The sequence below is a fragment of the Podarcis gaigeae genome, assembly GCF_964106915.1.
Source record: "Podarcis gaigeae genome assembly, chromosome: 2".
Lineage (NCBI taxonomy): Eukaryota > Metazoa > Chordata > Lepidosauria > Squamata > Lacertidae > Podarcis > Podarcis gaigeae.
In genome coordinates this window covers 66,355,071-66,472,890 of record NC_139679.1, presented here as the reverse complement: position 1 = coordinate 66,472,890, position 117,820 = coordinate 66,355,071, and the positions used below count along the sequence as shown (strand labels likewise).

At 43.9% G+C, this 117,820-nt stretch overlaps 2 protein-coding genes and 1 long non-coding RNA gene across 7 annotated transcripts; 1 reads left to right on the top strand and 2 right to left on the bottom strand.

Annotated features, from left to right (window-relative positions):
• Nucleotides 1-3,183: 3,183 nt before the first annotated feature.
• Nucleotides 3,184-31,876, top strand: FAXDC2 (fatty acid hydroxylase domain containing 2). 2 transcript variants are annotated; one of them, XM_083728747.1, is made up of 9 exons: nucleotides 3,184-3,270; nucleotides 11,276-11,332; nucleotides 19,455-19,546; nucleotides 19,638-19,741; nucleotides 22,208-22,329; nucleotides 23,872-24,077; nucleotides 24,992-25,097; nucleotides 29,175-29,341; nucleotides 30,421-31,876. In XM_083728747.1, exons 1-9 carry the CDS (start codon nucleotides 3,199-3,201, stop codon nucleotides 30,575-30,577), a joined length of 1,083 nt encoding a protein of 360 aa, XP_083584873.1. In that variant the 5' UTR covers nucleotides 3,184-3,198; the 3' UTR covers nucleotides 30,578-31,876. The 2 variants fall into 2 exon arrangements, with proteins under 2 accessions (XP_083584873.1, XP_083584874.1); XM_083728748.1 differs by lacking the exons at nucleotides 3,184-3,270; nucleotides 11,276-11,332 and adding an exon at nucleotides 19,106-19,321.
• Nucleotides 31,877-32,657: 781 nt separating this feature from the next.
• LARP1 (La ribonucleoprotein 1, translational regulator) lies at nucleotides 32,658-99,192 on the bottom strand. Of its 4 annotated transcripts, none has more exons than XM_083728719.1 (19): nucleotides 98,228-99,192; nucleotides 64,523-64,584; nucleotides 59,828-59,893; nucleotides 54,807-54,981; nucleotides 54,315-54,446; nucleotides 53,759-53,911; nucleotides 52,978-53,140; nucleotides 51,463-51,607; nucleotides 50,767-50,941; nucleotides 48,666-48,835; nucleotides 46,984-47,337; nucleotides 44,084-44,207; nucleotides 43,080-43,285; nucleotides 42,836-42,942; nucleotides 42,411-42,562; nucleotides 41,104-41,248; nucleotides 40,751-40,860; nucleotides 40,086-40,213; nucleotides 32,658-38,469 (listed from the first exon to the last, which is right to left on the bottom strand). In XM_083728719.1, the coding sequence occupies exons 1-19, from the start codon at nucleotides 98,715-98,717 to the stop codon at nucleotides 38,224-38,226; spliced, it is 3,303 nt and encodes a 1,100-aa protein (XP_083584845.1). In that variant the 5' UTR covers nucleotides 98,718-99,192; the 3' UTR covers nucleotides 32,658-38,223. The 4 variants fall into 4 exon arrangements, with proteins under 4 accessions (XP_083584845.1, XP_083584843.1, XP_083584846.1 ...); XM_083728717.1 differs by having other exon boundaries at nucleotides 54,306-54,446; nucleotides 98,228-99,186; XM_083728720.1 differs by having other exon boundaries at nucleotides 54,807-54,978; nucleotides 98,228-99,107.
• LOC310839827 lies at nucleotides 74,480-79,815 on the bottom strand. The gene is made up of 2 exons (XR_014561676.1): nucleotides 75,035-79,815; nucleotides 74,480-74,710 (listed from the first exon to the last, which is right to left on the bottom strand). It is a non-coding gene; the product is annotated as an uncharacterized lncRNA (long non-coding RNA).
• Nucleotides 99,193-117,820: the final 18,628 nt, after the last annotated feature.

The window sequence follows — 117,820 nt, the reverse complement described above, 5'->3', positions numbered from 1 at the left end:
TGAGTCTCCAGCAGATTTAGCAGGATAAGTGGACTCTGCACAGGGAGGAGTCCCTCCAGATCTCCCAGAAGTGGGGCCTCCTGTGCATAGCCCTGTTCATTTCAGCAACAAATATGCAAGTGGACAGGTACGTATTCCAAGTCCATTATCAGAGGGCAGAGGACATGGATGCCTTCACTGCCCTAATGGCCACAGGGGTTGTTGTGACCCCTCCACTTCTGCCCAGGTTTCTAAGCAGAGTCCAGGTTCTTCACACACAAGTGGTTCCAAGTTTCTTGGACTTGGGATGGACCTCAGCTCCATCCTACCCTGGTATCTCCCTTTGAGGTTACATCTCCTCTCTCAGAGGTCCATTCTTCATCTGGATCTGGAGTGTCCACAGCTTCATGCATGGAAACTAAACACCAGAGCCTGAAAGAGGGACTGTCTGACAGAGTCATCACCACTATCCTTGCCTCCATCTGGGACTCCACCTAGTAGATCTATGAGGCTGTATGCCTCCTCTGCTTTTCCACTAATGCTTCCTAGAGAGTTGATGTCCTGTATTCTTATCTCTTTCCTCATTCCATCTCCTTTCACCCATACATATTGTTTGTCAAGCCCTCTGTAAGATAACAACCCAAAGCCAATAGTGAAACCCACAATGAAAGTTCTACCTCACCAGCCCCAAAGAGCAGTGCCCTTCCCGAACAATGCCTTGATGATATGATGAATAATACAAAACAGCACCCACATAGAAACACCACCCCATTCCATTTTACCACACCCACATTCAGCTGCATCAAGCTTCAGAAGGAGGAATTGTATTTGAATGTAGAAGCTTTTCAAGCTACGTCCCACATACTTTCCAGAATGTCAGGAAGCCACGCCAACAACACCGAAACCAATAAATTGCACTGCAAAATTCTAACAATCACTGCATTGTTACTATCATCAATATAATTATTTTTATTTCATTTAGGTGGTACTCTTCATTTCATTTACAACATCACAAAGTAGTAAACAGAATAAAACCTTAAAATGATGTATAAACAGGCACATAGACATCCAAATAAATCAACCCATAATCGCAAACAGCAAGTAAAATACATACTAGACTTCTTTGGTGATCACTCGTAGCCGAGTAAGATTGTCTTCCATAAACACAGTTTTAACAATGAGTCCGTAAGTGACCGTGGAGGCCAGTTCTGGATCCACACGTCCTTCCACAGTGGGGAAATTGGTTTCCAGGCGGGAGTCGTTCACAGTGTGGATTTGCCAAGCGTGCCTTCCTCTTAGCATGTTTCTCCCTTGCGTCCTGAGTTTGAGTGTCTTCAAAGCCCATGACACCTTTGGTAAATTGGAGGGGTCGCAGGCAAGTGTTTCCCAATTGTTAGTGTTTATACTACATTTTTTTTTTTAGATTTGCCTTAAGACAGTCTTTAAACCTCTTTTGTTGACCACCAGCATTACACTTTTCATTTTTAAGTTCAGAATAGAGTAGATGCTTTGGAAGACGATCATCAGGCATCCACACAACAAAGTTGATGTTGAAGAATCATTGCTTCAACACTGGTGATCTTTGCTTCTTCCAGTACACTGGTATTTGTTCGCCTGTCTTCCCAAGCGATGTGTAAAAAAATTTGGGGACACCGTTGATTGAATCTTTCGAGGAGTTGGAGATGGTGTTTATAAGTGATCCATGTTTCACAAGCATACAGGAAGGTTGGTAGTACAATAGCTTTGTAAACAAGAATTTTGGTTTCCCTGTGAATGTCCTACACCAACAGTGTAGGATTAATCCTACATTTCCCATCAGCTGCAGCAAGTGTGGCTGGTGATGATGGGAGTGTAGTTTAACAGCTTCTGCAGGACTAAAGCAAGAGCAGGCAACCTAAGGCCCGTGGGCCAGATGTGGCCCATTCGCCTTCTAAATCCGTTCCGCGGACAGTCCAGGAATAAGCGTGTTTTTACATGAGTAGAATGCGTCCTTTTATTTAAAATGCATCTCTGGGTTGTTTTTTGGGGCATAGGAATTCGTTTATTTCCCCACCCCCACCCCCAAAAAACATAGTCCGGCCCACCACATGGTCTGAGGGACAGTGGACAGCCCACGGCTGAAAAAGGTTGCTGACCCCTGGACTAAGGTTCCCCATACCTGTGATACAGCCTACTCTGCTCTGAATGCATCAAGAGGTCCCAAACGCCCTATTGAATAGGTGTGTCTTAATGGTGAAAGTACTGGCAAACCTCTCAAGACAGGGAGTTCCATAAATAAGGCAGCACCACTCAGATCACTGTTCATTACGTAATTATCCTATGGCAGTAAAAAGTACCACAAGAAGACTCCCCACAGCACATCTTAGTGGCCAATGGGTAAATATGGGGAACAGAGGGACAAAACTCCATCAGATATTTGGGTCCCAATCCCTTTTTTGGCTTTATAAATCAACTTGGATTTCAAAACAAATAGGCACCCAGTGCAGATGAGGATCTATAGAAGGCATGCAGGAGAGATAGGAAAAGGAGGATTGAATGCAGGAGCCTTGGTGAAATTCATGAGGCTCCCTAAGTAAAGCTGGAGCAATGTTGGTTGTTTGTTTGATGCCATTGTCCCCCCACCCCCAATATAAACAGTTATAAGGTATGTAGATATATGTTTGCACATAGCTGAAGAGGAGGGACAATTTGGCTGATTTGAATGTGCTAATTTCATCAGGAAAAGAGTCAGTTTTCATCAGACAAAATTCTAAAAAGCATTCTAATTTAGCATACTTTTTAAAGCTTTGTTTACTAAATACAAATAAAACAGAGTACCCCATGTTAATTCCCCCCCCCCCATTATACGATTGGTATTTGACCTGAAATATTTGAGGGGGCTTTAAAACACACACTAAAATTTAAATAGTGTGTGTGTGTGTGTGTGTGTGTGAAAATATATATATGAATACTTGTATAAAGGCAAAAGCATGCACTTCCCTTACATTGTTTACTAAACTTAAGGGGGGGGGGAGGTACTGAAAACTGCTGACACGCTAATACATGGATGACATGTTGCTATAACCTTTTACATAAGCAGCCATTCATGTTTGCCAGCACTAATAATGGACGTATCTGTTACTTTATGTGTAATTACTCCTTGCATGATGTTTAAGGAAAGAGGCCAATTATCTACTTGCTTGCAGGCTCGCCCCTCCTCCTTTTCCTTCAGCTCGCTGAATGCAGCTACCAGCAACAACAACAGACGAGACAGAAGGCAGAAATACTTGCCGGAGCAGTTGGCGAGCGCAGGTTGGTCAGATAAATAGCTAGGGAAGCAAGAAATTGGAACGGAAAAAGCACAATTAAAACAGTTGTTTTCACTCCGGAGTACCTACATTTATTTTAAGAATAGTAGCTGCGTTGCTTTGAGAGAGAGAAACTCTGATAATTCAACTTTTGCAGATTTGTAACTAGTGATAGGTGTTACGATTGCAGTCCTATAATTATTTCCTTGGAAGTAAGTAACACTGAACTCAGTGGGAGTTGGTTTTGAGTAAACCCGCAGTTTTCCAGTAATAACTGCCTACTTAGATCTCTCATTCATTTCACTGAGGCTTGTATTAGGGAATGACTATTATCCCCGTGGCAGTTTCCTGTAAAGCAGTATGTTCTCAGAGTTTCTGTCAACTGAGCTGGGACAGTCGGGGGGGGGGGGGGAGGCAGAGTATATTTTTAATGACAGTTTGGAAAATTTCTTTGCAGCTTGAAAGTCAGAATACTTACTCCACCTTAAACTAACAGTATTATAGTGACTAGTTCTTTCTCGAACGATGGAGCTAGCTAGGAGGAGATTTTATCTTGTCCCTTATGCTTTTCAACACCTACCTGACATCCTTGGGGGAGGTCATTAGGAGGCTTAGGCTGCAGTGACTCCAGCATGCAAATGATACAGAATTCCATTTACTAGTCCCAGGGAGACTGTTGGAAATCACCACATCGCCCCGAGACACTTTTGAGATGGATAAGGAGAGCAAGCCAAATCTTAATCCGGATAAAAAGGGTGTGCTGTTGGCTAGGAAAGCTGACAGATTGGGTGGTTAAACTGTGGCATTTCTTTCTAAACAATGTTAGCAAATTAAGAAAGATTAAAAAGGCGATTACTGTAGATTAAATTGTGCAGAATATTGCAGTTACTAGTTGTGATAGTTTTCAATAGACTCCAGCTACAGAGGCAGCATGCCAAAGATGCTCATGGGAACCAAGCATTTTGATCTTGTTGTTGTTGTTTAGTCGTGTCCGACACTTCGTGACCTCATGGACCAGAGCACACCAGGCACTCCTGTCTTCCACTGCCTCCCGCAGTTTGGTCAGGCTCATGTTTGTAGCTTTGAGAACGCTGTCTAACCGTCTCGTCCTCTGTCGTCCCCTTCTCCTTGTGTGCTCAATCTTTCCCAACATCAGGGTCTTTTCCAGGGAGTCTTCTCATCTCATGAGGTGGCCAAAGTAGTGGAGCCTCAGCTTCAGGATCTGTCCTTCCAGTGAGCATTTTGATCTTACCATACCTAATAACATGCCAGCTTCTTTGGCTGCCTATGTGTTTCTGGGATCAATTTCAAGTCCTCATTTGGACCTCTAAAGTTTCAAATGGTTTTGACCAAGGTTACATGAAAGACCACCTGTCTCCTTATGAACCTGCCTAGCCCCTGGGAAATGGCATCAGAAGCCCTGCTCTCTAGCCCACCAACCAGGGTTCATCAGACTGATGTGTATGAGAAACTGTCTCTTCATTGGTGCTCCCAAATTTCTAGAATCCTATTCCTATATGGCTTTGTCTGTATCTGTCTTTTTTTTCTTTTAACCCCGTTCATTCAGTGTTTTTGCGATCATTTCACTGGTCATTAGCTATTGTTTTTAATCTGAGTTTTGGACTGTTTTAACATTGTATTTTATTGGGTTCTTTATGTCTCTGTAAGCCACCTCAGGGCGGTTCCCTCCAGCCTACCTGAAATGCAGTGTATAATTTAAAAAATACTGTGATCATGGGGACAATAAATCATGGCATAATTAAGATAATAGTTCTCATATGTTTTTGTGATAACTAAGCATGCTTACATTTCCTTGTGACAGCAGGGTAGTGTTAAGTGCCTTATTTGTTCATTTTATTAATTGTGCCTCATAAAAATCCCAAAGCAATTATTAGGAAAGTATCCTGCATTTTAGAGACTGTCCCTGAAGTCGTCTTCTTCTAGCACATGATATTTCGCTTGAAAGGGAAATACAATGATCATGTGAGACCCTTAATTTTATCTAATAAAGCATAGGAGCAGTTTTAAAAAATGAACTGACTCTATGCCTGGTGTGGAGCAACAGGATTGGTTGTAATCCTGACAACTGATGTCTCAGTGTGTTAAACAATAGGAGGACTAAATTGGCATTGCAGGGGGTTGGACTGGATGACATTTGGGAACCCTTCCAGCTCTATAATTCTATGGCTTCTGGATTACTCAGAACTCTTTGACAGATGTACTGATTAAGGCTTTTGTAGAATGAACATTGTTGCACAGCTTAACAAAAGTTGACAAGCAAAACAGCTGGTTCGGTATGTATGTGCCTTATTTCCTTATAATACTAATGGCCTAAAAGAATTCAGCTGCTTTGTCCTCTCTCTGTAATCTTTTGATTGTGTTAGCATTTTTATTTAGAAACTGCCTTGTGTAGCTTTGCAGAAACCAAACAGACTCCACATCAGCAACTTATGCTTATACTAGCAACACCTGGGGGAGAGAAGCAGGCTGGTGGTATGTGGAATAGAGAGTGGGGCTCATACAGAAATGTTAAAACATATTCCTGATTTCCCACATGGGGAGAGGAGAGGACATATTCTCCCTTTCCCTTGTAAAAGAGATGCCTTGGTCCCTCCAGATGTCCTATTTATTGCCCATTCCTGGTGCTTTGTGCTGCTGCTGGCTCAGTCGTATGCAATCCCACTTCCAGTACTGTTCACACCTGCAAAGGTTTGGGGGCTGTTACACTGCCTGGTTTCCAGTCATTGCATATCCTGAACTTCTGGCTGAAATCCCATAACTTTTTACTACCACAAAATGTTCTAGTTTATTTTTGCCTCGCTTTTGTTTTCCTATAGCCCCTCTGGGCAACAGCCTTGGTGAAACATCACAAAACTAATAAAGCTGATTAAATCCACCACTAATGCTCTCCTATAGTGACAAAAGGAGCATGTTGCAGAATAGACACCAGTCTGGAGGGGGCGCACGGCTGAATGGTCCAGTGGGAAAAGAAACCTTTAAATGGTTCATAAAATGGCACTGGAAAGGGAGGAGAGGCATTGCCACAAGTCGCAAATGATGTGAGAGGCATTATTCCATGAGTGTTTTTGACTCTTCAGCATGGAATGGAGGTGCTGGGTAGAAAGCTGTAGTTGAAACTGCATTAACATACAATGTTATTATAACATCTATCAGCGCTGTTTGAATACTTGAGGAAATGTGATAGCCCAGAAATACTGCCTTAATGAAACTTGCATGGATTTTCTGTAAGAAATGGGTAACAACAAGAATTGTTCAAGTACAGGGACAAAAGGAAAGATATTTAAAATGTTGGCTAGCCGTTTGGGGAAGGAAACAGCTAATGATGCTAGGGACAATACTACCTGCATATAGAGATAATTACCAGCCAAAATTAGACAGACCCCTGGTATCATGATGCCTGGGTACCAAAAATAGATGCCTATTTTTGCTTTAGGAAGCCTTTCCCTGAGGTGTCTCCAGAAATGGGTTTATTATTTAGAATTTAATGATGGAATTATTGTTTTTAGAGCATGTGTTTGGTCTCCTTCTGTTTCTACCTTGTCCACCACTTTGAAGGCTTTATGTCATGAAATGGTCTATAAATTTGTTAAATGACAAATGTATCAGACAGAGGAATAAGCAAAGACGTATTTGCACTTATTTCCATTCTGTTACCGTCTGCTAGCATGGGATAGAGTTTTTTCTTATCCCTCTTATAAACGGAAAGGAGTCAGCTAAGTAGCTCCTGACTTGAATGAGGCCCAAACAGGAATTTATCCTTGACTCTTAGAGAAATTAATGAAGGGATCAGGTAGAAAACGTAAACTCCCAGGTTTATTTTATTTTTTGCTAAGTATGCACATTCTTAAAGCAAACAGCTTAGCTTATCTTCTTTCAGAGATAACATATCTATATTTACAGAGAGCACATCAATGCAATCTGCATTGATAAAGGCAGTATAATAGGCAAAGGGACTTATGGAAAATGAGGTAAAAGGTCTTTTTTAATCAAGAAAAAAAGCCTTACTTCAGCAGGAAGATTAGGCCTATTCTATGTAATTGAGTATGTTTTAGCAGATGTGTCCATACCAGAGCAGTTTCTCCTTTCCCTTTTTAAAGTTTTCTTTCTAGTGAAAAGCCTTTTGGCTCAGAAGATATGAGTCAGCAAACAGAGCACAAAGTTCAGAAGAAAACAAGTCAATTATCACTTTATGGGCCTTCGGGGTTCTCTCGGACAGTTTTTGGTCCAGCACAGAAACCAGGCAGGTTGCACTTTTCCCTGACCTTGTATTTCTGTCAGGATTGCCAACACCTGGCTGTCACCTGATCTAGGGGCATGTCAGATGAGGTCCTTTGAAAATCCGTGTTCTGAATTCTGAAAGTGTACTAAAGATCAGACCAGACATCTATGCCTTCTAGGCCAACCACTTATTCTCCAGGGTGATCTTATAATGATATAAATTTTAATGGGTCTACTCCGAGGAAAACTTAGTTGAACAACATCCAGATGGTTTGTGTTATGAAATAATATATTCTGGAAATAATATATTCTCTTTGGTCCTTTGAAAATGCACCTGATTTTGCTCTCTGCTTTGTCCTTGAAATTCCGTTGACACAGAGGGGAATGCAAAAGGTTCAGGATTCAGAGAGAATATAAAGCACATTCACAAAATAAACTACCCCCATATCTTCAAAATGACATCACTGGCATCCACCATTCATGCTCAAATGTTCATGTTGTCTAACCCACGTTCTTAAGTACAGGTGTACCTTGGACCTTGGATTCCTGCAGCCAATCAGAAGCCGCAATTTAGTTTTTGAACGTTTTGGAAGTCAAATGGACTTCCGGAACGGATTCCGTTCGACTTCCAAGGTACGGCTGTATATAGGAAGAGTCATAGGAGAACCTTGGGTGTGCATATGTTTATGAATCAATAATGGGCATCTGAGACAATAGCAGAAGTGGGGAAATATGCATATGAATTTGTTCTTTGTGGAAACTGCTATAGTTTTGCCTAGAAGGCTGTTGTGTAATGCTAAGGGATGGTCGAGAGCCAGTGTGGAGTTGTGGTTAAGAGCAGTAGATTCGTAATCTGGGGAACCGGGTTCGCGTCTCTGCTCCTCCAGATGCAGCTGCTGGGTGACCTTGGGCTAGTCACACTTCTCTGAAGTCTCTCAGCCCCATTCACCTCACAGAGTTTTTGTTGTGGGGGAGGAAGGGAAAGGAGAATGTTAGCCGCTTTGAGTCTCCTTCAGGTAGTAATAAAGTGGGATATCAAATCCAAACTCTTCTTCTTCTTCTTGTATGTTGAGAGATGTCCAATGTTTTTTCTCTCCCCAATGGCACTGACACAGAATAGGTGTGAATAATGTTAGAAACTCAGATATATAAGCTAATCACCAAATGGCAACTTACACCTAGGTTATAGTCGCCACAACAGAATATCTAGGCACCTGTTTAGCAGTAGTGGTGGTGGTGGTGATGATGATCATCATCATCTATACCACTTTGTTTATTTATTGATCTAAAAAAAATCTCAATGTGGTTTAAACACAATAAAACATCAATGCAGAATAAAAACTAATTCAAGCTTCAAGGGGAATAGTTCAGATCCTTCTCTAAGGGACATTTTCCTTTCCCCATATTTATTGATTTACCTACTTAATTTATATAGCTGCCCTATAATAAAATAATAATAATTTTTATTTGTATCTGAGGCCAGGCTCAGAGCGGCTAACATCATAAAAACAACACAATATGCATAAAAACAGACATCAATTAATTAAAATACATCTTAAAATTAATTCAGACAAGTTAAAATCTGGGCAGGTGGCAATTGTCAGGTTGGAGTTGAGAGTGGTTAATACTTTGCCAGGACCAACTGTTTTCACTGATCATACAAGGACCTGTGAGCTGGTTAGGGGCCTCCTTCGGGCTTGTTTTATACAAAGAAAAGCACGCCAAACTGCATCCTGCCCAAAGGCCTGGTGGAACAGTAGACGTACTCTGGGAAGCCCATATGGTGTAGTTGTCAGGGGCTCAGGAGCAGAGGCACAGGGGAGAGAGGAAATGGAGAGCGAAGGGGAAGAATCGGAGGGCAGCGTAGGGGAGTATGAAAGTAGCCCGAAAGATTCCATGAGCTTCTCCAGCGATTCAGAAGATTCCCAGAGGGGGGCGCCGATGACCAGGGCAAGGGGGGTCCCAGGGGGGACACACCAGAAGCAAGGGGCCAGCGGGGACTCCCAAAGCAGCAGCGGGAGATCAGGACCAGCTCCTCCACCAGAGCGTAGTGGGGAGGGGAAGAGTCCCATGTATCAGGGCCAGCTTCTCCTCCAGCAGGGAGAGAAGATGAATCAGGGCTGGCCACGCCTCCATCACAGAGTGAGGGAACGGAGGGGAAGTCAGGTCCAGCTAGCCTCTCCGAAGGGGGAAGCAGTGACAGGAGCAGTGTAACGGTCAGGAGGAAGGTTGCCGGCTGGGCGCGTGCGCCAAGTTCGAATGTACAGGCGGGCGGCACAGCAGGAAACCCGGATTGGGAACCAGGTCCTAAAGCCCGCCGGAGGGAGGGGGAAGACTCAGGGGACTCAGCGTCAGAAGAGTCTAGAAAGGGCGAGACCCCAGCGGACAGGCGAGCCCAGAGGAGGAAAGAGCAAATGAAGAGGTGGAGCAAGGCTAGAGTCTTAAACTAGTGTCTGGGGGGAGGAGATTCAGACAGAGCTTCAGCAGTCTAGAGTTTGAGACGTAGAGCTGCGCGCTGCGGCTTTGAAATCGAAACTGAACTTCAATAAAGACTTTTGTATATAACAACGAACTGGCGTTGGTCCTTTGTGAGCTGGGACCTCGGGCAGCTCTGACAGTAGTGATTAGAATGTTGGACTAGGACTTGGGCGGGGAATGAGGTTTCAAATCCCCACTCTGTCATAAAGTTCACCGGGTGACCTTGGCCAGCCACAGCCTCTTAACCTACCTCACAGGGGTTGTTGTAGGTATTAACTGAGGAGGGGGGCGAACCATGTACACCTTAGAGAAAAAAGTGGGCTATATATGCAATAAATAAATGCTTCTGCTTACCTGCTGACTGGAGGGGCCAGCCAGATAGAGATGTCAGTCACCAACCTGGTATCCAGAGATCTCCATGTGGTCACAATTCGACACTTGCCAGTCGCAAAACACGGCTGGCTAATTTCTAACACTGGTTGCTGGGGATCGTGAGCAGCAGAGGGCTATAGTACTCGTATCCTGCTTACTGGCTTCCCACAGGCACCTGGTAGGTAAAACTGGCGTGAATGCCAGTAACAGAGCAGGAATGGCTTTCCTTCAAAACTCTTGTGGAGCGTTGTGTAAGAATTTGCTTTAAGCAATTAGGCAACTCCCATAATCTGACAATGGATTTTGAAAGAGAATTTTCTCAAGGCATGTTCTGTCCCTGAGGACGAGAATGGGTTTGTGTACTCATTGAAGATTGGCATCGTTTCAATAATTACAGAGGCGTAGTGTGTGAGAGGCATTGGGGCCATGGCCCCGAGCCAACATTTTTGAAGGGGTGCAATCAGGTGCCCCCATGACAGGCAATGAACCCTGGCAGTGCGCACCCCAACCCCAGCTGCCCAGTCTACGGGGGGGGGGGGGTGAGACCGCCCCAGGTGTCATCAATCCACGAGGCCGCTAGATGAGTACAATGGTACCTCTGGTTATGAACTTAATTTGTTCTGGAGGTCCATTCTTAACCTGAAACTGTTCTTAACCTGAAGCACCACTTTAGCTAATGGGGCCTCTTGCTGCTGCCACGCCGCCGGAGCACGATTTCTGGTCTCATCCTGAAGCAAAGTTCTTAACCCGAGGTACTATTTCTGGGTTAGCGGAGTCTATAACCCACAGTGTTTGTAACCCGAGGTACCACTGTATAGGCTTTTCCCATGGCCTTGACTGGCACAATCAGATTATAAGTCATGAACCCTCATCTTCAATCCCAGTTTCAGTTTAATTTTGTGTATTGATTTGCATTTCAGATGATGAAGGAAGGTGTTACATGCTGGGAACCTAGCTCTCGAGGACATCAGAGACAGGTAAAAGGTACCACTTGTTGAATGGTTTCTTTAAATGTAAAGGTTCATCATTGTTCCACTCGGATGTGTATGTTCTGACGTGGGGTTTGTGATTTCAGCTCTCTTGACATAATATGCTGGAGACAGTTCTCTAGTAACACTTCTTTATTAAAGCAACAAGGCTGAGACTTGAGGAGGGAAGAGCTACATTTATAGGGACAGGGAACTAGCTGGAAAGGATACATTTTGGAGGGAACAATATCAGGCAATCACAGTCCTGCCTTTTGGAGGCAACCAATAAGACAGAGGATCCAAATACAGCAGCTTAAATGAACCAATAGTAGCTGTACCCTCTGGAACCAAAAGGCAGTCACTTTATCCTAATGCAAATACAGACAATAATAATACAGATATAAAATCCTTTGACTCAATACACAACACCCCTCCCCCCCCCTAGTGAGCACAGCAGACGTAATCTCTCAGGTACTGTGGGGTCCTACAACTTCTACTTGATCTCCTGACAACAGGTGTTGCTGGTTCTGGATTGGGTGTCACCTGTGGTAGGGGGGCTGCTATAGGGGTTTCGTCAGGAACAGATGGAGTCCCAGACATCTCAGGGTCCCCTACCTGTACCTCGTCATCAACTGATCTATATGTCTCTTCCAAACGTGTCCATTTTCCAAGGTCACATAATAGGACACAGGTCCACTAGCCTGGGTGACCACACCAGCCACCCACCCCGAACCTCGTGAATAGTTCCTCACCCAGACCAGATCTTCAGGGGCGAAATACCTTGTTGTGTCAGTCTCAGCCTGGGGGTTTGCTCTTGAATTACGCTTTGGCATTTTATCCGGGTGGACATAATCCAACACCGTTACCAATCTTCTACCCAAGAGCAGCTCAGCTGGCGACTTGCCCGTCGCAGTACACGGCGTCGCATGCTGCAAAAATAACATTCGCGCGATGCGAGCTGACCAGTTACCCTCCATTAAGCGCGCAATGGATTCTTTGGCTGTTCTTACCATGCGCTCCGCCTGCCCATTGGAGGATGGGTGAAAGGGCACGGATGTGACCCCTCTTATGAAGTTATCAGCCAAGAATGCCCTGAATTCTTGGGATAGATACAAAAGCTGCCCCATTATCTGATACAATGGTCTCAGGTAACCCGTGGGTTGCAAACAGCTGCCTCAACACCTTGATTACGGCAGCTGATGCCATGCTAGGGACCATCGCCACTTCTAACCATTTGGAATATGCATCGACGATAACCAAAAAGACCTTCCCCTGGAATGGCCCAGCAAAATCTAAGTGCAGCCGGCTCCAGGGAGATCTGGACTGCTCCCACCAGTGAACTGGTGCTCTGGCCACTTCTGGCCGCACCTCTTGGCATGCCTTGCATGTTCGTACCCATTGTTCTATGTTCTGGTCCATTCCAGGCCACCACACATAACATCGGGCTAGCGACTTCATCCTGACCATTCCCGAGTGTCCCATGTGAAGCGTCTCAAGAACCCTGTTTCTCAGTGGTCCTGGGATGATCACCCTACCTCCCCACAGGAGACAACCCTTATGCATGGATAACTCATGCTGCCTTGTCGCATAAGGCCTGAATTTGTCTTCATGCGGACCACCTGGCCACCCCCTCCCCACCCAAGTGAGCACACGGGAGAGAACAGCATCTTTCCTCGTTTTCTCAGCAATATCAGTAGCCGTTACAGGAGCCCCCGGAAGTGTTTCCAGCATCATTATGTGCTCCGCTGGAGCAGGATCCTCATTGCTCCCGCCAGGAAGGGGCAATCGACTCAGAGCATCAGCGTGGCACAACCGCTTCCCTGGCACATGGGTCAAGGTGTACTGGCACCCGTTCAGGAATATAGACCAACGCAACATTCTGGGGGAGATAATTTGTGGCGTTTGTTTGTTCGGGTTGAACAACCCCAACAGTGGTTTGTGGTCCGTTTCAATGGAGAAATGACGACCATACACATAATCATGGAACTTTTTGATTCCTGCCACAATTGCAAGCGCCTCTTTGTCAATTTGAGCATAGTTGCGCTCCGTGGGCGACAACATACGGGAATAGAAAGAGATGGGCTTTTCCGACCCATCCGGTTCCCTATGACTCAGCACCGCCCCCAGGCCGTATTGAGAGGCACCACATGGCAGGACCAGCGGCTTCGATTCATCATAATGAGCAAGGACGCTCTTGCTACTCAGCATTCCTCGCAAAGAGTCAAAAGCCTTCTGCTGCTCCTGTCCCCATCGCCACACATTCTTTTTCTGCAACAGTCTATGTAATGGTTCAGCTACCGAAGCTTTCTGGGGTAAGAACGAATGATAAAAGTTAATAAGTCCCAAGAATGACTGCAACTCCGTCTTGTTCTGTGGTCGTGGTGCCTCGATGATGGCCTTAACCTTAGCATCTGTGGGGTGGATGCCTGATGCATCAATTTTAAACCCCAAGAATTCCACAGTTGGCACCCCAAAACTGCATTTTTCCTTTTTTAGTTGCAACCCCACCTCCTTGAACTTGAGCAACACTGCACGGACACGCGCAACCAGTTCCTGTGGGTCTTTTCCAGCAATCAAAACGTCATCAAAAAATGGCAAGACCCCCGGCAGACCTCTTAACAGGCGTTCCATGAGCCCTTGAAAAATCCCTGGGGCCACACAAACTCCAAATTGTAATCTGTTAACTCTGAATGCCCCTTTATGTGTGACAATAGTCTGTGCTTACGCTGATTGTGGGGTTACTGGCAGCTGTTGGTAAGCTTGTGCCAGGTCAAGTTTGGCGAACACCTTGCCCCCAGCCAGTTTAGCCAACAGATGTGATACGACTGGAATGGGGTATGAGTTTCCCCTGAGTGCCTTATTGATAGTACATTTGTAATCAGCACAGATCCTGACTTCCCCATTTGCTTTAAGGGGCGTGACGATTGGAGTCTCCCACTTAGCGGAGTCCACGGGTGAGAGAACTCCCTGCTTGACCAATTTATCCAGCTCTGCTTCAATCTTGGGTTGCAGTGCAAATGGCACTAGCCTTGGTTTGAGTCGGATTGGGGCCACCCCAGGGTCCAATTCGAAGTCAACTGGGGGCCCTTTATAACAACCCAGTTTTCCATTAAAAAGACCAGCAAATTATTTGCATAATGCCTCGCTCATCTCAGGGCAGGTTTGGATTGAATTAAGCCCTGATATACTCAGTCCCAGGGCGGGAAACCAGTCAGTGCCCAGGAGACTGGGGCGACTGCCCTTCGCAATCACCAGTTTGAGTACCGCCTGTTTGTCCCGGAACTGTACTCTCACGGCACACATTCCCATGACATGGATGCGGCCCGCTGAGTATGACTGCAAAGTTGCCGGGAAGGGCTCCAGAGGGGGCAACTTACCCCTGGGGAAGAATGTCCTCGCGGTCTGGTCCGACACGATAGTGAATCCAGATCCGGAGTCCACCTCCATGTCGCACAGCTGACCCTCAATCTTCACCTTGACGTGTGCCTTGCCTTGCGCTGGAAACTGCACGACCCTCCCGTTGATCTCCGTTACGTAGTGGCAGTCCTTTAGAACATGGTTCGCTGTGGCCGATCTGCGATGCTCCAGTCTAGGTGCTCCTGTCGCTCCCAACGCCGCTGATCTACAGACCCTGGCGATGTGACCTGTCTTTCCGCACGTCCGGCACATAGCATCCCGGAAACGACAACTCTTCCACTCATGGTTTCCGCCACAACCAGGGCACCTGCCTCGGTGATCTTTGTGCACTGTGCAGGCCTGACGCACTGACTCGACCCCACGGACTGGGCTCTGGCTCGGAGTAGCCTCTAGCTCGTCCATGGCATGCGCAACTTCTGTCTGTGGCTTAGGGACCCTGCGACTGGCATCAAGCTCCTCTCTTTCATAATTCTCCGTGGCGGTGGCCTCCTTCAAGGCTGAAGCAAGGGTAACCTCTTCTTTAGCCACGATGCGTCTTCTGGCTTTCTTGCTGCTCAGACCACCGACAAACCGATCCAGGAGAGTCTCTTCCAGATCTTGGAAGTCGCAGTGCTGAGCGAGCTTCCGCAGTTCAGCTAGAAATGACTCCCCAGCACGCTGCTGCCTCTTATGAAACTCCATCCGCAGGGCCATCTTGGTCTCAGTAGGCGCTAAATGGCTTGTTAGGCAGGCAAGAATATCTTTGAGAGATGTCTCACTTAGCTTCGCTGGGGCAAGCAATGCCTTGGCCAGCTTGAAGGTCTCAGGCCCACAGTAGCTCAGGAATGTGGCCCTTCTTTTGCTGGCATCGGTGATCCCTTGAGCCACTGCGAAGAACTCGAAGCGTTCGACGTAGTCTTCCCACGTGTGGGGCTCTGATGGCTGGAAGGGCTCCAATACCCTTGGACTCTCCATTGTCCTGTGGGCAGGGTCGTCTTCTCAGCTGGCCAGTGAGTCTTGTTCTTGGCTACAATCTGGACTCTGAGGCAGGGCTGCGTTTAACCGCTCCTCAGCATTCCGGATCCCATCCTCGTCGCCAGTTGTTGTGACGTGGGGTTTGTGATTTCAGCTCTCTTGACATAATATGCTGGAGACAGTTCTCTAGTAACACTTCTTTATTAAAGTAACAAGACTGAGACTTGAGGAGGGAAGAGCTACATTTATAGGGACAGGGAACTAGCTGGAAAGGATACATTTTGGAGGGAACAATATCAGGCAATCACAGTCCTGCCTTTTGGAGGCAACCAATAAGACAGAGGATCCAAATACAGCAGCTTAAATGAACCAATAGTAGCTGTACCCTCTGGAACCAAAAGGCAGTCACTTTACCCTAATGCAAATACAGACAATAATAATACAGATATAAAATCCTTTGACTCAATACACAACAGTGTATGTCTTCAAGGGGCCAGAGCAAGGGCCAGAGCAAAATAACAAGACCCAGCTTTACAGCTGTGAACCATAGAAGGTGCTGCTGAGTTGTATTGATGGGGTTGTGTCAGCAATTGGGTGTAGCAGCACCTAGCTCTCCCATTACCCTGGGGGATGGGTTGATGGTTGGGTCTGGTTTGTTGATGTATTTAGTGTAAGTGGAGTTTTTGTTTTTCTTATTAAAACCTTGTTTAAGTTATTTTTGAGTCCCTTTTTAATGCATGGTCTCCCCAGCAAGCTCTCTGCAGCGCTTCTAAACTGCAAATAGCCAACACCACTCCCACAGCTTTCAGTGGTACAGTTTTAAAATTGATAGGGAAAGGTGCCGAATTCCAAAAGCAGAGAATTCAATCCATAGCTACAAAGGAATTTTGGAATGCGCTCAGAGTGCGCTCCTGATGCTTCCTTTTGAATTTGCTGCATTATTATTTTTCTATACCACTTATATCCCAAAATATAACTGGTGTACAACTACAAAATCAATACAGAATTAAAATACACAGTAACAGTTCCTTTGGGGCGTGCAGGCCTGGATTTGGGCAGGGAGAGCAAGATAGCTTTCCATTATTTTCATTTATTTCATAAAATGTATCTAATGCTTGATTGTATATATATTTAAAAACCTCAAAGAGATTTACAAACAGAATAAAACAATAACATGCACTAAATGGAGGTGCCAGAGAATCCCCACATACAACACATTACAGTAATCCAGTCTTGAACTATCCAATGCATAAACTACTGTGGCCAAGTTTCCCAGTTCAGGAATGGTCATGGCTGTTGTACCATTTTCAGCTGGTAAAAGGCACTTCTAGCCACTGAGGCTACCTCCAATGATCCAACTACCTTCTGGAGTTGGATCCAGAAGCTCCCTCCCCCCCCCCCCCAAACTGTGAATCTGCTCTTTCAGGGGCATTGCAACCCCATCCAGGGTAGGTAGGCAGTTGACCAATTTCTTGGACGTGGAAACGATTACCCACAGTGACTCTGTCCAGGATTCAAACACAGCTTGTTTTTCTCAGAAACTGTACATTCTGTTCCGATTAAGATGCTGTGGAGAGATAGAGCAGCTTGTCATTTGCATTCTGAGGGCACCTCCCTGCAAGATTCCTAATAACCATTCCCAGTGTCTTCTTATAGATATTGAATAGCAGTGGAGATTAGTTCAAGCCCTGTAGTTACCCATTTAATTATGGTGTGTGTGTGGGGGGGGGGTGTGTGATTGACGAAATGGAAGCTAAATGAAACTAGGGTGTCACTTTCACTGGTCAATAGAATTGGTGTTAAAGTCCACTGCTTATTCCAGCAGATCAATGCTAATAATTTTTCACCAACATTTCAGAACAATCCTGTGACACACCACCCCAATCTCTACAGCAGTGTGAGATTCCAGGGGTCCAGGCACTTACCCCAGGGCCTGAGATTCCTTAGGAACTATGGCACCATGGGGATTGTGGTGTCTTTATAATATATGGTATATTTGCACATATATACATACCTGAGCCTACATTGGGAGGTAAAAAACATTACCCTCCAAGCGGGTTCCGTTTCTTCCATGGCTGCTGCTTGGATTCAAACTGTCATCCCACATTGCTCTGATTCCCCTTTCTACAGCTTGGAAACTCCCTGCAAAACACAACCGTTTTTCCTTTAGCTTACCGTATTTTTTGCTCCATAAGACACACTTTTTTCCTCCTAAAAAGTAAGGGGAAATGTCTGTGCGTCTTATGGACCGAGTGTGTGGTCCCTGGAGCTGAATTGCCCGGGGCGAAAAGCAGATCGTGCCTTTTTTTTTTTTTAGGAAGAGGGAAGGGGGTGTTAAAACGAAGCCGCTGAGCAGCTGATCGGCAGGGAGATAAGGGACTCTAGCGAGAAAGGAGGCTGCCTGGGAGTGGGGAGGTAAAGACAGCAAACTTGCAAGGAGAGGAGACAGGAATACAGTGGTACCTCTGGTTACGTATTTAATTCATTCCGGAGGTCTGTTCTTAACCTGAAACTGTTCTTAACCTGAAGTACCACTTTAGCTAATGGGGCCTCCTGCTGCTGCCGTGCCACCAGAGCATGATTTCTGTTCTCATCCTGTAGCAAAGTTCTTAACCTGAGGTACTATTTCTGGGTTAGCGGAGTCTGTAACCTGAAGCGTATGTAACCTGAAGCGTATGTAACCTGAGGTACCACTGTACTAAAACAAGCAATGAGGAAAGAAATTAGAAGAAAAGGAGGAGGATAAAACTGTTCCAGCTAAGGAAAAGATGCTAGGGCAAACAAGAGGGAAGGGGGTGTTGAAACGAAGTCACTGAGCAGCTGATCAGCAAGCGATCAGGAGATAAGGGACGCTAGTGATAAAGGAGGCTGCCTGGAAGCGGGGAGGTAAAAGCACATGGATCCTCAGGATTTTTGCATTGGGTCACCCCGAATTAACCATCAAATCACATAGCATGTCCATGGCTACAGCCTGCACCCAAAAAAACATGCATCCACTGTTTCGTGGGGTCGCAATGGCGCAAAAACGTGGTTACAAAGCACGGATCCACATGGATTCTCATGATTTTTGCATTGGGCTACCCCAAACTCACCGTCAAATCACATATGTCTGTGGCCACAGCATGAACCACAAAAATCATACATTCACTGTTTCGTTCAGAATATATTTTTTCTTGTTTTGCTCCTCTAAAAACTAGGTGCGTCTTATGGTCAGGTGCGTCTTATGGAGTGAAAAATACAGTACATTGTTGCCCACAGCAATCGTGAACCTACCCCCTCCACACTCTGGCACTGTCTTTCTGGCTAACCCAGGGCTCAGGGCGGGGCTCTAGCCATTGCCTTGCACTTTATGGGCCTGGATTAATGATTCATCTTCCAGGTTATCACCAGGCTTTGCTAACCTAATAATCAACATAAGCTGCATCCAAACCACAGACTGACTCTCCAACCCTTCATTAATTCTAATTAGGGTGCCTCACACCCTACAAACTCACAACAGTACTCTGCCTACTGATATAACACTCGTCGTTCATGGAAGGAAGTTGAGAGCAAACACCTACAGAGCTTCCAGTCTGTCTTTCCCCAAGGCAAGGAGCAGTAGCTTTTTGGAGAGTGGATGAGCGGGGTGTAAGTTCTGTCAACCTTTCCAAGGTTTTATATAACTCCTTTAAAGTACATTCATACTTGCTAGATTCCCATATTCTGTGCCTCTCATTCTTATTGACATTGAATATGTCCTTGTGTTTTCTTGTATTCTCAGGTATGGAAGTTCTGGGATTCGATGAAGATTGCTGCCTTTATACTGGGTCCTGCCCTGCTCATGTTTGTTGCTTTCAGGAACTCAGTCACATGGTAAGTCCACCAGGTCCCTGGAGCTCAATAATGGTTTGGCCAAAAGGAAAGCAGCAACTACTACTGTCACAGGATCTCTTTTGTGTTTCAGGCACCTGGAGAAATTCTGGGGAGCCTCTGGCTTGTTCTGGCAGACTCAGTGGGAGAACTTGTACCACCTCCTAGGGAGAAATGAATGGGCGATTTTCATAGTTTGTGAGTCACTTTGAACTGAAGTCAGTTATTGTCTGTGTTTTTAATGGCTCTTTCAATTCTGTTAGTATTTTATTCCATTTTAATAATGGTCTTTTCTATGTTTTTAACTTGTTCTATTTTATCTGTGTAAGCTCCCTGAGTCTCAAATTGGGGGAAAAGGCAGAAATAGTAATACTTATAATAGTAATAATAAGCTCATTTCTTATCTATGTATAAGGGTGGTTTTGAATATAAAAGTATTCCTGTAATATAATACCTTGTCATATCTGTTCACCATTGGGCGTGTGCCCCATTGAACCCAAGCTTGCTGATACATAAATTAGGCAAAACGTCCTGATTGACCAGTAATACATACTGTCCCTATTCCTCCTTTCCTTCACAACATGCAGAGTTATGTGAAGTGACTTAATTTAAAAGTTTGGGGCTGTGGCCAGGGCACAGATTAACTCTCCAACCCTTCATTAATTCTATTTTTTAAAAATTTAATATTTATTAAAATTTTAAAAGTTATACATATAAAAGAAACAACACAACAATAAACAATAAATCACAATAAAAAAGAAGAAAAGCAGAAGAAGCAAAAAAAAAATAAGAAAGAGAAAATTCAACAAGAAAATAATCCATTAAAAAAGAAAAGAAAAGAAAAAAAGACAGCTTTCCATAACCCATCTTTCATATCCTTATTTTTTGACCTCCTCACACCTCCCTTTTTAGTATTCTAGTTCGATTAACATCCTTTCCATCTTTCCATCTTTTTATCCTGTAATTTGTCTTAATATAACTTTCCTTTCCCTCATCTCACCAATTAATAGTCTACTTTTCCATAAACCTTTATAACATTTCTGCTAAAACCACATAATTTCATTCCAACATCTTTCTAACATTCATTAATTTTACAATATTTCTGTAAATAATCTTTAAATTTCTTCCAGTCTTCCTCCACCAACTCTTTTCCCTGGTCTTCATTAATTCTAATTTTATTGGAACATTATGGTGCCTCACACCCTACAAACTCACAACAGTACTCTGCCTACCCGTCGTTCATGGAAGGAAGTTGGGAGTCATTTTGGACTCACAGCTGTCCATGGAGGCGCAGATCAATTCTGTGTCCAGGACAGCTGTCTACCAGCTCCACCTGGTATGCAGCCTGAGATCCTGCCTGCCCACAGACTGTCTCATCAGAGTGGTATGTGCTCTAGTTATCTCCCGCTTGGACTACTGCAATGTGCTCTACGTGGGGCTACCTTTGAAGGTGACATGGAAACTACAACTAATCCAGAATGCGGCAGCTAGACTGGTGACTGGGAGTGGCCGCCGAGACCATGTAACACCGATTCTGAAAGACCTACATTGGCTCCCAGTACGTTTCTGAACACAATTCAAAGAGTTGGTGCTCACCTTTAAAGCCCTAAACAGCCACGGCCCAGCATACCTGAAGGAGCGTCTCAAACCCCCATTGTTCAGCCCAGACACTGAAGTCCAGCACCGAGGGCCTTCTGGTGGTTCCCTCACTGCGAGAAGTGAGGTTACCGGGAACCAGGCAGAGGGCTTTCTTGGTAGTGGTGCCCACCCTGTGGAATGCCCTCCCATCAGATGTCAAGGAAATAAACAACTATCTGACTTTTAGAAGACATCTGAAGGCAGCCCTTTTTAAGGGAGTTTTTAATTTTTGATGTTTTGTTACTGTATTATTATTATGGGTGGGGTATAAATAATAAGGTTGTTGTTGTTGTTGTTGTTGTTATGGTGCTGCATCTCACCAAGGAACCTTTTGCATCTCTTCCTATGTAGCCCATTGGTATAATGCAAATAGCAGGGGAACTTGTGGCCTTCCTAAGCAGGGGTCAGCAAGGTTTACCTCGCCTGAGCTGGTTCACTTCAGTAGATCCCTCCATGGGCTGGATCACGCACAATTTCCAACATCTGCGTTATGTGCAGATGCAATTTTCGGCGCTGCGCCGGTTTAGCGCAGCATGCGGGGACTCACCAAGCGGGCGGCTCGTGGGCCAGTTAAACGACCCCTGTGGGCCGCTTGTGGGCCTTAGGTTGCTGACCCCTGCTCCAGAGGATGTTGGACCACAACTCCTATCAGCCCCAACCAGCATGGCCAATACTCAGGGAGTTGTACTCCAAGAATATCTTTAGGGCCACAAGTTCCCTACTCCTACTATGAAGCATCAGGTGTGAACGTAAGAGTCTCTAGCAACGTAAGCTCTAGCAATTGCTCAAGTGAAAGCCACAATGAAATTCAGTCGACAAAAATAGAATTAGTCTCTCCCTTCCGCTTGTCCATTTGAACAACATCTATGACTGTGGTCTCTTCCCATGCCGCTCATTTCCTGCTCTTATCCTTTTCTTATTGAGCTGCTGTCCTCTGGTTAGGAAGTTTAGGTTCCATCTCTTGTGTCTGAGCCCAAAAGAAGCCCTCCTGTCCCCATTCACTCTTTCCCTCTTCTTGTACTACAGGCACTGGAATAATTCCTGCCCTGGTTTTCTGGAGCTTCAATGGAATCTTGATGGTAGCAGATGTGACTGGGAAGCCGAGTTTCATCACCCAATACCGCATTCAGTCGGGAAAGAATGATCCTGTGGGTATTTTTGTGCACAAATATGGCAGCCCTGTGTTTGTTTGTTCTGAGTGGGAGCTGTTGATTCCTTCCCATCACAGATAGCCTTTCTGGCCTTTGTCAGGGGATACATCCAGCAGTTAAAAATATGTTGATTTGGGTAGATATCATTTTGTTATTTTTATCTGTTTCGCCAGGAAGTGTCTTCTTCCCTTCGTTAGCTCTGTGCAATAGCATAGACTGAGGATAGAAAGTGATTGGCCCAAGGTCACATTCAGAGTGAGCTTCAACTCCCTGCATAGGCCCTATGGAATAAAAATGTTTTCAGCAGGCATTTAAAAATTGGAACGGAAGGCGGCGGCATTTTTAATGACTGCTAGTTATTCTAACATTTTCTTTATAGTGGTGGGTAAATTTATCGTCCCAATTGTCCTAACAGAAGATGCACTTTCAATAAAATAAGAGAACTGTTTCCCAGTCCCACAAAAAAAGCAGCAGTGTTGTTCCTGTGCCTTTATCCTAATTGCTCCACAAGGACCATGAAGCCTGAATATGCAGTGACTGAAGATTTAGAACTTACCGTATTTTTCGCTCTATAACATGCACCTGACCATAACACGGACATAGTTTTTAGAGGAGGAAAACAAGAAAAAAAATATTCTAAACGTAACAGTGGATGTATGATTTTTGTGGTTCATCCTGTGGCCACAGACATGTGATCTAACGGTGAGTTTGGGGTAGCCCAATGCAAAAATCCTGAGGATCCATGCTTTGTAACCATGTTTTTGCACGTGGTGCGTGTTTTTTTTGGTGCAAGCTGTAGCCATGGACATGCTATGTTATCTGGTGGTGAATTTGGGGTGACCCAGTGCAAAAATCCTGAGGATCCATGTGGATCCGTGCTTTGTAACCACGTTTTAAGTGGGGAGGGAAGGAAAAGCACTCAAGGGACAAGGAACACGCGTGGGGTGGGTGGAGAAGGATGCTATTAATAATGCAGAAGAGGGGTATAAGAGGAGAAGGCTCTTATAGGAGGAGTGGGGAGGAGAGAGGGACAGAGAGCCTGCTTGCGAAAAACTTTGCTGCTATTTAGCAAGTGGGGAGGAGAGAGGGACAGAGAGCCTGCTTCCTTTAAGGCAGCCAACCGGACTCCTCTCCACTCCCGCTTTGCTCCTTTAAAGCAAGCAGGCTCTCTGTCCCTCTCTCCTCCCCACTCAGTGGCTCTTCTCCTGCTTTGCTGTTTCAAAGCGAGCCACGGGGAGGAAAGGAAGGGGAACCGTGGATCCTCTACTCACGACTGCAGCAGATCCCCCCCCCCCCGCCACCCATAGGCATTCCCTCCATAACACGCACAGACATTTCCCCTTACTTTCTAGGGGGGGGGGAGTGAGTGTTATGGTGCGAAAAATACGGTAAAGCCTTTTTATTTGGCAAGTAGAGAGGAAAAGCCACTTCAAGCCTCTAACTGTAGCCAAGAGTCTCCCAGGCTTGCAGAACGTTCCTCCCAGCATAGGTGGTGCTGTTCCACATTTTGACCCAGGTTCATTTTGCCTCTCCCCCTAGGTGGACAGAAAAAAACTGCGGAATGTCATACGAACAGCCCTGTTCAATGTTTTTTTCATCTCTCTGCCCATGATTATCCTCATGCTCCCTATCATGAAATGGAGGGGGGAGCCATGCAGTTTGCACGTGCCCACTTTCCATAGGTTTCTTCTCGAGCTGGCAATCTTTACGCTATTGGAGGAAATTCTCTTCTATTACTCTCACCGGTAAGGCGCACATTACATTGAGGTAACATGCTGGGCTCCCCTCCTGGGAGAGCCAGTGTGGTGTAGTGGCTAAGAGCGGTGGACTCGTAATCTGGTGAACCGGGTTCGATTCCCTGCTCCTCCACATGCAGCTGCTGGGTGACCTTGGGCCAGTCACACTTCTCTGAAGTCTCTCAGCCTCACTCACCTCGCAGAGTGTTTGTTGTGGGGGAGGAAGGGAAAGGATAATGTTAGCTGCTTTGAGACTCCTTAGGGTAGTGATAGTCAAAGTGTCTTCGAAGCTACAAACATGAGTCTGACCAAACTGCGGGAGGCAGTGGAAGACAGAAGTGCCTGGCGTGCTCTGGTCCATGGGGTCAAGAAGAGTCGGACACGACTAAACGACTAAACAACAACAACAACAGGGTAGTGATAAAGCGGAATATCAAATCCAAACTCCTCCTCCTCTTCTAATGTGCAGTATTCTACAGGCTAGATTTAGACTGGCATTTTAAGGCTCCGGTTTCCACGCCTTCAAAAAAGTTATTTTCTAGTTAAACATAGCTAACAGGATGTGATAGATTAGATAGTGGTGGTGGTTGTTTTACTGAAGTGTAGTTGCCACAATTGCACATGTATTGTGAAGTAATCATGCTGTTATCCCCATCCCCTTGTATTTACTCGAATCTAATGCTCACCTTTTTAGGTCAAATTACATTGCGAAAATTAAGGTGCGCATTAGATTCAATGGCACATTTACATTCGCCAGCAAATACCTTTTTTGGCTTTAAGGTTCTGAAAATTGAGGTGTGCATTAGATTCAATTGTGCATTAGACTCGAGTAAATACGGTAGCTGCCTTGCATGGTGCCTCAACACCAGCTGTTCTGCCCACAGATAAAATATGGCACATTGTCTCTGCTTCTTCACCTGTAGGCTTCTTCATCACCCTCTCCTATACAAACACATTCACAAAAAGCACCATGAATGGACCGCTCCTATCGGTGTAGTTTCTATCTATGCTCATCCAATTGAGCATGTGGTAAGTGGCACAACTAGCAGCTGAAGGAAATCTAACGAACCATTGCAACACCTGAGCTGCATGGCTTAATAAAGTTTCAGATTAGGTAATATTGGCAAAGCAACATCTTATTTAAGCAGCTTGCTTATATTGGCAAGTGTCTATTCTGGGAAAACTGGTTGCCCTTGATAAAATATTATTGAAAAAATAATTACCTCCTGCGAAAGAAAATTCAAGGTTTTGAAATATTTTTAGTAGAAATGCTGCAATTCTGTGTTAACTGAAAATTTCCTTGCATAATGAAGTAAAAAAAATTGAGTTTTGTTGATTATTGATAGTAAAGCACCTCTTGACGGTTAAGTCCAGTCAATGGCAACTATGGGGTGCAGTGCTTATCTCCATTTTCAGGCCGAGGGAGCCGGTGTTTGTCAGCAGACAGCTTTTCTGGGTCATGTAGCCAGCATGACTAAAATGCTTCTGGTGCCCAGAACACCATGATGAGTGCCAGAGTGCACGGAAACACTGTTTCCGATTTATCTACTCGTGCTGGTATGCTTTTGAATTCCTGGGTTGGCAGGAGCTGGGACAAAGCAACATTGCTCACCCCATTGCATGGATTCAAACTGCTGACCTTACTATCAGCACCCCCCCCCCGAAAGGCTCAGTAGTTTAGACAATTGCTAAGTGCTCATATAAAAAATAAAATGTTCCAATATACCGTATTTTTCGCCCTATAGGACGCACTTTTTCCCCTCCAAAAATGAAGGGGAAATGCGTGTGCGTCCTATGGGGCGAATGCAGGCTTTCACTGAAGCCGGGAGAGCGAGAGGGGTCGGTGCGCACCGACCCCTCTCGCTCTCCAGGCTTCAGAAAGCTATCCGCAAGCCTTGCAAGCCTGGCGGGAGGTCCCGCGGGCTCGCAAGGCTTGCGGGCAGCAGCCTGCAGCCCACAAGCTCAGGGGACAGCGGGGAGGCGCAGCGCCGCCACCCCGCTATTCCCTGACCTGGTCTGGAGGCTGGGGGGGGGGAGAAGCAAGCTTGCTTCTCCCCCACGCCAGCCCCACAAGCTCGGGGGATAGCGGGGAGGCGGAGCGCCGCCACCCCACTATTCCCCGACCTGATCTGGAGGCTGGCGGGGGGGGGGGAGAAGCAAGCTTGCTTCTCCCCATCGCCAGCCCCACAAGCTCGGGGGATAGCGGGGAGGCGGAGCGCCGCCACCCCGCTATTCCCCGACCTGATCTGGAGGCTGGCGATGGGGAGAAGCAAGCTTGCTTCTCCCCCCCACCAGCCCCACAAGCTCGGGGGACAGCGGGGAGGCGGAGCGCCGCCACCCCGCTATTCCCCGACCTGGTCTGGAGGCTGGGGGGGGGGGAGAAGCAAGCTTGCTTCTCCTCCCCACCAGCCCCACAAGCTTGGGGGATAGCGGGGAGGCAGAGCGCCGCCACCCCGCTATTCCCCGACGTGATCTGGGGGCTGGCTGGGGGGAGAAGCAAGCTTGCTTCTCCCCCACGCCAGCCCCACAAGCTCGGGGGATAGCGGGGAGGCGGAGCGCCGCCACCCCACTATTCCCCGACCTGATCTGGAGGCTGGCGAGGGGGGGAGAAGCAAGCTTACCTCTCCCCATCGCCAGCCCCACAAGCTCGGGGGATAGCGGGGAGGCGAAGCGCTGCCACCCCGCTATTCCCCGACCTGATCTGGAGGCTGGGGGGGGGGGGAGAAGCAAGCTTACTTCTCCCCATCGCCAGCCCCACAAGCTCGGGGGATAGTAGGGAGGCGGAGCGCCGCCACCCCGCTATTCCCCGACCTCATCTGGAGGCTGGCGATGGGGAGAAGCAAGCTTGCTTCTCCCCCCCGCCAGCCCCACAAGCTCGGGGGATAGCAGGGAGGCGGAGCGCTGCCACCCCACTATTCCCGGACCTGGTCTGGAGGCTGGCGGGGGGGGAGAAGGAAGCTTCTCCCCATCACCAGCCCCACCAGCTCGGGGGACAGCAGGGCAAGCTGCTGCCCCACGGAGGCTAAAGAAGCTGTCCCTGAAGGCAGAAGAAGGAGACGGAGCGCTCCGTCTCCCTCTTCTAGCTTGGGGATGGCTGCGCAAACCTGGGCGGGAAAAATTTTTTTCCCCTTGATTTCCCCCCAAAAAAACTAGGTGCGTCCTATGGGCCGGTGCGTCCTATAGGGCGAAAAATACGGTACCTCTGCATAGGCATAAAATCTATATAGACTGCACAGAGACCACAGAAAAGAATGTTCTTAGCTGTGAATCTTCTTCTCAGAGGCATTTCCGTCTGCTTCAGGAAGGTTCCTATGAGGTGCCAGTCAGACATTCCTATTCACTGACCACAGTGGAATGAGAGAGACGCAGGAGGATGATTCTCAAAACCACCTCTGCTTTATAACCAAAATGGTACGGTCTAGGTGTAGGACTCTACTTTAAGGCAAGGTGGAACTAAAGGTAAAGGTAAAGGACCTCTGACAGTTAAGTTCAGTCATGAATGACTCTGGGGTTGCAGTGCTCATCTCGCTTTACTGACCGAGGGAGCCGGTGTTTGTCCGCAGACAGTTTTTCCAGGTCATGTGGCCAGCATGACTAAGCTGCTTCTGGTGCAACAGAACACCGAAACCAGAGGAGCGCATGGAAACACCGTTTAGCTTCCTGCTGGAGTGGTACCTATTTATCTACTTGCATTTTGACGTTGGCAGGAGCTGGAACAGAGCAACGGTAGCCCACCCCGTCACTGGGATTCAAGCCGCCAACCTTCTGATCGGCAAGCCCAAGGCTCAGTGGTTTAGACCACAGTGCCACCCGCGTCCCTGGGGTGGAACTACTGTCCCTTAAAATATACAAACAAGTTTAAGTACTGCATTTCCCATTCTTTTCTTAGGAGACCTTAGTTGTCTGTTTGGGGATATTAAAAAGTAGTTTTATTGCAGTTGGGCAACATGACTCCTTTAGCCAGCAAGGATAGCAGTACTAATTATTGAAAACCCTCTGCAGTGCACTTCTGCCAGGGAGCTAGAAGCTGCCTCGAGTATCTCAGGAAAACTGGGAGGAACTGAATGACTCAGCTGGATGACCTAATGGGTGAAAGACCAGAAGGTAGCTGACTACAGATGGCCTTTGGGGGAACAGAAGAGAGATAGTGGAAAGGGGTGGGGAGAGCTGAAGTGTGAACATTCTTAAGGACCTCTCTAAGCCACTGCTTCTGGCTGGCCATATCCACAGGGAAGGGGCTAAGTGAACTGGTCTGCCCATTTGAGTTGGAACAGCTTTCCTTATTGAGTAAGGTGACTATTTCTAAAGTGACTCATCTCACCCTAGTAGAATTACGCAGCAACTTAGGTGATCCTGTAAGAACCTGTCTCTTTTGACTGTTTGAAAAAAATCGGAGGGGTTACAGGAATCATAGAATTAAAGAGTTGGAAGGGACTCTGAGGATCATTTAATCCAACAGCCTGCATTGCAGGAATAAGCAGCTGTCCCATCTGGGGATCGAACCTGCAATCTTGGTGCTATCAGCACCACGCTCTAACCAACTGAGCTATCCAGAATGATTTCCTTTTCCTCTGCTGCCTCAAAAGGGATCTCTCACAACAGGCTGAGAAGAGAATAGATGACATATGTCATCTATTACGAGCCAATCATGGTTCTGGGAATAAGATGGTGTAAAATAAGGCATACAAAAGGTAGCCCTACTAGTCTCCTGTTCCCGCTTATGGACTTCAATTGCTACTCACCCACCCTGGCATATCAATGAAGTATGAGGGAGACCAGGCCTACGGTTCTTCCTTCCATTAATTTGACACGGCTTCCTCTTTCACGTTAGCAAGTGCCCAGGGCAGAACCAGGTTAGCACTAAAGCACTTTTGGAGCGGGGGAGTAACGTCAAAAAAGATTTGCAACCAATATACAGCGTCAGATGTTAAAACGCCCAGCAAGATCTCTTTGAATAAACCCTTTTATCTGCACATAGAATATATATGACACTCAAAGCACCAGCTTTTCAACAGTGGAGCATCAATCTTTGAAGCTCACCACCCTCTGTTTAGGAATATTTTCTGTGTACACGTTCACCATTATGAATCTGCACTTATATTCCAGGTTTCCAATATGCTGCCTGTGATGACTGGCCCAATCCTCATGGGATCTCATGTTATATCCATCATGGTTTGGCACTCCCTTGCCTTTCTGGCCACCACCATTTCTCACTGTGGCTACCATTTACCTTTCCTGCCCTCACCAGAGTTCCATGACTATCATCACCTCAAGTAATTAGATTTTGTTCTTACAGGCCACATTTCCCTCACTCAGAATGGGGACTGGGGGGGGGGCGGGTTGATGCATACAGCTGCTGGAACGGACTTCACTTAATTTTGTCAGCATTCTTAGGACCATTGTCTAAGCCTTGGCTGAAGTTCAACACACAAGAAGATTCTAACTTTTCGCCACAGCATCTCTGTAATATCTATTCTAATGCTTTCCATACCCCCTCCCCCCCAAACCCACTATTATCCTAGCATATGAAAGTACTCAAAATCTTCAGGCATATCTTGTTTTCTGGGCTGGGGGTGGGGGAAATACTCTTTTGCGCTCTGTGCTCAGCTACTTATTGTGGCTTTATGTAACTGGTCTCACGCTGCCAGAAATGAATTTGGTCTAGGCAAACTATATTGCTATCCATGGGATGAAATATTCCCCAACAGGCACTCATATAAATATTACCTCTAAGGCAATCTGTGGCCCTCCAGATCACTGCCAATTCCCATCAGCACCAGCCAGGGGTGGTAGAAATTGAGCTTCAACAATATCTAGAGGTCCACTGATTTCCTACTCTGGCTCTGTGAGTCACATGACAGTTAAGTGTAGTGTTTCTACTTTCAATAACAGCAGTGTTTTACTCTTCCCATATGCTCTTTGCAACTAAAGCCATTGCCAGAGTTATTTGTGTTGGGGGGTGGGGGAAGCAGCAATAGAAAGTTTCCCTCCCAATGTAAATAGCAGTTTTATGGGCTTGGGTTTTGTTTTTTGCAGGGTAGGGTGGGGTGTTTAAAAAAACTTTGGGCTTTTTAAATTAAAAAACCTTCCGTATACAACATTCACAAACCTGATAAGTCACTATTGCGCAAACATATCTATTTAAAACTAGAAAATTTAAACATGCAAGGCCCCCCCACCTCATCCTGCTTTCAGATGGCAGAGAGCTTCAAAGCAACAATATGGTACAAAACAATATGGAGGATCAAAATTTAAATGATTAAGTCAGGGTTGAATGGAAGGGAAACGCCTACATTATTACAGTATGTTCACCATTAAAAGTATGTAATTATTTCCCTTTATTTTTCACCAGATTCAATCAGTGCTATGGTGTCTTGGGTGTGCTGGACCGCCTGCATGGAACAGATCTGTTGTTCAAGCAATCAAAGGCCTACGAAAGACACACAGTTCTGTTGAGCTTCACCCCCCTCACTGAAAGCATTCCTGATGGTCCTAAGAAATCAGAGTGACCCTTAGGTCCAGCTTATTTCCTTCGCCATCATCTAGATAATCACAAGAATCAGGAGATATCAGATTTTCTCGCAAGGCACTCTACAAGAGTATTGTGGCAGGTTTCATGTTTTCATTGGCAAGAGACAGCTTGACCTATAACACAGCCTCTGAAAAGGATCAGGGTAACACTCATGTTTGTAGAGCACCATGACAGAAGATGAATGAATGGTAGCATCTACAGCAGGGGTAGGCAACCCGCAGCTCCGGAGCCGCATGTGCCTCTTTTACACCTTTGCCGCGGCTCCGGGGCGGATGCTAGCGAGGGGAGGAGGCGCATTGTGCGCCCCGACACTCCCCACTGTGGCGGGCGCTGTACTGGCTGTGACGTCGCATGGGGCGGTGTGTGCGTTAGTCACGCACTGTCCCGACGTCACCTTCCCGCCCGCTGTCAGATCGCGGCTCCGGAGATATATGTTTTAAATGTTGCAATGGTTTTGTGGCTCCCAGGTTTTTTTTCTTCGGAAACGGGTCCAAGTGGCTCTTTTGTCTTAAAGGTTGCAGACCTCTGATCTACAGAAATGGTTGTGGTTGACCAAGGAAAGCAAACAGCTAAAAGTACTGTATAACAAAGGGTGCTGGAGGTGAGAGAATATACTTTCTGGCTTACAGAAAACAACCAACTCTCATAGAATTTCAAGTTAGAATTTCAGCCGGACTCAACAAAGGACCAAGAGCAGGGATATTTGAGAGCATTTACCGTATTTTCCTGTGTATAAGAGGATGTTTTTTGCTAAAAAAAAATAGGCAAAAATTGGGTGTCATCTTATACATGGATAGTGAATGCAGATGGGGACGTGTGATTAATGTAAGCAGCAAGCAGAAGATTGGCAGTGGCGATTGGGCAGGTGATTGGTGGCTGCAAGGCCTGCTGGCGATTGGCTGTGGCAACTGGGCAGGCAATTGGCTGCAGCAAGGTGCGTGATCAGCAGTGGCAGGCAAGCAATTGACTCCCTCCCCACACCCCAAAAAAGCTAAACAACTTAATTTAGGTTTTAAAAAATGGAGCTCGTCTTATACATGGGGGTGTCTTATACACGGAAAATACGGTATTCCTAATCTCAGAAGAAAGCAGGGGACTGAAATCTGCCTTCTCCCAGAGTACCAAGCGGAATAAATAGTCCTACTGAACAGTACAATGTAAGGCATCATGCTGTTGTATAGCCAAGAAATTCTTGTGCTGCTTAACTAAAAAAGGCGGTGGAGGGTAAAGTTTTATCACTCTATATGATCTATTAAAGATTTCTATCTATGTTTAATTGATTTTTTTATTTCTATTTTTCCTTATGTTTGCAGCTGTTTCTATTTTAGCTGTAGGGCACATTGACTCCATCAGGGAAAAATGTGGATATAAATAAATATCATTGTAAGCCATGCCTCTCCAAGTAACAATTGAAGATTTTTAAAGAGATAGTGGAGTTAATTAACATAGCCAAAGAGAGCATTATGATTATCTTCTTTTATACTCACTAAAACTCATTAGAAAAATTAGCTATTTGGTGACCCTGGAATGGAAAGCAAACACAACCATTCTCGTTTTACTTTCACATGGGCCTAGTCCTCAAGGAACAGCAGATGAGGCAATAAATATCACTGTGCCACTCTAGGCAGAAGACATACAAGAGTCCTACAATAAAACATCCCTAAACTTAAGAGCTTAATTATTCATTCCTGGAGAATGCTACAGTACAATGATCTATTCCAAATATTTTGCTGTCGGTGTGCAGTAATACTTATTTTTGTATGGAGGCCCATTTAGTCATTTGAGTCTATAATCAAAAGTGGCATACACACAGGTTGCTTCTTTGCCTCATTTTTCATTCTTTGAAGAACAGTTTAAATAACGTAGGCAACCAGGAATCTTGCTAGAGTACATAATACTGAAAGTGCAAAAGGACATTCATCTTGAAAAGTAACATTTTTAGCACACTTATCCTGCCATTACATCATCATATCATGCATCTCCCAGTTCTCTGGTCCACATGTGGTTGCCATTAGTAGAAATAGCCTCAAGGTAGAAACAAGAGTGTGCAAATTGCATGGTCTTTTGAGGTTTTTATTTTTATACATTTTTGTATTAAAAAGGAAAAAGCATAATTACCACAAATTACAAAGGACTAAAGCACTACTAGAATAATGAGTCACATCAGCCTAGAAAGCAGATACTCTGAATAATATTACTGTTTATAATACAGGCTCTCATTCAAGTATTTTACAATTTGTTTCCTCTTCCTTCCCCTGTCCCCCCTCCCCCTCCCCCAATGTGATGATGATCCTAGCACATGGGTTAAGATTTACATACTATTAACAGATGGGATTGTGTATGGTGGGCCATATTAACAAGATCTTTTCCTCCCAGGTGATATACGGTAACAGTTGGTTTAAAAGTTCTCTCAATAATAAATACAGCTGAAAGTGATTACAAACACTTCTGGGGTTTTGTTTTAGCAGAAGGGGCAAGGTTGGAGCATGAATACATACAAGCCTGCTCAGGCAGAGCAAGCAAACCAAACAAACTGATGGTTCTTTTCCTACTGTGATGGCGTTATCAGACATCTATACAAAACAATCATTGCATCTTTTTGCAGGTTCCTCATCTGAAGGGTTCTTTTTTGTTTTGTTTTTAGCAGCTTAACACAACTTCACACTAAGGAAGCTCCAACCACCACCATTTAAAGCTCAGTGTTGACTTCTGAGTCACAGTTTCATAGGCTGGAAATCCCAACCACCACGGTAGTGCACCACTGCAGGGACAAAGCCAACGATGATAGGACAATTCAGCCATTCCTGTTTTATAGCACATGGCAATGCTACAGTAGGAAGGCTCTGGTGGGCAAAAGCTTCTGCCAAGGACATTGAAATCCATTTTCCAAAGGATATCAGTGACCCAGACCACCCTGTTGTACCAAGATCTATATTCTGGGAAGGAGGACAAATAGATACAGGAACAATACCATTGAGGAAATAAACAAAAAAGAAGGGCAACAGAAGGCCAGACTTGGAAGAACAAAGTCTGTAAAACCAAAAAAGGATGGTTAAACCCATGCCCTTTCGATGCTTCCAACCATAGGGTGTCCTCATCACAGATACATCGGTCCTATGTTCAAGTGTCTTCAGAAAGTTAAAATGTAAACTAACAGAAATGTTATCCTTAGAATTTTTTAATTTAAAAAACCACTTTGTCCAAACCCATGTTGCTGAGATGAAATTTCCCGCCACCCCCCCATAAAACCACTCATATATGAAATTTGATTAAAAAAAATAACTGAGGCATTTAACAATGTAGCTACCCATCCCTTCTAAAAACCTAGCTGATTTTTAAAAAGTTATTGACAAATCCAAGTTTCAGAAGAGGATCCATATGGAGAGATAATAGAGCACGGCAGAGTTTGCTGCGTTAACAGATTTGATTGTTTTTGCTTAAAAGAAAAATGAGCAAGGCATGAAAGATGGCTCCCATCCCATTACTCTATTAAAAACAACAACACAAATGTTATGGCAGAGTACTGAGGTTACTGTGTCATGTGTTAACGGTACATTCAACTAACCAACTAGAAGCAAGATGGACAAGTACAGAACTGGAGCAACCCAACAGCTGCAAAAGTGGGAGAAGGAGCAGAAAGGGGCTAAGGACAGACTGAGCACCAACACCTAATAAAGGTCACTTACTTTCCCTGTATGTCCTAAACCAGATTTCAGACCCCCACCCTATTACCCTGCCCAGAGGTCAGATACCCAGGATGACACTTCTTTAAAGATACTGCTTACCTATAAGACTGCTTGAGTTCCCACTGGGAAACACTTTCTGTTTTAACCTAAGTCTCATACATTGGGCAATAGCTGGTGGCTTCCTAAAAACAACACAACTAGAACTACCACTGCATATGTTTGAGGGACAGGATACCAGTGTCCATTGACTTGGTCTGCTTTAAAAACCAAGACATAACATTGAAACAAAATTGTTACTATACTCTCTTCCCAAAGTGTAGGGAAACTTTGGACCAGGGTGGTGAAAACTGAATGTACCAATACCCACACAGAAAGCTGGATACCATCTTTATAGGAATAATGCTATGACTTTCTGGCACTGAACAGCCAAGGCACTGGATGTGCATACTAACAGTAACATGTCTACAAACACATGCGGCCATTGTCATATCAAGATGATGCAGGAGACTGACCCATCAAGGTTCCAAAAGGCTACGCTCCCTTCAAGTAAGCAAGTACCTTCAGCTTGTCGCTTGAACGGTAGGTAAGAACTTTGTGGTCCAATTTCATGGTATATCCTGGGACATCCACAGAGGAATCAATATGAGATTCTTATCTCCTCTTTCCACAAACTAACCCTGCATCCTTAACTGATCTGCTATACCACACCAGAATGCCTTTCTACACCACCAACAATTGTTTGCCTTCAGTTCTTCATCAGCAAAGACAAGCAGCTTATCACTGAAATGAAACAGACAAACCATTTTTAGAGCAAGACTTCAGCACTCATCGCCACTTGGATGAAAGTTCAAAGACCATTTCCTTTCAAAGATGAAACCTTTAAACAAAAATGCTCTGGTTAATCTCACTATGTCATCAAGCCTGAACACATACTCCTGTCTCACAAGCAGCAGTTCCCCAATACATGCTTTGCCTTATTCAAAACTGAATTGTGATCAAGTTGCAAAAGTTAGGATTTCAGCCCATTGCCAATTGAAATCCTGCCAAACAAGAAAAGCAGCTTCATTGCACCATGTTGTACTAGCGAAATTAGAAGAAGTAGTTCTGACTGCCAATTCCATGTTAACATGGTTCTGCTACTGCAATGCACTCGGCGAAGCTCACAGTGGGTATTCTGCCACACCTGGTGAAATGCTCATGTCTTTTAATGGTACCACAATGAGAGGCTGAGGGTTTGATATAATACAGGATCACAACTTATGCAGCAAAAAACTAGAACCACAGGGCACAAGTTAACTGCATGGTCACCCAAGACTGCTCCATAACAAACTCCCATTAATAGCATGCTTGACACAGCTAAAATGAAATAACATTAGCTAGACACAACAGGCTCTCCTAAGGCAGTAAGGCCCATGTCCTCAATTATCTACATCTGCAGTACCAACATCCTAGAAGAGGAGTGACAGAAATCAACCAACCACCCTAGCATCATATCCCCTGCATTCCTAAAGTAAAAAAGTGTTGCTCCAACTGGCTGGGAATAAAAACATCCTTACCTGACACAGGCCTCATTGCCACACTCTTTGCAGCATGTTAAAAATCTGAGAAACAGGCCTAGAATGTAACCTCTAAAATGTGTGTTGATGACGCACCTCTCTTCCTCTCCCCACCCCTAACAATGGTCTAGGATCCAAAGTAGTGTAAGGGTGCTCCTTCGCACCCTTTATGGCAATAAGTCTCCACACCCAGAAAAGGCTGTGGGATCCTCCAGAGCAGAGCATGTGAGTGGCTGCAGATAAGAAGGTATCAGCCTCCAGCATCATGGAAGTGCCTCCAGCATTATTGGGAAAGAAGGGTGGAGACTGTTTGGAGCCAGGCCATTGTGTGTAGGACCACATAGAAATATTGCCACCACCATTCATCCCTCTTTAGAGTCACAGGGCAAGCTTGGGTGGCATAATGACCAAGCAATCGCAGCTCTTCCATCTCCTACTAAAATCTCTGGCTTGCAGAACAGGGACAGTACATTAGGCAATATAACAAAATGTAGGAAACAATAAAGCATGTTGTCAGAAACAAGTTGTCTGTACACATATGCTTCCATCTTCTCTGAAGTTCACTTCTATAGCTCCAGTACCAGCTGCTTTTAAGATGTCAAGAGCCATGCAGTCACACACTGCCAATAGTCTCAGACTTAGTTCCAAGCAGTTAACCCAAGAGCAGTTAAGTCAATCATGGTGCTTTGTATAAAGTTCTATGACACAGGATGAGTGGACATGGTTCCAATACATGAAGTGATTTCATGATGCAAGACAGTCAAGGTGTTGGTAGCTAGAGAAGAGTCTAAACACAGCTGGGTCCTCCGTGGCTACATGGTCAACCCAGGGAAGGCAGGCAGGCAGGCTAGCATGCCAGTAATTCAAGAGTCTACAGAAAGGGAGGGCCTGCATAGGGAAGTTAACACTTAGCAAGCCACCTCTTTTTTGGAAACCACCACACACAAAAATCCCACCTTGTTTGCTTTAAAGCTCATTTCTCTGTACACACATTCTTCAACCATATATATTAAAGAGCAAGGATGTGTGCCAGTGGATCTTCTCTGTGCAATTACCTATTCCTGGCACATCTGCCTGCCTACCATGGGATAGGAAGAGTTCATGAGATCAGCAGGCTAGTTCCTGGCCTGCCCTGCCCTGCCCTGGTGGGAGAGGGAGGAAAATGGCAGTGCACCTGGAGGTCTGAGTGAGGCAATAGCATGTGTAGTTGCTGTAGCAGGAAGGGCACTAGAAAAGTTGACACATTTACATCAGCACCAACTACACAATAGCAGAAGTCTTAGATTTTAGTGCTCCAGTACCCCCTTCTCCAGAGATAAACTGTCTAGGTGGCTTGAGACAACATTCACCTAGAAATCAACAGTACTGTTCCAGTCGATGCAAATCACAGCTGGGTCAGAGGGGAGATCACCAGCCATTGCAGACAAGAGTCACTACTGGACAGGCAAACAGTAGGTATTATCACAGCCCAGATGAGTCCCAAGCAGATGCCATGTTCCAAATTTGCTCAGAGAAGTCAGGGATGCCTCCAATTTCCCAACTCCACAATAAGGCAACTTATTATTTTCAAGGAAGGAAGCAAAGACAGACTTTTTTTAAAAAACAAGTTTTTTGTGGGTTTTTTTGTTTTGTAAGAGAAAGCTGTTTTAGCGAAGTCTCATCATGAGAGTAGCATTCCTATGTGAGGGGAGACACTGTGCGAGTTTATGTTCTACCCATCACACAAAGGAACTGGGCGAGCCCAATGCGAGGTGGGCCCATGTTCAGTTAGGGTCCTTTGGTTGACTTCCAGTAGTCAAGTCTGTGATGGAAAAGGTGTGCAGCATGGAAGGGAAGCCGTAACAGAAGTGATACTTGTGATGGTGGTAAAGGGACTCCTTGTGCATTGTCATAACCAGAATGACAGGCGCCTGGTGGACTTAGAAAGCCGAAGGCAAATTCCAAATGGAACCACACTGTCCGGCCCACCGCCTCCAGCTTCTTTCAAGTGGGCTGCATAGTTGATCGGTGGGATGAGGAGGAGCTGGACCATGTCGCTGCATGATGCAGAATTGTTTTGGTTTATCCAAACAAACTTCTATCAATAATTTAAAACTTGATATAGATATATATATATTTATATTTATAAAAATCTCCCCCTTCCCAACCCTACCCCAGAAAGGCGCTAAGACGTGAAAATGTGTGGATGTGGCTCCAATCAGTAACTTAATCACAGCGAAGAAAAGGATGCTTTCAGCTTGCTTCGTCTTGTTTTCCCAGCCAACAAGAGAAATTGTGTGCGTTGTAGTCCCCACCTCTGGTAAGCAGCGTGGTTTTGGATGCCCACATTCCAACTCCCTCAAGTGTCCCTGCCCCCTTTCCATTGGAAGTTCTGGTGTGTCTTATTTCCCTATTGTTTGCGTTTCTACAGTCGCTGTAGAAACTGCATGTGGCTGGCTCAGGTTTTTGGCATCCTCCTGCACAGGCTGGCTAGATGAGGTGGGGACTTGGTTGGATGAGACAGAGACTTGATGGGATGGGGTCTGGGTGACAGGTTTGCTGGAAGACTGAGATGGGTATCGCTTCCTTCCATCGACTCCCAATGCTGCTGGGTATCTCTTGTGGCCACCTTCTTCCCCTATAGGGGGCTGAAACAGAAAATAAATAATTATGTAGCACTTGGGCATCCCTCTCAAGCATGCTTCATTTAAAGTAAAGGTTCCCCAAATCCTGGTTGTTCACCAAAAACAAAATAGAAGATAGCTAACAAGCAGGAATTGAACTAAAGGCAACACACAATGCGGATAGCAGCTAAAGTAATGATGCAAAAGTACCATACAATTTGGGTTGGGGATAAGTACAGGAGATGAAAGATTCTCCCATACAGAGATAGAAAAGGGAGAGAAGGTAAACAAGTGAGAATACCAGATACAATTAGCTCTAGTTGTGTCAGCTGAATACAAGGCTTTGAAGAACATCTCTCTGAGTAACAAGACTGCCCTGTGTGTTCTTTTAGGAAGGCTTTTTTGAGATTCTAAAGCAACGTTTATATAAGGCAATGGACAATATGAAGATATTAGGGGTGAAATTTAAGGAGTGGACTGTGTGTGTGTGTGTGTGTGTGTGTGTGTGAGAGAGAGAGAGAGAGAGAGAGAGAGAGAGAGAGAGAGAGAGAGGGAGGGGATATGAATGTGAGAGGTGACTGAAATGAATTGGACTGTGCCTCTCAACAGAGCTGTAATCAGCCCCCGTGCCAGTGGATGCTGCTGCTACTGTACTTCCAATTAATCTGACCAACTACTTCTAGCCACAGGCTACAGAATTAAGTCGGGTTCAGGTTTGCCCTTGGGAACTGCGCTTTGAGCTTATGCATTCATTGCACTATGATTTTCTACCTCACTTACCAGTTTGCAGCAAAGAGATTTTGCTGTGGCGTCTGAATTGGACAAACTACAGTTATCATAAACCACAGTTTGCCTTCAAGCCAGAATCATTAACCCATTTTTATTTCTGGTGTGGACATGGACTATGACCAAATCATAAGATGGTCACAATACTAAAACTGGGCAAATGGAGGGGGTGGGACAGCACATGGCTCCAGAGTAAGACAGCAAAGAGATGGTTCAAGCAGTAATTTCTCCCCCTTCAGTGCAATACACAGAGAGAGACTTAGGGTGCTGTTCAATTATGCACAATCACCTGAAGATCACAACAATGAATGCCAATGAATGTCATATAGGAATGAGCCATCAGAGATATCAAGTTATATGGAAGTCTGTTACCTCAAACACAATGTTTTAGTAGTGTCCGCGCATTAAGGTTGGATGAGAATTTTGTTCCATTTTAAAGAGAACCGATCTCATTCACACCTCATAGATCAATATACTGATATCCTTCAAATTTCACACTTATTTTATAATGAGTTGTAAAATGTGTGCATTTAAATATGCATTCTGTGCTAAAGGATAGGCACAATAACTATTTGATACATAAATAGTTATAAATATAAAAATTGAGGGTTCAGAAAATGTTTATTAACTGACAAACTAACTTTTAAGCAGATTTAAATAGGTGGCTTTACTAAGATATTGCATTGTTTATAATATGTGATTATAAAAGTTGAGATTATATTTTTGTGTACACCTGAATTTAAGGTAAACTTTTGTTTAAAAGATACATTCACCATGGACCCCTGCAGGTCTACAAGATGCATCCATTACAAGTGTCTAGTAGAAAACTACAAGAAACAGTTACTTCTACTTACATCCACTCGGAAATCTTCAAGGCGTCGGAATTTGCTGAGGTATTCTTGCAATTTGCAATCAATGTCCAAGTTTTTGGCTTTGGAATATTTTAAGAAGGCCCAAAACTTTTCAAGCCCATAAAGCTGCCCTATTAAGACAAGGAGCAAAACAGACACAAGTCAGACCCTGTTATCAAAGAAGTTTCCAAAATCTCTCATTTAGCAACAGTGGAAGGGAAAAGGAGGAAAGCTGTAACTATCAAGTTTCGGTAAAAAGCTGGAATGAATAAACAACGGCAATCTAGCCAAATGTCAGAATAGAACTCTTCTGCAACTACAAATTGCTGCACGCTAACAGTATCTAAACAGTGCTAGAAGCAGTGGTCCTGAAGGGAAAGAAGAGGGTCAAGAAATGTGCCAGTCCTTTGCTGGAAGGGAGACTTCTCTAAAAGCAAGAAGGGTGATCATGTCCCCACAAGACAGGCTGCTGTAACATGTTCAAGATCCTTTAATAAAGATTTGGATACCACGCAATGTCCTCAGAACCCCCATTATATTAGGGGTCTGGAATCACAGAAGAAAAGACAGGCTGAAAGATTCAAGGCATCATTCCTCACAGATCACTGCCACCGCAATGGCACAGAAGGAAGCCCCTGGAATACCAGCCAGTCAGACCCCCCACTTACCAGCTTCATAATCTTTTATAGTTTCTTCTTGGAAATCCTTAAATATGTCAAGTCGGAATTTCTTCTCCAGTCCATAGCTATAATATCTGAAAAGGCACTCCAGTCCATACCTGCAAGACCATGACATCCACCTCATCAACATTTGCCTCCAACCGTACCCTTTTCCTCCCCAAGAGCCTTCCACGCTGCATTTCTTTTCCTGATTAAGTCCCGATAAATTACACATCTCATGTTTCCTGCAGAAGACAAGGGCTCCCCCATATTCACCAATTTAAGCTAGCCCACATTTCTCTTTTCCATCCTTTAATATGCAAGCCACCTTATGGTGGTGCTCTGAAGACACAAGGACCTACCTGTACCCTTCCTTTGCATCTTCCAAGGCCAACTGCTTGAACTCTTCGTACATTTTCTTGTTGAAATGATCACGAAGGAAAAACGACCAGAATCTGAAGAGCGTATTCATCTCCTGGGACTGACCAATGCCCAGTCGCTTCCGCTCTGTTCAAGGGGAAAGAGGCAAACCTCATAAGAACCAGCTTATGGTACACCCAAATTAAAACACTGCATCCTGTCCTGAAAGTGGGGATCATAAAATCCCCTGGTTCTCCATGATTCCATTGTAGTATCTCCCCTTTCAAACAAAAAAACCACTGGTATTCTATTTATTCCTTAGCACAGGGAATGCCCGATCCTTTTCCATATTGGAGTCAAGTATATGTAGACATTCCTTTAGTCTATGTCATCATTCTGCAAGGAGCAAAGACTAGCTACCTTTGAAACTATCCTATGACTACTGTAAATAGAATGGCTTTAAAATTAAGGAGAAACTAGATTTGCAAGGCTTCAAACGTCATATAATATAACCAACTCAGTCACATTCTTGTCACAGAACTGTGTAGAACACAGATGTCCTTCCTCCAGATTACTAGAGTCCATGCCTGCTGTAGATCATGCAGATGTGCTGCTCACAGATCACTAAACCTCTTCAGAAATGCTGAAAAGCAGCTAAATTCAGCACCGGACAGTGTGCTGCAAAACAGACCCAAGAATGCAAGTTTTGGATGCCATCTGATTATCTGCTCACATTCTGCTAGAGGAGCACCAGCTATTCCTGCTCTGGTGAGTCTATCATTCCCATTCAGGAAGTATACCATATCATAAACATACAGTTCTAGCATTTGCCTTACAGTCAACTCGCATCTTACGCATGGGCTACGTTCTGGGGGTAGTGGGCATAGTCATAATAACCCCTTGAAATCGCTCCTGTGTAAGCAATCTTACCTTCTGGAGCCAGCATGCCAAACAGGTCATCCTCCATGCCCCCAGCCCTTCCAGGCCGCAGGAGGCTCTCACAAGATCTTGGACAGCCACACAAGATCTCACGAGAGCCTCCCAGAGCAAGGCAGAGCGCTTAAAAGTTACTTTCACATTGGGAAACCCTGCACAAAAAGCTTTCAAGCTCCCTGCCTTCTGTGCATTTAATTTGTGTGATTTCAACTGGCAGGCTTCCAGCTGCATAAAGCTGAAATTGTATGAGTTAAGGTACGAGTTGACTGTACTAAAAAAAATGATTGCTGTCTTCAGCACCAGCTTGACTGCTATCAAGGCCTGCATAAAAGCCAAGTATCTAGACAACTTCAAGTGTATCTATACAACTCACCATTAAGGCAGCGCCGGCGATACTTGTGGTAGACATGTTGTGTGAAGCCATTCTCCTTGAGGAGTTCATGGGAGGGGTGCTGGAACTTGGGCAACGATTGTGGAGTGCAGCCATAGCTGCCAATGGCTGGTGTGCCTTCTGAGGGGCTGGAACTGAGCAAGGAGAAAACACTTGAGTCAGAAGCATTACTGAAGGATTCAGAACGCTACAGAAATGACATAAGGTTCAACTAAACTTCAGAAGGGGATTTTCTCTGACTGCAAGCATGTTTCTGAGAAAATGCTGAAAACTAAGTTAATATGGAGAAGAGGGGGTGAAAAAGAACTTTTGCAAATAAATAAATCTGTTTTCATCTGTATCTAATGCCCCCTGCCACCTGTTTTAAAACTTCACTGAGAATTATCAACTGCCTGTCTTTGTAGTACCTTATGGATGCAGTTCGAGGTCTATGCTCCCGGGAATCCATCACCCAACCAACATGACATTCCATTGGAGGATTTGAACTGTGCCGTGTCTTCCTCTTCCGGGGCGTCTGCAAGAAGCAGGGGGTCAGTTGACATAATGGAAACTGGTATTTCTTACAGTCTCCAAGTCAAGAAGAATCACAAATACATTGAGCATAAGCACATGCATTTGGCATAGGCAAAGCTTTTGGTATGCAAGACTTACCTTGGCATCTATCAACCTGCCTTCCTTAACCACTGGATAAAAACGGGGCGTCTGTGTTGGGTCTTTCAGTTGAGGTGTGCGAGGAGTCCTGGGAGTCCTGGCATTGCGATAGTTTGGGGATTCTGGCACAGTTGTTGGCAATGATCGGGCAATGGTTGAAGGCTCTGGCACACCAAAGAGCTTATTTGCCAGAGCATCTGTAGGAACTAAAACAACACCAAAATCTCTATAGCTTCTCCTGCATATATGTCCAACAGCCACATAAACACACTTCTTTCTGACTCTTAATAACCTGCCACAAGGGAAATTATAGTCAGGGCTTTTTTCCCAGCCGGAATTCACTGGAACTCAGTTCCGGCACCTCTCAGGTGGGCGCCATTGCCATTGTAAGAGAACAAGGGAGGAAGTTCATGGTGAGTTCTGGCACCTCTTTTTCTAAAAAAATAGCACTGATTATAGTGAATAAGTTTCGGGGGGGGGGCAGGGAGTGCTTTAAAAATAAAAAATAAAAGCACCACCAAAACAATGGATAAGGACTGTAAAGATAATAAACATACTAGAGTAACTTCCTATTTGTTGTTATTTTAACCAGCATGGTCATATGAACCACTGAAACACACACACACACACACACACACACCCTGTACAATACATATACATTAAAACACAGTATCAACCAACGCACGCACGCACACACACACACACAAATGAACGAATAAAAACAGGTTTTTATATTTCATTCCGAATAACATCTTTACAGTCCCAATTAAATCTTTACATTTATCCTCAGTAAATGTTCCCCTCAATTTTGGGGCAGCAACTGCAAATCTCACAACTCTGAAGTAATTATAGTTGCTAGACTTGGCACGTCCAAACTCTGGAATAACAGAGCAGATAAGAGAATATGGAAATGTAACTTAAATGGTTGGAAGTGTTATTGGGCGAGACCCTCCTGTAAGCGAAACGATAACGCCGAGCATTCTGCAAAGGGTTTGGTCTCCTACCTTGTTGGAACCTTGGTGGTCCTGGAGGAACTTCCTGATTTGGATCAATGGGAGGCTCAGGAGTCAAAGTGTCAAACTGTTCTCGGCTGATCATATTGACCTTCTTGAAGTTCTCTACTTCTTGCTGCATTTGGGGGAAGGAGGAATCATAGAGAAATGAAACACTTATATCTGGAGGTGGTAGGATACATAATAATAATAAATAAAATAAAATATAGCTTATTATTCCATTTTGTGTTTTTCCCCTCCCCACCCACCACCCCAGGAAACGGCAAATCACAGGCTACATGTGTTAAAGAACAATGCACCAGTTTCAAGTGTGACAAAATCTACAAGTCAGTCCACTAGATGGTTGCAACATTTAAAAAAAATCTGGTGAAACAGCCACCCACATCACACAAAACTTCTTCGGAGGCGAAGCTTTCTTTATTGGAAGGCAAAACTTTCATTAACAATCCCAGTCATGGAGACAACCAGTCGGTCAGCTGAGACCCAACAATAAAAACGGGGTGCAGATTACAAATAATTATATGTGGAAATCAGACATACTAGAGGCCACTGTATATTGAGTTGACTGAAGAATATACAGACAACAACCGTTTTGTGCAGAGGTTGTATTTCGGCCCCGTGCACATCTGTGGAGCGCGTGCAAGTCTGCTCTGTTATGCGCCACCACTTTTTAAGACCACTTCTGAGTTGCAGCAACTTGTGTGGGCTTTGAATGAGCACAAGTCATTGCCTGTAGGAGGATTCATTACAACTCAGAAATACAGACCCCCATGTTCAGAGTTTGGTAAGCATAACCAAGCCAAAATAGGTATGGAGATGGTAGACACATTTTTATTTTCGTAAAAGGAGCGCATAGCCTAGCCCTCCCTCCAGCTGTTATTTCTACTACTCCTCTTTATTTCCAGCTCACCTCCAGTACCACACCCTACATTTAAAATACATGGCTTAGCCTAAAGAATTCCGGGAACTATAGTTTAGCCCTCCCCCAGAGCTCCAATTCCCAGCACCCACAACAAACTGGTTCTCAGGATTCTGTGTGGGAGAAACCATGTGTTTTAAAAGTCTGGTGTGTATACACAGCCAGAGCCAGAACAGGGAAAGTGGGGCAAGAGCAACCAATTATGGGAAGTTGAGCCAGGGGAGGAGAGATGGTTCTGCATATTTCTCTCCCATGTTTTTCATTTACAAGAAGGCCTTGCAACCACAGGCCAGTGAGGCCTGTAGTTACGGTAATTTGCAATTTCAAATTGCACATTAGGAAACACCTTCTAGTAATCTGTAAATGCTCAACAAAGCCTCCTTAGGCAGCCATACCTAACATAATTCCTCTCTGTGAAGCAAGAAGCAAAATGTATAGTATGCTTGGTCCTGATCACCTTTTTGTAAAGTAAGCCTCAAGTAGGAAATACGGAAGGATTCTCTGATTTGCTGCAGCCAGCACTGAACAGCTGCAGTCCCTTCAGCAGCAACTCTATGTTCCTATCTCAAACATCTGCCACCAGATCAATCAAGGCCAGCCTTAATAAGGACTGCATATTTAAGTTGTAGGTCTGTGTTTAGTAGCTGATCTTTGCATGCTCTCAAATGTTGCAAGAGCTCCCTCTGGGAAGTAGCTGAGCAATTACCTCTGGCAGCTATTCATTTCTGAAAATAAGAGGCACCACAATCCGCTGGCCGGTAAGCCTGAAAGCCCTTCTTCCTTACCCGGATTACTCAGTGGAAAAGTGAATGGCATTTGGCATGTGCTCAGAGGCACTGTTTCACTGAGTGAATACAGATTCCAGAGCTAGAACGAGCAGGGTTCAAATAAAGTCTTAACAAACAAGTGGCATAAAACTGCAAGGGGTTAAGGAGACAAAGTCCTCATCCAGTATGTGCCTATGGACTACACTCATAGAATTTTGCACCTAAAAAGTCAGCTTTGCCAAAATTCACCGCCCCAAGCAAGGGAAGATGAGACAACAGCACAACAGAAAGTCTTAAAAGCAATTGCTCCAGAGAGGAAGACAAGACAGCACGTGAAAGCATTTAAGGCATAATAGGTTGCAAGCACAATGGCAGAATAAAGGCTGAAAATTAAGGGCCAGTTTAAATAATACATCAGAAATGTTTGGGAGGAGAGAATATTACCTGTTTGATACTACACATACTCAGACGTATATAAACAGAGTATGACAAAACATGTTAGTTTGTCAGGGATCATAAAGCCTGCAATGCCAGCATGATAACATGGCATGCACAAGTACTGTCAATTCAGATTATAAACAACACATTGCCAAAACTGCACATGTATTATTTTTCAGCAAGTCCAGAATCATGTTTAAAACTAGACCTAAGTAACAAAAAAGCAAGGCATGGGTGTGATGCAAGGTGGAAGGAAACAATTACGTAGTGTGAAGACTTCTTACAAACAGGTGGTGGTACTTATTGTTTGGAATCCATAACCAGGGTTATCATATATTATACATATATTGAAAAAGATACAATAAAAGAAACTGAACAATACTTTCATACGCAAGATAAAAGCATATAGGAACATAGTTAATGACTGCTGGTTCCAATTCTATCTTCTTTCATCAGTCACTTCCACACAAAGGAAGCAGAAAAAGGTAGAAGAGACAACTTGCATGTTAGTTATGTTCCCAGGGCAAACAGATGCTTGTCAGATCCATTGCTTGCAATGTTCCCAACTCAGTTACATATAGGTGGGTTGGCAAGTGATTTAATACTTTTTGCGCAAGGCACAAGTAATATTATCTCATAAATTGTGAAAATTAAACCACCGTTGAACTAAAAATATGATCAAGACAAAGTACATGCAACTCCTTTTCCCGCTCTCAGAACACAACCATTTTTGTTTGCGCCTAAGGTGGTGCACCCCTGGTTCTCACCTTTATCTGAGAGTACTCTGGCTCAAACTGCTCTGTCCACAGATCCTGCTCATAGTAGTACAGCCCATCATTGATCACCTTAGCCAACTCTGAGCTCATCTTCGCCCTGGATGTGTGGTTGCCCGTTCTATCTCCCCCCGGATGCCGGCGCAGATAAGGGGGTGTCTGTGTTACAATCAAAATCTTATTCACGTCTCTGTCATCAATTTCGTAGTCTGAATCCTCATCTGACCAATCTGTAAAGGTGTTTTTTCGGCCATCCATCTGTTCCATCTCCTCATCAAACATGAAGTCCAGCTCCTCAGGCTCATCCTGATCTTTCTGCTTCACTGGCGTTTTGGATTCTTCTGGTTTCTGGTTTCAAAATAGATAATGCTGTTAAGACAGAAGCTGCTGGGACACTGATCACAGAAGACGTAGCTAGGGGATCATATGCAGCAAAACAAGAGAGGCACAATTTCAACCTCAAAACAAAGGTCAACGCCTAACAAACCAAACACACCCTGGTCACATAAAGCCCAGCCCACCATATGACCATCTTCCACCCATCATGATCCTCCAGGCACAGCAACCCTTCTATAGATGCTCATCCTTCAAGCATAGCAAACCAGCCTTGGGGCCTTAAAGTAGAACCCTGCACAGCTATAACTCCAAGAGACGTGAACCAGCATCTAAAGCTCACAAAATTCAATAGTACAAATTACAGAAAAAGGATAGATGGAATTATGATGTAGTCTGTGTGCAGGAATAACTCTTTTGGGAAACAGCAGAAACACCATCTCCCTACCCAGCATGCCTGACACAACTAAGGAGAGAAAGTGCCACATAAACGTTCTGGAACAGGGGTCGGCAACTATGGCCCGGGGGCCGGATGCGGCCCACCAGGCTCATAAATCCAGCTTGCAGACCCTGCCACTCGCTCAGTCAGTCCCCGCACTGAGCTAAACCGGTGCGGCGTTTCCTTAAAAAGAAGCCGCGGATGCCTCTGGGCGGGCAGCGACGCTGGCGCGGCTTCGGATTGGCTGCAGGAAGTTCCCGCAGCCAATCCAAAGTCTCACCACCCGCACACTGAGGTAAATCCGGCGCGGCCATGGATGGAGAGGCCAGTGGGCAGGCGGCAGGTCTGGGCTGCACCATGGGCATTGTGACGGGCGCGTTGTGGGGCTTCAGCTGGAGCTTGGCATGCATGCTGGCCCCGTGCCTGGTTCAGCGTTGCCGCTGGTGGCATTATCAGCGGCAGAGCTGGAGCAGCTGGAGGATGAGCTGCACACTTCCTGCCCGGCGCTCTGCATGCGCGGCCTGCCCACAGACCTGGCCTTGGACGATGGGCCACAGCATGTGGTGCATACCGCCTGGGAGCTCCGCAGGGACAGGCTGATGGAACAGCTGCTGCTTGTCAACAATGCTGGTGAGTGGGCGGTGCTGAGACATGCTCCTGAGCACATGCAGTGTGTGTTCCTCCTCCAGGTCCAGAGGCAGCTGCAGGACCGGCTTGCAGGGTATTTCTATTTTTCAAAATATAGTCTGGCCCCCCACAAGGTCTGAGGAACAGTGGACTCTCCCCCTGATGAAGAAGTTTGCTGACCCCTGTTCTAGAACCTCCTATGTCTAGGAGTATTAAATGTGTCCAATTGCAGGTCTGACATACATGAGGATGTCAGCTAATGCAATTCACCAACTACCTTGGGTCTGATTGGAGAAGGCCTAGGCCTCTTCTTCACTTCAATCCATGCTTCAGAGTCCAAGTCTGGCAGGCTGGCAGAAAGGCCTTTGGGCATTGTCTTCAGATTACTAACTTCCTCTGTCTTCGTTGGCACAGGACTAGCAGAGCGGGGAGACCCAGGAGCAGATTCTGTAACATGGTATTTTAGTAAAAGATAAATATCTGTACATGCAAGCAACAGCCCTTTACAAAACACCCACAAGGATAAGCCCGGTGCTGTGAATAGCATGTGCTTTGCAACCGAGTACGGGTGGCAACTTTCACCTCCCTTTACAGAGCTATCATGAACATCTGAGATGAGTGCAGAGCTTTGGCTATTTGAATATTTTCTACTTAATTTGTATTAAGCACTCATGAAAAATTGTTGGTTCTATTATATGATCCTTAGAATTTTTGCCTAAGCCTTACATAGCCCTGGCTAATTATGATATTCAGTGGCTTTCCTTTCACCAGCTGAGACTCCCATTTCTCTACAGGGAAGAATGCTAGAAATATATAAAATGTTTTCACCACCTGCCTGAAGAACAACAAAGAAGGGGCCAGTCTAACCATCCTTGGGAGGGAGTTCCAAAATGAGAGCACTACAACAACAAATGCTTGTATCTCCACCTAGCGCACCTGCCTTGGTGGTGCAATACATGGAAGAGCTATGCTAAAGATTACTGTAACTGATGGGCAGGTTCATACAGAAGCTGTGGAAATATCTTGGCCCCAAGTCACTTAAGGTGTTACAGTTATTAGCCAACACCTTTATCTGGACCTAGAAATCAACTGAAAGGAAGTGCAATTTTAATGGTCAGAAAAAGTCTTTTTTTGAGCACCAGAAATTAAGTTAGACTAACCAATACCTACCAAGAGTGGTGGTATCCAAGGGGGGCTTTGTCAATAAAAACCTTACAACTGTTTCCTTTAATGAAGTTAGAAAGCAGCTCTCATGCAGAGAAGCATTAACAGTCTCTGCAATCCAAACAGCCAGCCCTGCTCTAGCACTTTTACTCAGCGAAGATGTATATGGATTTAAAACGCAAGTGGTTGGTCTCAATCTTCAAAGCGATTTGTCCACATCCTCAAGCTCAATATTTAAGTCACTAAAATAGCAGACGTCTTAGATCAGGTGTTCTTAACCTGTGGAGGTCCATGGAACCCCTAGGTGGTCGGTGGAGGGCTTCAGGGGGTGAACCAGGAACACACAAAAATTCCAATGCAATAAAATAAATTGTTTTGTGTTTATGTGTATTTTTCTGGGGAGGTGTTCCATAGTTTTCATCAGATTCCCACAGGGGTACATAACCCCAGAAAGGTTGGGAACTGCTGAGCTATAGATTCAGCTCAGATATAAGCAATTTTATTGGCAAATTATTTTGTCAACTGGCCACAGCGAGCTGCCTAAGGTTCCTCCTCATTACCTTGGGGACTAGTATTTAATATTCCCTTCACCATTTAAAACAGCTTTGCTGGCCAATACTGTGCTCATCAGGCATACACCAAGAACAAAACAGAACACAATGCCTGCTCAGCAACACACAACACACTCAACTTGAGTGTGAGGCATAGGGCTGTACCTTTCAAGGTCTTGATCAATTATATTTCCAAGAAGCTCTCAAAGCCAGCACAAAGGGAATCAGACATTATTTTTCTTAGAAGAATCTGTCTCCTAATGGATGGAGATCACCCATTATTTACATGACTGGATAGCAATACAGTCGTACCTTGGAAGTCAAACGGAATCAGTTCCGGAAGTCCGTTCGGCTTCCAATCGGAAGCCCCATCGGATGTTCGGCTTCCAAAAGAACTTTCGAAAACCGGAACAGTCACTTCCGGGTTTCAGTCGTTCAGGAGCCAAAACATTTGAGAACTAAAAAACAGGATGTACACATTACATGTTCAAGAAAGTCTTGATAGAACAGTGCAGTCAACTTTGTGTGCATGTGTTAGTTAAGTAAAGCTGAAATTTTGCTAACCATTATGCAAGATACATAATGGTGTCCTGGTCTCAAATTCATCACCACCAACACAAATAAAACTGCTTGGATAGAGTTTCTAAAACACTATCAACAAACCTGTTTCCTTTTGGAAGCTTTGCCTGGGCACAAACTCTGGGCAGTTGATGAGCTGAGAGAAGTCAGTCTGTGCATAGTCTGTCATGGGAGGGCCAGGTAAAGGCCATTTTTCTGGTTCTTCCTTTCTCCTGATTTTCTGGTCCACAATCTCTACCACTTTGCTGTCTTTCAATGCCTGAAAAACAATCACTGTCAGCATTAATACTAAAGTAAGATACCCTTCTCCCTCTCTTCCTCCCACATGCCCTCTCCTTACTCCCCACAGAAACAGAGACGTATATTTAATACTGCCTATAAAGGTTCACCTTCCTTTTTCTTCAGACCATTGTTTGTTTACAAAAAAAAATTCTCTAACACCCTTGATTGTGCAGACAGAGAAATCCCAGCAGAAGTATGCAAATAATATCAATGCAGAACAGAGCTGCAAGCCCTGTCTTACAGCTATTTAAAGCCTCAGTCTTTAAAATGCAACTGCATCCTGAAAACTGCAAGCATGCAGTTGGCAGAATGCATGAACTACCTTTTGCATAACTGCAAAGAACACAAGTCTGCATAGACATTTGCCACTCTGCTTTGAACATCTTGCTCTGAGGTATATCAGGACATGCCCAAGGGTCTGAAAAGTGCATTTCAGTCTTGACTGCCCAGCACTCCACTACAAGTGGCCCAAATAAGAAACACAGGGTATTTTTTTACCTTAATTATGAGGCCAACATCTGTAGTCAAGGCCTGCACCCGATGGAAACTGGCAATCAGAGTGATGGGAAGAAAGCCTTCTGTATCCATTTTCCGTCTCAGGAAAAAATCTCGTTCCAAGTTGTCAACACTGAAGTAGTACTCTCTGAACACAGCAAATAGTAGACGATGAAAATAACATACACACGAACCAGGTAACACTTAACAGAATAAATACCTCTGACCTCCTGAAAATTCCTCCTCTCTGTTTACTAATACTTTACAAAAATAGGTAATACCCAAGCTCTCTTTCAGGACTGGATGCTATGGGGAAAATTCCAGGACCATAGCTCAAGACATGTCCACATGAATAAGTATATATTTTTATACTGTATTTTCAATATTCTTAGGCCCCCTTTCAGGATTATTTTTCCCACTATGAAATACACTAATTAAAACCATTTGAACAACAAACTGCAACATTTAACAACACACATTATTACATCTATCATTTTAAAAGATTCTAACAGAATCCTTTAATATCAACAATAAAATATAAAACAAGCAGCAGAAAATCCCCTGAATACTAATAAAAATATTGATTCAGCCCTGCAGAATGTATTCATGTAGGCAGAAGAAAACTCATCATTTCCTCCTTTCTTCTCTAGTTTCAACTAAAACTAGCCCAAACTAAGCTAATTCTGCATGAGTAAAAGAAGCTGAATGACATTCTAATAAAAAATAACACCTGAAGGACGCAAATCCTGAATTCAGCTGTTCCAGGATTTGGTAAGTAGTCCAACTTGCATGTCATGCTCTAACTAATGGGCTGCCAACTTCTGAAGTTCGTGGGAACCAAACACTTAGGGGCATCTCTGTTTAGCTATGCAGTGCCCAGGGAGTCCAGGCTACCCCTTGAAGGGGAAAGCAAGGCTACCAGTCTCCTCAGGGCAGCCAATCTCAATTCTACCAGGTTTCAACACATGAAAAAGATGATTCATTCTCTTCCTCTGCACATCAGGACAGAGTGCAGATACTGAAGGTGTAGGGTGCAACTTCCACCAAAAGGCAAGCTTTCCTTTTCTAGGAAGCAAGCACTACTACCACTGATTCAACAGAGGCATTAGCTGGCATCAAGTACAATGATATGTTTCTAGAGAGGCAATTTATGTCAGAGGCTGCTCACTTTTCCTGCTAGAGTCTTAACTGGAAGTGCAGGGCATGGCTATGGAGACTGCCACCGTTGATTCAGGGGCCAGCAAAAATCTTGCATATTTCCAATTGGCCACCCTGTTATAAACAGTTGTGCCAGTGTACCCACTGGCACATATTCACAGGCTGTGATGGTGGTACAAGAATCCCCATTCTATCTACTTTTACTTTGTAGAACAGCAAGAATGAGGATGAAGACCATTGTCTTTGCAAGCACAACTCCCAACTTTTAATCTACTACAAAAAGGTATAAAACTAGCTACAACTCTTCAAAAGGCAAATACTGTTTGGTTAGCTACTGCTAGAATCAAAACCAACACTTACATCTGCCGTTTGATATAGTCCTTGAGCAACTCTTGGTCAACACTGTACAGCTCAGTGCTACTGATGTTGTCAAAATAGTAAGTAATATTACTGGTGTATTTCTGAGTGCGTGAGCCATCAGAGCCATCAAATTTCCGGTAACCGTACTGATAATCAAAGTGAGCTGCAGGGGGAAAGAAGCAAAAGGAAATTTCTTAAGACCTCAACTTTTCTAAGACCACTCTACGCTGTCAATATCCACAGATTAGGAGAACCAGGCTTGCAGCAGCCTAATTTAGGAACTGGAAAAGGCATTGACATTTTCTTTTGGAAAGACCATTTTAAGCAGAATTGCAATGCGAGATCCACAGAAAATATGCATCTAGCACTGGCCAAGCAAAACAAAGTTGCACTATATAATAACAGAGGTTCATAACTAGCCACTTCTTGAATGACTATTATATTTGTAATATATATTTGAGAATCTACAAAAAGTCTGTTTTCTTAGTGCAGTAGCTTTTTAGTTCAAAATGCTCAGTTAACTAGTATGGTTGCATTTCCAGTGGCTATAAATTTACACAAAAATTACATGAACAATGCTCTTTAATGGTACACTTATTTTAGTGCATCTACTCAAACTGTGCTGAGTCACAGTCCAGCCAAAATAATGCAACTGATCCCTAGCCATTGATATTCCAAGTGGGGGAAGAAATTTGTTGTCTCCCAGCTCTTTATCTATAGCATCAACCACATCCTGTACACAAAGCCACAATTATAAAAAATATTACGATCTTATACGTACAGCGAGTACCTCCTCTTCCTCGCCCTCTCCCTCGTCCCCGACCACGGCCTCTGCCCCGGAAGGAACCACGCACAGTTGCTCCCTCACTCTTGACACTAGAGGTTTCATCATGGTCAGGCCAGCTTCGTTCATGTTTGTTATCCAGATGCCAACCTGCAAGAGAATGTTAGAGATGAGCATACCCCTAAGAGCCGAGAAATGCTTGGGAGATGCTGGTTGAATCATGGAGGGCTAGTGGATTCTATCTCATACACATTATGTAGACAATGACAGAGGCTTAGCCAGAGAACAAACCAGTTCCTTGAATGAAGTACATAAGAATTCAGTTGGGATATTATTTTGATTTTTTAAAAAGAGTCAACACCACCACCACTCAGAAGTATCAGTAGCATGCACTCATCTACTTGTAAGGGAACTCCCAGTCAAACTGCTAAGCCTTTGAGGCTATGCTACAGCCCACATGGAAATTAGAAGCCTACCCTATGAAAGAGCTGAAGGAACATGACAGCCTGAACATTACCAAAAATATAATTAAAAAATACATTACCAAAAATACCTTTTGAGTCACTTCGGTTGTTGGAAGGGTGCCGGTGCTGCTCATTCTGTCTGTTGTTGCGAGAAGCTGTTTTGTCTCTTGGTACCTCAGACTTCATGTCTATTTGCAGAGGGACCCATTTGTGTCTGCTACCTGCAAGGCATCAAGAACCGGCTGTTACAAATTTTTATGAGGAAGTACAAAACATCTCACCCAGGAAGGCACAAGGAGAGAAGGCACATCATTCAGGTCTTCGTAACTGACCTTAGCCAGCAAAAAGTGTAAAGAACATAATAAAAGTTCTGCCGGATCGTACCTTGGAAATACCATACGTCAGTCTTTACCAACATGGTGCCATTCAGATGTTTGGGACCACAACTCCCATCAGTCCCAGTTAACACAGCTGGGCCTGATAAGAGTTGTAATCCAAAGAATCTGGAGGGCATCAGCTTGATTAAGTCCCCGAGATCCCAGACCACTGTGCTTCAGCACTTTCAAATAGTTTCTTTTTACCCTTCTTCTTCTGAGCTGATTTCTGGTTGTCATCATCTCCATTCTTCTCCTCCCCTGATTCATCTGACCGGGCTTTCATGTTCTCTTTACCATCGCTCCCTTCCCCTTTCTCCTGCTCCTTCATGTTTTTCTTAATAGGAACCTTCCGGAGAGACTGAGGCTTGTGTGGCAGCTGCTGAAAATGACAATCAGACATGCAAGCTGGGAATCAAAATGGCGGCTGAGCAAAGGTGGATCACAACTGACACAGCAAGTTCATTTAGCTGCCTGATGTGCTCACAATCACACTTGCGTTCACAATCACTCTTATGAGCCCACCCGAAGAGTCTAGAAACCAAGAACAATTGGTTACCCTCAAGAGAGAGCTCCAATTCATGAGCAATAACTTCTTGATAAAGCACGACTTCAAGCCGAAGTAGTTATTGCATAGTTATATAGCAGCAGCATGTTCCGAAGTTAAGAAGGTTACAAGAGCAAGACTTTAGTCAAATTAGAAGGCAAGCGAGTACTTCAGGCACATGCACTGCAGAATGAATCCCAATGATTTACGATATACAATACGATATCTTTATTGTCATTGTCCCTTGCGGAACAATGAAATTGAAAACTACATAAAACTACCACAAAACTACATAAAAACTACATAAAACTACTACAAAAATACATAAAACATTCAAAAACTCCTATCATTTCTGAATGATACAGAAACCAGACATGGTAAGTTTGGTGAATGAAGACAGGGCAGGACACCAGACCCAGAGAAGGGGCTGGCTGACAAGAGATAATGATGCTGGAAAGCTACTGCCAAAGGGGAGGGAATCCCAAAAATAGAAGTATGCTTTAAGCACTTCTGCATCTGCGCTGTGTCCCTCTTTGAGTGCTTATCCCACCCACCATAAAGCCATACAGCAGACAAGGCACTGGCTCCAGAAGCCTGGCTTGGTGCTAACCAGCCCACCTGCTTCATCCCCTCGTAAGAACAATCCCAGGTTTGCCTGAAGACTTGGTAAATTTACCTGTTCCGTTGTGGCCAGATTTTAGAATGGGCTCCAAGCTGATGTCCCAGAATAGCACCGCTGAGCTAGGGAGCATAGTGGGCAGGGAAACCCTAAAAGGAAATCATCTGCCTGGGATCTGTAATGAGCTATTCCTGGCTTTCTCCTAAGCAGAGATTTAGCACCCCCAAAAAGTGTTGCTCAGACTGAACTCTCAGCAATATGGGGGGGAAACAACAGACTCCGTGCCGCAGCATGAATTATCATGTTTCCATACTTCTTCACCCCTTCAAACATTCACCCACGCATACATCTTTAGGCATATTTGACCAAATACGCTCATGGTAGGGAATATCACTTTAATTTATGACACGTTGGTTACATTAAAGTAAGAGTAAGAATGTACAGATAAAATCGAATAAACACATTTTTGCATATGTGTGCATGTGCGGGGATTTTTTTTGGGGGGGGGGTAAAAGTAAGTATATTCTTGCCTTCCTTCAATTTAATCTTTAAAAATATAGCACTTTTTTCTTTTAAAGGAGATGAACTTCAATACTTTTAGTAAGTATACTGGGGGTTGCTCAAATAGCTCAATGCTGTAGGGTTTGCAACAACAAGGAAGCACTCAGCAGGAAGAGCGCAACCAAGAAGGGAATGGAATGTGACTCCTAGAAAATTGTAGCTTACCTGATAGGTAAACTAATTGTTCTCTCTTTCTGAACTGTATCAGGGGCGGGTCAGTTTGTGCTCATGCATAAAATAGGAAGAATTGGAATTTATACCACAATTTACACCCTATTTGCTTCCTGGTGATTCCATTGTGTTTTTAAACAAATTGTCAGGAATATTTATATGCCATCCAATAACCAAGTTATCTGGGCAGCTTATGCAGCACCAAACTAAAGTTCAAGGAGAAAATGCAGAAAATTGGTCCACCTGCAAAACCAAACTGAAAATCACTTTCAAGGACTAAAAAGAACTAGATAAATAAATGCTGTGGAGAGAATGGGAATTCCCTGGAAAAAGAAAATACATCCTTTAATCTTTGCCATTTTGTACAAAGCACCATGTTGCAATTCTGCTATCGCAACACCAGCCGAAGGACAGTTGGCTTTCTCCACTTAACAGAAGCAGAGACAGTGGTAAATTCCCAGCAATTGAGAATCTGGTATTGAAAAGTGACACTTTGCCCACTGAACAAAGGGTTATTCTTTAACCTGCTTTGTAACTGATTTGCTGTATCTTTTTTATTTAAAAAAAAACAACCTTCAGTGAGCAGGCATAAAGACCTCTACAACCTACAGAGATATTGGAATGAATTCAAATTGTTCTCTTTTCCTTCTTTTAAGTTAAGAAATGATCAAAGTTATATCCCAAAGCCTCGATTTTTTAGATGAACAAACACAGGTCATTTCTCTAACCATTAGAAAAACAAAACAATCATCAAGTTCAAGGCATTCAACCTCATCCTCAGTCACTACGGGATTTGAAAGAAGACAAAAACTAGGATGTGTACACAGGCCAAGTTTCACCTTGTATCACCTGTGCACTTCAGAAAAAAATTCAGATGTTTCCATGATATTTTTCTTGAATCCACGTCTCAGGTTCCAAGTCACTTCATATAAAATGAAGCTCTGTAGGCCAATTAACTATAATGGAAAATCTAAATATGGCAATATTTCCCCCTTTTGACCAAGCTGATGAAATTTACAGATGCAAGAGTTCCTCCAGTGCAGATTAGGCATGGCAAGTTGCAGATAAACAGGTCCACATTTTTTTTTTTTTTGTTGTTGTTCTTTAGGAGGGAGTGGGGAGGTTTGTTTCTTGCTCTTTCTTATCTTAAAACAATTAAGAAGTGTTTGAGTGGTATATATTCTTGATAGTACTGGTACTTTTTTTAAAAAAAAAAATGCAGCTTCACACTGGCCTTAGGCTTTACTACCCATGTTTGATGGTGTGCCTCACAGTTCTATCCTGTCCTTCATGCTATCTAATGTCTGTATAAAGCAATGGGGAAAAGCTATTCAGAGGTTTGGGCTGAATTGTCATTTGTTTGTGGATTAATATAATGCTCCACTTATTTTCAATCTATCCAACCTAGGGAGGCTGTGGAACTTCTGAGCCAATGCTTGAAGACTTTTTGAGGATGGATCAGGAAGAAGACTGAGCAGCAGCTTAATCCAAACAAGATAGAGGTCTTGTGGGTAGGAGATCTGGCAATCTTGAATAGAGGTGTTCAACCTGTCCATGATGAGATTGCACTCCTCCTAAAGAATCAAGTTCCCAGTTTGGGGGTGCTGCTAGATTCCTTGCTGTTCAGGTCCTGATGGTACTGAGGAATAACTTTTACCAGCTTAGTCCGGTACACCAACTGGCCCTATATGGAGAGATCAGACTTCACCTCATTTATCCACCTATATGATATATGGATTGGACTACTTCTGTCCTACATACAGAACTGCCTTTGAAGGCAGCACAGGTGCTTCAACTAGTATGGGATGTGGTTGTCCAGGGGGTCACAAGATCAGAACCCATTATACCAATTTTGTATTAGATGAATTGGTTACAAGTGCATTTCCAACCCCAATAAAAAGTGTTAGCCACTACTTTAAAGCCCTGAATGGCTTAGGTTCAGGTTACATAAATGACTGCCTTTACAGTGGTGCCTCGCAAGACGAAAAGAATCCGTTCCGCGATTCTCTTCGTCTAGCGGTTTTTTCGTCTTGCGAAGCAAGCCCATTGACATCTTAGCGGATTAGCGCTACAGCGGTCTAGCGGCTTCTAGCGATCAGCTGTTAAGCGGCTTAGGGGCTTAGGAAAAGGGTGAAAAAAGTGGGGGGAAACCGCGGGGACTCGCAAGATTTTTTCGTCTTGCAAAGCAAGCCCATAGGGAAATTCGTTTTGCGAAGCGCCTTTCGTCTAGCGGGTTTTCCGTCTTGCGAGGCGTTCGTCTTGCGGGGCACCACTGTACCTAACAGGAAATGTTGGTTACTGAAATAATTTTGTATGAGTATAAAGCCCGCTTCCAAAATGCTGATTCATTTTAAGCACAACAATGTAATCTGTTTTATTCACTTCTATCTCTTTCCATCATCTATGGATATTGTATGTTTATCTATCTGTGTGTACATTAAATCACCATTTTAATTGAGCTTTCATAATTATGTGATTTATTGCATCCAATAAACACTTTCAAACAGTAAATTGAGGGAACACCTATCTTTGGAGGCAATTAAGGTACCAACCCCCAACCCCCCATTTTTCTCAATTTTCATTATTGGGTGTAAGGGGACACAGTTCTTACCACCATATTACTTCCCTTTCAACACACACAAAATAATCCGAAGGGATTTCTTACTCTATATATACTTTTTTAAAAAAACTTCTCAGCTTTTATTTAACTGGCAGGATTTAAGGAAGACTAAATAGACACTGCATTTATAGAAGGGTGCAAATGTTAATCCCGATGCACAGCAGAAATTTAAGACTAAAGTTATTCTAGGTTGCATCCCACTAAGTAACTGCAACACAACTTCCCCTTCTCTCCTCCCCCCGCATCATCCCCAAATCTGCTCTAGAGGGATGAGGGAACTGCCAAGAGTAGTTTTTGAGCTGTGGGAACACACAGAGAATAGGTTTCACTGTGCAAGAAGTTGTTCTGCTCACACAATCACTTAGTTGGATATAACTCTGACTCTAAAACCCTTTTAAAAAAACCTTACTTCTAAACTAGACAAACTTTCACTTTGCCTAGGCATAAGAAAGATATATATCAAGGCTGCAATTCAACACAGTTACCTAGAGTAGGTCTCATTTAACTTAATGGGACTTCCTGCTCGATAAACATGAATAGGATTGTAATGCTACCATCATAGCAAGCCACTTCACTACAAGGAAATTCCCAAAGGCCCATGGAATCGTTTGCTTTTGCACAGAACACTATTCATTCAGGAACCCTAGTCATCCACAATCATGCCAAAGAACAGAAGCACCTTCCTTCTCAAGTCAGAACGGGTGTTTTACCTGGACACTCTTGTGAGCTATTTCTCCTGGCGTTGGCCAGTTTGTGGCATCCCCAAAGTCACCAACCTAGTAAAACAAGCAGAGATATCAAATCAACAGAGCATCATATAACAAGGAGTTCCCCTTTGTAAAACTGCAATATTTCTCCAGCAGGAGAACTTTTCATCTCCTTTAAAAATCCATATTAAGCACCTACTATTTCTGTCCTTTTTCATGGTGAACAACATTTCAGATTTCAAAGGCCATGACAGAGTACAGTAAATGGGCAGCGCCTAATCTTACATTCTCTAGAGAAGGGGTAGCTAGCATGATGCTCTTGAGGCGTTGTTGGACTACAACTCCCCCCATCCCTGACAATTGGCTATGTTGCCTGGGCTGATGGAAGCTGCAATCCAACTTTCTCTAGAGGCCCATTCATCTTTGACTTTGTTACCCTGTGACACCAATTGCCAGAGAGAGTAATTCTTAAGACTATTTATATCAAGTATTGAGTGCAATACAAATGTACACAAGCATTTAGAAATTAAAACTGCGCAAAACACTTTAAAAAGAGCAAGTGTGTCTGCTGTAGCATTGCTGGCTACATTTAATCTGCCTTCTTTAAATTCTTGTTCTCTTGTCATCTGAACTGTTCCTGACACATTTCAATGCTGCAGTTTCCACAGTCTTGTGTTCCTCCTTCAAATGCAATGGAAGGAGGGGCTTCAACTCAGTTTCAGCAATTAAGGAATGACTAAATGTTGTCATTGCAAACACAGTGCCACCTAGTGAACATTGTTTACACTAGCAACACAGGTGCTATGAAAGGTTGGGACAATAATTAATTCTGGGGGTGTGGCTAGCCATTCACATAAAACACCTATTTTGAAACAACTGCAATGGTTGCTGATTATCTTCTGGGCCCAATTTAAGGTGCAAATGGCAAGATTCAAAGTTCTAAATGACTTGGACTCAAATATCTGAAAATACACTTCATCTCATACCAACTGGCCTGGTCTTTAAAATCTTCTGGGGAAACCCTTTTGGGAGCTCCCACACCCATTGAGGTCTATGGTAACCAACATCTATGGAATTACATCCCCTCTGAGTTGTGTCTCACCTCAACACAGTTTACTTTTAAATGGCAACTGAAGACACACCTTTTCACCTTGGCCTTTGAGGAGAGATGAGGTGCATTGGGTATTGCTAGCACTTCATTTTGCTGTTGTTGCTGCTCCATGGCTTTATTGCTCTGTGTCTGTAGTCTAGACCAGTGTTTCCCAACCTTGGGCCTCCAGCTGTTTTTGAACTACAGTTCCCATCATCCCTGACCACTGGTCTTGCTAGCTAGGGATGATGGGAGTTGTAGGCCAAAAACATCTGGAGGCACAAGGTTGGGAAACACTGGTCTAGATTATATGGTTGTTGCTCCATTTTATGTTAATTTTGGTTTTCAAATGCATTTTTCACACCTTTAAAACTCAGTGGAGGGCATATTTATAAATGTTGCAAATAAACAAAAAACAAAATTAAATAAACAGAAATAGTGATATTTGGGGTTTAAATGACAAGAATCTCATACATACAATAAGGAGAAATCTCAAAGGCCAATCCTAATCGATTTGGCCCAGATTTCTTGCCTTGTAAGGATACTTCAACTGGGGCCTAAAAGCAGTTTCACATATTTTAGAAAGCGCCAAAAGCAGATATGCAAGTGCCTCACACATATTCCTGTGTGTGCATTTCAGCAAATACACACAAGCTCAACAGATGCACATGCAAGGAGCATTTGTATATTCTCCTGGAATAATTCCAGCTGCCCTGAAATAATTACTGTATTTTTCGCTCTACAGGACACACTTTTTCCCCTTCAAAAATGAAGGGGAAATGTGTGCGCGTCCTATGGAGCGAAGACACCATAGCCCCGCGGCCCTCTCCCGGCTGGAGAGGTAACGTGCGGCTATGGCAGGAGCCTCTATAGCCGCGCGTCACCTCTCCAGCCGGGAGAGCGCGCGGGGGGCTAAAGCTGCCCCTCACGACCCTTTCCCGGCTGGAGAGGTGAGGCGCGGCTATGGCAGGAACCTCTATAGCCCTGCATCACCTCTCCAGCCGGGAGAGCGCGTGCGGGGCTAAAGAAGCCATAGCCCCGCGATCCTCTCCCAGCTGGAGAACTGACGCGTGACTATGGCAGCAGCCTCTCCGCTGCGCCTTTCCGCTGCTCCCTGACCTGCTCTTTGGGGCTGGTGGTGGGCTTCCCCCCGCCAGCCCCAAAGAGCAGGTCGAAAGGAACCTGAAGCCTGGAGAGCGAGAGGGGTCGGTGCGCACTGACCCCTCTCGCTCTCCAGGCTTCCAACGTAGCCGCCTGAACGCACCTTAAACGGCACCTTGTTTTAGAGCAGGAAAACAAGAGGGGGGAAATTCTCCCACTCTCTGCGCAGTGCTTCCTGCTGCTTCGCTGAAGGGGCGCTGGGCAGAGAGCGGAAGAATTTTTCCCCCTTGTTCTCCCCCCTCTAAAACAAGGTGCGTCCTATTGTCCGGTGCGTCCTATGGTGCGAAAAATACGGTAAGTGGATCTCCAAGTCATTTGTGCATCTGTTTCTCCACACTGTCTGCAACATGCAACATCACCTTAAGATAAAACTGACTTGTACTATAGGTTTTATTTTTTAAAATAAGGTTGACTTTATTCTTATGTGGATGGGGATATGGGATGTGAAAAGAGAAGCAGGTTTGAGCAAGGACAGATGCTGCTTCCCAAGTAAGTATGGGAAGAAGGAATTCAGTCACTAGAAAAAGGAGGAAATAGCAAGCAATGATATCCTTACAAGACAGGGGAAGTTGCATGATATTGTACAATGGATTAGTCTTACACGGGGAAGATTTTGCTAGCCTTACACATGACACGGCATTTTTTGTTTTGCAAAATTGGCTGCATAAAGTTAACCATCACCAGCTCTCTCCCTTACTGAGCCAAGGTTGCTTGCTGCATTACTGCAATTATGTTTTCAAAGAGTAATATTTTTATTCATTAAACATCACAGTCTATGCCTAGGAATACCGGATGGCACATAAATGTTATAATTCAATGAACTTTGCCATGACTGACTGAACTTAAATTAGCAGAGCCTCTTGATTTGCAAGCACATCTTGAGCTTTGCCCTCTAGCAGAGCCTGCGACTGCAGATCAAATCAATGGCATATCCTGCTTTCAGCTGTTTTCATTTTCTAACCCTTGATTTTCCATTGAGATTTCTTCTGATCTAGCCTGAATTATGTCACCTTAAAGACCTCTCTAAAATTTGGGACAGAACCTGCATGTAAGGTGTCAAGTCCCCTTAAAAACTACATATAAAGTAAGCAAAAAAGTTGCAGAGAGGCCAAATGAAGCTGGACAAGAACAACACGAGAGAACACTTTTAGGAAGGAAGGCATTTCATTAATAATGAAACTTTATTGCCTACCACCCATAGCAAACATACAAGGGAAACTACTTTTATTATACTAGGGAAACTATTTTTGTTATTAATTTGTTATCACAAAGAGGGCCCCCTGCAACAAAATGTTGCAGTGGATCTCTGGTGCATGTGCCTGAGGGGACTATTTAAGTAGTCACACCCCATCTTTTGCTTTAATGGGGAATTGGATAAATTAATGGTGGGATGAAGTTAAACACAGCTACTAGTATTGTTGGCCTCCAGGACCAAAAATTGCATTCAGTACCAGAATGCCCTCACATCCTGCTTGTGGACATAAAAGGTAAAGGTACCCCTGCCCGTACGGGCCAGTCTTGACAGACTCTGGAGTTGTGCGCCCATCTCACTTAAGAGGCCAGGGGCCAGCGCTGTCCGGAGACACTTCCGGGTCACGTGGCCAGCGTGACATCGCATACCATACCATAAACATCTAGTTTGCCACTGTGCAGAACAGGATGGGTCTCTGGTCTGATTCAACAGGTCTGTTCTTATAATGCAGTCTCTGGTGCCCAGAAAAAAATAGCAGCATAAACCCAAGCCTACTCAGTACAGGTATAGTAGCTAAAACCAGACATGCAACTTCAACAAGCAAACATCAGTTTTTCTGATGTGCAGCATTGCAGACTGAAGCATTTTACCACAGACTAAAACTGCTCCGTGGGCACCAAGTGTAGCAGAAGGCAACCTATTGTACTGATGGTCAAGGAATAAACAGCAGAGTAGCCCAGAGGGTTAAAGAAACCAGCCAATGATGGAGGGTGGGAAGGATGTTGGCACATCTTCCCAAAAACAGTTAACAGGAGTTGTTTGTTACCAAACCAGTAACAGGCAAATTGAGTCAAAGCTGAAAACATATTTGCAAAAGGCTTTCCAGATAAATCTCCTGTCGTAAGGCAGAATCATCCATTCACCAGCAGCTGCACACAGATTAAGACATGTACTTGCAGACCACTAAGTGCCACAAGCACAGAACAGGTGCACAAGCAAGGAAAGCCTAAGAACAGATACACTAAAAAGGTGCTGATCATGAAAGTTGGAGCTGGAAACAAAAAATAAAGACCCCTAAAGCTGCCTTCAAGTTTTGTCAAGAAACCACAAGCAAGATAGCTCTGAGAACCACCGTTAACCCACATAATAAAACTGAAACAGTCCCACAAATTCATTCTGATACACAACTGAGTGTCACATTCCACCTCTTCACACACTTTGTGGAGTATTCACAAATATGAACATTAGTACTTGCCTTGCTTCCTTTACGTTGCCTTGGATTTGCAGCTTTCACCACCTTGGCTGGGGTTGAATGCTCTAGTGAGGGAAGAAAAGCCAAAAAATTAATATGCTAAGTTGGTCACTGAAGCGGTTTTTAGTCCCCATTGTATCACTCCATGCAATCACACTTAACATTCATCTACCTTCCAAGGAACGACCAGGTCAGTCTCTAAGAAAATCAAGTCTCTCTTCCATAACAACTGGGAAGATCAGTAGATTGAAACATGATATTCAAGTTCAATATGTAGAGCCATGACTCTACTGAGATTCCCCCCCCCCTTCTTAATAGATTGCTCTAAGCAGTCTGTACCCAGAAAACGCTCAATGTTCCATCTGAGAGTAAATGGACAGCATTTATCTTCAAATAGTTCTCACCCACCCATAGGCAATTCCTATGTTTTCAAGCCTGGCATGAAGAGGAGTTATTACCAGCTAGAACTGGCTTCGAAGGCCAGGCTGTGAACCTGCTGTGTCCATTCACTGCAAAGGAAGGAAAAATGCCAACTCTTGGGAGGAAGTAGGAGGTACTGCCCACTACCCAGGAGTGGGCAGGAGTAGGCAGTGCTTCCTACCTTCTCTCAATTCTTTCTTCAGAGGAGCCTGCCCCCTAGTGGAGGGTGTGACAGAGCATCCCAGTAGCTGGACAATGCCAAATTGGGAGAATACCTTTCTTTCACTAGTAAAATAATCCATGAGACCAATAATTTAAATCCCCTAAAGCTGCTGAATACAACAGCAGCAACAACAAAACGTATCAGAAGCAACTACCTAGAAATCAAAATCTCAAAATAAGCAGGCTTCCCCACGAAAGCAGGGCAAAAGCTAGCTGCGTAGAAGCCAGAAAACAGCAAGTTGCAGAGTACTCTCCCAAACTCTCCTGCCAGCTTCTATTACATTCCCTTAGTATGGTTTTCCCAGTATTTGGGTTGTGTATGGGTCTTCAGAAATACATCCTTAAACAGGGAGCATACAGTTTTGCTTTGTTCATCCAACAGGGGGGAAATGGTTGGTAAGAAGCTTACTGTGGCCCACCACTTTTTTGTGGATCAGCAACCAATGCTCAGAAAGATTTTAGGCAGAATGATACTAGAGTCTCTCCTGAACTTTGCTAGTAGCACAAAATCACCATTGCTGTAAGAATCCTAGTATGCAACATGTGCTAATGAAGGGATGGCGTATAGACTGCCAACATTATCCACAATATGTACCTCATGGACAGAAGGCAATTTTTTAAAGTGAAAAAAGGAACTCACTTCCAGGCTTTCCAAAAGCAGGGTGTCAGCTAAAAGATCTGAATTAGCATAGATACTTAACGCTACTAAAAATTACATTGTTGAGCAGAAATGATTCTATTATTGTATGCATGAAATGAGACCATAGCTGAGGAATATCACTCCTGTGTTTCTTAGTGATTGGTTATGGCCCTGGAACTGGAAGCAGGGAAGGCAAATTTGAGAAGGGCATGCAAGTGGGGAGGCTGGCACTGGCTTTTTGTTCAGTATCCTGATACCCTTCAAAGCACTCAAATTAAAGCCAGCTCTATTGCTATTCAGCACATCCAACCATAAAGGGGATATTTTTGCCGGTGTGTGTGTGCAGGGTGATTAAAATGTCCACATAGCAGATTTCAGCAACCCCTACCCCCATGCACACATGGGCAAGTCCCGCCAATTTTAACCTGCAACAAATAAACTAAATCAGAAAAGACCAGTGCATGAAAAATAAATTGCTATTTTGACTTTGTACCATACAAAAGTCTCTGGTTACAGATCAGGAACCGCTGCTGGGAGAATCTAGTGTAGAGGAAGAAAGAATGCTAAAACCTACAGCTGAACAATACCTTCACTGGAGCAATAAAAGTACTGCCCAACTATGGATTTTGGAGGGTTTGTTTCATACAGACCAACACCGCTACCGTTGCTCATTTTTTCACTGCAGTGTTACTGTTCATTTAAAAGTTGTTTACAACATAAAACTTGACACTGTAGTAATTCTTGTGGCTTGGTTTTATACAAATTCAGCATATATAGCTTTTCCTTCCATGACATGTTTATGTGGATTTTCATAGGCAGCTAGGAAAGTGCTACTCTACACATGAAGAAACAGTTAGACTAATTAAAGTTCATTAACATTTCCACTGTCAATACTGTCTTCCTGCTACGTGCGCCTGTTTCTAAACTATGTGAGTATCTCTGAGGATTAAAGTACAGAACAAATCAATCCACCTCATGGGTTACAGAAAAGGAGTTCATGATTGAAGGAAAATCTGCTTTCTGATCCCAAAGAACTCAGAACCCCGAGGGCTAACAAAGGAGCAAACCCCCAATTAACATGCCACAAAGTGACCTAGAGCAGTGTTTCCCAACCGGTGTTCCGCGGCACACTAGTGTGCCGCGAGACTTTGCCTGGTGTGCCGTGGGAGGGAGGCGGGCTCCATGTGCTTAGAGCAACAGGCTGCCGCCCCAAGCCTCGCGCGCCCGACGGGAGCTCCTGCCGGGTGCGCAAGGCTTGCAGACACTCGCCCGAAGCACGGGGCACCCTCCGGAGGGCTCCGCGTGCTTCGGGCAACAGGCTGCCGCCCCAAGCCTCGCGCGCCCAGCGGGAGCTCCTGCCAGGCGCGCAGGGTTGCAGACACTCGCCCGAAGCACGGGGAGCCCTCCGTAGGGCTCCCTGTGCTTCGGGCAACAGGCTGCCGCCCCAAGCCTTGCGCGCCTGGCAGGAGCTCCTGCCGGGCGCGCAAGACTTGCAGACACTCGCCCGAAGCACGGGGAGCCCTCCGTAGGGCTCCCTGTGCTTCGGGCAACAGGCTGCCGCCCCAAGCCTTGCCGCCTGGCAGGAGCTCCTGCCGGGCGCGCAGGGTTGCAGACACTCGCCCGAAGCATGGGGAGCCCTCCGTAGGGCTCCCTGTGCTTCGGGCAACAAGCTGCCCCCCCAAGCCTTGCACGCCTGGCAGGAGCTCCTGCCGGGCGCGCAGGGTTGCAGACACTCGCCGGAAGCACGGGGAGCCCTCCGTAGGGCTCCCTGTGCTTCGGGCAACAGGCTGCCGCCCCAAGCGGCATATAGTCAATATAGGCACAGAGTTAATTTTTTAAACATTTTCTAATGGTGGTGTGCCTCGAGATTTTTTTCATGAAACAAGTGTGCCTTTGCCCAAAAAAGGTTGGGAAACACTGACCTAGAGGAACAGCTAATTTCCCTTAACAATGAAAAGGCTAACAGTCCCTGTTCAAAACGAGAAAAAGCAGAAGGCACTCAGAACCAGCCAGTCATTCTGCCAAACTATTTCACAAAAATGGAACGGGACACTGCCACACGAGACTCTGGATGATCCTAGATGATATAGTAACTTGCAGGGAGTTATTCACAACAAGCGGAGGCAGCAAAAATTCAGACTTTGCTTGGTGGATGGAAAACCATTCCAATGGTTGGTTTCCAAGGGTGGCCACCTCCAACAACCACTGCTGAGGATCACTTTCTAGGAAGCGTTAAAAAAATATGGGCAAGTTTTCCTAGTCTGTCAAGAACAATATAGCACTTCTTCCCAAAAGCAGACTGAGCTTATGGGGCAATGACAGGAGCAATCGGCCATTCACCCTCCAAAATCATATGAATTAAACAGTCTTCTGCTAAAGTGCACACAATCTTTAATATCACCTGGCTTAATGAGATAAAGGCTGTGATAGTCACAAGAACCTATTGCTCCCTAGAGCTTTCTTTCCCCTTCCATCCATTCTGAACTCCCCCCAAGGGAGGGGAGAGGAAAGCCATAGTTTGAAAACCACTGGGCTAAACGTAAAACTACAACAACCTACAACGGTAGAAAAAGACTGCCATTCACCCCTCTGAACAGGTTTTAATTAAGACTTACTTTTTAATTTAGGGAATGATATTGCATTCCCCAATTTTGTATGGTTATGTAAATGTTGCATGATAACATTAGCAATAAGCAAAATCCAGTGATTAGTACTGTATATGAACAATAGTATACCAACTCCTGTTTGGCATGCAACTCTCTGCTGAGATTCCAGGAACCAAATCCACTTAGTGTGGTAAAAGCCTCCCAGCAATACTGTCAGGCACCAAACTAGGAATTCATGCTGTAGCCCATGGGTAGGCAAACTAAGGCCCAATTGCTTTCTAAATCCAGCCCGCAGACAGTCCGGGAAACAGCATGTTTTTACATGAGTAGAATGTGTGCTTTTATTTAAAATGCATCTCTGGGTTATTTGTGGGGCATAGGAATTCGTTCTTTTTTTTCTTCAAATATAGTCCAGCCCCCCACAAGGTCTGAGGGACGGTGGACCGGCCCCCTGCTGAAAAAGTTGTTGACCCCTGCTCTAGCCAGTGTTTCCCAACCTTGGATCTCAAGCTGTTTTTGACTATAATTCCCATCATCCCTGACCACTGGTCTCGCTAGCTAGGGATGATGGGAGTTGTAATCCAAAAACAGCTGGAGACTCAAGGTTGGGAAACACTCTGCTCTAGAGAAAACAGCACATTATTGCTGGAGAACTAACTCATAACTTTCATAACCAGTTCATCCACTTGATTTCTGAAGCAGAGAACAATTTGCATGTGTGAATGAGCAATTGCATATACAAGCGTACAGACAGAACTTTTAATATTGTTTTAAATCAGTGTAGATAATCAAAGTGTTAAGCGATCAAGTGATGCAAATGTCTGTGTGAGCCATTATGTGGGATTCTATTACCTAAAAAGAGTACACAGAGCTGTAACAATTTGTCTCCAGTTACATTCCCTCAGGGGGAGCATGTTTAGGGCCACATGCCAGCAATGAGTAGAGCCAGAATAAATTTGCAATGCTGCAGGTTAACATCCTTTATTTGTGTTCCCATTTCCTCCATTTTTATATCTGGTTCACGCTTCACGCTTTACCTTTTCCAACAGCACAGGGTTGAAATATGCGCACCTGCATCAATCCATTCATTTTGACTCCACCCATTTCCATCCCTGCCCCCTCTATCATCTCTCTCTCTCTCCCTTCATGCTCCCCGAATCCTACAGCTCACTGCAAGCCACAATGCATAAAAGTAAGCGATTCCCAGAGGGGCTGATTGAAGACCAACATTGGTCTGCAACAGCTGTATCGTCAAATGAAAGTAGGCCAGGGGCTGGGGAAAACTGGTTCCCCATTACTACCTATATATTATAGTTTATGTTCATTTATATTGGGCTTGTTTATAACAAAGCACCTAAAAACTTAAGGACTTCTTTACTACTGGTACAATACTTTATCTTTATTACTCTTTACTACTTTTCTACTGGTCCAATACTTTCATGTTTTCATATCCCCACCAAGGAAGAGATGGTTCAGGTCCATCTTTTCCGCTGATGCTCTCCTATAGTAGAAGCTTTGTGCAATGGTGGACTCCTTTTTGTTTCATTATATTTATACACCACTTGATTGTAAACAAACACACAAGCACCCAAAATCCAAAGTGGATTTTTTTTTTTTACTATGCTTCTAGTTTCACTTTTAATTTAATTCTCAAAGCATGATGTGCTGTTGATGAAATGAGAGATTAGAGCATAAGGCAAGGGAGTAAAATTAGGCAGATGAGTGGAAGCTGTAGTTCCCCCCTTAAGCCTCAAGGAAAAACAACTATTATCTGGCAGAAACCATTCCATCAGGCTACAGCAGCAGAGGAAGAAAAGGGAAGCAGCCAAACTCCCACCAATTCTCCTGGAAGACCAATTCTATTTGGTTTCTCCTCTTCCTTCAACTGTTTCGCCCCCAGTTTCTCATTGTAAGAACTACGTAACATTATAAAGTACTGATACCTGAGTTTGCTTGCTTTCCTGTTCCCTCTCCATCACTTCTTCCCTTTGTATTGCATATTTTGGAGTGTAAGCGAGAGGGGGCAGGAGCTGTCTCACTTTTGACTGATTGTTAAGGCTGCATTACTATAGCTCAGTTGATACAGCATGAGACTCAATCTTAAGGTCATGAGTTCGAGTCCCATGTTTGGACAAAAATATTATTGCATTGCAGATAGTTGGACTAGATGACCCTTGTGGTCTCTTTAAACTCTACAATTCTATGATTCTACTATCCCAACCCCACTCCACCCCTCTCCTTCCTACAGCAGCAGGGCTTGATGGAGTAGCACAGCCACCTGCATAGCTCTGCTGCTTGCTCACACCAGCTAGGGCAAAAGGGGAGGGCTTAAGAAATGCCCCTTTGTCGCACCTCCTCCCAAGCTGATGTAGCAAAGAGGCCTGGATTGGGCCCATTTCGGTGACAGGGCAACAGCAGAGCCTATTCAAGATCCAGCAGATCCTGTGCCAGCTTCTAATCACCCCCTTTGGGGGGTTTCCACTGGCTAGTGCTGCAGTATAGCTTGTGACTACTGTCCAGTTGCACTGGAGCTAGGCAATGCAAAGGTGGATAGATATTTCCACTCCATACAAACCCCTCCAGTATAGCAGATCAGTGGTTTGAACTGTTCTGTAAATCACAGTTCTTTAAACAAATATAACCTTAAAAGAAAACTTTTTAAAAGCTGACATAATGGCATCCAGTAAAACACCTTACAGGGTATAGGTATCCTGCAACTGATGTGTAGTGTAATTTTTTTTGCCACAGCTGTTTGCTTTAGATGTTGTGAAAGCCATATTGATAGCATTCCCAGTGCTAGAATTCTCATGAATGTAATGTAATGGAATTCCAATTTGCAATGGTTAACAATTGTAAAAAAGAAAAGAAAAAAAGCTTCTCTGCCACCCCATACCAGGATTTGTAGTAACTCCCCATGTAGATTTTTAGTGGTAAATGCAGATCATTCCAATGCAGTGGGCAGCAGGCTCTCCACTGAGCCATCTTTTTGCCTCTGGCTCCACCTCAGCCAGTATGCTGCACCTGGCTCCAGGTGGTGGATTCTCAGGAATCCAGTTAACAGAATAGATTCTGAAAGTCTGAAGCCTGCCCACCTCTATTGTGAATTATTCTAAAGTTCTAACTTGCCATCAAAATAGCTCACAAAAAGCATCTATAGACCTTTTATCACCAGATGGCAGCATACTGTAAATGCAGTACCAGCCCTTTCAGTCCTGCACTAACAAGGCAGATCTACTAAAAAAACACCAGTTCCAGAAAGATATAGAGGAGCGCTTATAAAAACCAGTCTGATGTTAGCAGCAAATGCTTATTTAGCACACATGCATGGACAGACACACACACACACAGCCTCTAAGCTAAAAGCAAGGGAAAACAAATAATTTACATGCTCAAGGTCATATGCTCAAAGGATTTCACTCTCATTCTAATTCAAAGGGCACCCCCCCCAAACACCTTTTTAAATTCAGCTAGGCTAGGTCACTGTGTCTTTTCAAATCAGGCTAGAGACGGAAAGACAGAGAAAGAAATAATAGCTTTTTGACAAATGTACCTCCTCACTTGCAGCATATTAAACTGGAAAACAACAATTCAGTGGGAAATCCAAAGGTTGATTGCCTTTCCAAAAACAGGTAAGTTAATCAATTAGCAGCTCTCTATATCTATAGGCTATATGCCGTATCAGAACCCTGCATTTGCCACTGTAGTCTAATCTGGAAGCACACACTCAAGGTAAGAGAAGCTGTTAACATAGGAGAGCGGGAGGAGGGAATGCAAGAGTGGGCTGGTTTCGGTCACTCCCGGAAGAGAGCTGCAACCCAGCTGAATGCCACGTTAGTCCTTCCACCTGTGCCTGTCTATCATGACCATGGGCAGGGACTGTATGACATTTCTTGGGAAAAGCTACATATTTTTCAGCTGTCACAATGCACCTCCATGAACACAAGATGCCGGCTTCTAACAACTATCCTCACCTGGGCAACTTCACAGAGCTATGCTCAAGTTCACCCAATAGCTACAGCAGCTTAACAAGTCAGCAGCAAAAAAGTAATTGAAAGGTATGGCGGTCAGACTTTCTTTATACTCAAAATGAATAGCGCCTCTTACAAGCAACGTCTCTCTTAAGCCAAGAAGCTTCACTGTCAAGAAGTTGTACCTCAAAACAGTGTTGCAGTATGGGAGTAACTGCCACACAAGTCATTCAGGGAATGAACGCTAGCGAGCATTCAAAGAGGGGGCATCAGCCTAAAAGCATTGCAACCTTGTCCTGAGAGAGAAAGCAGGTTTTTCCACAGAGCCTTAGCTCTGCCTCCCTGTGCATATACAGTCAGGCCTCTAATGAAAAGCTCGTTAACAGTTAATTATTACCTATTCAGATACATGATCTCAGCACAGAGGAGCAGCCAAGGAAGGAGGAAAATGGTCACATGACCCAAATCTTGTTCTATGAAAGCAGAGTCAACTATATTTAGTGCTATAAATAATGCCTACATTCCCACCCTCAACCCTCCATGACAACCCAAAGAGGCCACCTATCTCTGTCCCACGCCAAAGGAAAGCCAATCTCCTCCCTCTTGTCAGATATCTTTCATCCCCTTCTGCCAAGGTAACTGGCCTGTGCCCAACTCTGCAGAGAATGGTGCACTCTGCATATGAGTGACAGGCCGCAATCCAGCAATGCAAGGCGATCTGTTCTACTTCTTGGCCCATGCAAATGAGAGCAACAAGTTCTGCAGCAGCCACTGTGATAAGGAGAGCAAAAAGCGCAGAGGGTTTGGCAGCCGAATTCCAGAATCTAATTTAAAATGCTTGCAGTTCCCTTCGGAGCCTCAGAGAGCCCGAGTGACCACTCTCCCTTTTGCAATGTAGTAGCAGTGCCTTAGCAGTTTTGATGCAGGTTCATTTTCTTCAGATAGATAGCATTCCATACCAGACACAATCCTACTTACTGCTGGAAACTGAAAACTTAATATGCAAAGACAAGCAGTTCCCATTCAGGAAGGGTACCATAAAACCATACAAAAATAAAGAACTCAAGCAGAAAAGCGTAACTTACATTAGTCACAGACAGATTTTTAAAATCCCATAACAGGGCCGTCCAAAGGTCAGCCATGCCTGGAAAGTAACAGAGATGAAACCCCCGGATGCATTATTACAATGTTCTTTTTGAACAGTTGCTATTAGGGCATTTAAACGAGCAAAACATAGCTCTGAAGCATCCTAAAATGACTTAGGTGTAAGCAATTAACGACACAAGACACAACTCACAACTCACTCAAATATCTGAATGATATAAGCAGTGTAGAAACCTATACTGTTCAATAATATATGTTTCTAATTTTAAACACTGGTTAACTGGATTAACAACAAAAAAGTAAAGCAGAAGAAAGCAGCAAAGCCTGAGAAAGTTGCATTCTTTTGGCATGCAAAAGAGATCCTCTGTGCCTATAGCTCAAGTACTACCTAGTATGTGTCCTAGTACTAAAAAGGAAAATTATAAATCAATAGCAACAAAACTTAGTGTAGCAACCAATAAAGTTTTTGGTACAAATATATAATATAAATATACCATGAAATATAAATCTATTATAATCCAACATGGATAGTTGACAAAACACAACCATCACTGCAAAGTTAACCTCTCAAGTGCCAGTATTTTTATATATCCATCTTCCAGCTTTATAGTCCTGCCAAAAAGAAATCTGATGTAAGGACGTGTTTCAGAGCTTTAGTGGCACCACTTAGAAAGCCCTGTCTCATATACTTACCACCTGTCTTCTCACAATAATAGGACAGAAAGCAGGGTCCCTAGCTGAACTTAAAGACTGAGGTGGTTCATTATGCCTGGTTGTTTGGAATCAAAATATGCTTTGAACTTGCTAATTCTGGTTGGCTAACTCCATGATCTGGGATTTGAGGTCTGTGAGCCTTAGGCTGCAATCTTAAACATCTGAGTAGACCTACATTAGATTCTACTGTTAAATGTTCCATTGAAGTGTCAGAAACCCAGGATAAATGGCCTCTTTTCTTTCTGTTTTTAGATTAGTTTTATGATTTTTTAAAGTTTCACACAACTTTTAATGTTTCATGGTCTGCAGCTTTCAGATGTCCAATTGCTGTTGCTGCAATTTTTAGTGCCTTGCTTATGTTTTTTATTGTTATATTTTGTGATTTTATTACATAAACTCCTCTCAATCGATTTACACAAAGTAGCCCAATAATATATAAAATAATTTCAGAGCTACTTCTGTGCTTGCATTTTCTATCTACTCTGCATTAAGCTTTATGTTCACTCCACCCTTGTCTCTACAGTGGTGCCTCGCAAGACGAAAAGAATCCGTTCCGCGATTCTCTTCATCTAGTGGTTTTTTCGTCTTGCGAAGCAAGCCCATTGACAGCTTAGCGGATTAGCGCTACAGCAGTCTAGCGGCTTCTAGCGATCAGCTGATAAGCGGCTTAGCGGCTTAGGAAAAGGGGGGGGAGCGAAAAAATCCCGCGGGGACTCGCAAGATTTTTTCGTCTTGCGAAGCAAACCCATAGGGAAATTCGTTTTGCGAAGCGCCTCCAAAACAGAAAACTCTTTCGTCTAGCAGGTTTTCCGTCTTGCGAGGCATTCGTCTTGCGGGGCACCACTGTACTTTATACTCACAATTCTGTGATGGTACCACAACCAGCTCAAGATCAGAAAGCATGGTTCAAGGCCAAACAGAAGAATCTGAACCTGGCTACCCCAGAGCTAGTTCTCTGCAAGCCACATCATGATTTGCAAACCCACCTCAACTCATGGCTTCTAATTCTACTTTGGTAGCCCACACATAATCTTCAGAAACCATGCTAGACTGTAGTTAAGCATTCTCAACTATGGCTGACCATGATGTCCAAACTGACTATAACTATGCATTAGGATGGTTTCTGTGTGCTGATTTTCACAAACATTGCTTTCTTTTTTCAACTTCTAAGAAAACCCAGTTTGGAGATGAGATGCCTTTGAAATGAGGAAACTGTGTGGAAGTCCCGAGTTACGATGTTGTTTTATTTATTATGGTAGAGTAGACCTCCCTTCAATCACATTCCCTAGGCAGTATACAAAAAATAAAATTAGAATGTAGCAAGTATTTCTCAAAATGATTAGGTAGTCTTGAGGTCAATCAGTTTAGGAGTATGTAAAGCAAAGCAAAAAGAAGAATACATACTACAATTAAGAATTGAAAATAGATTTGAAATTTTAGCAATTTGTTTTTACCAGTTATTCTCCCCCATCCATGAAATTATAAACAACACTGTTCAGATGCATTCATCCACAGTAAACCTTTATTTTCTGACAAGCTAGCACAGCCTGCAAATTCAAATGAACAGGAATCCTATTTACTGTATGGACCACACAGAAAATTTGGAGAATCTGGAGATTAATAGCGGAATCTAAAAATACAAAACTGATAGATTTTGGATTGACTCTGAAACACCTGGCTTAATTCTCTGCTCACCTACACATTCACTTAATTGTTCTGGACAATTTCCACTCTTGCTTTCGACACCCAAATAGTAAAACACAGTTCATCAACCACTTTTGTCATCAAACCCAATGACAAAGCCTTCAATGCAGATCCAACCTCCATGCCTCATTGCAATTCTGCCTCAAGCACACTGAGTGAGAGATCTGACTGCAACGTGGCAGGCATACTGGATGAACTCTTATGCCAGAGGCACCCTCTTCTACTCCTGCGTGCACTAAAGAACTGCTGGCTGTCCCACAGGCTGGCCACCCAAGCTGCAAAAGATGACCAGTTAAATACCAGGTAAATTATAACTAAACTACTATTCATTATTTATTCTTGAAGAAAGGGAACTCTCTCAGCTACACCCACTTGCCGTACTGATGCAGCACCAAAATTGGTCTGGGGCAGGGCAACTTACTATGGTGTACCACGCTACAGACCTAGAGTTCTCAACTGCACTGTGGTGTGGAGGGTTTTTCAGTACCTCCCCAGTCACGTTCAACCCACTTCCTGCTGGGTTTAAGCCAGCAGCAACTACTACCCTCTGTAGGGGCAGCAAATCCAGTAGGACAGTCCAGAAATGAACTGAATTCAGCGGTTTCCAAAATGTCCTCAAGGAGTTTCCTGTTGGCATGTCCAGCACACCAAGCCTTCGTCTCAATTGCTCAGGAAGTTAGCACAATTGTTCCTAAGGGTTCTCTCTCACAGGGCAGAGCCTGGTCCCTGGTTTACCTAGTAACTTAGCTAAGGAAGCAGGCAGCAAGACTACTAGAATGCAGGTGGTAGAAGGCTCACATCGAATATGACTAAACACAGGTAAAAGTTCACTACTGAGCCTACTCTGTAGCCATAACAGCAAGGAAACACTTCTCTGCTAACCATCACATACTTGGGAGTGGTGTCCAGCAGAGATATTCCAAGCAGCTCATGGCTTAGTACCACATGAAAGGATTCAAAAAAACCTTCAGCGCCTGCTGTAACATGTTTGCTAAACATGTTGTCAAGACAAAATCGTTTACCTTCACCTTCATCAGAGTCTAGATGCCACAATTATGGCAGTTCAGTCCGAGGATGTGTCAAAAGCACTGTCTGATGTAGCATTGCGGGATGAATTTCAGTTGATGCAGCTTGAAAATGCAAGACAAGGTGCTTGGGGCTATGTAACCTACTTTTTGTTCACTTGATCTTTACCACTCATGGCTAATTACTAGAGATGGGGAAGATCTCCCAAGCTTTCCTCAGATTAGCATGGAAATTACCAGGGTTTTTAAAGAGAGAAATGGAAGAACTCTGATGAACCTGGACACAAACAGTCTAGCCAGTTATCCATACTTTGCTGCAATGTGTTACGAGGGACCTGAACAAATTTTGCAAGCTGCAGTTAGAATTCTAGCAGCTACATTTTAGAAAAACTAGGATCTCTAATTAGAAATATGATTTCTGAAAAATAATAATAAAAAAGACCTTTACTGGCTGTTCATCAACTTCCAATATCAAGTCAAGGTGCTCACTTTTAAACCCTTCACAGCTTGGGATCTAGGTATCTAAAACAACACCTAGTCCCTAATCAATATTTAGTGACATTTTCCACCAATTGGAGAGGGAGATGGAAACTAGAGAAAGAACATTTATGGCTGTGTTATAGTGTCTTTGGAATTCCCTCCAATGAAACCCACTTGATTCCTTCTTTATCTTTTAAGTGCCATGCAAAAACTTTATTTGTCAAAGATTGATAAAAATATATCAGGTATTTTAAGCTACCTATTCCTATAATTGACAGTACTTGACACTACTTGATGGTTTTAATATTGCTTTATATTTATTGTATCTTAATGCACAGAAATACCATTAGCCACCCTGGGAACCATTGATGGTAATATGAAAATATTTTTTAAAAAATATATCGAACCTATTTAATAATATGGTTTGAGGCCAGCTCCAAGCCTGTTTAGCATCTGGACTGGTGACCAGAGAGCAGCAAAACAGCTACAATCTCCTCTCTAGGAGCCCATACAATCATGTTATCTGGGTCGTTCATTTTACAAATTATTATAATTACATGTCAATTTATGATAGCACCTCATGCATCAGATGAAGCAGACTTTACTCTAAGAAAGCTTATCCCACAACAAATTTGTTAGTTTTTAAGTCTGTTTTATTTGATGCCGCAGACTAAAACAGCAATCTTTCTGGCCATTATTTTTGTAAGGCTTGCAACGTTTTATCTGCAACAAACAATGAACTATGAAAAGGAGCTTAATGCAAGTTTTCAAAACAGCCCATTATACTGATAGAGGGAGAACCTTGCACATTTTTGCTGAGTCAGCCTACATCGCTAATCGTGGTTTAAAACCATGTGGCACTTTATAGCATTTGGCTTGTCTCTCTCCATACACCAGCTGCAGCTTTAGGAGCCATCTATGAGCCCAAACCATAAGAAAAGCTCAGTTTTGTTTGTTTACAAGAGAGTAAAGATTTCTAACAGCATTTATGTCCAAGCAAAAGTAACTGAATTTAGGTATAGCTCAAATAAACATTTCTTTATCTCCACTTTGAAAAAGCTAACATCTTTTGAAATGTATTTTAAAGCAGGGTTGGAGAACCTGCAGCCCTCCAAATGTTGCTGGATTGCAACTTGAATCAGCCCCAACCAGCATGGCCAATGATCGGGGATTGTGGGAGACGTAGTCCAACAACATCTGGAAGACCATAGGTTTCTCCACCTGCTTTAAGAAACCATCCACACCCCTTCTCCTTTAAAGAAACTTTAATAACCATACTGTGTCATCAGCATCAGCAACCAATTCCTCAAATTCACTAACATTTGAGATGGATACTATTCAACCAGGCTAAACACAAAAAACTGCATCAGAGCAGTTTGTCAGTGAGGCAGCTTTAATGTTACCAAGATAACAAACATGAAATAAACTCTTAAATTTTGCAAAGACAGACAAAAGAAATTCTCAGAACAAACTGCTGCTTGCTTTCTGGCTCATGCAAGCAACTGCAAACTCAAAAGGGACAATTAAGCAAGGACGACCAGCAGGGTCTAGAGTTGTTGCCCAGCCAGAAATAATCCCAATCCTTACTCCTTCAAAGCCAAAGGATATCCAGAATACTCTCTAAGTACAGTGAGCAACATCCCTATAATGCATTCCCATGCCACTGGAAAAAAATATCCATACGATCAGACCGATCATGTGGATCTTTTCCACCTGACCAGCTTTCTTCCATGAAAAAGATTAGCAAGCAGGTGAGCAAAATCCATGTGGTCAGCTTGCAATAGCACACTATGGCTGAACGGTAACTGGTTTTCAATATCGTGATATATCACCAGCTAAACGTCACAATATTATCAAGATATCAAGATATCTGAAATAAAGAAGGAACCATGCAGAGCTGAACAGGACAATGTCCTAGCAACTGTTACTACTTAAGAGTCTAAAACTGATATTATCAATCACCTCATGGTCACTTTCATCAACAGGCAAGCCAAAAGGCATCCAAATGAGACTTTTGGTTTTCGACTTGCCTACCAAATTGTACTATTCAGGACAATCCAGAGGTATGGTGATGAGTCATAGTGTATAAAAATAATCTGGGACTGCCAGATTGCCAGCAGCCCGGCGGCGGCAGAATCCACAATATCACTACCACAAGTCCTCGCAGGTCACCTCCATTACTGCTGCTACTTTTTGCCACTGCCACCGCATGGCCTTACTGGCCGCCACCTCCCATTGCTGTAAAGTCTTGCAGGGTGCAGTTAGTGCCATCACTCCCTCACAGGCTGCCACCAGTACTGCTGTCATTTCCCATCGCTGCTGTGAGGCCTTGTAGGTTGCTGCCGTTACTGTCACCACTTTTTGTCGCCACCACAAGGCCTCGCAGGCCGCTGCTACTGCCCCCACCTCCTGCCACCCCTGCAAGGCCTTGCAGGCCACTGCTGCTACTGCTGTCACTTTCTATCGCTGCCACTGTTTGTGCCACCATCGCAACGCCTCACAGGCTGTCACCACTTGTGTCACCAGCTCCTGTCACCACCACAAGTACTTGCTGGCCACCATTGATTGTGCCACCAGCACAAGGCCTTGCAGGTTGTTGCCCATACGTATCACGGTCAGGGTGAGCTGTTTCTGCCACTGCTGCTTCTGCCTCCTAGCAGGCCTGGTGGCAGTACCAAATTATTTGTATTCACTATGACATTGCGATGTTTAGCTGGTGAGCTATCGCAGTGTTGGAAACCAGATATCACCTAGTCTTTACAAATGTTGTGATTTGCAATATATTGCCAGCTCAAATAATATAAAATTATCACGATGTGAACAATTATATTGATAAACTGCCCAGCCCTAATGCACACTTTTATTCCAGAGATAATGGCTCCGACACGGGGGGGGGGGGGGGGGAGATTAGACTTTGCATTAAGGTTACACAAGTATTCCAAGTTGACCTTCAAGGATGTGTACAAATAAAGCGACAAAAAACAGGTTAAGGCAAAGGCTTTCACAACTCTGCAATCCAAGATCCTTTTAACTACAGATGCCTGGAATTTAACCCACGGCATTCTGTACATGGTGCACATGTGCTACACAACCAAGTTCTGCACTCCTGAAGGCCACAGCTTTTATTCTGCAGAAAGCATGCAGGCATTTTAATATAAAAGTGAACATGTATGTGTATGCACACCATACCTAGGATTTATTGAACAGACAGAAACCACTTTTGGAAAGCCTGCCTTAGGAAGTTCAAAAGAATATGGGCGAGGTTGACATAAAGCCAGAGGTCCTTTGGCAACAGAGCACAGAGAGCCCAAGCTTATCAGCACCTTTAAGCAAACATCAACTTCAAATGTCAGCCCACAGAATATCCCTGTTGTGTTGTTTTTTTTTCCTTTCTTGAACAGAATATTCCAACCAGGACCTAGCACTTTTAAAATGACAGCCACTTATTTTAAAACATTATCTGCAAAGTAGTTTTGTTAGGGGAGTTCTTACACTTGAACACTGAAAAGGGTGACCTCAATCATCCAGTTAAGCCAGTCAGCACCAGAGGTCAATCTCCAGGAACTTTGATGACATTCTTTTATAGTTACACTGATTTTGGAATCTGCTGCCAAAGCACCTGCTTCATTTTACTTGAAGGGATGGCTGGTCCTGCCTAGGAAAAACGTGTAAGGTGATGGGAAAATACAGATGCTGGCAAACATAGCCAATATATTTTGTTTGTCTGTTTGTTTTTTAAAAAGTCAACAAAAGACACACAATAGTAACATTCAACAGGCCTCAAGTGACTGCTTGAAGGACACACCTTCACTAGCTGAGCCCCTGCGAGTATAAGATTACAAATTTACTATGCTGGTTACCAGCAACTAACACACTCCATCTAAGCAAGATAGCACTTTCTTTGGGCTGCATCCACTATAACTGGAACAGACGCAGATGGGACATTGTTAAGAACTGCTCCTGCAAAAGCATATGTTAAAAAAGCAAAATGAGCCCATTTCAGGAAAGCAAAGAACCTCCATCACTTTTGTTTTAGTTGCCTCAAATGCAGCAACCTGATTGCCTCAAGTTTCTTAAGAGGCTCGCAAAGCAAGACACTGTCAGGACAATGGAAAATGTGGGGGCTTTGGCTTTGCATCTCTCTTTACACCAAACTTTTCAACAGTGAGTCACATCACTGATCTCCATATTATTCAACCTCTGACACTAGGGAAATATGACTGCTATTGAAAGTCATTTTGTTAATTCAGGAACATAAAATGCATTATGCATACTTTGATTTACTATTGAATGGTCATGTCTGGTGTATTAAAAATAGTTTACTCAGACAATAATTATAAACTGATTTCATTATTTCAAGTTTTTCTTACAGATGGAGCTAAAAGCCACTGAACTGTAAAGGAACCTAGCAACTCTTTGATTTTGCCATTTTATGAGAAGTAGGAAAAAACAATAAAAGCAGAAATCATGTGCATTATAATGTAGTTATTATTTAATAGTAGTTAATAGTACAAGTAGTTATTATTTATTCTGAAAATTATTATGTCCACCAGTGTTAAGCAGACATCAAGCGCTCATTTCCACAAAAAGAGCAGAGAAAAGAAGATGAGGGGAGAAAAAAACTCAAAGAAAATCACATCCTTCAAGGGCAGCCCCATAAACCATTATGTAGTGGTAGTCTAGACATAAGGTGCTATTTAGCTCCTAGCTTTCATATCTCAGTTTCTAACACTGCTCTCTGCCTTTTTTGATTCATTTGCAATAGCCTGGTACACAGTATTAGAAACTGGGATAGGAATGTTAGGAGCCATGTGGCTCCTGGGACCTGGGTTGTGGGCTCCAAAACAAAATGTCTAGGTGCCTTTTGAGGGGGAGGGTGGAAACCAAGCAGCCTTGCAGGGAAAAAAATTAATCTACCGGGCGAATCAGATGGTCTGCAGGGTAGTGCGGCAGCAAAAGACACATCTCGCGCTACCCTGCCAAACATCTGATTCACCCAGCAGCACAGCAGCAGAAAAAAAATACTTGTTTATTGCTGCCAAGTGAATCAGGCGGTATGCAGGGTGGCATGGCTGCAAAAGATGCATCTTTTGCTGCTGCGCTGCCGGGCAAACCAGGAGTTTGGCGGCATAGCGTGGTAGCAAAAGACGTGTCTCTTTTGCTGCCACTGTGCCTGGCAGACCAGCTGACTGCAGCCAGGCAGGGGGAGATGCTAGGCACCAAGGATGGCATCCAGACATCTCCATCCAGTTGCAAAATGCCGGTTGGCAGTCACAAATTGTGACTGGTGCCCAGCGAATTTCCAACACCGCTGGTGCAATATCAATTTTAAACATATACAGATCAAAAGATGCCTCACAATCCCTTCTTATTTTGTGTTAGGCAATACAGTGCATTAAGATTCAGTTTATAATCAAGTGATATGACATTCACGCATGCTGCAATTAAAGTATAGGCTTGTGCAATTTGTTTTAAAACAGCAGTGCTTTTAGCTCATTTTAACACACACACAGAGAGAGAGGAGGTTGAGAGGTTAAGCTATGGTAGCTATTATGTCCAAACTTTGATTTGAGTAAATTTACCTGCAAGCAAACCTTTAAAAACACAATGAAACAGTAAACCATAAAGATGCTACAGTTTTAACCTGACCCAACCTGCAACAAAAGCCAAACTGCTGAACTTGGCTCTAAGATTTGAAAATAAATATGAAAAGATTTATTCCAACAATTACTACCGCGATAAAACATATACACCAGTCTTGCATTTAACCACTCATCTGGATGCCACTGGCGACCAGAGAGAGAATGTGGAATCTTGTCTCCACACCCCAGTGTGTAGTCTGACAAAGGAGGAGCAGAGCAATCTGTCCATCTTTCACAAGTCCACTTGGCTTCCGCCGAGGCCACAAAGGAAGAGAAGCAGAAGCACAACACTCAAGATACGGAGGAATGGAGCAATCCACCAGCCAACTGTGCTTCTAAGCTGGACGTACAGGAAGCAAAGCCCCTTCTTGCACGTCCAATTTGAAATCAAGCGGACAGGTAGCAATCCATGCCTCCTCCACCAACCTGCTGCATTTCCAGACCAGCCTGGGGAGAGGGGAAATTTTTAGGGAAATTCCCCATTTGAGGTAAAACAGACAAATAAAAAGAAAATGCAGGCTAGTAACTTTTAGAAACTTACTAAGAAGGCTAACATATATACAGGTATATATTACAAAAATAAAAGGTCACAGCTGCTTTTTCTCTCAGCGACTTATCTGTACCTGGAGAGAACAGGACATTCCCTATCGTAGCCCCCACCCTCCTGATAACTGTGCAAATTGGATAAGTAGCAAAATCCTTGCCTGATCCACAAGACCAAGTGCCCCACTGTCAGTGTGGAGAAAGTACTAGGTGGATTAAGAATGAACAAGAGAAAAGTAATGCCCATTTATCAGTCCAGTGAAGCAGCTGGTGACCCAGCTCCTGTGCTCTGCCTTTTAATCACCAGTAAGCCTTAAGTGATACTGTTAGACACACAGAGCCATGGGGAGGGAGATACAATGAGCCAGATATACTGCTTCACTGCCCTTCCACCAGCAAATGAAGGAAACCTGTCACCTGTAGGCACTACAGGATATACGGAGGCCAACAGACTTGACACTCAGTTTAAGCTAAGCCTTTCAATGGCCATTCCAGTTAGAAAGAAGGCACTGCAATCAAACAAGGAAATATATTTTTCGTTTGCACAACACCTGTGACTAACTATAGGGAGAACTTTCAATATTGTACAAATCAGTTATCTGTAAAGAAGAGGCAGCATTTTTGTACTGCAGCAGTCCTATTGAATTTTCTCATTTTGTAGCCATGCGTCACATAAAAGTACCACTGGGAGGACAAACTGGGACAAGATAGATTATGCTAAGGATAGCCTACAGCACCTGAGCACCCTCCAGTTTTGATGCTGGTCACACATGGAGTGTTTGCAGTACTTTATTGTCCCAATAATGGTTCTGCCAGATGTTTTCCCCTCATATAACAAATATTGAAAGAGAATTCCATGTCATCAATGACTGGGCCAGATGTTTTCCCCTCTCAACCTAACTTACTACTTCACAACAACTGTTTGGTTAAAGACAGCATTAAAACCTATTCCAGTCAGTATCATTTTTAATCACATGCTTTTTTAATGCTTCTTCCAAAAGTATTAAAAAATGTAGAACTTCTCTCCAAAACATACAAAGATACTTCTCAGGAGTTCTACCTACTACTAGAATGGCTGAATTATTAATATTCTCCAAGAGTGTGCCATTACTGTGACCACAAAAGATAACTTCTGAATGGTAATTTAGAGCAACCTTTTAATTTGGTCATGTGCAGCAAGTAAGTGACCTCCAGCCCCCATACTCCTCTCACTCCCCACCAAAAAAATATGGGAGGGAGGAGTACATACACACAAACCACAGATCTTGAGATAAAACAGAGGAACATTCCAACTGCCTCTGTATCTAACTGCACTCATATTCTCTCTCCTGGCAGGCACAAAGGGAAACAGTACCCACTGTGCTCATGGGTATGACTTTTTTTATCCCATCCCAGCTGGCCTTGACTATTGCAGGTGCCAGCTTCCAACAGGCTAAGTGGGAACAGGGTAAGCAATCACACCTGCAATACTTATTTTCAATGCTCTTTTTGAATAGCATTCTAGAATAGCAGCTCCTTCAAATTAAGGGCAAGAGCATTTTAATTGCTTCCTTAAGAGGCTTGTTTTTGTGCTGTTTTCCTACTGGTATCACAGTCATTGGGTAAATTAGGTGGCAAGATTATTGCTTCCTCAAGAAATTAAAAAAATAAGGGAATCTTATAGCTGAGCTGCTCTAATATTCAAACTTTAAAACAGATGCTTAAGTGTATTTTAGAGCACAGTATACAGAACTCTTTTATACAGGAAACAGTTTGATAACAATACAGTGGTACCTTGGGTTACAGACGCTTCAGGTTACAGACTCTGCTAACCCAGAAATAGTACCTTGGGTTAAGACCTTTGCTTCAGGATGAGAACAGAAATTGTGCAGTAGCAGTGAAGCGGCAGCGGGAGGTCCCATTAGCTAAAGTGGTACCTCAGGTTAAGAACAGTTTCAGGTTAAAAACGGACCTCCAGAATGAATTAAGTCCTTAACCCGAGGTACCACTGTACTCATTTCAAGTCATGATATTTGCAAACAAAACCCTGCTTAATATAACTATCTTCTATAGAAGTGTAAGATGCACAGATTTGACAGAAATCTCTTTGTAATTGCAGAATCACTATAAAGAGTATAATACAAACCTGGCAGCACGTACATTCTGATGAATGTGCTGGTACCACAAAAAGAGGCAAAAGTTAAACTATGGTACACAAAAGCTTGGATTTCAAATAACTTTTCATTGGGCAGATTCTTCATTTCTGCTGAGTTCATTGTGAGTGAACAATCAATCAAAAGAAGCAGTTTTCCATGGCCAATTACAGCTCAGTGGCAGAACATCTGCTATCCATGCAGAAGGTCCCAGGATTAGTCCCTATTAACTTTGGCTAGGGGGCTGGGGAAAACTCCCTCTCTAAAACCCTGGAGAGCCACTGCCAAATTAAGGTAGATGGACCAGTGATCTGACTCTGTAAGGCAGCTTCCTATGTTTCCAATTTTTGTCAGACCACCATAAATTCTAGACAAATAGTATTCAATAAGCAGTAAGACACCACTGCTGCATTTTTCCAAGTGAAAAAAATGGTTATGGTGCCACCATTAAACTACAGTAGCACCACAGCAACATTTGACAGTTTAGGGCAGTGTATTATCAGTTACAATAACCGGGTCAGAGGAGTTATAAAAGTTCCACATCTTGTCTCAACATGGAACTAATGGGAGAAGCTGTCTAGAAACTGAGTAAGCTGCCACCAGTATGCAGACATCCCACTCTATTTTCCCCTATTTCAGCCAGATATGGTGGTGTTAATGATTGCTTGAAATCACTAATGCACTTGATAAGGGTGCATGGACTCAATCTTTACAAGATGGATAGTTATCATGAGTGAGCCTTGGGGGAGGGGAATGTGACTTTGCTATGCTAGAAGGACTTTGAGTTTTCAAAGTGATAGTGGGGGATTTGATTATGGTCCGACACTAACCAACCTGACTTAGCATCTCTACAGCCCCAGGACCTCCTTCACACTTCGGTCTACCCTACAAAGCTAGTACAGCCTACACAGTTTTAAATCCACCCAATCAATGACAATTTCTTCCTTCACAGATTTAGGACTGCAAGAACTGACAGCTTTGCTCTCTGAATAATGAGAATGTCCATGCTACCATACCAGCTGAGCAATGTCCAGACACTTTATCACAAGCATGACATACTGTAGATGCTTAGAAAGTCCCACAGATACATTTGTTGAACACATACAAAGTATCAGTCCTATAATGCTACAAGAACTCACTCTAGCATAAAGCGCCCTCTCCTCACATCCTGCAGAGAGCAGACTAAGTTGTCATATGCCATATGTCAGGCATAGGCAAACTCAGCCCCCCAGATGTTTTGGGACTACAACTCCCATCATCCCTAGCTAACAGGACCAGTGGTCAGAGATGATGGGAATTGTAGTCTCAAAACATCTGGAGGGCCAAGTTTGCCTATGCCTGCCATATGTACTGGGCACTCCAATGGATTTCCACAGGAAGCAGCCATTCTGCTAAACACCTTCTCACACAGACTGCACCACAAATATTAGTAAGACTGGGGCTATTTTGCAGCAAGATGTCGGCCCTTGTTCCTCTTCAGAAGTTGTGACATTCATAGACAAGGAAGTCCCACACCTAGCAAAAGATTATCTTGCTCTTTCACCAGCAAATATTTCCAAAGAGACAAACCTTCACCTGTGACAGAAACTGCAAGTAAAGCTCTGTTATGCCATTTAATGTGGACCTTGTTCTTAAAAGGAGAATGACAGGTTTTAGCTTTACTAGACTGCCTTATGACACTGAATGAACAAAATGCGGGCCCATTCTTTACCTAGACTATCTCATTAACCCTTCCTTACAGCTCTGCAAGTCCATCCAGTAAATTCATAACTGAGGAAATTTTGGGGTACATTCTTGGCTCTTACTACACACTAACAAGGGATTCTGTGCACAAATTCAAGGAAAGAGAGAGAGCAGCCTCTATGAAGAGTAAAAGTCAAAGGTGGGGTTTTTTTTGCACACAACTCTTTCTATCCTCCTAAGCAAGCAAGAGGCATTATCATAGATAAGAACGGCTAAAGCACTCAAGGTGAAAGGTGGGGCCTTGAGAGAACCCTGCATTTCAAATACCACAAGTTCCTCCACCCCTGCCTTATACACCATGTGCCCATGGGGCCCTTACGGAGCTAATGAGGAACTTGAAATGCTCAGGATCGGTGTCAGAAATTAGCCAGGTGCATTTTGCAACTGGCACAGGTCCAACTGTGATCACGTGGAGATCTCTGGGTGCCAGGTGGCCGACTGACATCTCCATCTGTCTGGCCCCTCCAGTTTTTTCAAGCAAGTAAGCAGAAGAGCTTATTTATTGCATTTACCGTATAGGCCACCTCTTCCTCCAAGGAGTACATGGTTCACCCCCATGAGGTAAGTTAAGAGGCTGTGACTGGCCCAAGGTCACCAGTGCACTTCATGACTGAGTGGGGATTTGAACTCTGATCTCCCATGTCTTTGATACTCTAACCACTACATTACACTGGCTTCCTAGGGTACTTTTGCTATGGGGCTGCTATATAAATTAAGTAGGTAAAGAAATATAGGATAAGCAAAATGTCACTTAGAAAAGGATCTGAAATATTTTCCTTCAAGGTTGAATCCGCTTTAGGCTGGATTGTTTTATTTGATGTTTTAATGTGTTGTAACCCACTTTGATATTTGTTCTTTAAAATACAAAGTGGTACAAAAATGAATTAATAATAATAAACTTCAATGCAAAAAAGGCACCTAGACATTCTATTGTGGCAACCATAACGCAAGTTTAAGGTGCCATTTGAGAATTAGCTTATATATTTGAGTCTCTAACACTGAGTATGAGAGCCATTTGTTTTAGGTACAAGCCACATATAAAGTAAGCAACGTTTATTCAGAGAACTTTATATGCAAGTGAACTAACTAACAAAACTAAAGTCTGAAGTAACTTGATTAAATATGAGTGCTTCACTGACACTACTGAATACACAGAAAATAAGTAAGACAAAAATGCCTGCTATGGCTACAAGATTAATGACTCTTGCCCATTTAGAGTGCCAACAGTATTTCAAAAAGCAAAGTGTAAGAAAGGTCAACTGCAGCTCAACTTCCAGGATGTTGCTCAAAACAATTAGTATAAACTGTTAACAGTTTAACACTGAATATCTATACAACTGCACCCTCTTTATCATTATTGTCCTCCAATCACTCTTCCATACTATCAAATTCTCACCAAAGATACTGCCCATATAGCTTAAAAACACCAGCTAGCCCTATGGATGCAAGAACAAGCCTCTTGGATTTTAAGACATGCAGTTCTAACAACCACCCACACAAGATCACCCTATTAAAACAGACTGCACACACTAGATTGGACAACTGGCAGCTGCTTTGGGAAACCATCCTTCTTTGTTGAAAATATTTTAAATGTAGCCAATTGCCATGTAAACTCACTAGCATATGTGGAGTCCCACACAAAGGGAACTATGACTGACACAACTAAATCCCCCAAATGATTCAAAGTTGAGTCCCCTCTTCCTGGTGAAAAATCCTATGCCTCCCTCCATGCACTTCAAAATATATTCCTATGCAAATAAACCAGTAATTCCACAATGCTAAGCTAATCAATTCATTCAACGGTGAAATTCACAGCTCCCAGGTCCTATCAGCTATTGTCTCTGCTCAGACCAGAGAAACTGCTGGTTAAACAACTGCACTGCAGGGCCACAATATGAAGCCGTTTTTCACTATTAATCCCTTCACTACTCAATAAAATGTGGGTGTCTATCATTTGCATGAAGCCAATCACCAGGATTTCAGTTATTTCTCTGTTTTTAAAAGGTACATTATACCAGGATTCCTAAGCCAGTGATTTAATTATTGAATTATTTATGTACCTTCAAATACAAAACTGAGGAAGCCACAGCAAGCCAGAAAAATCAAAATTATGACCAAATTAACAAGCAAGCTTCCCTTAACTATAATGTATAATATGCATCACAGTACACAACACAACTGGCCTGCTCTCCCCATCATAAGACTTATCTATAAAACAAAGAAAACCATACAAGTAGCCCAAGAGACCAGAAGGAGCAATCTTGTGCCAAGGCAAAATACAGTGGTACCTTCGGTTATGAACGGGATCCGTTCCAGAGGCCTGGCTGTATCCCAAAAATTCTGTAACCGGAGGACCGCTTCTGTGCACGTGCATGGCGCCACAGAGCACTTCTGCGCATGTGAGAGCGGCAAACCCACTTCTGGGTTTGCAACGGCCGTAACCCAAAGATTCCGTAACCTGGAGGTTACGCAACACGAGGTACAACTGTATTGACTAGGAGCATTCAGAGTAAGGAGATGTGTTGAAGTCAATTCTGCAAGGTCTCAGTCAGGTCTTCTACAAACTCACTATAAAATTTATATGATTCCTATGTCACTTTTAGTCGGCAAGACACATAAAATTATCTTCACCTCACATGCTTCCTCAAAATGTCACACCTTAATATTGTTGTCCTGCTGACTAGAACTGAGGCAGAGATATTTATTAGCATGTACACAAATCCAACTTGCATAGTACATGCTACGGCTTCATGAGTCACCAACTCCACTAATCCTGCCAAAGGCCAATCAGAAAACACAGGGGTGAGTGGGAATGTAAAATCCAATTTACTGGCCCATCCTGCTCCTTCAAAGATATGGTGAGGTGAAAAGATGATCCACAGCAATTGAAATTTCAACTTAAGTGTTTTTAAGTAAACAATTATGGGAGATATCCAACTAATGTATCCCATCAGTGCAAGGATTCCATCAGTGCTATGGAACTTCTCTCCTCCCCCTGCATGATCCCTAAATCTGTTCTAGGGGTTCTCCTAACCCTTAAAGGAAATTTGAGGAGGTTGTGGGAAGAGGAGGGGGAATTTCCATTGTGCAAATGTAAATGCATGTGCTGACGGGATGTGTTAGTTGGATACACCCTATTTCAGCGAACACCCTACATCAGCAAAATGGGAGACCTTGGCCTATCTTACAGGTGTTACAAGAATTACTAAAAAGGGGCATATGATACACTTTTATTTAGCAACAAGTGCCATATAACTATTAATAAATTTCTCAACTTAAAATGCGAGAGACTGAACCTTGAGTCTCATACAGGTGCAGGTAATGAAGAATTCCTATTCTTACAGAAGACAATTACTGTCTTTATGTCACTTTCGCCTAGTGAAAAAACTGCTTTAAAGAAAAATGCATCTTACACCATCCAATGTCAAAAATCTGTCAATTCTTACCATGTAAAAATCACCAACAGAACATGTGATTATCAGTTTGTTTACATTCAAAGTAATTTACGTTTGAGACTTGAAGAGGGCTTGCAGAAGTCACAATCCACCCTGATTATCATTAAGATTCAATGTAAAAATGTTTTCTAAACTGGGAACATCCTTCATTTCCCTCCTTTTAAAATAACATTAAGCACCCTTGCATACTGTTCTTGGGAAATATATTCATAAAGGTAAAGGGACCCCTGACCATTAGGTCCAGTCGTGACCGACTCTGGGGTTGCGGCGCTCATCTCGCTTTATTGGCCGAGGGAGCCGGCGTACAGTTTCTGGGTCATGTGGCCAGCATGACTAAGCCGTTTCTGGCGAACTAGAGCAGCACACGGAAACGCCGTTTACCTTCATGCCGGAGCGGTACCTATTTATCTACTTGCACTTTGCAATGCTTTCGAACTGCTAGGTTGGCAGGAGCAGGGACCGAGTAACGGGAGCTCACCCCGTCGCGATCCGAACCACCAACCTTCTGATCAGCAAGTCCTAGGCTCTGTGGTTTAACCCACAGCGCCACCCATGTCCCAAATATATTCATACATTAATCTTAAAATGACCATAAGACTAAAACCCTAAACATAGCTACTTTGGGAGGAAATCACACAGAAATGAATGTACTCACTTCCAAACAAACATATTTAGGCTTGGGATGCAAGTGCCCAGACAGTTCCAGTTAAAACAAACCAAAGAACAGGGTAGAAAACTTGAATGAGAGGCAACTAGAGCCTTTACAGTTGGAAATCCTAGAGATTTAGGATTGTTCTAGGGAGGACCAGACAATGTGATGTGAATCAGTTTTCACTCAAACATTACATTCCACAGCTTCTCTTGAACAAATAGTGCACAGAGCAAAGGTCTAGAATAAAACTGAAGGGCATAGTGAAGGGAATAAATGACCTTTGATGCACTTCAAAAGGAGAAATTCCACCCAAATGTCTTCTGTCAAACATTAAGAAGAAAAACCATTCCGGAGTAGTAGATCATAATTAAACCAACTTTTTAAATAACATATCCTTTAATTTTGGAGTAAGCTGCATGTACATTTGGTGATGAATTCCAACACTGCAATTCTGCCCTTACTCTAAAACCATCTTTCCCCACCTGGTGCCCTCTAGTTCAGGCTCCCTCAACCTCGGCCCTCCAGATATTTTTTGGCCTACAACTCCCATGATCCCTAGCTAGCAGGACCAGTGGTCAGGGATGATGGGAATTGTAGTCTCAAAACATCTGGAGGGCCGAGGCTGAGGAAGCCTACTCTAGATGTTTTAAGATCACAATTTCCCTCAGCCCCAGCCAGCATGGCCAATAGTCGGGAATGATGGATGTTGCAGTCCTACAATTTCTGGAGAGTTAATCAAGGCCAACAATACTGCAGTATGTCACAGAAAGGGGCAAAATCATGCCGCTGATACGTTATCTAGTCCCACCCACAATGCTGTGACATGTTGCAGAAAATAGGTTGGAACCATGCTGCTGTCAGCTCTCTCACAAGTAGCAAAATTAGTTTCATGGTTGAACTGAAGTGAAGTAAGTGCGCTTCAACTCTCACTTTTCTGCAGCAGTCAGCTGAGTCACATGTTATTTTAATAACCTTTTCAAACAGAAAACAATTAGGATGGAAACTTTTAAGATTAGGGTGAATAAAGGTGTGTCCCTGTGGAGAAACACCTTATCCTACAAAATCATGCAAAAAGGGGTGGAGAATAGGACACTTGGCTATCTTCTCAAGAAGTATAGTTCATATATTAATTTATAAGACCACAAGACACAAAAACGTGTTTGTTCAACTCATGGAAAACCATAAGGTGATTTTAAAATTTTTGGCTAATTGACTGAGCAACTGTGACATATCGGATTCATACACCAGGCAACCTCAGAGGCAACACAATAGCTCTTCTCAGAAATATAGAATCCAAAATTGTGCGGTTTCTTTTATATATCAGTTGCAATAGTAGTAAAGTGCACATAAACCTCCTCTGCACGGTCTACTGTTTTCCAGACTAGAAGATCCAAATATTATGTTTATTATTTATTTAGTCCTCCAGTTTATAGGCCAGCTTTCATCACATCAACATGATCCAAGGGTGATTTCCAACAAAGCAAAAAATCTAACCATGATTTAAAAGCAGCCCAATAATAAAATAATTAATTGAGAAACAGCATGAGAATTAAACCAGAGAGTACTTACTGATTTACTGCAAATGCCTGGGAAAAGCAGGTTATTTCTACAAGTCAGCGGAAACTACCAGAGTTACTGCTGTCTGAGCTTCAGTGAGAAAGACATTCCAGATTTGGGGAACAACAACACAGAAGACCATCTCGCACATCACCATATTGGGATGGAACAGCAATTAAAGCATTACTTATCTGTGTTAAGTGAACCTGCAACTACCTCACAAGTCAAACAATGATTTATCACACTATCCTATTCCAGTGATCACTCTCTACATTCTGATCATTAGCATGTTTGTGAACAAGCTCTGTTCACTGACTACTGACATGCATTGGCCTGCCACTTTAATCTGCTGTAACTTAATCTGTAGCGGCCATAGAACTATGAAAGTCCCAAAGATTATAGACACACACATTTCCAGGACTTGTTGGGGGAAACCACAATACTCAATCGCTTTCTGAATTTATGTTACTTTTGTATTACCATAAAACAAAGCATGGATGTACAAAAAGCAATGGCTGCTTTCTCAACTTTTTCTCAAAAACCAACAAGCTCCCAGACAGGCCTATATCCCATTATTGCAAAGCTCAGATATAAGACAACTTCCTCCTAGCTAATCAAGCTCTGACATGCAGCACCTTCGCTTGTTCTAACTGCATGCAGAAAATTGCTTTTTAAAATCAAAATATGTTAAATGTTTGAGAGTCACCAGTCTACTTTTCCACCAGCCTTAATAGCAAGTCCATTGCTATGCTCTTTGGATGTTGATCCCATTGAAAACAGTGGGATTCTACACAAACATGCACTGACCATACCAGGTTGTCAAAATAAATAATCTACAACTGTACCTTCCACAAACTTTTGTAATCCGCCTACAAATGCTTTTCAGAATTCTCAATATGCACCCTTGGACTGAACTTAGCTCCTCAGATAAAATCTGGTTTGTGCCATTCAGTGTAGCATCATTATTTAAAATCATCCCTGTAAGCAGCACAATTTAAAATATCATTATATTTGGCATCACATTTGATGTTGCACTTCTATCTTACGACCCTTCAGTCTGTTGCCCAATACTACAGGCAAAATTCAAACAGCAAGCTGAAAAGCTCAATTATACTTTTAGGATGTCATATCCATTGTTCTGGGTAATCAAGAACAAGGCTGGTTCACACATAATGCCAAACAATGATTTGGTATTGCATGCATGAGCCTTGTGCTAGCACACTTCTCCTCCCCCTATACGTGCTAAGTCAATGTGACTTTCTTTTTATCACAAACCATTATTTTTAATTATGTGGGAGATGGAAAATTATGCTTTGCGCTTGTCTTGAAACCAGGATTACAAGTCTGCTTTGAGGTTTGCAACCTGGATTCAAGTCAAGCAAAATTCTTGTGGAACCAAACCAGGAGTTGGTGTTATGGCTACACTGAAACGTAGCCTCCGGCATGGTCCAGAGGGGCATGATGCAGCAACTTTGCGACTAAGTCAGTGCCAAAACCAGAAGCTGCTGAAAATTATACATATATATTTATACACTAGCAGTTTGATACAAGTTATAGACTTATTTGCAAGTAGCATTTTTCCCCAAATCAGTTGTGGGCAAATTTCCCCAATATAGAAAAACAGCTGCCACATCACCTTTGCCAATATTAAGCTTTAGAAATCATTACTACAACGCACAAAGATTTTTCTTAGCACAGAAACTTCAGGATGCTTACACATATATTTTCAAGCAGAAAGTACTAAATAGAGAAAACTCCCATATTAAGTTTTTTAATTTGTGCAACATGCTATAAAAGAAAGCCACCTTAAACCAAAGCCTATCACATAGTTCTCAATCACTGCATGGTTCAATCTGGTATTCTCCAACTACATCATGTTTATGTTGCAAATTATATATAAAATAACAAGCAGCAGAAAAAACAGTGCTACGAGAGCGGAATAATTTGCCAAAGCTAGTATTGTACAAATTATGGCCACTGCTGCCAAGAAGCAGAAATCTTTGCAGCATTTGCTTTACCAGGGGGCTTTTTAGACAGCCCTACAAAAGGTGGATTACTGAAACACTATGGGTATGATCCATTTGCACCATGAGATGGCACTTGTGAACAAGTCAATTGGGTGGGGGGAGATTTGCAAGTACTTCCAATATCCCTGTCCAGTCCTCCCTCTCCATGCATTGCAAGTTAGCTGTGCTTGCATCAGGTGAGGATAGAATATCAGTATGGGGATATGTGAGGTGGCTGTCCTGTCATACCACCTACCTGTGTGCACACACAGGTAAGAACAAAACTGTTAATCACTACTGGAATCTTCCGTTTGTAGGTAAAGTGCCCACCACATAAGTGCATTGTGCCCTATACATGTTTCTTTCACAAAAGTGACATTTCTTATTTAGGGACAAAGTCTATTTGTACTATTGTACTGTTATGGGCTTCCTCATCAAGTTTTACATATGTTCACCTACATAAAAGGTTCATTAAAAACAAAAACATTTAAATAATGAATTTCAGTTATGTTATCTTACCAGCAAAAGTAAAGCAAAAAAGTAATTTACCCAACTAGTTTAACACATGAAGTATCCCAAGTGTTCCAAGTACACTCAATATTATACAAAGCATGCTAGAAACTCTCTACGTAATGGAACTTTAACCTCTGGAAGACTCGCTCATAAATATGTCCCAACAAGCCAGTATTATCATACTTCTAAGCTGACACAGTTGAACAAACTGGACAGCATTATTAAATCTATTCTAATGATCTTGCATTTGTGATAATAAGCACTACCACTCCCTGATTTTGAAGGGAGAAAAATAGCATTTGAGCCAGGTGCTGCACAGCAGTGCGTCTTACAGGAGTCAGTAAAACTTGATGATTCATCATATAATATAGTACAAGCATTCATGAGCAATCTAGTATTACGTTTGGCAATAATATAAACAATTTTGAAGACTTGGACTCAATAAAGCTAGTAGTTTAAAACTGCTCCTTTTGTTGTCGTTTCCTCAAAAAGCAGTTCAGATTTCACCTCCATAAGCTAAACATGAGCTTAGCTATCTCTCCTGTAATAAGTTATGCCTGTCCTCCCTGCATATCATCCAGGAACATATGGAAGGGGCATATAAGAAACAGCTTTCTGGTAGTGGTCTGATTATGCAATACTCTCTTGAATTTCTCCAAGGCCATCTATATATGTTAAAAGGTGGAGAAAGTTGCTGTAACATTCCAAGCGACCGCCTCAGTGTAACAGGAAAGTCTCCAGCCTCTCTATTCCACTCTTCCCCCAGTTTCAAAGCTAGAAATAGAGGGCTAGAGCATGTCATCTGAATTCCAACTATGAACACACTGAGAACCCAGGCCGAAGGTTTAAATGTCACAGTACTGGCCCAGTTCAAACCCCTAAGAGTGAAAAGGCCCAGCAGCTTTAACGTACAAAGGATGTAAGCCCACGTGGACTTTTAGAAGACCTTTGTCCCACATCCACTACCCTATGGATCCTCCAGTAGCACTGTAACACGTGTCCGCGAGTGTTTCGGGGTTACTGAAAGGGGGGAGGCGGTACTGCAGAGGACGAGGCCGCACATGGGAAACCCAGCTTCCATGTGCGAGGCCTAGCTCATCTTTTCCTGCTCTCACCCGCTTGACGGGGTGCGGGGGGGGGGAGAGCGGGTTTCACTGTCACCCTCGGAAAAATACGCGCTGAGGCCCTGAAAGGGGGTGGGGGTGTTTCTTCGGAGCCGCCTGTCAAAAGAAAGGCGAGCGGCGGCCCAGCGGCGGGGAGTGAGAGGAAGAGAGGTCCAAACGGGAAGGCCCCACGGCGAGCTCAGGAGAAATCACATGCTCTCCGCGACAGAAAAACCACGTTGCCTTTGCTGCAGCGGAATGCTGGGAAAGGGAGGAAGCGCCGAGCACGGCGGCGCACAGTCACACACACCCACGCCCGGCCATTGGGCGGCGGGGCGCTGAGCGACGGGAGCTTTCAAACCGTCGCCAGAGGCACGTTTGCACCGGGGCCTAGAGCGGCGCGGCGAGGAACCTTCGGAAACGCACCGCCTCCCGCTCCCCGCCTCACAGCGCGGCCGCCGCCGGGCCGCGTCCAGCCTTTGGGGCCTTCCCTTTCCTATGCCTATTTGCATACAACATGCTCTCCTCAGGGGTCTTTCTCCAAAGGGGCCCCCAGCTGTCCGCCCCCCCCCCCGTGTATAAGACAAATAAACGTTCGACAGTTTTAAACAACAACAGCCAACCTGCATTTTTAAATCCTCTCCGGCTACTTTGAAAGGTCACAGTCACACTCAACACACCCCAAATATGCCGGGCTTCCCTGCCGACTTTCGGTCGGGGTTACGTCTAAGCCTCACGAGCTCCTCTCCCCCTCAGCCAACCAACCACCACGCCATTTAAAAAGCGAGGCTATTCGGGGAAAGGAAGCGGCGTGTGTGGGGGGGGGGGGAGATCGCTCATGAAACATTCACGATCCGATCAGTGCTGCAACGGCGGGGGGTGCCTTCCGTGCCCGCTCGCCGCGGGGTTTTAAGTCTTAAAAGATTTATTCACTTCAGTTCCCACAGGAAAAGCCCGATTCCCTAAGCACGCACGGGAAATGGGGAGGCACGCGGGGGTGGCACCCTTCCTCCCGCTCCCCCCTTCTTTTCTTTCCCTTCAATAAAGGTAGTTCCACCCATGCCCAGCGCGGGCGTGTTTCCCAGCGAGCAAGGCCTTGGACGTCTCACGCTCGATTTCGAAAGCCCCGTCCCACCATGCTTGCATCCACCCTCCATTTGCCTGCCATCGATCCCGCGCTCGCTCTTCCCCCCCATTAATTTTTCTTATAACGAAGCGGATCAAGGAGCGGAGGGCGAGGTGAGGTACAAGCAGGGTGGATGCAGATGGACAAAGACGGGGTGGAGTTCCACCGTCGGGAGGGGGGGGGAGGCGGGTGTGTGTGTGGAGAAGAGAAAATGTCACCATATTGCGGAGGGAAGATCGCCCTCCGCCAGTGGCCGCGACGCTCTTCCTTCGCCGATTGCCCCAAACGAGACCACCATCACCGAAAGCAACGCCCCCCTCCCTCCCTCGCCCGGGTCCCCCGCTGCTACCCACCTGGGGGCGACTGTCCGTTGAGGGTGACCAGCGCCACCGGGGCGTTCTTAGTCCAAGGGTTCACCTTGGGCGGGGGGGCCTCGATGAATTCCTTGCGTCCAACGCCTCCCGGCTCGCCGCCCTCCTCGCCGCCGCTGCTGCTGCTACCGGCCTCGCTGGGCAGCCGCGTCGAGTCGGTGCCGCCGCCGCTCCTCTGGTGCAGCAGGTTCTCCTTCTCCTGGTTGTTACTGTCCTCCTTCTGCTGCTTGATGCTGGGGGGCTTGAGCAGCGCCCCGTTTCGGCGCAGATGCTGCTCCCCCACGTTGCCGCCGCCGCCTTCCTTGCTGCAGCTGTCGGGGCCGCCCCCCTTGCCCTCGTCGGCGTTGGCCTTCTCTCCTTGGTGCAGGAGGTGCTGCTCCCCTTTCTCCTGAGGCTTCTTCATCACCAGCCCGTGCTCCTCGGAAGGCAGCAGGGGGTTCGCGGGCAGGAGAGCCTCCACCTGGGTAGCCATCTGCGCCCCCGCGGAGCCGCCTCGTGCCCCCGGCTCCAGGCTCTCCCCGGACAACACGCGCCCGCCCCAAACTTTGCCGACTTCCCCCTCCCACCCCCGAAAACCGCCTCGCCTCGCCCGGAGCTCTCCTGCCTCCCCTCTTTCTCTCTCTTTCTGCGCCCCCCAACCCCTTCCTCAGTCAGATGCGCACCCCGGAGCCACGGGGTGGGGGCTCGAGCCGCCGGCTTCCTCCCCCCACCCTTGAAACCCAACCCCGGCGTGCCCCCTCCCCGTCTCCTCTAATGCCGCCGCAGCAATATGGAGAAGCAAGGAGACCACGCGACTGGCCGGGCGGGAGCGCGCGCCCTTCAGCCAGCTCCGCCTTAGAGAGGCCCCCAGGAGCGCGCACGCCGGTCTCGGTCGCGAGCGCGCCTAGGAAGTTGGGGAAGGCGAGCGAGCGGGCAGGTAGCCCGAGCTCAGGGCGGTGGGTGCGCCAGGGACGGGACGCGCGCGTGCCTGATGCAACTCGGCGAGAAAGAGGAGACGCTCCTTAAAGGGACCGAAGCAGGCGCGGTTGCCGACTTGGGGCCTCTCCGCGCAGGCGCCGCCACCCTGCTTCCCGGCTCCGGCTAGCCCTCGGGAGGCACAACACGGCCTGCTCGACTCCAGCGAAGCTATAGCTAGCTAGTCCCAGCTGTTTGCTTTTGGGAGTAGCCAAATAACTAACGGAGCCTGCCGAATGGCCGGATCCTATGGATCCTTTTGGGAGTAGATCCCGCGTGTGCATAGAATTGCATTTCTTTCTCTTCTCTGTAGCAGCCTTCAGAGCCATTTAAGGCTCTGAGCCGGTAGCCGTCAGCCACAGAGAGGAATCTACTCGCTCCCACTTTCCTCTATCATCCTAATTAGCACCTTTCCCTCTTCTGTACATTCTAACTTCGTCTAGCTTTGCCTCTTCCAATTACAAAACTAGCTGGGTCTATCAACCTCTGCTGGGAACTGTAGTTCTGTGACAGGCAAACTGCAATGTGCAGGATTCTTCAGGGGAAGTCGTGTGTTTTAATTGTTTGGTTTGTACACAGCCTGACATTCTTCATGGATGAATGGGGATTTGAGCCTGAGTCTCCCCAGTCCTAGTCTAACACTAAATCATAATTCTAACTGGCCCTACTGGATCTTTGTCCATCAATGGAACTTAGGCAGATAACCTACTAGAGGTGGTGGAGGGGGAGAGAGATCCTCAGAATCTGATTTCCAGGATTACACCTATCCCATGAATGACATGAACAATCTGTTAGTGAAAATCTGGAAGGAATGTGATAAAGAGAAGGTGCAATACTAAAAATTTACAATGCAATTTTGCCTCAGTGAATTTCTGGCCTCCATTTCACAACTGTTTTAATTCTGACAAACTATTATTAGGTACTTAGAAGCATATAACAATGCCGGAACCACATTACTAGTTTGCTAAATGTATCTGCGCTATATTTGACAGAAACATTTTTGTTCTTTTTTTTTATAAAGGAGTAACATAATGTGAAATTTCTGCATCACTCTGCAGTGGTACCACAAAGACATGGATTTACCGCATCAGTAAGAACTAGGTGTAAATTAAACAGTTTAGTTAAGCCAGTTGACCACAGCCATTTCAAACGAGACCTTTAATCCCAGTCTACAACATAGCTCCTACTTTTCACTTTTTATCCGTGTTTGCTTTTCTTTCTGCTTTAACGGCCAACTTGATAGATTATGACTTTCCAATTGAATATCAATATGCTAGTCTAACCAGTCAGTTCCCTAAATAAGGGAGACAATATGGATTCAACACACAATATTGCATTATGTCTCAGTGTAAAGGTGAATGCAGTTTTCAGTAACTGCTTGGACCAAACCACCTTATAACCTTAATGAAAACTCTGGGATGTGTAATGAAGGAGGAGCATCAAACAGCAATTTTTGACAAGCAACACCTACATTCTGATACCTATAGAAACAGCTCGTATTTCAAAATCTGATTCGGATAAAAATTAGACTGTTGAAGACATCCATCAGAAGAGAACTACAAAACTATGAAAAATGCCTGCAGCATGTACAAATTATTCTAGCTTCTTTCTGGCACTTCATTTATAGTTACCTGTCATGTACACACCATCTCTAGTCTGGTAACAAGAATAATCTGTCACTTGCAGTAATTAGGCCCCATAGAAACCCACCTTTGGGAAGAAAAGGATGTCATCAAATGACTATTTCCTGATGTGGAGTAACTGAGAAGCATCACACAAACTTGCTTTACATGTGCTACCAGCAACAATAGTAAATGAAACATTTGTATACTGTGGGTCAGTATTTACACAACTCTGAAAACAAGGTTGCTGACGAATAGCTACATATTAAAACTTTAACATTCAGAGAGGTGTAAAACAAGAGATGCATATGTTACAGATTGCCTTTCCACAAGCTCAAAGTGGTTTTCAATGAATAAATTGACACTTAAAATAGCATTTAAAACTGCAAAATAAAATAACAAAGCATGCAAGATTTATGTAAGACAACAAAAGATAACAGACTCCACTGGCTTCCAACTGAATTGGCTGAAATCACACCCCTATCAGACAGTTTAAAAGTCATTGGGAATCAGCACGTCTTCCTAAAACCAGCTACATACAACTTTGTAATCTGGGGTTGAAATAATTCCACAGCATCAAAACACCATTGTGGAGGCCCTGCTCCCAGCAGCCAAAGGTCTCACTTATTAATGGAATACAAAGCAGACCCTCATTTGATCTACTCATTTGGGGTGGAATTGACACAGGAGAGGTGGTCTCTTAAGGTGTATGAGTCCCAGACCCTGAAGGGCTTTAAAGGTTTAAACCAGAAGCAAACTGGCAGCAAGTGTAGATGATATAGGAGAAATATGTTCAAAGCTCCCCCAATTTGTACTGATTTGGCTGAAAACACACTAGCAGCCAATGCAGATAATATAATGCTAGCTAAACATATTCACACCTCCCAGTATTCAAATGAGCCAGGCAGTTGCATTTTCTATCCACTGAAGCCTTCAAGAGCACAAAGCCTTGAAGTTGATCACATAGTCAGATCACCTCTGTCCAAGAAAGGGCAGAACCTATATGATAAAATGCATCTGATGAGATGCGTCTCTGGCCACCATAATTATCTGCTTATCAGAGATCTGGGAGTTGAGAAAAGTTTATACCTGCTCTAAGAGGAAGAGCAGTTTTTCAGGGTCTGAGGATGACTTGCCCACAGTATTTGTATTCTGTTTCAACCTGATTGCCTCATCCATCTGACAAAGCACTGGTTCGAGGCAGAAATGGCAGATCCCAGGTGCCTGATCACAGAAATCTAGAACTGGTTGTCATCAGCATACTGTTGACACCTCACTCCAAACCCCCAGATTTGCTTTATGACTTGATATATAGATTGGAGTGGGAAGACCTTTTTCAGTCAAGCACCATGTTCCCTGATGGACAATCTTCTGGTGGGTGGAGCAAAGTATGGCACTACTGTTGTACAGTAAACTACATTTCAGTCACACATAAGTGAGATGTTTATACACACACCTATCACCATTCAGGCAAGCAAAAGGCATTTAAGGACACACTTCAACCAGGGAAAAGCAACAATTGGAAAAGAGTGCCAGTGGTGAGGGGTGTGGTCTGGGGATAGAGGGTGTGGCCTGATGAGAGTTCCCAGGGCCAGATGAAGAAGGCTAGAGGGCCATATTCAGCCCTCCATCCAAGCCCGAGGGTTCTCACTCACTTAAATCATCTGAGAGACAGCACTAATATTACAAACAGATGACATTCTTATGTCTTTCCATTGTAGTCAGAAGTAGCCTTGAATGCTCTTATTTAGACCTATGAATTTATTTTGTTTTTTTGAAAGCTAATTTGGATTAGGGGAAACAGAAGTAATAGGTAACAAAAAATTTTAATCCAGAGATTTATTTATTTATTTATTTATTTATTTATTTATTTATTTAGGTAAGTTCAGCCAGGCAGAATGACCTGTTCAATTTTTAGGTGTATATTTAACAAAAGAAGATAAGGATCTGTACCAGAACAACCTGATCACTGTACAGTAGTTTGAAAAGGAGGGGGGACGGACCAAAAAGTGACATTTTGATATGGTCAGCTCTGAATCTGTATTTTATAGGATGAATTCAAATATCCATTTCATCTAACGTGAACTTTATGTTGTCAGATGCTGATGCTAATGCTGATTATTTATAGGGGGGTGGGAGGGATGTGAGTATCTGCATGTCTTTCGCTCCCTCCCCTTCCCTGCACACACACACAGACACACACATGCACTGCAAGTAAGCCAGTTTTGGATTGTGGTTTTCAGCAGAAAACTTGACAGAGGGGATGTGTTAAAGGACCATTTTTATTTTTTAAAAGATTTTATTCTCTCTCCTTCCTCTTCCCTTCTGTGAATGCTCTATTTCAGATGCCTGAGTCTGGTCAATTTTTGTCTTGAGATTTGCCAGTGCTCTGTTACCTGAACTGCATTGACTCTAGTTCCACTGTGTCCATACTGCAGTTGCCTTTCCCCAAGAAAATAGAAGCCCTGGGCCCATATTTTAATGCTTGTGTGCTACTGAGACATATCTTTAAAGTTTGAACTAAATCTATAGAACCTTTTCCAGCCCAATAGTCATATTCCCTTAGGGGCAACCTTCCAGGGCCTATATTGTGGGGTCTCAGCTACTCCATCCTATTCCTCTGCCTTTGGTTTTCCATTCCCTCCTCCCAAAGTTAGTCAGCATTCTATGGCCATTGAGCCCACTCAGTCCAGTCTTGGTTTTGGATAATACCCCCTTCTTTTCCTTACTTAAATATTGTTGTACTTCTTCGAACCTTCCTGAGGAGACGTTTACTCCTGATGAGTCCTTGCCAGTGGCGTAGTGTGGGGGGTGCAGGGGGGGCCGGCCGCACCGGGCGCAACATCTGGGGGTTAGGGTTAGGGGGCGCAAATTACTTGCCTTGCCTTGGGTGCTGACAACCCATGCTACGCCACTGGTCCTTGCCTGTGGCCAGGCTCCTATTTGGATTGGCCAGGTTTCCCTTTGGCACTTAAGGCCCTTCCCTTCCCTTGGTACCCATTCAGCCTTAAGGTCAGAGGCTGAACTCATCCTGGGTTCAAATGGCCCCTCCTCAGCATCATCACAGGATCCTGGCCCTCAGACAGAGAGCCTGACCCAGGGCTTGGTGTAAGGGCGGGTCTTCTGATGAGAAGTCCCCTGGCTAAGGCATGACAATCTCCCATCACCCCTGACCATTGGCCATCAGACAGGGGCTGATGGGAGCTGGAGTGCAACAACACCTGGAGGTCAAAAATCACACACACCACACACACACCAGGTATATAGTGTACAGTATAATATGCACAAACATTTCAACCGACTCATGCATGCCATATAACAACAATAGGAATAAATCAATAATTACAAATGCACAGTGCCTTGTAATTTAGTTGATTGTATGTTAGCACAATGGTTCTGTCACCAATTTGCATCTCCACACTTAATAGGCCAATAATAAAAGGGAAAGTCAAATGAGTTGAGTCCAAGTTGAAAGAAATTAGTGGTCCTCATGAACTAGTTTGACAGGCTGATCAGGACATGTCTGCATTTCTCCTAACCTCTTAAGACCATATTTCCCTTCAAGTTCCTCATACAGTTATTACTGTCGATTCAGCTGACTTCATCCTTGCAGAAACCTCATGGAATGCAGCTAAACGTACAGATCAAGGTTATTAAACTTCTCTGTTGCTGTGGCTTCTTACTTGTTTTTGTATGCTTTAGCTCTTTTGAATGGCTAGTTTAAAAACTTTTTTTATACCAAGCCCTTTTGAGAATTCTCAGGGAGGGGGGATAGCATATAATATTAATGACTATACAAACAACAACAGGAATGCAGAAAAAGAAAGACTAAATTGTTAGAGCAACCTGCAGATCTTTTAGCTCCATAGATGAAAAGAAGAGAATGAACAAAATGCATTTCAAAGAGTTCTAGCAGAGCTTTCTTCCTAATGACTGGAAACTTGTTTCAAGTGCCACTGGCATGAAACCATAAAGGTAAGGCAAGGTGTAGAGATGTACACCACAAAAATAAAGGTGAGACAGTGGCAGAATCCAGTGCTTCACAACTACATACATGCACTCTTGAGAGTAAGATTTCTTCAAGGTTGTGGAACTTACTTCACAGGATCTAACTACCCATCTTTATACAATTTTTGAGTGTCCAGACAAGTGGGGTTGGTTCTAGACTACTTAGTTGCATTTGGGTTCTCAAAGGTAAGTCTTTCTGAATTCAAAGGAGCTTACTCTCAGAGATGGAAAAGATTGTTGATTTCGGTTCCTTCATTTCCTTATTTTCCCCCATCTTAAATTCAGCTCTTCATATTTCTGGACCAGCATTTTAATGTGAATTTTTCCTAACAAACACATTTTTGTATGCTCTTTTGACTAATGTACATATTTGTGCAAAAAAACAACAACACCCTACTATGATATTATAATATAATGCACATTTGTATGTTCACTAATATGTGCATTTTTATGTGGACTTTCCTCTTAATACATGCATTTTGTAAACACTGGTTGATAGGAGAACTGCATTGCAAAATTTGAATAAATGTGCATTTTGAAGGACAGCTGTGTTTCAGTTCTCAAATTGTTTTGGAAAGTTTAAATTTTAATGTTAATGGAATCACATTTCTCTATCATTCCTACTTCCAGGTAAGAATGTATACAACTGCAGACTTAGGGTTGTATCCATCTTAGGTAGAGCAGACCCACGGAAATTAATGGGCCTAAATTTGTCGTGTTCATTATTTTCAGTGGATTTATTATGAGTTGGACTAATATTAGATACAACTCATAGAATTTAAGTGGGTTTGACTCCCAGGTAAGTTTGCAGAGGATTCCATCCTTACTGCAAGTGCTATTGTCTAAAGCATCACTGTTTGTTTGTTTGTTTTTAAGGGGGGATGTTTACTAATTGCAAACACTGTCCAGGTTGTACTTATTTGCAAGAAGGCCGGCACTGACAAAAGATAAAGTCAGACTGTAGTATAAACACTCTTGGTGCTTAGCAACCTACATACTAACTCAACCTCTTTTCTGCTAGGTTTACTTCCCACATTCTCCTCTCCATGCTGGTTTCTTGGCTGAAAATTGATAAAATTACACAACTGGAATTAGTAGCACAGAGTTACTGTGCTATGTTCATGAGGCAAAATGGAGTGTTTTAAAAGTTTTACAGACTTTGCCTCCCTTTCAGATTTCCTTGAGATGCCTGGGACCAAGACAGCACGGTGCATTTGTGTACTGAATTCTCTAATCATGATGATTCGTTGTCAGATTGCTTTGTGAAGAACTAATGACATGTTGAACACATTGTAGTCAATCTGAATTTTCACACAGAAGGGAAAAAGTTTCAGGGTTGGTTTCAATTGTTACTTTCTAAACAAGTGTCTTGTACATAATCCTCATATAGAAGATAAGTGATACAGAAGCTGCTAGAATGGAGGTTGAATATGCAAATCGGATCAGTTAACCAAACATTGCCCTGAGGTAATGTGACTAGCTACTAGAGAGATGGCCTTCTCAGTGGCAGTGTCCCATCTGCGGAAGGTTTTCCTCAGAGGTTTGCCTGGTTGTGGGCCAGGGATGTATTTTATCACAGCACAAAAATCCAGGGGTCCGTCAGGGTTCTGCCCTGGAACCTGAATTCTCCTTGGGGGAGCTGGAGTCCATAAGCAAACCTCCAAACTGATGGTGACCTTGAAGGACCATTGGACCTGGACATCCCTGTCCTGGGACTAGAGGTTAGATCAGGACTTGTAGCCCATCCAGTTGAACCTCTCGCTTAACGCAAGAAATCAAGAGCTACAGTCTACAACAGCTGATGGCTGCCAGCTCTTGAAAATCCTCAGATACAACTAAACATCAATTTTCCAACAGACAGAAATGAGTGGTGAACAGTAGTGGCAGATTCACAATAATCCTACCCACCTTTGTGCCTTTTAATAACAGTCTTGCAAAAATTGTCTAAAAGGATGGCCTTCTGATTCTTTAACAAATCCCATGAAGGATTCTAAATATTAAAAATGGTGCATCTCACTATTGGATTTTTAAAAATTTAATATTGCAACACAAGACAGTAAACTGGACTCTCACTTGGAAAAACCCTATATTCCCCAGATCCTTGACATCTGCTCCATTATTAAAATAATCTTCATTAATGTTACACTTCTAGCAAAATAGATAAACTCCGAAAGTGACCTCCTTGTTCAACAATGATGCTCCTAGACACTTGATCTAATCTTTCTGGTAAACTGACGCCCTCTTACTGGGAATATTCTCTTTTGTTCCAGAAGTTTTGATGTACTAATAATTAACCCACACAACCTGGCACAGTCCATGTTCTTTGTATTTTGTTCTGATCATTTTGCCTAATGAAGAAGTGTGTGAAGTTGACTTTGTGTCCATGGATCGTTTGGTCCCATGCCAGATATCGTCTCAACCTAGTTATATTGACTATACAAGTCTGTCAAGCTCATCTGCCCTATGAATTCAGACCACATTGTTCCAGTCAACAGAACACATTAACAACGGCTGAAGCATCCTTGCTTCTATTGTGCTTTATGTGAGCCTGATATTGACTATTATTCAGAAAATATAGCAGGTTTGAAATGTGCTGCCTCACTTCTAAGAGAGGGGATTGCTGGGGAAATGCTGCACTATTATTGTGTAATCTCCTTTGACGTCTAATACATTCCAGCACACAATTTAAGGTCCTGATATGTGATGTTTCTGGGAACTTAAACCAGGGATTGGCAATTCTTCTTCTTCTTCTTCTTCTTCTTCTTCTTCTTCTTCTTCTTCTTCTTCTTCTTCTTGACAAAGAGCTCCTAGATTTTGTTCAATCCATCATGTGGTGCAATGGGTCGGTGCATCTGGCTGTTAACCAGAAGGTAGGTGGTTTGAGCTGTGGGCAGGATTCCTGCACTACAGGGGGTTGGACCAGATGACCTTCAAGGTCCCTTCCAAGTCTACAATTCTATAAACTGTTGCAGACAGCAGTTGAATATTGCCCATCACATTACTGGAGGTAAACACCATCTCCATTGCTTTCCTCATGCCATCTTCTTCTTTTATTTTGTATGAGAAATACTCCCAAACCTTTTTTTTTTAAGTCCCCACCCCCAAAGAGTGTTATCATTCCCTTGCCACAGCCATGCCCCACCCATTTTTGAAAACTTCTCATTTTTCCTTCCTTCATTTCGTTTTTCAGAGGCTGTGTGCTCCTCTGTGTCTCCCTTCTCACGACGACTTACGTAAGGCAGAATATTGCACTACTGATGTTGGATTGGCACACAGCACTCAGAGTAAAGCTCTTCTGTTCCTGGAAAAGTTCTAAGATACAGTTTTGACCCTGTTACAACAGGGTCAGGGGTGAGTGGGTGTGTGATCTCAATAGTCTTTTCAGTACTGTTTTTAATGCATTTATTCATTGCTTTTTACACTTACGAGTATCACAGAACAACTTACGAAATCAAACAACTTAGAAATAACATAAGAAACTTTTAAAATCAAATATAAAAACACAGATAGGACAGTGAGCAAAGTTTTAGTGTTCTAACACACAAACCCTGTTTCTGGTAGTGCCCCCCCCCTCCAAGTGTCCTTTATCTCAGTAGCCTAATTATTTTCGGGTGGGGGGAAGGAGCAGAAAACCTTCTGTTGCTGGTGTTGCTAATCAGTTGTTTGTCAGAATCTTTGCATATTTGCTGCAAAACACTCAGAGATTTACCAGTAGATCTGCATCAATCTTCTGCCCACCCCTGCATTAGAAAGTTTCCTGGCTGCACCAGAATTCAGATTCCAGCAACTTGCCTAACAACAAACACCTAATTCAGGAACTGCTGAGGCTGCTCCACAGAGATCTCTGGGGGCTACAATTCTGAGAACACTAACTAGGAAGGAAACCCTGTTAAGGAATAGGTTGTATTTATTGATCATTCCTCCTGATTTGCTTGCAGTGACATCAGAAGATGCTGGCTATTTAATGAGCATTCATTCTGATTTATTTGCAGGATGCAAATGTTATCCTATGCTTTCCAGTGTATTTTCACATCACTTTGCTTATTGCGAAAAGCCCGATCTTTCGGGGAAGTAGGTGTGTTGCAGAAGACCTCCTAATGAACTATAAATGTGCAGCCTAAATTTGCCAGAATGTGAAAATAGTGGAAGCCTGGAAGTGCCCTAATCCGCCAGTGTCCTTCTGCATAGGAATGCCTGTAAATTCTCTTAATCTAGAAGTTCTATTGATAGGACAGTGAGCTGTTCGTGGTTATTCTGAAACTGTGAAAACCCTCTTTGGATATAACCAGAAAAGGCTGAATTGGAAGAAAACATAAATTTGGCAGTTCTCCTTGTTTCCTTTGTGGTCCTGAGCCTCTGCACAAGGGATATGGTTGAGTTAGGAAACAAACAAACAGAACTTTCCCCATTTCTGTACCAAAGCATTAATTTCAATTACAGGCAACTCCCCATTTACATGGGGGTTATGTTCTGAGGCCCTGCACATTTAAGTGAAATCACGTATATCAGGAACATCATTGAAAAAGCCTGCAAACACCCACCAAACCTCCTTGCTCAAACTCAAATTCTCCACAGGCCTCAAAGGTTGGTGCAAGGGCTCCTGGGACTGTACTTGCAAAGGCTCATTGGATTGCTAGGTGCTGTTTTCACACAATTTTTGCTCTTTTCATGCTCTTTTACAGCTGTTGTTGCCCCTTTTTGTGCCACTTCCAAGTTCGCAGTGATGCGAGCATGTGCAGTCGCATGTGCCTTGAATGCGTGTAAATAGGGAGTTGCATGTATAGCCCTTGGCTTGGTTCACTTTTTGGTGCAAATCACTTAGCATGTGGTATATATGCTAAGGAACTCCTACACACTATTTATACCTATTTATCTACTTGCATTGGCACGCTTTTGAACTGCCAGGTTGGCAGAAGCTGGGACAGAGAAAAGGGAGCTCACCCTATCATGCGGATTCGAACCGCCGACCTTCCAATCAGCAAGTCCAGGAGGCTCAGTGGTTTAGACCACAGCACCACCCACGTCCCTATACACTCTACCATGGGGAGATACTCCAGGGCTGGACCACTCATGAGGCCAAGTGTAGCAACTGCCTCAGGCAGCGGGATCCATAAGGGCAACAGATTCCTCCCTTGCTCCTGGCGTAGATCTTCACCCACATCTTCTTCCCTGGCAGGGGACAGGCCCTGTTTGGTGTGTCACTTCAGGTGCCAAAATGTCTGAGGCAGGTCCTGAGTCACTCCTACCTCCTTTAGCGTTACTTTGACCAGATATTCAAGGTGTCCTCCTGCTCAGCCCTGTCTTCTTCTTCTTCTTCTTCTTCTTCTTCTTCTTCTTCTTCTTCTTCTTCTTCCTTCTTCCTTCTTCCTCCTCCTCCTCCTCCTCCTCCACACCCTCCCTCCTCCTCTGCAGCCTGCACACAGCACCTTTGTGCAGCATACTTCACCGGTAGTGATATTTCCTTGAGGAATTCAGGCAAAAGGGCAGGCAGATGCCAAATCTGTGAAGACACCAAGCTGCTTCAGCTTCAGTTTCCCAAAGGAAGCCTTTCAGGTGCAATTAGAAATTGGGGAGAAATTCAATTCCATTTCCATCTAAAGGTGAATTTACCAAATTTGCACATTCCAAAACAATGCGCCAACGGAAACACAGCCATCCTCCATAATTCACACTTACTTAAATATTGCAGTGTGCTTCTCCAGATAAGAAAAACACAAATGAGAAATTGAGAGAACTATAAAAATGACAGTTTTCTCCATGCTTAGGTAACAGGCTGGAGTAGTCATCAAACGCTGACGGGAAAGAGAAGGAACTCATTAGATTCCCCAGTCATTTGGCAATACAGAAAGAACATGCAGCCACAAAGGCACCCTTTGTTGTCCATCCTGTGCCCTGGGCCTTCTCTCTTCCTTTTTGCTGTTTAAGTATTATTTTTTGTTTCATTTGTGGAACTGCCAGTTTCTACAATGTACGACGGGGATAGCCAACATGATTCACTGCACATATTGTTCACCTCCCAACTCCCAAATCCCATTAGCCTCAGAAATCATGGCCATTTATTTATTTATTTAGGGGTATTTATACCCCACCTATTAATCAAAGTTCTTGAGGAGACATACAACATATTAAAAACACAATAATATATATATATATATATATATATATATATATATATATATATGCTTTCGTAGATTTTCACGGGTACAGGAATGCAGGTTTTGGTGTCCTCGGGTGTCTTCCCGTGTAAAAGTTGGGGTGTCTAGGCGACGTTTCGACGAGGTCTCACTCGTCATCTTCAGGCTGGTGCTTTCGGCTTCTTGTTACTGGAACAGAGCGGGATCTCAATGTTTGAGTTCCTATAAATACTGTAGAGGGGGTGTGGTGTCTAGCCTCCAATGTTCTGGGCAGAGAGGAAGTTCCCAGGCTAGTGTGCCTTTTCTTCTTTTGTTCCTTAATTACTTGAGAGATACCTTGAGTGATTTCTTGAGTGATATCCTGAGTACCACTTAGGTGGGTCATTAGGTGTGGATTAGTTGCTAAAGTCTTTGTGTCTTGACCTCTTGAACTTTGTGAAGAGTTTTCCTGAGAAGATGGCTGTATTGCACTTAGTTGTGCTTTGGCTTGGCTTCGTGTATAGGGGCGAGCTGTGGTTTTGTGGCTTGTGTCAGCCAGATCTGTGTAGGGATTGCAGGGGGGTGCAGCATCCGGAGGTGCCACCATGGACTGGCTACTGGATGGTGTCAGTAATTCATCTGTGGAGAGGGTCTGGGTTTGGGTCTGGTGTGGTTGATTGGTGTTGGCGTTCTGTGTGCCTCTGGATCCAGACCCTCTCCACAGATGAATTACTGACACCATCCAGTAGCCAGTCCATGGTGGCACCTCCGGATGCTGCACCCCCCTGCAATCCCTACACAGATCTGGCTGACACAAGCCACAAAACCACAGCTCGCCCCTATACACGAAGCCAAGCCAAAGCACAACTAAGTGCAATACAGCCATCTTCTCAGGAAAACTCTTCACAAAGTTCAAGAGGTCAAGACACAAAGACTTTAGCAACTAATCCACACCTAATGACCCACCTAAGTGGTACTCAGGATATCACTCAAGAAATCACTCAAGGTATCTCTCAAGTAATTAAGGAACAAAAGAAGAAAAGGCACACTAGCCTGGGAACTTCCTCTCTGCCCAGAACATTGGAGGCTAGACACCACACCCCCTCTACAGTATTTATAGGAACTCAAACATTGAGATCCCGCTCTGTTCCAGTAACAAGAAGCCGAAAGCACCAGCCTGAAGATGACGAGTGAGACCTCGTCGAAACGTCGCCTAGACACCCCAACTTTTACACGGGAAGACACCCGAGGACACCAAAACCTGCATATATATATATATATATATATATATATATATATATACATACACAATAGACACTACACCAGGGCACCTCCCTGCCATTCTGCAGAAGAGTTTCCTGGCCTGCAAATAATTGTTGAAGCAGTTATATATTAGTCCCACACAGACCAGGATATTATTACTGGGTGGCTGCTGCTAATGTCCCTCACAGCCCCAGACTGGTTGTTGTTTTCATTAAATTACATTATAGCATTTCATATTTTATTACTGTTCACTGTCCTGGTATCCATAAGATTGGGGGCTGGTTTAGAAACATTTTAAACTAGCACATAACAAATACAGCATTTCAAATTAGGAACATCCATCTTTCTTCCTGAATGGATATGAAATATGCACAAACACTCCATGTGAAAAAAGATAAATCCAACAGAAATCAATAACAATTCAGATGTCCAGCCGGGTTTCTCAAGAACATTCCTGGATTTCTGAATCCTGTTTTAGAGTCTACACTCTCCCTGTCCATATTTTGAAGTCTATGTTCTGCCTGTCCTATTCCTCTCATTCTTAAACAGCTCTGCACAGTTCACATTCCCAGCAAAACAACTCTCTGCTTCCCCTGCCAATAACACCCTGTCAGCAACTGGTCAGCGAGTCTGAGGTAAAAGGGGTTTCAGAAGAGAAGTAAAGTGCAATGCCAGCAATAGGCCGAGGGCTGCTATTGTACAAGCATGGTCCATGGGACACAGAGAAGGGATTAAGAGATCTGTGTCAACAGCATGCTTGCATATATAAACAGTGCAGTGGAAAAGAATTCAGGTTCACACATTCATTATCACTGATGAAGTCATCTGCAGTAAAAGCCAAGCTCTGCTCAGGCTGGGGCACAGCATTATTTTAATTAGCCGTGGCTATTGTGCTGTTGCTGGGTCTGGGTCTCAAGTTGGGGCTGATCTTTTTTGGTGGGGGTGGGATGAAGCCACCCAAGAGGTAGACTCCATCACATTCAAGAGCTTGTCATCTCATAGAAAAAGAGTCAGGGAGCAATGGGACAGATACCACTAGTCTGATGCCTCATCTCCCAACCTAGGAAAGTGCTGACTCCCCAAGTGTCCTATTTCCCAGGGACATTCCCAGATTTGAAATGTTGGAGGGTATGAAAGTGATGTAGGGCTGGCCCGATGCTTGTGCCTAGGCTCAAAGGCTCTCCGCAAGTGATCAGTTCATGCCTCTGGCAAATGTGATCTTTCCCTCCCCCAGCAGCCAACTACGTAGGGGGAGGAAGAGGGGGAGTAATAGAAAGAGGGAGAAAAAATGGAGTGGCTCCACCCAGTTTTGGCCCCAACACCACCTACAATTATAGTTAGCCACACTCTGTCAGCATGCAGCCCAAGACACATTACTCCTGAGAGAGTGTGGCTTAGAAAGTAAAAAGATTGGCCATGAAGGAAATCAAGTTGTTAGTGTGGCACACAAGGCATTTTGATACTCTGGTAAGAGCACTGTTAGGAAGCCGTTTGTTCCTTCACCAGGGCTCTTCTCAGTTAAAAACATGGAGTTAGCATGGACCTGAAGGTCACCTGCTCAAACCAGAAGCATAAGGAGTCAAAGGCCATTCTCCCTACTCTAGTGCAGCCCTGCACAAATTGTGATCTTCTGAGTCAAACACAAACTTCCAGCCATGTAAAGCTGCTTGACAGTCCCATTTTATTTTATTTTTTAGAGTTCCAGGCAAGCGGCATAAACAGCAAGTTCATCTGGCTCCGAATGGGCTGTCATATATAACTGGTGAGCTGTGTTCTGCACAGTGGACCATGCCGTGTGTAGGAAGGAGTCAGACTATCTGTCTACAAGCCCCTCACGGGTAGAGAATTCCACAGCACTTTAAATCTTCCTGTACACACTTTGCCAGTCCAAATTGGTTTGATGAATTTGAACCATATATCAGAGCTGGCCCTAGATGTCACTCTCTTCTCCCCAGCCCCCTCAATTCCATGTACAGAATCTGTAAAGACTTGCAGCTGAATCTTACTTCAGTCCTGGCAATGGGACTGCACCTTCCACTTAAGAACAACAGGCTCAGTGGTGCATGGCACACACAGTTCTGTTCTCTAAGGAAACGCAAGTGGAACAGTGGAAGGTGCAGGCTGTTACCCCTGCCCACTGCCCTGAGGCAGCAACCTCATTCAGCCTAATGATAGGACCAGTCCTGCTTCTACTGAGCAATGAACATGAGAAACCACAGAGAACTCTCACAACTTTGATCCCAAACAGGTATAAATCATTCATCTTGGGCAGAGGAGATGTATGGGCTTTCATCATATGCCGAGATTGAAGCAACTTGCAACATCTCTCAGAAAAAGCAACATAAATGCATTTTCTAATGAATAGCTCCTCTCCCATCGATTATTTTATTAATGAAGGCATCTCCAGTACCCAGTACCAGGAACCACAAGGCCAAGGGTGGATCATAAATCTTGTTACAGTGAATGTTAGAAATTAGTAAAAGGGCAGAATTTAGATAATTTTTGGAGTGTTGGAGGGAAGATTCCAGGCCAGTGGAAAAATACAGGCCAGGGCTTCACATGGGATAGAGATCACTAACATGATGAAAGGTCTTGGTGGCTCATCACAGAGAAATCCTTGGGCCAGCAGAGGTTGCCAAAGTTATGGTGAATGATGTAATTTTAAAACTAGGCTTAGAATAGGGGAGTGAGCGGATGGGGAGGAGTTTCTTGGAGCAAAGTGTTCTGGGAACAAGAAGGGGGAAATAAGTAGAACTCCATGCAGGTGCTGAAGGTTAGAACCATCTAGGCAGGCTGGGACAGAGACACAGAGATGTACTGGAATTCAATACTATGGGGAACAAGCCCTTCGAAATGTGAATGCTGTAAACTCTGCAGCTCTCTATTGCAGACTTTAGGTGTAAATATGTGTAAAGTAAACCATATTTCTTAAAGACACTAGCCTCCACCATGCCTTGAATTCCCAATGGAAACACAACCCTGGGTGAGTGCCTGTAACTACCTGGGATTTTGCTATGCTTGGTGGAGATTGGAGGTAACACTATTTGTATAAATTGATAGAAGCTCTTGGAAGAAACAGGACACATCTTCCTGAATTTTTACTCTAAAAAGAGCAGAGGACTAAGGGGTGTTCAAATGACCCCTACCCATACATGCAACAAGGACAACATGATAATGACTACTGGCAACACCCCAAAAGGGGCACCTCTCCTCCTGTGGCTGTACCTTCTGCGTTGGTATGAAGGGACACTGCACACAACAATATGCATATGCAATTCCTCCATGCAAGCAGCAACTCTGGCTCACCCTGGTTCCCATTCACATACAGCAGCCACCACACATATCCGTATGTATGTAGGACCCTTTCACATTAATGCTGAATGTGTAGCTACTGGCCAGCAGATAGCAGATAGATGCAAAGCTGCTCCCTCTCACACATTAAGCAGAAGCAGGGGAATGATGTTGTCTTATGAATTCCTGCCAATGACACCAGAATATGCCTGCTGGTTCCACCTGCACACATCCCACAAGCTCTGAAACCCAACTCAGATATAAGGCAAAGGACGAACACGCAGCTAAGAATGAACTGCTGCAGTGGCTATTTGCAGACTGAGAGATATGTTACTGTCACTGAAAATAAACATCCCTGCAGTACAGTATTCCCTGGACGCTGTATGTGTAATGGAACCAGACTGAAAAGTTTGTCTTCAGAGCTGCACAAACATTAATCTGATGACACTGGTCTAGGGGTGTGTGTGTGTGTGTGTGTGTGTGTGTGTGTGTGTGCATTTTGTAGCACACAATGATCTGGTTTACACCTAATACTAAGCCAAATTATGGCTAAGCACGAATGAGCAAATGTGCAGGTTCAGTGTTTGTCCCTTGGTTTTGCTGTTGCTGAGCTACCCATGGTTTGGATTAGTTTTACATCTGAACCCAGGCTTGTGGTTTATCTCACTCCAAATGTTGAGCTGTAACCAAGGTTTGTTTTTTGTATACCACTTGTGGTTTGTCTTGGGCTCAGACATAATGCTAAGCCAAACCATCATTTAGCCCTGGGTAGTCTATTTACAACAATCAACATAGGAACATAGCCTTATATTGAATTGGACCATTGGTCCATCTAGAATAGAATTTATTATTTATACCCCGCTCATCTGGCTGGGTTTCCCCAGCCACTCTGGGCGGCTTCCAACAGAGTATTAAAATACAGTGGTCTGTGAAACATTAAAAGCTTCCCTAATGAGGGCTGCCTTCAGATGTCTTCTAAAAGTCTGGTAGTTGTTCTTCTCTTTGACATCTGGTGGGAAGGTGTTCCACAGGGCGGGTGTCACTACTGAGAAGGCCCTCTGCCTGGTTCCCTTGGCTTCTCACAGTGAGGGAACCGCCAGAAGGCCCTCGGCGCTGGACCTCAGTGTCTGGGCAGAATGATGGGGGTGGAGATGCTCCTTCAGGTATAATGGACCAAGGCAGTTTAGGGCTTTAAAGATCAGCACCAGCACTTTGAATTGTGCTTGGAAACATACTGGGAGCCATCTAGCTCAGTACTGTCTACACTGACTGGCAGAAGATCTCTAGGATTTCAGGCAGGATTCTCTTCCAACACTACCTGGAGATGCCAAGGACTGAACCTAGAATCTTCTGCTTACATAGCAGGTGCTTGACCACTGAGCTATGGCCAGCCCTATAGCATTTGGTCTGCTGGACACTGATGGGGCGTGCATATAATCTTTTCAATTCTGAGTCAGAGAATTGAAAAGAAGGAGGGAAGAACTTTTAGATGATATGCTGCTCATAAAGGTAAAGGTAAAGGTACCCCTGCCCGTACGGACCAGTCTTGACAGACTCTGGGGTTGTGCGCCCATCTCACTTAAGAGGCCGGGGGCCAGCGCTGTCCGGAGACACTTCCGGGTCACGTGGCCAGCGTGACATCGCTGCTCTGGCGAGCCAGAGCCGCACACGGAAACGCCGTTTACCTTCCCGCTGGTAAGCGGTCCCTATTTATCTACTTGCACCCGGAGGTGCTTTCGAACTGCTAGGTTGGCAGGCGCTGGGACCGAGCAGCGGGAGCGCACCCCGCCGCAGGGATTCGAACCGCCGACCTTTCGATCGGCAAGTCCTAGGCGCTGAGGCTTTAACCCACAGCGCCACCTGCGTCCCACGCATGCTGCTCATACAGGCAAGCATAAGAAGCTTGACAAATTAACATACAGAACTAGTTAATTACAGATTTCAGCACCATTCCTAGCTATTCCTGTCAATAGCGTGTTTAAATGCTATCCAAGCACAAAGCACATGCCATTATTTCCTATGGAAAGATTGCAAACAGGTTAAGATACAGAAATCATCATTCATGTTACCTACAGAACAAGAGAAAGAGTCCATAACGCTGTAGCTGAAGTGATCAGATGCAAGAGAGGGCATTTGACTATGTCCAGCTTGTCTTAGCATCACTTTCAAAAACATTGTAAGCCATTCTCTGTGACAAGATTTATCTACCAATTTACCTATCAATATGCTCACTTCTGTACAACCAGCAAAGATACGGGAAGTGTCTCCTCTTATGCATGTGGTCAGCTTCCTTCCAGTCTGCTGGCATTTTTAAAAGGATCTTT

Bases quoted from the DNA above. Each gene is read 5' to 3' on its own strand.
- FAXDC2 (XM_083728747.1), top strand. From the start codon at position 3,199: ATGCAGCTACCAGCAACAACAACAGACGAGACAGAAGGCAGAAATACT. The intron at 19,547-19,637 runs GTAAGTCCACCA...TTTGTGTTTCAG, and splicing joins TTCAGGAACTCAGTCACATG to GCACCTGGAGAAATTCTGGG. The intron at 22,330-23,871 runs GTGGGTATTTTT...CTCTCCCCCTAG, and splicing joins AGTCGGGAAAGAATGATCCT to GTGGACAGAAAAAAACTGCG.
- LARP1 (XM_083728717.1), bottom strand. From the start codon at position 98,717: ATGGCTACCCAGGTGGAGGCTCTCCTGCCCGCGAACCCCCTGCTGCCT. The intron at 42,943-43,079 runs GTAAGTCTTGCA...TGCTTCTTGCAG, and splicing joins GCAGGTTGATAGATGCCAAG to ACGCCCCGGAAGAGGAAGAC. The intron at 40,861-41,103 runs GTAGGTCCTTGT...ATGGTCTTGCAG, and splicing joins GATGCAAAGGAAGGGTACAG to GTATGGACTGGAGTGCCTTT.